The following is a 139070-nucleotide window of genomic DNA, read 5'->3' on the forward strand; positions in this document are numbered from 1 at the left end:
GGGGGGCGGCTGGTGCGGCTGAGCAGACCCCAGGACAACTGGACAAGAGCAAGGGCCGCACCCAGCCCTCCCTGTCGTGTTCCGAGGGCAGGGAGTGGGAGAAGCCCGGGGTGACTGGGTTTGTGCCCGCTATATATAGCCCAGCTCAGACACGCACAGCCGGCTATTTCTGTGTTCCTCCTCCTACTGAGGCAGGGGGAGGGGAGAGAAAGTAGTCCATCTAAAAATATAACCCGGGGAAAAATATCACAACGCCTGAGCTGAGCCCAAGAGATCTGTCTCGTTCTCGCACCTCCCGCCCCCGCGCCCCGACTTACCTCACAGCCGCCTCAGCTCCGCTTGGAACCTTCGGGCTGTCGGCCCCTCCCCGGCCTGTGCCACATTCCCCTGGTGCCCACCCCATTTCACAGGCAAAGAAACTGACGCCTGGAGAGGCTTGCTCTGGTGTGGCCACGGGCTCTGCACTCGGCACTTTCTGCGCGGCCCAGGCACGAGGGCCCAGCCTCCCCTCCCCTTGCTTCAGCTTCTCTCTGAGCTCAGCTTCCGCAGCCAAGAGGGGTGGAAGGCGGTGAGGGTGGAGGGAGTGCAGGTACAGCCCTACACGGGGCCAGGCGCATCGGAGGCGCTCGGTGAGCGTCAGGCCCTGTTGCCATTGATATTTTTATTGTCCTCCATCTTTGTCCTGACCACAGACAATGACTTTCCCCTGGGAGTTTCCGGGGCCCCAGTGCCCCGCAGACGGTCAGGCTGCCCCCACGGCAGTCAGCGGGCTACACGGCTGCGATGACGTTTGCTGAGGAAGGTGGTGGTCCAGGGCTGGGTAGCCCTCTGTGCGGCTGTGCTGGTCCTGGCACTGGTCCCTCTGTGACTGCCCGCGGTGGGGTGGGCTGTTGCTGTCCATTTTAACGACAGGAACCTGGAGCTCAGAGAGGGAAAGCGATGGCCCCTGGGTCACAGAGCTGGGACGGGGGAGTCTGGACCTGAAAGAAGCTGCCCTACTCCTCCAGACTCTGAGGTGTCTGGGTTATAAGGGCCCCTCCCTGCCCGCACCCCTCCGCTGCCCGCACCCCCTTCTGTGGACAGCGAGGGCTCGGGGCCTCTGTGAGGGCGCAGGCCCCCAGCTCCCCTCCTGGCGCTGCCCTGCCTGAATCTCGCCGGGGAGCTGGAGGCGTCAGGGGCTGGGACAGTGCGCGCCCGAGCGTACTGAGCACAAGCTGGGTGCCGGTGTGACGGTTCGGTGTGGAAATGTCAACCCACTCAAAAGTGGAGAAACCGGTCTGTTCAACCCCATGCTCACCAACGAGCGTCAGCTCACGGCCAGACACTCACTCTCCACCTCCACTGGGTTATTTTGATGTTGTACAATTTTATCCGTAAGTATTTCACCGTGTGTCTCTAAAAGACAAGGACCTGTTAAAAAACATACCCATGATGCCGTTACCACAGCTGAAAAGTCAAATGTTACCTGGCACTTGGTATCTATTACCTGACTCACCCTTCAAAGTAGCCTTGAGGTAGGAGGTAGCAGGGCCATTTTACAGACGAGGAAACTCGAGGCCTGGAGAGATTGGGTCACTGGCCCAAAGCCACACAGGTGGTAAGTGGCCAAGCAGAGATTCGAACCCCGGGCCCCATGACCACAAAGCCAGTGCTCTGCCGGCAGGGCCCATCCCCAAAGGGTCACCAAGCCCTGTGGTGCCGGGAGGGGCTAGAGGCGGCTCGTGTTGGGGGAGTCTAGTTCCTGTGCCTCCCGACAGCCCCGGAGCCTGGCTGTGAGCTCAGCGCGCGGCTGCGAGGGTGTCCAGGCCGCGCGGGGCCGGGAGTGACTGTCTCTGGCCCGCGCTGAGCTTTGCCAGGGCATTAACAAGCCATTTAAAAAGCGCTGACAGCACACTTTGCGGGCTCCTATTTAGGATGTACTAAAAAATAAGCACCTTTTCCGGAAGAGAACTGCAGTATGTCGGAGTGAAATACGTCCGCGGTGCCACCTGCACATGTGTCGCCCTGCAGGTGCTGAAGGGGTGGGAGCGGCGAGCTCCCAGCCTCCCCCGCCCCAGGTGGCCTTGGAAGGTGGCAGGTACTTGGTGAGCAGGTGGATTCATCAGCTCCCCCAGCTCTGCAGGGGGAGGCGGAAGGGGGTCAGAAGCTTTAGTGGGGTGTGTTGGAGGTGGGGGTGGGTTGGGGCAGGGGCGTGGGTAGAAGGGCAGAGGAAGTTACCTGCTCCAGGCTGCCCATTCCACAGATGGAGAAGCTGAGGCTGGGGTGGGAGGGGGAGATGAAAGCTGCAAGGTCGCATATCCCCAGCCCAGCCCCCAAGCGCAAGATGGACGCTGTAGAGGGGTGCGCTTGTATTTCCCTCCCTCCTCCTCGTCTCACCTCAAAGCAGATGTTCTCAGGACCTAGGGCAGGCCTGGCCTTACCACGCGCCGAGCACCATGGCAGGCACTGGGGATGTAACAGTGAACAAAAAATACAATCGGACTACCAGACAAACCAAAAAACAGTCTCTGGCTGCTTCATGGCGCTTACAGTTGAGTGGGGGGACTACAGGGAAATAAAGAACAGTAGCAGTGGTGCGAGGCTGCCGTGGACCCACACGAGGGGCAGATGTGGGGTGCCGTGCGGGATTTAAGAGGGCATTCACCAGGTGGGAAGGTGGGGGAAGGCATCCGGAGGAGGTGACACCTGGGCTGAGCGCTGCAGGGTGAATGTGTGAGCCAAGAAGGTGGGAGGCAGTGGCTGGAGACAGAGCTGCTGCTGTGTGTGCACGGAGCACGTACAAAGGCCCTGTGACAGAAGCGCAGGGGGATTCTGAAAAGCCAGCACGGCTGGAATAGAGCCGGCAAGGGGAAGTGTGGGAGGTGTGGCTGGAGGGGCTGGGGCTAGGCCTCTGCCAGGGACGTGACAGGGTTAACTGGGGTGGGTTATACTCTGCACTTGTGGTGTGGACAGATTTCTGGCTGCCATGTGGGGAAATAGCCTGGCTTTGAATCAAGAGTTGACGGGGAGGTGAATGGGTGAATGTGAGCGTCTGAGTGGGAGGGGCGGTGGCCTGGACAGGGTGATCGTGCCAGGTGCCCACTGGCTCTCTGTTCTCCCCATTGTCCCCTCTGGGCCCGCTCACCCAGGAAAGTCCCTGCAGGTGTCTGGGAGGACAGTCCTTCAGCCGTGGGGGGGATAAGGGTGAGGTGGCCTTGCTGAGGGGATGCTCTTCCTCCACCGAGAGGCAGGGCGGCCGCGCCACGGGAGGGGTCATGGCGCAGGGCCCAGGCCCGGGGCGTCCCTTTCTGGGATGCAGCTGAGGCGGCAGCTGGGGGTGAGTGCCGGGCCGGAGGATGTCACATCTGCCTGTCTCCACTCTGAGATCTAACCCAGGGAGGAGCCAGTGGCCGAGAGGGAAGGGGAGCTCCGGATAAAAAAGTAGCTCGCTTTACTTAATTATGACTGATCGTGACAGCTCGCATCTTTAGTCTGAAAAGTATCTACGGGGTAAGGGCTGCTTTTCTCAGTCGGGATAATTATGTTAATTAAAATGCTTTCTTTATAGCAGTTCTGATTAATAAAAACAGTTCCGCTGCTCTCTTTAAACACTCTAACCTTCTGTTGCACGGGGAAGGAGGCCCTTTCTCAGCAATTTATGGTGCTTCACGCAGAGTCCAAGAGGCGACCTGCTGCCGGGCGGCCTGGTGGCCACATGGCGCTCGCACGCATGCGGGACGGACGCGGCAGGGACGGGACGGGCACCGCGCTGCTGAGTCGGCCTGAGAGTGAAAACGCCGCTTGTTCCCGGCCGCTGTTTGTTTCCTCTGGGAAGCACGGGGCGATTCCCGAGCTCCCGGCTAAGAAAAATCGACTGTGGGGACCGCGGCGCCCAGGCCAGGAGTGGATGCGGAGTGGAGGGGCGGGTGGCGTGGGGAACGGGGGCAGGAGTGGAGGTGTCGACGCGAGAGGCGGGGTGGCGGGAAGGGCTGACCCCCATCGCCTGCCCTCAGGGAGCTTGGCCTGGGCAGGTGGACACGGGGCCCTGGGCCGGCGCCTGCTCTGCCGGCCTGTCGCTGTGCGCGCGGCCTCGCAGCCTCGCCGTCCTGCCCGGTTCCTCCGCTGCCTGGGCCAGAGGTCACGGGTGGTGGCTCCGAGGCACTGTCTGTCTCATAGTCGCGTGACCGTGTGTGTGTGTGTCGACACGTGTATGTATGTGTATGGGAGCGTGTGAGTACGCATGTGTGTGTGTGTGTGTTGACATGTGTATGTATGTATGTGTACGGGAGCGTGGGGGTGTGTTTGTGTGTGCGTGCATTGCACGTGAGAATGTGTGTTTATGTGAGTGTGTATAAGTATTCACAGTGCAAGTGTGTGTGAACAAGGGCAATTGTGTGTATGTATGCAAATGAGTGTATGAGAACACGTATGTGTGAGAGTGTATGTGTGTGTGTGTGTGTGTGTGTGTGTGTGTGTGTATTTTAGCCACAGAGTGTAGCGAAGACAGCCCACAGGTGGTTGAAAGATTGGGAGGTTTCCCGTCAAAATCAGACTTCTGGAGTCTCTTGAGAAGTCGGAAGCCCTGGCAGGCCCGCGCTGGCACGGAGTTGGGGGCGCTGCGCACTGGCACGACCGGACTGCCCGGGCGGCGGCTGGGTCTTTCTGGCGCCGTGTGAGTCTGGCCTGCCTGTGAGGGCTGAGGACGGGGGGCGGGGGGGGTCTTGCCTGGGGACGGGTGTTTAGGCCCCAAAGAAGTGGGGAGGCATCTCGGCCAGCCACCGTCGCTTCTCCTGAGAGGACTGAGTGGAGGGGGTCCAGAGGCCCCCAGCAGACGTGTCCCTGTGCTGCAGGAGATTTGCGGGGTTCCCCACTGCACTGCCTGGAGGGGCTCAGACCAAGGTGACGTGATTTCGGAGGGGGCCGTGAGGGGGTCATGGAAGATGCCTCTGCGTGTGCCAGAGTCCACCCCCTCCCTGAGGCCCCAGCTCTCTCTGGACACCCCTCCCCGGGGCACTGTCGCTGCCCCCCCGGACAACTCCCCTTCTCGCGAGGACTTAGGCTCCGGCGCTGCTCGTGCTGGGGCACACCCTCCCCCGACACAGCCTGGGCCTCGTCCCAGCCCTGCCCCTCCCCGGGCCAGCCTGGCCTCTCTGCTGCTGGGAATGAGGAAGTGGGTCTGGGGTTCTCCGTCCTCCGCCTGCTTGAGGAAGAGGCTGCTGCAGGAGGCAGGGAGGCCCCTGGAGCCCCCAGCACACCATGGCCCAAGAGGGGCAGGGCCGTGTCCAGGGCACCACAGCTGGGAACCAGGGTCTGGGCAGGGCAAGGAGCCCAGGCCCCCCAGCCCCAGGGGATTATGAGGGTGGCTAAGGCCGAGGGGTCCCCACTGCCAGAGGGAGTGATGTTAGTGGGTCCCTGGACGCGGGTCCTCTCGCATGGGAAGACTGCAGACTGGCTCCTGGCCTGCACCTTTGGGGCCCGATGTTGGGGTCCAGAGGCTTGCCTGGGTACATGCGTGTGGACATTCACACATGTACATGCGCCACGCAAATATGTGGGCAGCACACACATACCTGTGTGTTGCCATATGCTCACATACACATGTGGATGTATGTGTGGGTGGGTGTGCCAGTCCATGTGTGCAGGTGGTGACATGCATGCACGTGATCACACCTACACACGCATGTGTGAGCATGCTCCTGTGCACACACCAGCATGGACATGTGCTGTTTAACACATGTGTGTCTGGGGCGCTGCACTTCTTCAGTTCTGTCCCTACGTGTTCACACACGTGTGTGTTCCCGTGTAGGTCTGTGTGTACAGCTAAGGTACGTGGCAAGGCCCCTCCATGGGCCCTGGAGGAGGCTGGCTGTCTAGACGGTGGTAACGGTCAGGGTGTGAGCTCTGGCCTGTGCTGGGAGCCCCCTGCTCCCCGAGGAGGGTAGCACCATCCCTCTGGTTGGCAGTGAGTGCCCCCTGGGGTGCCACTGGCCCTGCTGCCAGCTCACTGGGCCCCCAGCCCTGGGGAAGTTCTGCCTTGTGTGGGGTAGCCGGGGCGGTGTCACCTGCCTGCTGACTCCACTGCCCAGACACGAGGACAGCGCCGGGACCCTCCTTGCCCCAGTGGTGCAGTGGGGTCTGGGCGGTGCGGAGGAGGGGCTCTGTGTGGCCCTGTCTGCCGGGGCTCCCTCCTGTGCGTGGCCTGGCTGGGGCCCAGTGGGGCCACCCTGCCCCTGGCCCCAGGGCGGCCCTTCCTCTTGCCACCAGCAGCGGGCTAAGCTAGGAGTCGCGAGAGTGCCCCTGGCCGTCTGCTCCACTCCGTGCCTCTCACCCCGTCACCTGACCAGCGGGGCCGAGCTTGTGACTCTTCACCAGGAGGGAGCCCTAGGGCACGGTGTGCGACAGCGGGTTGCAGGCCCTGCGAATGCTGGGACACCATTTCTGGGCGGGAGTCCCCCCTCGCCTCCGTAGACGCTTTGGCTCCTACACACATGTGGCAGCCCCAGGCTGGCTGGGACCTGGGCCTGCCAAGGGGCTGCCCCTCTCTCACCTCCACTGTATTTACGTGTCTATTTTACGATTTCAATTTTTAATGCCTCTGCTCTTTGAAGATGCTTAATGCTTTCGAGTGGAACATTTCCTTCCAGGACCTGAGCGCAGATTGAGGACAGAGCAATAAATCAACTAATAACTGGAACCTCATTTTCTGCTCCATGGCAGAGAGTTAACCCCTGCCTCACCGCACTGCTCCGGGCGGCAGCTGCGGGCAAGGGAGGCTGGGAGCAGGCTGCCAAGACAGGCACCCTGTGCTCGCTGCTTGGCTTCCCCTCCCGCTTGCCTCCTCTCCTCTCCTGTCCTCTCCTCTCCTCCCCTCTCCTCTCCTCCCCTCTCTTCTCCTCCCCTCTCCTCCCCTCCCCTCCTCTACTTTCCTCTCTTCTCCCTTTGTTTCCCCTTTTTCTTCTTGTTTTCTCTTCATTTATTTTTGTTTCTGTCCTGCTCAAAGCAAGTACAGATAGGAGAAATGTCTGGAAATGGGGATTCTGGAGGGGACCCTGGGATGGTGTGGGAAAGCATTTGTTGGAAACTCCCTAGGCCCTGACTTGCTGTGTGACCTAAGGGAGGTGTCCAACCCTCTCTGAGCCTCATACAAAGGGATCTTACTGCATGGGTGGACCAGGATTTGATTTAACATCCTGCACGGACTTGATAGCAGAGGTGGGCAGTGTCCGAGTCGCCCCCATTCACTCCCCTGCCCACTGTGGCTTGGGGAGGAGGACAGGTAAGAGCCACTCAGGCAGGCGAACTGGTAGCAGATGGCTCTTCACTCATGTTATGTGTGCCTGAGTCTGTTCAGTCATTCCTCATGTGTGTGCGTGTGTGTGTGTGTGTGCGCGCGTGCATGTGTCTTCCTGCACGTCTTGGCCTCTAGGGTCATGGAGTACCACCACTGTCCACCTAGGATGACTCCTGACTCCCCGCAGGACTAGTGAAAGGGCCCAGAGTGGGGAGCAGTGTCTGTATTGGGACGCTGAGGGGTGCAGAGTCAGGGTTAGGAGCAGAAACTCTGGGCTACGTGTCTGCATGCAAATCCAGCTTTGCCATTTACTGCTATGAGACCTTGGGTAAGTCACTTAACCTCTCTGTGCTCAGTCCCCCTTCTATAAAATAGACATAAGAATAGTGCCTCCCTCATAAATTTGTTGTGCAGATTAAATGAGGTGGTTGCCTGTAAAGTGGCTGGCACATAGTAAATGCAGTGTTAAGTATTTGCTATCATTATCATAGGACACACACACTCACAGAGCATGTTTCCTGCCCCCAACCAACCATGAGACATCAGAGACATACTAGGCACATCTGTCCAGGCCCACCAGCCCCAAACACCTGTGCGTGCATGGCCTACAAGTAAGGAGGAGCCCAGCACCCATCAGAGCAGCCAGGGGTGGCTTCCTGGAGGAGGTGGTACTAGCACTTGGCCTGCGAGGGAGAGGAGGGTGGACCTGGGCACCTGCTGGGGCTGGGCAGGGAGGATACTGGGAGCATACCAAAGCCCAGCTGAAGGTATTATACTGATTCAGGAGGACGTAGGGAGCAATTGTAGACCCTAGCTCAGGGAGGGGTGGGCTAACATTTAGTAGGCACCTGCTACACACAGATTTCTGTATTGTATGTGTTATTTCTTTGCGGAGATGAGGACACTGCGCCTGAGCACTGTTGTGTGACTTGCCCAGAGCCACCCAAGCCTCCAGTGGTGGGGGTGGATTTGAATTCGTGTCCATTTGACCCTGGAGCTCTGCTCCCCTCCCGGCCCAAGTCCCAGTGTTGCGGGGCTGGAGAAGGGAGCCCGTCCACACTCTCTTCCTATGATGTCCTGCCCTGCCTGGACCCCTCTGGTGATGGGGAGCTTACTGCCTTCTGGACCTTTAAGGGCATTTTGTATCACTCCACTCATTCTAACAAGGCTGCTTAGGCTGAGCCCAAATCCAGTCGCCACGGCTCAGCCCGCAGACCCCTGTCGCTCCCTCAGCCGTGCCCAGCGCGGCCTGCGGCTGCCTGACGGCCCCGCTCATGTGCCCGAGGGGCAGGGGGTGCCCCTCACTGGGCACCTGCAGTGCGCCAACCACGAAGTGTGGCCCTGCCACATCCCACACGGGACCCCGTGCAGTAGGCCGGGCCACACTCGGGCGGACTCGGCCCCAGAAGCTCATTGTTCCAGACAGCCAGCCCTGCCACCGGCACCCGGGACAACCGGGAACGGCGCTCAGCCCTGGAGTATCTGGTTTCCAGAGTATTTAAACAGATGACTCCACTAGGTGATAATTTTAGCACGTTATGGCTGATGTGTTCTTGGGGCCATAAGACAGCAAACTTTTACCGCTGGAAGCAGCTCCAGCCCAGACGTGGGGAAATTGCCATGTCGTCCGTCATCGGGTGTCAGTGACTGTGTGGGCAGAGGGGAGTGTGCGGGTGCTGAGAGACGTGTGCACCCTCCCCGTGCACGGCAGCCAGCCTCAGCCTGGGAGGGGCAGGGGGGCAGGGAGAGCCGTGCGTTCGCCCGGCTGGCGTCACCGAGTGCCTGCCCTGTCCCAGACGCTGCCTGCACACACCCCCCTCGGGCAGGCGGGCACACAGGCAGTTCCGCATGCCAGTGTGCGGTGACGGGGTGCACGGGGACACCTGTGAGATGAGGCGGGCAGGTCCCCTCAGGGAACACCTGTTGGGGAGGCCCTGGGGTGGGGAAGAGGAGGCCGTGTGTGTGGCCAAGAGCAGTGGCGGGGCAGGGCAACCAAATGAGGGCATTTGCTTGGCACTTTGGGCCCGAGGGGTATTTTGAAGGGTGGTGATGAGCTCCTGACGGGTTAAGCAGGGGTGGTGACCGATCTGATTTATGTCTTAAAAAGCTCACTCGAGCCACTGTGGGAGGGGCCCAGTGGGGAAGGTATAAGGCAGAAGTGGTGGAGGTTGGGGTCAAAACGGTGGCGTGGTGACGACAAGAGGCCGTAATGCAGACCACCACGGAGAAGGAGCTGGGGATCGGGGAGGGCCGTGGAGGAGGCAAGGAGGACCCTTCGGTTCCCGGCTCCAGCTGCAGCAGCCTTTTATGAGATGGGGAGGAGCAGTGGAGCACCAGAAGTTCGATTTTTTTTTTTTTTTTTGAGACAGAGTCTAGCTCCGTTGCCTGGGCCAGAGTGCTGTGGCATCATTGTAGCTCACAGCAACTTCGAACTCCTGGGCTCAAGTGATCCTCCTGCCTCAGCCTCCCAAGCAGCTGGGACTACAGGCATGTGCCACCATGCCCGGTTAATTTTTCTGTTTTTTGTAGAGATGAGGTCTCGCTCTTGCTCAGGCTGGTCTCAAACTCCTGGGCTCAAGCAATCCTCCCGCCTTGGCCTCCCAGAGTGCTAGGATTATAGGCATGAACCACCGCGCCCGGCCAGGAGTTTGATTTTGACCACCTCATCGCGCAGAGATGACCCGCCAGCAGTTGGGGTCACAGGCTTGGAGTTCAGGGAGAGGTCTGAGTGGGGGGCGGGGATGTGGGAGCCAGCAGCTGCAGGTGGGCCCAGCGAAGACCACCCAGGAAGCCGCGTGGATGGAGGGAGGACCAGGGCTTGGAACCTGGGCTCTCCGTGTGCAGAGCTGAGAAAGGAGGAGCCGGCACAGGAGGCTGAGAAGGCACGGCCGGGCCGAGCGAGGACGGCCGGACTGTGGTGTCCCAGCAGCCGAGAGGAAGGCCGGCTCTGCTGCTCACGCCGTGTCCGCCCGCACCGCCCCTGGGTGCTGCGTCCTGCGTACTCCAGTGCAGTGTTGCAGCCTGAGACTGACGTCGGTGCGATCCACGAGTCTGTTCAGATTTCCCCACTGACACACGCACCCGTTCGCGTGCCTGTTTGTGTGGAGTTAAGTGCAGCGTTATCACAGCTCTGTGTGACTACCGCCGCCACCATCGAGACGCAGATCTGTACCACGCCACGAGCCGCCACACCACTCTCTCCCCCTGCCCCCACACTGCCACTGATTTGCTCTCCATCTCTGTCATTTTGTTATTTCATGAGAGTTACATAAATGGAATCACACAGTGTATAACCTTCTGAGACTGATTATTTTTTAAGTTCAACATAGCGAGGGGAGGGGTTTTTAAAGGATCACGGACACGAGAGCACGACTGTCTGCTAGTGGGGAGGGTGAAGGGTCCAGCACGGAGGGAGGACGGGGGATGCTGAAAGGACATAACGGTGGGAGCCCGGTTTCTGGGGACCGGGGCGATGGGGTCAGAGTCTAAGTGAAGCTACCGACCTTGGGCAGCGGCGCAGACGGGCGTCTAGGATGCGCAGGGCAGAGGAGGCTCAGGTGCCGGCTTCCGCTCCCTCGGTGGAGAGCCACGGGGCAGACCAGGAAGGCGGCCCGAGGGCGACGCTGCCGTGTCGGCGAGCGGGAAGGCGAGCAGCCAGTGCGCAGTGCTGGGACCACTGGAGGTTTGGGATTCGAGGTCACAGAGGGAAATGTGGGGTCATTTTCTCTATCAGCATCTGGCTTCCCAGCTAGGAGTGCCAAGGGGGTATTGGTTGGGCTCGTCCAGGTTGGGATCTCCTGAAAGTCCTGCCAAGGGCAGGACGGCACGGTGTTTGAGGTCGGTTATGCCGATGGCCTGTAGAACCCAAGCTGCCCACGGAGGGTGAGGGCAGAGGAGCGGTGACGGTGGCTAAGGCATGAGGTCTCCGCGCAGTGAGAGGGTGGTGGGGATGGGGGCTCCTTACACTGCATGGAGGTTTGGCCAGGAACTGTGGTGGTGACAGGGCCAGGCTGTGGCTGGGGTAGAGGGTGGAGGCAGTGGTCAGGGAACGGAGAGCCCCCGGCATGGGGAGGTCACCTGTAGAAGGGAGGCGAGGCTGCAGGCACAGAGGGAGACAGAGGAGCCCTCCATGGCGAGGGAAGTGGCCAGGGAGTTCTAAGGCAGAGGTGGGGGGCACAGCTGATGGGGTGGGCCTCAAAGGGACAGGAAAACTCCAGGTGGGAGGGATTTGCACCTGAGGACTGGAAGGGGCCCAGGGAGCAGGGGGCACATCAGCCTGGCCTGGCCTGGCAGAAATCATCTGCGAAGTGTCACTGTGTGCCCACCCCTCAAATGGGAAAGCAGAGCCCGAGAGGTTAAGCAAGGTTCAGAGACGGTAGGCTCTGCTGAGGCCGAGCGGGGCCGCTCCCAAGCCAGGCGCCGGCACGTCGCCTGGGTCCGGGTACTGCCCGTCTGCCTACAGGCGGCTCGTGCGCTTTTCTAGGCGTTTCATCATTTGTGAAAGGGAGCAAAGGGCAGCACACACTGCAAAGGGGCGGCGAGGACTGAGTGAGTGCTAGTGCGTGCACGCCGCGAACCCTGGGGCAGCCCTGTTTGCACATAGGGACACTGAGGCTTGAGAGAGGAATCGACTTGTCCAAGCCCCAGCGGTCCCCAGCCTCCCTCTCAGGGCCTGTCCCCCTGCCCCAGGGTGGCCATTTGCTTCCACACTCTCCCCAGGGGACCCCACCCCACCGCACTGCTCCATCCCCCTGGAAAACATCTGTTTCTGCCCAGTGTCATTGTGGATGCTCCAGCAGCTCCGTGAGGGAAGCAGGATGAGCGGGGTGAGGCCTCAACCCCATTGGGCAGATGGGGAAACTGAGGGCAGCATGGTGTCTTCTCTCCCTGTGGCCGCCAGAGTGCCAGAGAAGGGCAGGGCCTTTATTATCAGCCAGTCTTTACTGTGGGGACACAGAGGTGACACAGATGCTGTTCCTGTCCTTGTGCCATAGCCTCACAGGGGCGACGGGACAAAATAATGAGCAAAGATAGTAACATTGAGCAGTGGAATGTAGGGCCAGAGGCAGTTGTTCAAGGAAGCAGGGATTTGGGGCTGGAAGCTGAGGAGGGAAAGACGCAGGGGCCACAGGGGTGAAGGAGGAGAAGGAGGAGTGGGGCTGAGCTGGGCTCTGAAAGGTGGTGGAGTTTAGCAGAAGGGGGCGCTTTTGGGGGGTGGGGAGCGGGGCTGGGGAAGAGGGTGCCCGCCGGAGCAGGAGAGGCAGAGGCAGGGCCGTGCAGGCTGGCTCCCAGACATCTCAGTCTTCTCCCGAGACTGGTGAACCAGAGGCCCCTGAGGCCTGTGAGCAGATGCCAACGGCGGGGAATTGGCCCGTGGGTTCTCCCCGGCCCAGCTCTCCCGCAGCTGCCAGGAGCAGAGAGGGCCTGCCGTCCGGGCGGCTTGCCGTGTGACCTTGAGCCCGCACGCTCCGCGCAGTGGGGCTGCCCGGCTGCCTATCCTCCCCCGGGGGGGCTGTTGGTGCTCCTGCTCTGTGAAGCCTTCTCTGGCATAACAAAAGCTGGCACCGCCGCAGAGCGAAGGGACGCCCAGCAGAAACTCAAGGCGCGGCAGAAAGCAGAGTTTCGGGAGAACCTTTGATTTAGAGAACGAGGTTTTGGCATCAGAGAAGGAGGTTTCGGCAATCGGAGAACAGAGGCGGCTGCCACACCGTGAAACTGAGCGCCGTAAACCTCATTAATCTGATGCCTCTGTGTTCAAAGTGGCACCTAATTAGGAGCCGAGACTCTCGACAGGCCGGGTGGCCCGTTGTTCCTGTTGGGCGCGTCACACGCGGTGATTTCAAGCCCATCCTCATGGCCCTCGGCCGCTCCGTGCCGAGGCGGTGCTGGGGCTGGGGAGCTGGGTGTGGCTCTTGCTCTGTTTGGCGCTGGAGCAGCCGGGCCCCCGCCAAGGCGGGCGCGGGTGGGAGGGGCTCAGTGCTGGGCACGGTGAGGTGAGGGACAGCCCTGGGCAGCCCTGACGGGGCCCGGCATGCCCACCCAGAGGTCAAACTGGGTCTGGGGACACCCTGTGAGGTCTCTTTGGGTGGTCTGATCTGCGTGGACTCTGTCCCTGAGGAGACGTGGCCCCTGCCTTCCCTTGGGTTTTACTCTCGCCTCTGCCGTGCAAGGGTTTTCACGCAGTGGGTGCTCAGTAAGGGCCTGTCACCCAGGGTGGCTTCTCTCTAAGCTGAATGCCATCGAAGAGGCTGGTGGCTCCATCAGGACACATGCGTCAGAGCAGTGGGCCTGCAGGGCCACTTGGAGATTCAGGGTGGAGGTGGGACGTCACTTCAGTCTGGAACAGCGGGGCCCAGGGAGACTGGGCTTTCCTCTGCCTTCCGGGATGCGGAACCACCGTAGGATCTAGAGGCAGGGCGGGCACAGAAGGAAGACTCAGGGCAGTGAGGCTGGGAGAGCCCTAGACTGGCAGGCAGGACTCCAGGACCCCAGGCCTGCCACGGCACTGAATGGCCCCCTTGTGCTCTTGAGCTGGCAATGTGCCTCGGTTTCCAAATCCGTGGGAAGGGAACGATAGCCCTGTCCTGTCCCGTCCCCTGGGCTGCATACGGTGAGGTCAAGTGGAAGACTAAATGGGAACCTGTGCTGGAAGCTGTTCAGAGTACTGGGGGGGATTGGGGACACGCCAGCTTTGCGTGCACACCTCTGGAGGTGGGAGCCTCACCACCATTTGAGGCTGCATTTTCCGTGGCTGCATAGTTGCACTTGTTAGAATGGTCATTGTACTAGTTTCTTAGGGCTGCCATACACCTGGCAGTTAAAACAATAGGAATTATTCTCTCACAGTTCTCGTGGCTGCAAGTCTGAGGTCAAGGTGCCAGCAGGGCCGTGCTTCCTCTTAGGCTCCAGGGGAGGGTCTTTCCCTGCCTCCTCCAGCCCTGGTGGGTGCCAGCAATCTCTGGCGTTCCTTGGCTGGCAGATGCCTTGCTCCAGCCTCTGCCCGTCTTCGTGTGGCCTCGTCCATGTGTCTGTGTCCAAACCGACCTCTCGTATAAGGACATCAGTCACTGGATTGGGACTCTCCCTATTCCAGCAAGACTGCCTTGTAACTAATTCCATCCGCACAGACCTTATTTCCAAATAAGCTCACATTCTGAGGTTCCAAATGACCTGCATTTCGGGGGACACCACCCAATCCTGTGCCTTCGTTTTCCTTTCTGATCCCAGATTTCCACCCGTGGCTTTGTCTCTGTGAGCCTCCCCTGCCCTTCAGGGTGCATGGGACTCATGGTGTCCCAGAAACTTTTCTGGCAGAGTTTCCGTCCTCCCTCCCAGGGCCCATGGTCCACCTTCCTGCTCTTCTTGCCTTAGAGATTTGGGAACTCATCGCTTTGCTCCAGCACTTGGCCGGGGTCCCACCAACACCAGCCGCCTTGGTGTCTAACACCATAAACCCCTTCCCCTCATTATAGGAAATTTCCTCTGAATGGCCTTTAAAAACCATCACATTACACAGGAAGGACCGTGATTACCTTGCGCAAAACAGACATTCTGGATGAGCTGGTGCCCGGTGCTGTCCACACCGCAGGACAGTGTTCCCTGCTGGCTGGTTCGGCCACTAGGAGAGGGCTCCTCCCTCATCTCATCTTTTCCAGCCCCTCCCTGAGAATCCCCCCGAGCCTACTGGGGCCTGCCGGCCAGCGCAGCTGCTGGGACTCCAGCGGGGAACGGGCTCAGCGTCCTGCCCTCAGCCACTCAGCCAGGCCTTTTACCCACCAGCCTCCCAAGTGGGACCCCAGCCTTTCCTGGGACAAGGTTTCTCCTCCATGTTTGAGGTGTTTCCCCGGTGTCTGGCTAAAATCCCTGCTGCCCCAGTGCTGACCTGACTCCAGGCTCCGTCTCTTGCTGGCCGTGGGACCCTGGGCAAGTCGCGTGACCTTGCTGAGCTGTTTCCCCGTCTGCAGAATGTCAGCATCATTTCTGCCTCCAAGGCTCGTGGTGCACAAGGGCTGTGGCGCGGGTGTCGGGTGCCCGGCGTGGGGCACATACTAGGAAGTGCACCCACGTTGCTTCCCCTTCTAGCAGAGGTTGACCGCGGGGGCCTCTTTCCTCGTCTTGTCTGCGTAATGCTGGGCTGAGTGGCTGCTGAGTGGAGTGTTGACGTGAAGAACTGGTCCCCGGCATCGCTCAGTGGCACCGGGTGGGTGCGGTTCCCTCCCTCACCCTGTCCTCCTGCCCCAGGCCGGGGCTGTGTGCATGTGTGTGTGTGTGTGTGTGTGTGTGTGCGTGTGTGTGTGTGTGTGTGTGTGTGTGTGTGTTTGTGTGTGTTTGGGTGCAGCTGCTGGGATGGCTGCTTCTCTTTCCTGGTTCCGCCCCAGCCGTGCTAAGGCCAGAGCTGTGGGCACAGCAGGGGCCACGCCTCAAGCCCCAGCCTTCCCTGAGGATGCCAGCAGGTTGCAGGGAGCCAGGGTGGGAGGAGAAAGGCTGTCGGGGTGCCCCTCGCTGGAGAAACCCCTGTGCTGTGGGGCTTTTTTGCCACCCTGACTTTTTCAGTTGTCTGCGTTCTGATAGGCTCCTGGGAACGCCCTGGTCCCCACTGACTAGTGAGGCGGCCACAGCCAGAGGACGGCGGCGCAGGGAAATGTTAGCGATGTCCCCGGAGCCTGGCAAAGTGGCTCCCTTGGGATGGGGCGGGTTGCCGGGCCAGTGCTAGGACGGCTATGGGGAGAGACCACGTTCCCCTGGCACAGGCCTGGTGGGGCGGGAGGGGGAGGGTCTGTGCTGGCACAGGGCCTGGGGTCAGTACCATCTGCCCTGCACCTGCTGCCACCGCAGTCCTGCTCTGTGGACACCTGCACCACAGCGCAGGCACCCTCCTTGGGATCCCTGCGCCCACCCAGCAGGGTCTGGGCGTCCTTGTGTGCACCTGCCGCCCCGGGACCGCCACCACAGAGCTCTCCTCCCACTCGCCCCGTGCCACCCAGACCTGGCAGCCCTGAAGGGACAGCTTGGAAGGGATTACATCTGTGTCATCGTCTCCCCCAGGAGCCGGGCAGGGGCCGTGCCGGCCACTCACTCCAGCACTCTGTGCCTCCGCAGCGCCTGGCGCGATTCGCTCGCGGATGAATGAACAGGACGGTTGGGCTTCGTGGCCAGGGCGCCCTCAGCAGGCTGGCGGCTCCGTGGGTGAGGAGTCCGGGAATGCTGCCTGCAAGGAGGAGAACTTGATCAGGACGGAATTGGGACAGGCAGAGGCTGATAAGCAAGGGCGTTGCAGGCCGAGGTGCGACTGGACATCTGCGGCCTGCTGGCAGGAAGATGAGAATCTGGGCTTCTGGGAGGGATCAGTGTGGGAGGAGTTGGGGTCAGACTGGGAGATGTGGAGGGCCCCAAATGCCAAGGGACAGAAGCCATTTGGCCCCTTGCTCCACCAGCACTTCTAGGAGAGGTCACGCTGGTTCAGTTCCATGGTTTGAGTCCTGTGTGTGTGAGACCCAGCCCCGCCCAGCCGCCCGTTCTCCCAGGTCCAGTTGTCTGGAGTGAGGCCTGCAGGGAGCACGCCCCACAGAGGGCCGACCCTGCCAGGGCCTGCCAGAGTCCGGCACCCAGATGGGCACAACCAGAGGGCAAGCTTGGACGATTCTCCCCCTCCTCCTCCCCCTCCCACTCCCCCCTTCCTCCGCCTCCTCCTCTTTGTCCTCCTCCTCCTCCTTCTCTTCTTCTCTCTCATCCTCTCTCTGTCTCTCTCTGTCTGTCTGTCTCTGTCTTCTGGAGCATCAGAAGACAGAGGCACATGCTGTTCCTCTCCAGCAGCCCTGCCACCTGCCACCTGCCACCTGCCGAGGTGATGTGCTTTGAGAACACCTAGCCACTGGCACGGTCTCAGTAGCTGCGTGTCCTGCTCTGCTCAGTCCCTAGCTGTGCTGTCCGCTGCAGGAGATCTGCATGGCAACCTGGCACAGCCGCAGCCGTGGGCGCTGCCCAGGGAGGCAGAGCTGTGCCTATCTAGGTGTCTGTGACAGCCAAGGCCTCCCCTGGGTTTCTGGCGCTGGCTGGGGACGCGGGAGGGAGGGCTCTCTGGTCTGCTCCTGAGTGATGGACCTCAGGGGGTTCCTCCTATGTTCATACAGTGAGCGAGAGCCATGGCCTTTCCCCAGGGAAGCTCACAGTTTTTGTTGGGGGTGGGGGTGGGGACAGATAATAAATAAATAAACAAATAAGTAGAGTATAATTGCAAATTGCGTGGTATGAGGGAATGGTAGAGAATGAGGAGGTAGGGGAGGCTGCTGGCAGACTGAGACAGGGCAGCCTGGGAGGGCTTCTCTGAGGAGGTGTCTTATCCCGTAATCAGGTGGATGAGAAGGAAGGAGCTGTGTGCCAGGAAGGGGAAGTGCATTTCATGCCTGGGAGAACCTTGGTGTGGTTGAGGAGCTGGAAGAAACTTGCGGGGTGGGCGGCTGGGCATGATGGCTCACACCTGTAATCCCAGCACTTTGGGAGGCCAAGGCGGATCACTTGAGGCCAGGAGTTCGAGACCAGTCTGGGCAACATAGTGAGGCCTCATCTCTACAAATAAATAAATAAATAAATAAAAATAAATAGCCGGGCATGGCGGCATGCACCTGTAGTCCCAGCTTCCTGGGAGGCTGAGGCAGAAGGATCGCTTGAGCCCAGAAGTGTGAGACTGCAGTGAGCCGTGAGGATGCCACTGCACTCTAGCCCGGGGAACCAGAGCCAGACTCTGTCTCAATTAAAAAAAAGAAAGAAAGAAAGAAAAAAGAAACTTGTGGGGGTGGAAGGAAGAGAGCCAGGGGAGGTGGGGCTGGGTCAGCAGAGCCTGTGGACCACGGGAGGGCAGGGGCATTTGATCTCGGAGGAAGTTGCTGGAGGGTTCAGTGATGCTGCCCTGGCTGTCGGGTGGAGAACAGAGAGGAGGGACCCAAGGACACAGAAGGGTCACATGGGCGGCTCCACGGTGGTCCAGGGTGGTGGGCGTGGCCAGGATGGAGGTGCAGAGAGGAGGTTGGATCGGAGACACATTTCGGACTTGTGCTGGGGTGGGTGGGGGGATCGTAGGGCTCCGAGGAGTCTGGCTTGGGCAGCTGGGTCGATGGTGGAGACATTCGCTGAGGCAGGGGCACCAGAGGAGGGGGCGTGGTTTGGGAGATGATGAAGGATGAGGTGTTTGTGGGACATCCTGGGGAGGTGGCACAATATCAGGATCTTAGTTGTAACAACCATGCGATTTTCATGTTATTATCCCCATTTGACAGATGAGGGATCTGAAGCTCAGAAAGGTCGGGTGTCCCAGCATGACCACACAGCGGGCAGTGCTCAGAGCCAGTGTGTGGGCCCAGAGCTGTCGCCTCTAGAGGCGGCCCACACGCCCGTCTCACCTGACGGCTGGGAAGAGCAGTGCATATGTGATGGGCGCATGAGCGGTAGATTTCAGGTGTCAGGCCTCTCGTCTCCAGCGTTGCCACCTCAGTCTTCACCTGGGGTTGTGTCTGGATCTAGTGGCTGATTGTCCTAGGGTCACACAGGCCGGAGGCCTCAGCTATTCCAGGAGAGTCAGAACAGCTTGGTCCTGCGGCCCCACTGTGCCAGGGAGGATCCAGGAAAGTTCTTTCGTTGTTCCCTCTGAGAAGGGGTCTGAAATGAGCCTAGTCAGGGCTTTCCCGGGGCAGAGGAGCCAGGACAGCGAGGCTCCCTGAGGCTCCGCCAGCCCCTGCCTCCTGCCTGGACTTGGGAGGGGTGTGGGGCTTGCCGGCCCCCAGCCCACAAGGGCCCTCCGCGTCCTGGCAGGGCGCCGAGGGGAGGGAAACCCCCTGGCAGCTGAGAGCTGGGTGGAATGAGCCCTCGACCAGGACAGGGGTCCTCGGGCTGCCGCGAACCTCCCAGCATCCCCGCCTGGACTGTGAGCCCAGGGAGTGGGTGGGGCCTAGCGCTGTCCCCCCAAGGTGTGCCCGGATCCACACCTTCCTGTCTCCTGAGGTGGGGGCTGGAGAGCATCTCTGGGCTCGGGCCGTGGAGCTGAGGTCAGGAAAAGAACAGGAAACAGAACAGCCTGGGGACGCGGCCTGGGGGTGGGACCAAGACTGGTGTGTGTGTGGAGGGGCATCTTCGGGCAGAAGCCGTGGCGTGGGGGCGGGTGGCAGGGTGTGGGCTGGCGCACAGGAAGGGTGAGTCCACAGGCTCTGCCTGTCCCCTCAGGGAAGAGCCAGCGGAGCCTCGTGGCCCTCTTGGGGCTAGACCTGGACCAAGACGCTGGTCTCTGGCGCAGACTGGTCACAGCAGCTGGTGGCTGCATCAGGGCCAGTGCATGATGAGGTCTCAGTGGGTCCAGGGTCTCCAGGAGTCAGTATGTGACAGGGTCAGGGCCAGCACAGTTCTCTAAGTGTAGCCCCCTGGGGTAGACCGGCAGCCCTGCCTCATCCACGCTCCCTCTGAACTCCTTGCTTATCCCCCATGGAACCTGTTGGTCAGGTGTCCAAGGCCGATGTCACCTGCTCTGAGCCTGGATGAGAGAAGCTTAAATGGTCATAATGTCTACGGCTCCTCCAGAACTTGCCCCATACCGGGCGCCATACGGGCCACTGAATGATGGGTGTTGGTGTCCCCGTTTTACAGACTAGGAAACGGGAACTCAAAGGGGTGAAGTGACTTTCTGAGGTCACCCAGCTAGTTAAGTGGTAGAGCGGGATTCAAACCCTTTGTCCCTTGTCTCCCTGGGGTGGAGAGGGACCTTTGGCAGCGCTCTCCTCCTGCCCAGTCCCCCATGGAGTGTCTTCCCCTTTCCGTCTAGACTGGGGGCTGTGGGTTTAGTCTTTCTCAGGTCGAAACTCCCGAGGAAGGTCAACCCGGCCTGAGGATGGACTGGGAGACCCTTCTCCCAGGCCTGAGGCACGCGGGCGGGTTCTGCCCGCACTGCATTTGGAAACGGGCCAGAGCCTGTCTCCAGGGCCCCGTAAACCCAGGCATCAGGCTTTTCCCTTGGTTAGAGGACAAAGGAGTATGTCGGCCCCAATGGAAGCATTGTGGGCATCATGGTCCTGGATTTTAGAGCTTTGGAAGGTCCTTTCTAGCACCCCGACATCACCCCACAGGCATTTCCTCCTTTCCTTCCAGAAAGTGGTGGGAAGAGCGCCACCTGCTCCTTCTGTAGGCCTGGACACCTCATGTTGCAGGGGAGGTAACTGAAGCCCAGAGACGTGAGGACACTTGTGCCAAGACACAGAGTTTGTTAGCAGAGGAGGGGGCCAGAACCCCAGGGTCCTGCCTCCCACTGCAGGTGTCCCCTGCCCCTGGCTTCAAACCCTCGTGGGAACCGAAAACCACAGGGACACGAAGGAATCACGTTCCGAGAGTGGGACTCTGGGCACTGTGCCAGCTGTTCTCCCAGGCCTTCCTGACGTTCCCCAGCAACAAGAAAGCCCCGTTCGTGAGTCATTTGGAAGGTCTCCTAGGGGAGGTTGTCCAGAATTTGAGGTTCCAGCAGGAAGGGGACTGGGGGAAGGTGAGCGGGAGGCCCGGCTGCCGTGGCTGCTCTGCCCTGTGTCGTGTAACCCTGCGGGCCTGCGAGGGGCAGAGGTAGCTCACTTTCCAGTGGGGGAATCTGCAGTCCAGCGAGGCACAGCGATGGGCCTCGCAGTTCTCCGCTCAGTGTCCGTCCACGTCTGCTGGTCCGAGGCCAGCGGGTCCTCATCAGTCCCTTCTGTGTGCCCAGACCATGTCACAGACAGAAGGACAGTGTTCCCTGCCCTCGAGGAGCGGCTGGGAGCATGAGATTTAAGTCAGAAGTAAAGGGAACAAGAGAGCTGCGCTGATGAGGTCCCCGTGCCATGCGGCGCGGGTCACAGACCCAGGGGCCCAGGAGAGATCTGTGCAGCTGGAGCAGCCGGGGAAATCTGGGTGAAGTTTGGATGGGACGGGGGATTGGGAAAAGCAGGCATCGCCGCGGGTACCTGTGTGTGTGACCAGGACTGCCTGGGGTGGTCAGGAAGGCAGGGCACCGGCGCAGAGCTCGTGGCGCTGTCCAGGGTGCTGACCCAAACCCCACCCCATGGGGCTTGTCTGCAGCTCCTCCTGGACACCTTGGCCGGACCCTTCTCATTCATGTCTGAGCCTCAGTTTCCTCACCTAGAAAATTAGAACACTGATACCTGCATCACCGCCTTGTTGAGAGGGGACAGGAAGGCCGTGGCACGTCGCGTGGAGCGTGCAGCCTGTATTCAGCTGGGACTCTCCAAACAGGAGCAGTGACTGAAGGAGGAGGAGCCTCCTCCGCAGGTGCCTGGGCCCGGGCATGGGTCATCCGGGATGCCCGACCTCGGCAGCATGTTCCCTTGGCAAGGGTGGGTCCTGTCTGAGGGTCAGAGCTCCCGCTTGGCATTGGGAGAAGCAGCTTGTGTGGGGCATCTCCACCAAACTAAGAGTCCCCCAGCCTTGGGGTGTGTGTATGTTCCCTCTCTGGGAACCAGAGAGGGCAAGATGCTTGAGCCAAGAAACACAGTAGAGGAGGGGCCAGAACCCAGGGTCCTACCGCCCGCTGCCGATATTCCCAGAGGTTGCCTCTCCCAGGCTCAAAGTCTTGTGGGAACTGAACACTTCGGAGGACTCAGAGGAATGGTGCTGTCATGTGGGACTCCAGGCACTGTGCCACCTGTTCTCTTGGGCCTTCCTGGCTGCCTCGGCTAGTCTAGCGCACAGGTGGCCGCAGCCCCAGCTCTGGGCTAGGCTTTCCTCTCTCTTGAGCCACACCCCAAGCCCCTGGCCCCATGCAAGCCCTCTGGGGACCCACCCCACCAGGGAGGTGGGAAGTTTGGGGGCAGGGGTGGGGCAGGGGGAAGGCTGCTGGAGGCAAAGGAGAGACCTCCCTCACTCTCCCCTGCCGTTTGTCACCCCAGCTTCTCAACCTGCCTGCCCGCCTCAGCCCTGGCTCTGCGCAGCCTGCAGCCACGGAGGGGGCAGCCGGGAGGGGCTCACCCCAAAGACCCCTTCCAGGCCGGTTGATTATGCCTGAAATACCCTCCAACTTTGTCCATTAGCCCTTTCAGCCTTTGGCATCTTTTTGTCTGTTAGAACCAGACGGTCCTAAGTGTGAACCCCAGCTCTGCCATTGCCCCTGACCTTGGGCAAGGAACATCACCCCCCGGAGCCTCAGTTTCCTCATCTGTCAGGTGGGAGTAACAATGCCTACTCCACAGTGAGTGGTTTCAGCATAGGAGATGCGCACAGCAGCCGGCCACTGCTGCCATCCTCTTTCCTCTCCTCCTCTTCCTCGCCGTGCGGCCTCCCGCCGGTCCCTGAGACCGAGCACCAGAGCCTGGCACGTGGGCGACACCGGCTGTGGGGAGGACAGGAAGGGGGAGGCTGCAGGTGGAAGCCGCACTTGCCATGGGTGTGTTTGATGCTGGGAAGGCCATGCTGAGCTGCTGCAGCCATGTGTAACCTCTGACCCTGCTGCCCCGGCTTGGTTCTAGAAGAATCCCTCCCCCATCCCACCCTGCGCACCCAGGTTCAGCACAGCGGCCGCTTGGAGTGATAGTGAGAAACGCTGGAGTGATACAGCTCGGAGACCTTGGCCCCTGGTCACACCCACCCCGCCTGCAGCTGGCCCAAGCCTGGACCCCAGTCAGCCCTGCAGCCCGCGCAGCCGAGCTCAGAGTTAGGGGGCAGGCTTGGCCTCAGCCCGCCTGCGTCTCCCAGGTGCAAAGGGCTCCCACAGCCCCTGGCACAGAGTATGTGCCCCAGGCGCTTTCGCCAGTAGTAGTAGTAAGAGTCATTGCTGTTGTTGTGGTGGAGCAGTCCCGTTTCGCAGAGGGGCCAGGTGAGGCCCAGGCAGTTGAAAAGCGACTGCCTCCGTGAAATCCGCCAGGTTCTGCCTGTTCCCTCGGAGTAGGTGCCCCTTCTCTTGACTTGTTTCAGCTTCTCTGCAGTGCTCCAGTTCGGGCAGTGCCTGGCACAGTGAGGGGGCCCAAGGGCTGCAGGTGCTCCGAGGAGGCCCTGGAGCAGGCGAGATGGGCACCCGCTCCCTGGCGGCCTGCTGAACTGTGAGAGAGCTAACGTGTCTGGCAAGAGCAGGGCCTCTGCTACCCTGGTGACCTTGGGCTCTGCCGCGTCCTCCCTGCCCCCGGGGCATCTGTGACATCCTCCTTCCTCTCAGCCTCTTCTCTCTCCCCGGGTCCAGTGGGCAGAATGCTGAGCTGGTCCCGTGGCTGCCAGCCGGTTAGCAGTTAGACTCAGCGAAGGGATCGAGCGCGTCGTGCGTTTGCGGCACTGGGCGTGCTGCGCGGGCCAGACTCCGGGCCTGCCGCCAGGGCGGGCGGGCGTGGTGGTTCACGCTCACCTGAGGAAGAGAGTAGGGCCCTGGGGTGCGGGACTGCCGAGGTCCCTCGCCAGTGCCCAGTGCGGATGCGGGGGAGGTGCGGGGGGACTTTGGGGAACGGGAGGAGCCGACCCCGGCTGCTCCCGTCGCAGCGTGAGCGAGTCCAGGAGGCAGTGAGGCTGCTCTTGGCTTTTCCTGACACGTCCCTGGGGCCCTTGGGAGCCACCTCTGAGGAGGTGCTTCCTCCTCTTGGCTCCTTAGCCCACCTGAGGCCGCCGCGTGGGGCACCCACTAGGGCCATCCATGGGGCCTGCTCCTGTCTGCAGGGCCTCCCTGCCCTCTGCCCTCCTGTGCAGACACCGTCGGGGACCCAGCCCAGCTCCTGGTCCTCCTGACGTGCCCACACCAACACCTCTCACCCTCTGGCCCTGCCCGCGTGTCCCCTCGGTTGGGCCTAATGGCCCTGCCATCTCTGGTCTGCCCCCACCGCTTCCCGCCTCCAGTCCCTGGAGGTCAGCACCCTCCACCCGACTGTGCCTCCTCCCCGCTCAGTGTCTCTCTGGCTTCCCGCCCTGTTTTGGAGGAAGAGGAGCTTCCACTCCAGAATGGGACCCATCCCTGCTCCTGGGGGCCGTGGTCCTGCCCCCCACCAGGCACTTCCTTCCCACAGCTCCTGCCTGGCACCTGCCCCCACCCGCTCCCCGCCCGTGGAGGACTCCTACATTCCCAAACCAGGGGCTGATCCTGGTCGCTCCTGTGGAACTCTCGGGCAGCACGTCTGGGTCTCAGCTTCCCTTTCTGTGGAGTGTGCCAGACGGTGGCTGGAACTTAGTAGGCACTAAACAAATGCTTGTCGCATTAATTGACTAAGTAAGCAGCACATGCCGGGCCTGTCTGCCTCACCTGAGCATCGTGTGGATCGAAGCGCCTAATGGATTTACAGGGCTTTGTAGAGTTTGCCTGTGTTGTTTGGTGTGTGCCCGGACGGTGCTCGGTGGGTGTTGCCACGGTCGGTGTTGTAACCGCTGCCCCTGCACGTTCTGGCCCAGATCCCTCTTGCGTCTGCCCCTCCTCTTCTCCCCTTCGCTCCGCCTCAGGCCCTGTCTTCTCTCCCCTGGCCCCTGCCTCGTCCTAACCTGGCTCGCTGTCCCCGTCTTCTCGTGTGACCTGTCCTCCACATGGTGGCAGCCAGCATGACCTCTCTGAACCACAAATTGGACCCTGTCACTGCCCCACTTAAAACCCTTCCGACTCCTGATGGCTCTTGGGGTAAGAGCTGCACCCTCAAGTCGTGCGGCCCAGGCCCTCCCCAACGCCTGCGACGCAGCTCCTTCAGCGCTCCTCCAGAGACCCCGACCCTGGCTCCGGCGGCCCTGCCGTGCTCCCACGGCCCCCAGGCTCCCTCTCTGACACACACACGCTGGGTGGTTGCACCTCGTCTGCGTGTGCCCCACTCCTGCCCAGCACACTGCGAGCTCTGATGCAGGATCTGGGCGTTTCTGTCCTCTTAGTTCACAGAAAGCGTTAGAGGGCGTTTGTTGAGTGAATGAATGAATGAATGAGTGGATGAACAAGCGGCTCCCCCAGGTTGCGGGGACTCTGGGCTGGACCCGTGGGGCTGCAGGGGCATGGGCAGCACAGTGTGCCCCCACGCTGGAGGTGGCCTCCTTCCTGTGTGTCCCCTGGGCTGTAGGCCTCTTGCCCTGGAGTAGTCCCCGCGTGGTCCTCCGGGCGTGTCGGCAGCTGCCTCTGCAGCGAGGGGTTCTGAACTGCCCCAGGGATTTACTGAGGGCGGCATGGGAGCCCTGAGGGGCAGAGACGGGTCTGCAGAACCTCCTCGCCTGGTGCCCTGTTCCCCACCCAGCCAGAGTCATCTGACCCTCAGTCCCACATGCCCAGGTCAGCCCCACCCCTGCTGACCCGGAGGCCTTTCCTGGCCTGAGCAGCTTCTCTGCCCTGTCCCAGGCCCAGCACTGAGCCCCAGCTCTCTGCTCCTCTGACCTGGCCCCAAGCCCTGCCTTGTGCCTTGGCCGGCCCTGCTGATGGTCTGGGATTTCTGGCTTCCTGGCCCGGCTTCTCTGGTGCTCACTGCCTTCCCATGAGAGTCACCCCTCGTGACACGTGCCTGAGGTGTCACCATCTCTGCTTCTGGTTTCCGCCAGCCCCTGCCTCCAAGCCTGAAATCTGGGCAGAGTCCTGGGTGCCCAGTCCTGAGGGTGTGAGTGAGGGCCGGGAGGGTGTTCAAGGGGACTCCTAAGACCAAAGCTCCTGCATGCTCAACCACTGGGCCCCGGGAGGGCCGGGTCTGGGTTCTGGCCATAGTGCCCAAGGTGGGAGCTACCCAGGTGCGGCAGTCAGGGAGGGTGTCCTGGAGGAGGTGGTGGCACCCTAGGTGGGCCAGTGAGGATGAGGAGAGCGGGGAGACCCTCGCCAGTGGGCAGAGCAGGATGCCCACTCTGCTGGTTCTGTGCCAGCTTCGGAGCTGCCACCAGCACGGCCAGACTTTGGGTGCGTATTGTTAGCTCCACCTAACAGATGGGAAAACAGAGGCTCAGAGAGGCTCAGGCACTTGCCCAGGGTCACCTGGCTGGCCAGCGGTACTGTCAGACCCCCACCCCAGGTCTGGCGTCTTTTCAGGCTCTTAAGTGGAGGGAGCAGGGGAGCGTCTGGGAGGAGGGGGAGGGAGGCGGGCGCCGCCACCACCACCATCGAAGCAGCTGCTGCCTGTGACTTTCCAGGGAGGGGGCGTGGGGTGGGGGGTGGCTTTCTGAGTTGTCCTGCAGCCCCCGCCCCGCCGTGGGAGAGCCCTCACGATGCGAGGCGCGAGGTCCCACCACCCCCTCCCCGAGAGGCTGGCAGTTCGCCTCTTCAGAGGATAATTCCCCATTATACAGAGATATTTAGCCTAATAGAAGCCGACAGATCACTGGGGCAGTAATGTACTCCAGCTTCAAGCGTTTAGTTTCCTCAGCCTGAACTCCCAGATTAAAGACTCCTCACCCGCCCCGCCAGTGCCACGCGGTGCTGTGACCTTGACTGCAGCGATGGGGTAGGCTTCTCCCTCCCGCCTTCCCTCCTCCTCCTTTGCCGGCTTCCTCCCGCCTTTCCTCCCTCCCTTTCTCTTTCTTTAAAAAAAATGTATTTTTCTTTTAAATATTCAGTCAAAATGCTGTGGCTTAAACTCTGCATGCTCTGGGGACAGGCTGATGGTCCCCGGCTGCCAGCCGGGTGGGCACACCTGGCAGGCCCAGGGCACTAGCTCCGCCGCGTGGGGCCGGCCAGCTGCTGGACCCTCAGCCAGGCAGGGGCAGGTGGAGGCTGGGCAGATGGCCTTGCTCGGGGCCAGGGCCGGCCCCTCTGCTCCCTCTGCCCTCTCCCTGCCCCAGGGCTGGCCCGCAGGGGCCTAGCCCAGCCTCCGCAACAAGTGGGGTGCCCTTAAGGATTGCCCCAACAGCAGGAGCTCCCTGGGCCTGGGCGGCCGAGACCCAGGGAACAGTTGAGGCCGAGAGGGAGGGCAGATGGCAGCGGAGGTGGCCTGGAGGCTTTTCCAGAGCTGCCTCCCTCCCGCGGCAGGGCTCCCTTGTCTTCACCTGTCTCTGCGCGGCCTCTCTGTCCTGTCTTTGTCTCCCTCCCTCTCCCTGCCTCCCCCAGCCCCATCTGCTCTCCAGGCTGCCTGCTGGAGCTGCCTCGCACTTCTGCAGAAGCAGCGGGAGCACGGAAGGCACTGGATATTTGGGATCAGCTAGTCCTGGGTTCAAATCCCGACTCCAGCACTCACAAGCTGTTTCTGTTCCGTGTAATAATTTTGAACTGGGGCAAATTCCTTAGTCTCTTGAGCCTTTGTAGCCTCACCTGTAAGGCGAGATGCGGCTACCTGGCCGCCAAGGTCATCCTGAGGGTTCAGCGTGTGACGTGCTGCCAGGGGTGGCAGCTTCCCTGCCTGGGCGACCCCAGTCCCCCCAGGGAGACCCTCCAAGACCCCCACCGCTCCCACCTCTCCTGCCCTCTGTCTGCCCATCTGGCAGGAAAGGTGAGGGTGGCCAGGAGGTGCCGGCAAGGTGGGCTCTGGCCTGTGGGCCACGACACGTAGCCGTGGGGGGAGGACGATCTGCAGGGAAGGGGCCGTCTTGGGCGCATTTCCAGGGCGAAGCCTAGGGTTTGGCACTGGTCTGATTTTAAGGAACCAGCTTAAGGGGCTGTGGTGAGGCCACCAGGGGAAGAAGGGGCCAGGGTGGAGGAGCAGGGCCCATGTAACCTGGGGAGAGGCTTCTGGGCTGGGACCCCTCACAGGTTCCGGGGGAGGGGCCATGAACACCTCTAACCCGCAGGGGAGGGGAGTCCTGGCCACGGGGAAGCCTGGGTGGAGCGAGGAGGCCCCTGCTCCTTGCAGAGTGGGGGAGGTGGGCTGCCCACGGGGGCAGGGAGAAGGTCCCTAGGTGGGAGGCTACAGGGGGATCTGGGGCTGATGTGCTGTGGGCCCCTGCGCCAATGCCATTCCCTCTCTGGGCCTCAGTTTCCTCATCCGCTAGATGGGAGCAATCATCCTGTCTTATCTGCCTCACGTGTGGGCTAAGAATCCAGGTAGAGAACAGAGGGAAATGTTCTGTGATCTGTAATGTCGTAATAATAATAACCGTTACTCTAGCATTGCCTTGTCTTCCTGTCTATAACCCCGCTGACCCGCACAGTCTGGCCCTGGTTCCTGTGTGGATAGAATTAAAGTCGCGGCAGCTAGCAACCTCCTCATTTAGCGCAAATCCCCACCTAACTAACGTACGTGGTCCCCAGACCTCTGCTTGCATGCCTTCAGCGACAGGGGGCTCACCACTCCTCATGCCGCACAGAGATCTGTCACCCTGGAATCTTTTCTCTCTGGTCCTAGCTCAGCTCCTTGGGCCCGGAAACGCCAAGCCTCGGTCAGGGACCTGAAGTCCTGAGCAGGTCCCTGCGGCTTCTGGGGTGGGTGGGAGGTCTGGGTGTCTGTGGTGGCAGATCTAGGAGTCCTCCTTGACTCCTCTTTTTTGTACCCCCACCCCTCACGTCCAGTTCGCCAGCCACCTGCCGCTGGCTCTGCGCGCGTGCGTCCCAAATCTGCCTGCGCCCCCTCTCCGCGCAGCGCCCTGACTCGGCCAGCCCGCCCTGTCCTTGCGCGACTGCAACAGCCACACGCTGCCCCCGCCCAGGCCTGCTGCCCTGCAGCTCAGGGGAGGCGCAGCCGGGCAGCTCAGGGGATGAAGAAACAATTCTTATAACCACGAAGAAAGCACCATAGCCCTTCCCTGGTTAAAACCCTGCAGTGACTCCATTGCTCTTGGCGAGTCCAAGTCCTTCCCCTGGCCCTCGGGCCCCAGCCTGCCCTGCAGCGGGGTGAATTCCATCCCACCTCTTCTGAAAGGCCTGCCCCGCCCTCTAGCCAGGATAGCCCACCCACCCACCCGGTCCGCCCGCGTTGCTGGACACGGTGATCACCCTGCGTTGGCCACCTTTGAAACCATCTTGTTTATTTTTTTGTTTGTTTATTTGCTTATCGTGTGTACCCCCCGCCCCGAGAGATCGCCAAACTCGTCTGTCTTGTACCACCAAGAACTCCCAGCACCTGTAATGCCTGGCAGGTAGTAAGTGCTAAGTTAGTATTTGATGAGTGAATAACACGGAAAGCAAGTCGAGGAGAAACAGCGGGTGATGCAGTCGTGGCTGTGGAGGCGGTTAACGGTCTAACAGTTTGGTATGTGTGCGTGTGTCAGCGGGGAATCACCTGCCCTTTTAATGACAGGGTTGGGGGTGTCTGGGCCTGCAGCACTGCAGGAAGACACATGCGCGTGTATGTGCGGGCCGTGTGCACACACACGCCTGTGCATGTACACACACGTTTCCTATGCAGTGGTGGTGTGACCTCAGGTGAGGGCTTTCACCCCGTGGGGCTCAGTTGTTCCACCTGTGGAATGGGCTGCCTGGGGCTGGAAGCAGAGGCATGGATGCCACCGTCTTCTGAGGTCAGACCTTGCCACTGCCTGGCGTTCTGCAGGCGGCAGGGAACCCGGAGCCTGCCTGCTGCGCGCTGGGAGGGGATTATTGAAGTTTGCCGCCGTGCAGGGCTGATCCCGCCGCCCTCTGAGGGGAGGATCTCACCCGGGCACGAGGGCGTGGTGCCGGGTCAGGAAATGGGCAGAGAAGCCCGGACGTGGGTTTGGCTGCGGGAGGTGGATTACCTCCGCGGTTGGGGTTTCTCCGATGCACCTGTAGCTTCAGTGTGATCACTTTTAATGTTTTTTTGAGTGTGCTTCTTTTTCAAAAACTTTTCTTGGATACGTTTATTTTATTTCTTGGACTTTTGTCTTTCAATTGCTATAAAAAAGAATTTGCATGAGGTTAAGAAGGGGGAAAAAACCCACATCCCTGTTTCTACCCCTCCAAGGCAACAACCGTCCCCTCCCCGCCCCTTGCCCTTTTCCTGTGAAGACAGTGCTAGACTGTTGCAGAATGTTTGAGAAGTAGAAGTGGCCCCAATTACCTCAAGGTAGCTGCTGCTTCGTCCCGCCTTGTGCCGATGACACGAGTCAGCATCTGTGACGTGCCTGGGAAGGTGGCTGGCGCGGATGGACAGCCCCGCCGCACCCTCCCCCGTCTCCCGCGCCGCTTCGCTAGGGCACTGTTGCCGTGCGTGGCTCCCAGCCTCTGTGTTTACCATTTTTAATGGCTGCATGATGTTCTCTTGAGCAAGGTGCCACGGTTCACTTTGCCATCTCTACTGTGGGGTGTTTAGGCCGCCTCCAGTGTCTTCCTGGTATAGATAACCCTGCAGAGAACGGCTCTGTGCCAGAGGGCTTCCCCTCTGAGGGGCGATTTCCCCAGGCAATGTTAGGGACATTCGCTGAGGCTGCTTTGCTGGGGGACTGAGGGATGGGCCAGGAGTGATGGCTGGAAGAGGTAGGTCTGGTCAAGGGTGGCTGGACACCCTCAGGGTGTCGGGAAATAAGACACTCCGTGTGACGGTGCTGAGCATGATGGGGAGACGTGAAGCCACCGTGGGAAGGGCAGCGGGAGCTGCAGAGGGTTGGGACTGGGAGCTGGAGGAACTGGGTTCTGGTTTTGCCTTTGCTACCTTCTTGCTGTGTGACCTTGAGCAATTTGCTTCCCCTCTCTGGACTTCAGTTTTTTCCACGTACTGTGGCCAGGAGGTGGGCAAGGATTGGTTCAGAGCTGCATTGTCCAATATGGTAACCATTGGCCACATGTGGCTACTTAGATTTAAATGTAAATAAAGTTGGGTGCAGTGGCTCACACCTGTAATCCCAGCGCTTTGGGAGGCCAAGGCAGGAGGATCACTGGAGCCCAGGAGTTCAAGACCAGCCTGGGCAACATAGTGAAACCCCATCTCTATAAAAAATAAAAATAAAAAAAAATTAGCTGGGTGTGGTGGTGCACACCTGTAGCCCCAGCTACCTGGGGAGGCTGAGGTGGGAGGACCGCTTGAGCCCAGGAGTTCACGGTTACAGTGAGCTGTGATCACGTTTTTGTTATTTGCCTCCCCTTAGGGAGGGGGTGACAGAGCGAGACTCTATCTCTACCAAAAAAAAAAAAAGTGAGTTAATTGAAATAAAACAAAACTAAAAATCACTTCTCGTCACCCCAAGCACACGTGCCGGTGACTGCCGTATTGGACAGCACAGACACAGAGTGCTTTCCTCGGTGCCGAAGCTTCTGCTAGACAGTGCTGGGCAGGGATACTTCCAGGGCTCTCGCTCTGAGTCCACAGTTGCCAAGGTGTGGCCACCATGAGCCCCTCTCTCCCCCGTGTGGACCCTGCTGCTCACTCCTGTTTCTCTTCTTCTCTAGGGACCCTGTGACCATGTCCTGGCTGCCTTGAGCGTGTGGGCCACACAGCCTCGTGACCACGTCTCTGAGGCTCTGACTCTGTCCGGCCCCTGGACCAGCTCCCAAGCCTACTCCTCACCCCAGCCTGGGCCCAGGGGACGCCTCAAGCTTTGGGACGCAGCGGGCACAGCAGCAATCACGGTAGGTGGCGTCCCTGTTCTACCCACTCCCTGGCTCCTGGGGATATGTGAGCCAGCTTGTCCCTCAACAGGAAGGATACCTTTCCCAACATTGTATCGGTTGGGATCCGTTTGGTTGTAAGTAGCAAAAACAAAAACCGATTTCAATGAAATGAAATGATCAGCTCTAATAACCAAAGTGTCTGAAGGTCAGATGGGCTTTAGGCAGGGCTCGATCCAGTGGTTCAAACAGTGCAACCAGCACTTGGTTTCTGTCTGTATTTCTTCATTCCTCTTACTTGGCGATGGCTCTGCTCCTAGTGGCATTTGACATGATATGGTCAAAAGATGTCTGGCAGCAGTTTCTGGGGCAACATGCTTCTAGGTTTAAATCTGGAGTTGGGGGTGAAGACAAAATTTGCTTTCCTGATAGAACAAATAAAAGACCTAGAGTTGATCTCTGGGCCCTACTGGCAGGATTTGGATCATCCTGAGCCTTTGACTCGGACCGCAGGACTTGGAAACACTGATGGGCTGGGGGACAGGGCCCATCCGTCCCCCACCAAATGGCCAGGAATGAGGGGAGGGTCATTACCCTCATTACCAACTAGAGGAGGCAAATAACAAATGAGCATTATAGACGGTGTCTTTCCAGGTTGGACAGCTTGAAGCCAGTCCTAGATGGATGTGGACATGCTGTGTGTCTTTAGACAAATCCTTATGCCTCTCTGGGCTTCAGCTTCATCACTGGATAATGAACCTCATCTGGCAGGTGCTCAGTAAATCCTTGTCCTCTTCCCTTTCTTGCTTCCTTCCCCAGGGAGGCTGGGACGTCCCTGCTTTCTTCAAACTTGGAAGGAGCTGCAAGGGAGTATTGTCGGTCAGAATTCCTAGAGGCAGAGCCTGAGACAAGGATTTGTGTACCTGAGATTTCTCAAGGGTGGGGTCTCCGGAGGAGGGAGGAAGAGAAGAGATGGGGCAGGAATGAGAGCCCAGTGAGGTCGTGGTCTCAGGTAGCTGGGCCGTGGGCTGGACCAGGGGGCCCTGGAGCATAATTTACACCACAGAATTACCCCCCAGACAGGGGGCTGGGCCTTTGTACCCCTGTATCAATCAGTTACTGGCCGTGGGCCATCCACGGGGGGTCTATATTGCTCGGGCGAGGTGGCCTCCCCTGTTGTGGAGGGCAATTCTGTGCAGAAGAGAAAGCAGTGAGCTGAAGCGGCCCACACTCCCAGCAGCTGGGGGCCAGGGTGGTGCCCTGGCTCTAGAGGAATCTGGGACCTGTGTCCCCAGCCTGGCCTGGAGGTCCCTCATCCGCTATCTCCTCCGGCCTTTGCTCCTCCTGCCCCAGCCAGCAGTGCCAGTACCTTCTAGCGTGGGGGGCCGGCTGCCCAGCACAGGCTCTGGTGACGGCGTGGACCCTCAGCCCCTCCTTCGGAGACAGCCCTTCCATGCCCAGGCCCCTCACGCCCCTCTGCGCTGCCTCTTTTCCTCCGGCAGTTCCGCCTCCCCTCAGACCTGGGCCGGGCAGCTCCCTGGCCCATGACGCCCTTCCTGTTTTCAAGGCCCAGTCCAGGCCGCTTCTCCAGGAGGCCCCTGCTTCTGCGCCCGCCAGTGAGCGTCTCCGATAGTCCGTCTCCCGCGCCACCCTCGTGCAGGTGAAGCCAAGTGCCCGGCGTGCGTGTCCTGCGGACGCGCGGCCACTTGCTGCAGCAGCGCCACAGCGCGGCGGGACACTCACAGCCGGTCCACTGCCCGCTTCCGACACGTGCTCGGGACGCGGGGGCGTGCACTGGCCCCATAACCGCGTCTCTGGCTTCATCGCTCTCATTTTCCCTTGCCCTGATGTCTTCTCTTACTTTCCAGCTTGTGCTGCTTATATTGTCTCCACAGCTCAGACTCTTCTGGAAGGAGGTGGGGTATAAATAACCGAGGGTGGCCGTAAATGAAGCATTCAGTGCTGACTGCAGCCAAATGCTGCGTCTTCGCCTTCCTGGAGCAGCTGGGGTGGGGGGTCCCCCCAGGCCCAGGGCTGAGCCTGTCCCCGAGGAGGCACCAAAGCCTGACCACGCAGCCCGGCCAGGGCCCGCCCTGCCCTCCGAGGGTCAAGAACAGCATTGTTCTGCTTCCCACCCCCTCCCTCCCCTCCCATCTTATCTGAAGCTAATGAAAGAGGCTGGGAAACCCAATCCTCTGGTAATTAAATTTACTTAACGGGTATTCAAGTGGAGTAATGAGAAGTTTAATGCAGTGATTAGATTTTTCTTTAATTAATTAAAATGAGAGCCATGTGTCTTGCCAGTGCACCAACTTGACCCTGTGCTTGCGAGTAGCGGACAGAGACAGTGCGGGTGGGCTGGGCAGGTGGGGGCCCAGGGGCGGGTGCTGCCTCCTGCCCTGGTGCTGCCGTCCTCAAGGCAAGCCCGGCCCGATGCCCACCCAGGCCTGTCTCTGGCTGGCTCCTGTTTCTGAGGCCCGGGAGCGAGCAGGCCTGGGTCAGACTGGCTCACGGGGCTGGGGCCCAGCAGTCTGCGCCCTCAGAGAGCTGGAAACCGAACCAGCACGGAGATTTCAGGTGGGAAGGCTGGCAAGGGGGTGTTAGAAGCAAGGAGTGCAAAGGAGGGCTATCAGGCGCTGTGACAGGAGGAGGTATTTTGGGTGGCACACCCCATTGCCACGTGCCGGCAGATACCTCCACCTTCACGTTCAGCCGGACCTGGGCGTTGCATCCATGGGCGCTGGATCACCTGGGCTGACGGAGTGGGCGTGGTGGGCTGGGTGGCGCGGGAGCACGTCCATGCAGAAGGCTGACTGTCCCTGCCGTGTTCCTCAAGGCCAGGCTGGGAGACAAGGAAGCTCTTCCCCCTTGAGCCACTTCTGCTGGGGTCAGGCGGAGGTCGCGGCAGAGAGAATCGGGAATCTCAGTACAGTTGTCCAGAGGTGCCACCTAGCCAGGGTAGAGGGTAGACACAGCAGGGACCCAGGAGATGGATCCCGGGGTAGGACATGTCATTTTCAAAGCAGTGAGTGAGGTGGTGGAGAATCCTGCACTCTTCACAGGTTGGGGACACAAAACGCCCTTCATTAAGCCCTGACCTCAGCTGCACACTGAGCCCTGATCCTGGGTGGACTGAGCCCCGACCCTGGCCCCACCCTGAGCCCAGCGTTGTCACGGATCTGCCAACAGAACAGGTGCCAGGACGGGAGGAGTGAATGGCCCTGCTGTCCATCCCACTGCCAGCCCTGCTGCCCGTGGGCAGGGTCCTGTGCCAAGCCCCGCACTAGGCTCCAGCACGGCCAGGACGAATCAGGCGTGATCCCTGCCCACAGAGCTGGGGGGGAGGTGACAAGCACACGGGATGGCAGCGCCAGGTGGTCAGAGCTGAGGTGGGGGAGGAGCCGGGGGGGCACGGACCTGCACTTAGAGTTCCCCTGGCAGCAGGTGGGAGATGGGGGTGCTGGAGGCAGGGCCAGTGAGGGGCTGAGATGGGTCCCGAGGAGGTGAGGACGGTGGCGCCATGGTGGGGGGTTGAGGGGTCTAGGGTAGATTCTCCCACCAAGAACTGGCCGTGACCCCCCACACCTCCCTCAGCTCTCCGCCAGCCCAGGGACCCCCTGTGAGAGAGTGCTAGTGTGCGAGCGCCGGGCCGACGATGACTCCGCACGAGGAAGGCCCTGGATCTATTCCACGGAGGAGGAAACGGAAGCGTGGGGACTTGCCTGATGCCAGCAGCGCAAAGTAGCCGGGCCAGCTGTGTCCCGGGTCTCGCCTGCCCCCCCGGGCCTGCACGCTGGTGCTCCTGGGGGGGGCTTGCTCTGAGAGTGGGGGGCTTCTCAGGGCTCCTCCACTCCCGCTCCGCGGGGCACCAGTAGGAGCTGGGGTCACTCAGGCGAGCCTGGGCCTGTCAGACTGGCATCAGGGCCTGGGGCAGGGCTCGCAGCCACAGCTGGCATCCTCAGAGGGGGAGAAGTGAGAAGGGCCCCGGCCGGGCAGGGGACGGGTGTGAGGCCGAGGCCACTGACCGCAGGCTCAGGGCTTGGGACTAGCCCAGGAAGGAGGGTCCTCTGCTTCCTTCACCGCCCCCACTCCCTCCGGACCCCACCCCTCTGGATTTCCAACCGCCCCCACCCTGAACTCACCCATTTCTCTCTTTCCATGGCCTGGCCTTTTCTGAATAGCCAGGCCTGGAGAAGCCAGTTAGACAGCTGCCCACCGTGCACTGGGGGAAACTGAGGCCCTGGGAGGGGCAGAGACCCAAGATCCTGGGGCTCTGCCTCCTCTACTGATTTAAGGTGAGGGGTCTGAAATCACATTGTCTTGAATCTGCACTTTCAACATGGGGGCGGGGTCAGGCATGGTGGCTCACGCCTGTGATCCTAGCACTCTGGGAGGCCGAGGAGGGAGAATCCCTTGAGCTCAGGAGTTCGAGACCAGCCTGAGCAAGAGCGAGACCCCGTCTCTACTAAAAATAGAAAGAAATTATCTGTCAACTAAAAATATTTAGAAAAAATTATCCGGGCATGGTGGCGCATGCCTGTAGTCCCAGCTACTCGGGAGGCTGAGGCAGGAGGATCGCTTGAGCCCAGGAGTTTGAGGTTGCTGTGAGCTAGGCTGATGCCACGGCACTGTAGTCTGGGCAACAGAATGAGACTCTGCCTCAAAAAAAAAAAAGTCTTAAACACAGGGACGGTGTTTGCTTGAATACCTCCCTGGGATGGGAGCCTGAGCGCGAGTGTACACGCGAGTCCACGGGAGCACGGCGGGCCCCGCCGGGAGCACCGTGCCCGCTCCCTGCCTGGGCTCCGGGCGCGGTAGGCCACTGTCTCCTTTACTCTCAGCAGTTGGTTGGTGGGTTTTAGTCTGCAGGTGAGGGAGCCAAGGCAGGTCCCACTGCCAGCCACACAGGCGGAGCTGGCTCGACAAGCTAGGTCCTCGGCCCAAGCCATCCCTCCCCAGATCACCCCTCCTTGCCGGGGGGCAGCTCCCCTCCATCTTTCCCTAAGCGCCCCAGCATGTCCCCCCGCTCGCCGCATCCCTTGCCGCTTCCTACCTTGTCTTGTGCTCCAGCGGAAACCAGCGACTCTGCCCTCACCCCCGCACCCCACCTCTAGCCCTTGCTCAAGCCGCCCCAGCCCCTGCAGCTCCCCTCCGCCAACTCCATCTGCTCACGCGCCCTCGCCCTTGTAGGCTGGGCCCAGACGCTGCTTCCTTCGTGGAGACCCCCACCTGCCCTCGCCCAGGCAGAAGCCAGCCCCTCCCCTCTTGTTGCCTGTCCCCTCTTAGGACGCTGGCCCCAGGGTCTGACGTGGCAGCTGCGTAGAGGGCGAGGGGTTTCCTTGCCTGGCTTCCCCGGCCAGCCCGGCACACGTAGGCACGGGAGTGTCTGGGGTCCTCACGGCGGAGGGGCTGCCCCTCCAAGAACCTACCCCTTTCCTTGCCGCTTCTCCGCAGTCCCCGATGGGGCTGGCCCCAGCCTCCTGAGGAGACCAGCCCCGAGGCACCTACTTTAGCCCGGCTGGGTAGGGACGGGGGCTGGTTTCCAGCCCCAGCAGACCTCCCTAAGCTCCTCCATGCTTGGGTTCGGAGGGGAGGAGCAAGGCGAATCCCGTGGGGCTCACAGACCAGTCTTGGAGCCTGGCAGGTGCAGGACCCATTCCCAGCCCGGTGTGCTAAGCACTGCGGAGGGCTGCACGGGCACTGCCTGCGTCCACTTACCTGCTCTGCTAATTATTGGCTGTGTGACTTTGAGCGAGTTGTGTAACCTCTCTGTGCCTCCGTTTCCTCATCCGTTAAGTGGGCTGATAACAAACCTACCTCAGAGGGTTGCTATGAGGACTGTGAGTCAATGCAATGTAAGGCATGCAGCATGGTCCCCGGTAATGGAGTGTAGTTCCTGAATGTTCACTGTCCCTGTTGTCGTGGAAGCAATGGCCCCATGGAGGCAGAGTACGGGGAATGCTCAGGGGAAGTGTCTAGAAGGTGGCAACACGTGAGCAGCGTCTCAAAAGATGAGGCCCAGAAGGCAGGAAAGGCCATTCGGGAAGGGGGTCACACTCTGGACAGAGGCCCAGGGCAGCCTGGAGGACATGCGGGGAGGGGGGGCAGCAGTGTCTAGATTTAAGGTAAGAACAGCACCGGGAGACGGCGGCTGGGGTGCCCACAGGCTGTGTCCTGAGGGACCCGGGTGCCACACCGGGGCATGTCTGGACTTTGTCATGGAATGAGGAATTTTTTCTTGTTTACCGTAAAAGCAGTATTTGCTCAAGCAAAAAAAGTGGAGACAATATAGAAGTGTGTCCTGTGAGTGGGCAAATCCCCTCTGTGCTTAAGTCCCACTCTCCCAGCACCTTTCGGAGCGTTTTCTGTGCCTTTGCAAACGTACTCATTGTACATTATTATTATTTTTTTTTTTTTTGAGCCAGAGTCTCACTGTGTTGCCCGGGCTAGAGTGCCGTGGCGTCAGCCTAGCTCACAGCAACCTCAAACTCCTGGGCTCAAACGCTCCTCCTGCCTCAGCCTCCCGAGTAGCTGGGACTACAGGCATGCGCCACCATGCCTGGCTGATTTTTTCTATATATTTTTAGTTGTCCAATTAATTTCTTTCTATTTTTAGTAGAGACGGGGTCTCGCTCTTGCTCAGGCTGGTCTCGAACTCCTGAGCTCAAACAATCCGCCTGCCTCTGCCTCCCAGAGTGCTAGGATTACAGGCGTGAGCCACCGCGCCCGGCCTGTATATTATTTTTAAAAGGAAATGGCCTCAGATCATGCACATCACCCCACCAGTCCCACCGTTCACTCCCTGGGTCTTGGGGGCCTCTGCCGGCGCCCGGGCACGCAGATCCGCCGTGCTCCTTTCCGTCGCTGGCTGGTGTTCCACGGCATGGACAGCGCGTAACGTATGTAACTGGCCCTGGGTTGACGGAAATTTAGGTTGTCTTCAGTTTTTCGCTCATGCCAGTGATGTTTCTGTGAGCATCCTTGTCTGCATATCTTGCTGCCGCACGCGGGCCTTTCCGTGGGAAAGATTTCTCGATGTGCAGTGGCCGGGGCGAAGGGGCTGCTCGCTCGGTTTTGAAAGCTGCTGCCACGGTGCTCTTCCCAAGGGGGGCTGGTTCCGCCCCCGCCTTGGCGTGTGGGAGTGGCCATCTCCCCACACCGCCCTCCGCGCCGAGCGTCATCATCAACCTTTTAATTTCTGCCAATCTGGAGAACAGCTTGCTGCGGTTTCGTGGCTCACGCGCACGTTTCTTCCCCTGCGAACTGGCTGCTCGTAGCCCTTGCCCATTTCTCTTTCCTTTTTGTCTTTGTCTTATTGATATAAAGGAGCTTTTAGTATATTAGGAATTTTTAAAACTTTTGCCTGTTTCATGTGTTGGAAATATTTTCCCTGGTCTGCTGTTTGTCTTCTTAACTTCGTTTGCGGTATCGCTGGCCACATAGAAGTTTTAGATCTTTGTTTAGTCAAATCTGTCCGACGGCTCCTCGGGGCTTCTGAGTTTCACGTCTGGCCTGGCGGGGCTTCCGGTATGGGTTTTGGGTGGAGTGAGAGGAGGTCATACTTGTGATTGCCACTGTGTGGGCTGGGGTGGGGTGGGTGCAAGCAGGAGGACAGAAAGCAGCTGAGACCCTCGTGCTTGTGTGGGGGGGGAGGGGGGAAGACGAGTGTGAGAAATACTCAGGACTTGGCTGACCATGGTGACAGGACGAGAGGATGACAGAGGGAAGGAGGCAGGGTTCTCGGGTGTCTGGCGTGGGGGACTGCATGGCTGAGGCCGCCACCACCTGAGCTAGGGCTAGGACTAGGAAAGGAAATGCACACAGGTGCACACGAGTGCTTGCCTTGGCAGGGACAATGTCCACCTGAGCACATATGTGCACCCACACGTCACGCTGGAAGTTCTGGAGGTGGGCCCGCGTGCACTGTGGCTCTGGGGGCGGCAGCTGCTCCGTGTGGAATACCTATTCTGTCAAGTACCGTACGAGACGCTGTACGCACACTTACTCTTTAGTCTCTGCTGCCCTATGAAGTGTGGTTTTATGGTTGAGGAACCGGACCCAGAGAGGTCAAGCAACTTGCTGAAGGTCTCAGAGCTAGTAAGTGGCAGAAAGAGGAATTTTTTGGCAACTTAGATGTGACCACTCCTGGACAAAATTCCTGCCAGTGGCATCAGGGAGATTCCGTTCATTTCTAACACGACCAGCCCAGTTTCATCAGAGACTGTTAGGGCCGGTGCTGGAGCCAGCCTGCCTGGTCGGACACCCGGTCTCATTCGCGCCTGTGCGCTCCAGCTTCCACTGCTGAGAAGGAGGCTAACCACAGCGCCCCCCAGAGGTGTTTGTGGGAAGTGGATGAGTTCACACATGGAAGGTGCTGAGCCCCGATAATAATGGGGCTCACTGGGTGCTGTTTGTGATGACAATAATGATTATGACAGTGCCACCCCTCACCTTGGGGTGTGTGCTGCTTTCCTTCCTCCTCCCCCTCCGTCCTCCCTCCACCTGTCCCCTCATTCCTATGCCGGCTGTCCCCCAATTCCCCACGGGCACTTCCTTCACCATTTGCTCTGAACCTTTGTCCTCTGTCTCCAGCCTCCGAGCCTTGCCAGACAGTGAACGAAAGCCCAATCAATCAGCAGAAACCATTCAAGGGCAAGCGATCTATGTCGTACTCAGGGACTCCGCCCGGGCTGTTCCGGTCAGGCATCTTGCAGGAGCCTGCACGTTCAGCCCAGCACAGCCCCGCCTCCGACTCAGACTGCAAAGCCCTCCTGAGAGAAGAGCTTTCTGAGGGCCTCGAAGAAGCTGGGTCGTGCCTGCTTTTGGGGCAGGGGATATTCCACTGCGGCCAAATCTCACTCCCAGGAAAAGCGAGCAGTCACGGGAGCGTTCACGAACATCGGGGCTCTCCCTCGGTGCCTGCTGGTGCCGGGCTGTCTTGAGGGGCCGCCTCTTCTCCCTGTTCCCTGTGTTGTCCCGCAGGAGCACACGACATTTAAAGTGATAACTGCCAAAGTAAAGTGCCAACGAGCTCAAAATATTACCCTACAATTAAGCTCGCAGCTCCCAGGCCCTGCAGGACCTTTCCCCTGAGCTGTCCGTCCAGGGTGGACGGGTCTGGGCTCCGGAGCCTTTCCGAGAGCTGAGTCAAGGAAAACACTCAGAGGATGCCCCAGCCTTTGCTCTAAAGTCAAGGTCAGGCCCTTGAGTGCAGGCCAAGGCCTCAACTGTCACGGAGATGCCCCCACCTGCCTCAGCTTACACCTCCCTCCTCCCTGCAGCCGTGGTCCCGCCGGTGGGTCCCACTGCTGGCAGGAAGCATCCCGTTTCCTGTGCGTAGGGAACGCTTCAGCTCGGGGACTGAGATTATTCTGTCCCCCTGAAGTCTTAGCTATTTAGAGGCTTCCAATTGGGGCTTAATTCTCGCACCCAGAAAGTCATCCAAACTGATTCTCTAACCACATACAGAGAGGCTATGGTGCCCCCAAGAGACCAGTCGGGTGTGGTAGGACAGGCAGGGTGTGCCGCACTAACCGGCACTCTCTGGACTCCAGTGACTTAATGCGACAAAGCTTCCCCCTTCTTTCCTCCTTTCCCGCGTGAGCTCGCATTACGTGTCCAGTCTGGTCCCTGCAGTCACACAGGGACTCAGGCTGCCAGAAGCTCCATCTCATGGCTGCCTCATCTGGAACATGCGGCCTCCAGTCACCACGGTAGAGAAGAGAAGATGGCAGAGTCACACACTGGCTCCTCCATGCTTTGGCCCAGCAATGCCATGCATCGCTTTCGTTCACAGCCTGTCGGCCAGAACGCCTCACATGGCCTCACCGGCTGCAAGGGGCTGGGAAAACGCCAGGGAAGCGTGCTGACACGCACTGAGCAGTGGAAGTCTCTGGTAACAAGGGTGTTGCACGACCACTCTCAGAGCAAGGGTTTTGGAAGAGCCAAGATCATAGCTTCCTGTTCGTTCCCTCCTCCTGGGGTATGTCCCATGTCTGCTGTGGGCCATCTAATGTCCTGATGACAGCTACAGATTCTGACTCCAGAATACCTGAGATCAGAGCTTGGCTCAGCCCCTTATTAGCTGTGTGACCTTGGGTGACCTAGTTACCTCTCTTGGCCTCAGTTTTCTCCTCTGTAAAATGGGAGTGTTGATAGCCTCTGTATCTCTTAGAATGGTGGTGAGGATTGGACAAGTTAATATTTGTAAGGTGTTCAGAGTGGTGCTGGGCGAGTGATAAGCGCTCTATAAACGTCAGCTACCGCCGCCTCCGCTCCCATCGCCGTCATCATCGTCACCCAGTACCAGATACGTTTCTAGGTATTTGGGGAGTGAATGTCAAGGTCTCTGCACTCACCTATGATGGAAAATAAACAGGTAAATAGTTAAATTGAGATGCTAATTTCAAATAGTGATGGCACTAAAAATATAAGGCACATGAGAAGATGCTCACCATCATTAGTTATTAGGGAGATGCCAATTAAAATCCCAGTGAGATGCCGCTACACATCATTACATTGGCTTTAAAACACTGACAGTACCAAGTGTTGGCAGGGATAGGGACAGCGGGGACGCTCGGAGGCTGCTGGCAGGAACGCAAAGTGCTGCAGCCATTTTGGAAAACAGTTTGGCGGTTTCTTACAAAGTTAAAAATATGCTTATCGTACAGCTCAGCAATCCTACTGCTAGGTACTTACCCAAGAGAAGTAAAAACCTACATTCACGCGAGAACTTGTATGTGACTATTTATGGTGGCTTTATGCATAATCTCCCCAAACTGGAAACCACCCAAATGTCCTCCACCTGCTGAATGGACAAACAATGAAACACTACTCGGCAATAAAAAAGAGTGGATTCTGATACGAGAGACAACACAGGCAAATCCCAGGCGCATCACGCAGACTCGGAAGGCTGCGTGCGGATGACTCCATTTGTGTGCCACTCTGGAGAAGACCAACCACAGGGACAGAAACCAGATCAGGGGCTGCTGGGGACGGGGAGTCGGGGGAGTGGACTGCATACATGGGGACAGCACAGGGGACTGCGGGGCGATAGGCTCGTGCGCCTGGGTGGTGGCGGGGGTTGCACGGCTGCACGTCGCTGTCAAGACTCAGAACTGTGTGCCAGGAGTCCCTTTCCCTGCGGGTCGGTTATACCTCGGCAAACCCGACGGGAGGGACGCTCCATGTGGGACTGCTGGAACGGCGAACACCAAATGACAAATCAGTCAGGGCAGTGTGACACGGTGAGAGGGGCTTCTGACACGGTGGTCAGGGAAGGCTTTCTGAGGAGGTGCCTCGAGCTGAGACCCAGCTGAGGAGAAGGACCCAGGCGGCCTTGGGGCCAGGAGGGGGACGATGGGCCAAGGCCGGGATGGGCAGCGCCCTGTGGGCCAGGTTGAGGGGCTTCACCCTCCTCCGGGTGTGCTGGGTGCCGCTTGGGGCATACGCAGCACGTGACCGAAGTGTGGGCATGGCAGGATGGTCCAGGAGAGAAGAGGGAGGAAGGAGACCGTGGCCTGTGGCCATGTCTGGGAGGACTGATGGGGGTTGGCTGAAGAATGAGGAGGGGTCAGGGGTCATGAGGAGAGAGTGCTCCCATGGGGGGTCAGCCAGCCAGAGACCACAGGCTGAGATGGGACAGCCGGGATGCAGACGGGGCCCTTGGAGACCTTGCCGAGGGTGTTGCAGGGGACCTGGGGCCGAGGACGTGTGATGATGCTTCCGAGAGGCCAGGCGCGGGCCTGGTGGGCAGCCGTGGGAACTCAGAGGTGGTGGGGTGGCCGTCTGTGTATCTGTGAGTGTGCGCAGCGCTTGCAGAGGCGGGGCTGACCCACGGTGGACGTCGGGAGGCATCGAGAAGGCAGGGGCCCGGCCAGGGTCTTGAAGGCCGGGCCGGGCGTTCGTGCTCCTGAGGGTGTGATCCGTTAAGAGCTGGCCACTGTGGGGTGCTGGGGAAGGGAAGGGAGGCCCATGCCATGGGGAGGGGCCAGTGCTGAGCCCTGCTGGGCTGGGCAGTGGGAATCTGCCTTGGGGACCCCGTGCTGAGGTGGGCTCGCCGCAGGGTAGCGGAAGCCCCCACTTCGCCCATGCTAACCTTCCTGCTCTGTCCCCACAGTGCATGCTGGGACCGCGACGGACCGGCTGCGGCTCCCTGGGCCCTCAGAGGCCAGTCTGTTTGTCTCCCGGCGCCGTCTGACCCAGGTAGGGAAAGTGAGGCGGGATCGCCCTCTACGCTGGTGGGAGGCTCTGGGTGTGAGGACCAGGTCTCTGACCCAGGCTGGCCCTCGGCGAATGAGCCCCGACGGGGGCCGTGGCAGGGACACGACGCGGGGCCTCCCGTGGAGGAGTTCGGAACCTCTGGCAGGCTGGCCGCCCGTCCTCCCTCCTCCCCAGCTGCCAGCCCGGGGCACTTGGGAGCACCGGGACACACCACTGCGCGCTCACTGCCTGCCACTGCCCGCGTCCGTTTGTGCTGCCACCTACCCAGTGCCTTCACTTCAGGGGGTTCGCGTCCTTGGTCCAGCCCCCTTTGCTGTCACTTGGCTTTTCTCTGCTGCTGCCCAGTGCAGGCCTGATGGCACTCACTCTGGAGGTTCCTGGCTCTCTGCAGGACGCCCCCAGGGCAGGGGTGCCCCTCCCAGCACCAGGACCGGGCCTGTCTTGAGTCTTGCTTGGTCCCCGTGGTGGTGGGCCTGCTCCTGGGCATCCATCTGCTGGCTGCCAAGTCCCCCAAGGGCTGGGATGGGGTCGGGGCTAGGACTGCCAGAAAAAATGCAGTTGTCCAATTACATTTGAACTTTAGGCAAATGGTTTTTTAGTGTAAACATGTCCCAAATAGTGCATCGCACGTACAACATTATTGCTAGATCTGGCAACCCTGGGGGAGGGGCCTGAAACCCCAGTCCCGCTCCTCCTCTGGCCAGTCCTCCCTGCTGGTTCTGCCCCGGCCTCCTTGGACCAGCGGCCTCCAGGGCCTGCGGTGGGTGTCCTGGAGCCAGGGGCCTGCTCCGGCCACAACCAGTGGGCACCTCCTAATCCCTCAGCCCCCACGGGCTGTCGCTGGGGCATAGACCTGGGGGTTCTCGCTGGGCTGGGGCAGCAGTCCTGGTCTTAGGAGTGCTGGGGTTCCTCGCTGGCCCCCTGACAGCAGGGTCCAGGCTGAGGAGGTCATGGGGCAGGCGGCCGGGCCTGTGTGCCCGTGAACAGAGCTGTGACAGGAGCCAGGAACAGAGAACTGCTTCATGAGCGTGGGACCCAGAGTGCTGGGGTTCCAGGGCAGGGGTGGGGGTGCCAGGGATGAGGCAGGGCAGGACGTTGGAGGGCTTGGGGCGGCCTGTTTCCACACCATTTAACACTGGGAGCCATGGAAGGTATTTTCTCCCTAAGAAGAATCGTTTTTCTGAGTATTAAGGTAATATATTCTCTAAACCTGCGGTCCCCAACCCCTGGGCCTCAGCCCAGTACCAGTCTGTGGCCTGTTAGGAAACGGGCTGCGCATCACCCCCCTCCACCCACAACACCCCCCAACCCGGCCTGTGGCAAGACGGTCTTCCATGAAACCGGCTCTTGGTGCCGGCAGGGTTGGGTGCCACTGCTGTGTGTTACCTGTGCACCCGCCTTGAAGCCCGCAGTTCAAGTCCTTCCCACGATCTTTTCCTCCCAGAGCCGGCCGCCCACCGCTCACCAGTCTGATGTTTATCCTTCCAGACTGTTTTCTGTGCACTCATCAATATATCTCGGAAGTAAAACGTGGGCCGTGCTGGCTGTCCCTCCCCACCTTCGCCTGTCCACTCAGCGGCGCGCCGTGCGGCCACCCCGGGCTCCTCCACGGTCCTTCCCTGTCCTGCGCGCCCGCTGTGTGGACAGTCTGCAAACTGTTTATCAATTATTAATCCTGTCGGTGGCCACTTAGATTGATTCTGGCATTTGGCTATTTATAAACTGCACTCCGGGAACCTCTGGGTTTGCACATCTGTGTGCACTAGTGCTACGGGTCTCTCGGGAATGTTCCGGAACTGGACTGCCCGGGTCAGGGGGTACACACGTGTGTACGCTGACCCGTTCTGTGCAGCCGGATCAACTTCCAGAGGGTCGTGCTGACTTTCGCTCCCACAGACCAGGCATGGAGGCCCATCCCTTTCTCGCCAACCACCGGCATTGTCAGCCACCGAAATCCCTGCCAGCCTGACAGGTGAAGGACTTTTCACCTTGCGTTTCTTCGACCGCTGATGAGTCGAGCATGTTTGTGTGCGCTCCTTGGCCACTCCCGTCCCGCGTCTGTGAGCCGCCCGTTCCCCGCAGGTCCTTGCTGGGGTTCCTCGCACGTGTGCACTCACTCAGTGAGCGTTTATTCAGCACCTACTATGTGTTGGGCACTGTTTTGGTCAGGGACCTAACAGTGAACAAACTGACAAAAACACTGCACCATGGAACGTATGCTCCGGCGGAGGAGAGACGGCCAAGGAAACAGATGAACAGTGAGATACAGTCCGGGGGCTGGGGGTTCCGTGCTAAGGAGAAGAAAGCCAAGCAGAGGAGGGGTGGGATGGCCTAGGGGAGGCCTCAGTGGGAGGCGGCATCCGTGAAGACTCAGGAGTGGAGGTCTGGGGGGCGTGTCCCAGACAGGGAACAGGAGCGCAAGCCGAGTCGGGAGCAGACCCGGTGTGGGCACCTGGCGGTGTGCTGGCACAGGGGGCGAGGGAGGGAGGCGATGTGGCCGGAGAGGGAGCAGGAACCGATCTCGCAGGGCTTGCGGCGGGCGCAGGACTTTGGCTTTTACCCGGGATGAAGTAGGGAGCCGTGAGAGGTTCTAAAGAATGACACGGTGAGATCCGAATCACATTTTCACGGCTCCCTCGGGCAGCTGTGAAGCACAGAGACCAGTCAGGACGCTGCTTGTTGCGATGGCCTAGGGAGGCGGTGGGGAGGCTTGAGCAGGGCTCTTGGGGAGGTGGGGAGAAGTGGATGGTTCCGACGCACTTTCAAGGTGTAGCCAGCAGGTCCTGCTGACTGACTGGACGAGACAGCGAGAGGGAGCCAAGGGGGCCCCAGTGACGCTGAGGGTGCTGGCCCCGTCGCGGTAAGGGTGGGGCTGCCACCGACAGACCGGGAGGAGCAGGAGGGCGGCGTGGTGCGGGGAGAGCAGGGCTCAGCGCGGCCAGCACCAAGTGGCCGACGTGTGGGCCCAGAGCACAGCGAAAATGGGCAGCTTTCTGTTTTAAAAAAATTAAGAATTTCTAAGTGAGGGACGACACTTGAACATCACACCAAGCCTGGGGCCTTCTGCGTGTGGGGCCTGGGTCGCAGGCCTGCGAGCCAGCCCCCCGGCAGATGTGTCAGTTGTGAGGTGCCAGGAGACAGCCGGGTGGCACTGTGGAGGTGACAGGGGACGGGTCTGAGCTGGAGACACAAATCTGGGGTCACCCGCATAAAGATGGCATTTAGAGCCGCGAGACCAGATGGAAGCATCGAAGGAGCGAGTGTAGATGGAGCAGAGCAGAAGGACCAGCGACCCCACCGGCCCCTCCCTCGGCGAGGGGTCGGAGCGGGGAGCACCCGGCGGTGACGGGGCAGGAGCGAGCAGCGCGGTGGGGAGCCAGGCAGGGCGGCGGGAACAGAACGCAGCCTGGGCACTGGCCACGGCCCCCGCGGGCGGCGAGGCGCGGTTGCTGGTGGGTGAGAGCCGATGGATTCTCGAGAGGTCAAGGGATCCAGCTCTTTATCCGCCGTGTTGCGAATCCTTTTTCACAAGTTTGTGTTTTTCGTTTAAGTTTATGGATTTTTTTTTTTTAAACTCTTCGAAAGTTTAAAACTGTCCCCTGGTCAAGTCTGTCATTCTTTTCCATTAGAGTTTCTGGCCTTATTCGCTGCAGAGTTTTAAAAATATTATCCTGTATTGTTTTCTAGTTGTTTATGATATTTAAAAATGTTTAAATCTCTAGTTCTTCGGGAACGTATTCATGTGTGTGGTTTGGGGGGGACATCTAGGTGCGTTCTTTCCAAATGACTGGCTGGTTGCGCTGACGCTGTTTATCGAGCACGTGTCCCTTCCCGGCAGCTCGGAGGCTCGTTCCTGTCATTTGCTAAACGTCTGTCCAGGCCTTGCTGTTCGAGTCCGTGGATTTTGCCCGGGGAGAGACTCAGGGGCTGAGAGAGGAGACGGGGTGGCGGATCGAGGGTGGCGTGAGGAGGCGGGAGGGGCAGACGCTGGCATGGCTGCCCCCGGCGAGGGACGCGGCGCAGGCAGCCGGGGAGGAGCTCCCCGATCTCAGGCTGCTGAGGGGCCGTACCTGGCAGCTGGGTCAGCGTGCACCTCAGTTCTGTGAGGTCGGTGTTCTGTCTCCCCGTTTGCAGACCAGGAAACTGGGGTTCAGAGAGGTTTTGCGTCCAGTGCCATCGCTGCGCAGGGGTGCTGAAGGCCATGCTCGGGGCACCCACGCCTGCGCTCCGGCCTCAGTGCAGCCAGAGGTGCGCAGAGGCTCAGGAGGCTGCAAGGGCTCCAGGCAGGAAGTACCCCAGGCCCCTTTCTGCACCCCTGCCTGCCATTTGGCTGGGTCTTGAGGGTTTTCCCATTTCCAAAAGCAACCTGTTAAAACCAAGTACTCTTGGCAGGGAATCACACGTTAAGTTTACAGCTAACATCTCAATTATCAGTTAACACCTCTGCAGGGATTAGCTGACAGCCAGCTGAGGACACTGAATGGGGCCTGTGATGTGTGTCTGGGCTGGGAAAGGCCGAGGGAGAGGAGAGAGGAAGGAAGGGGCGGGTGCTCAGCCTTCCACAGCTTGCCTGGCCTCAGCGGTGGGGCTGGATGTGTGGAGAGCAGGGGTTCGAGCTGGGGGAGCCAGCTCTGGGGTGGGCGTCTCGGGAAACTTGGGGCTGGGGCTCAGAGAGGGAGCTGTGGCTGTTGGACGCCCGCTGTGTCCTGGTGCTGAGGAGGATGTCAAGTGCTTGGTCTCAGCAAGGTTGGGAAATCAGCTGCCGGTGAGCCGCTTCAGGCCCAGCTGCCAGCAGTCACTCAGAGCCAGGACCCGTCTCTGACACCCACAGTCCAGATCTGTCTCCCAGCCCCGAGGAGGAGGAGGAGATGTCTGGGGCCTTCTCTGGTTCCCTGAGGGCCAGTCCACCCTGGCAGGGTTGAGGCTTAGTCTGTGACCAGGGTCAGGAGGGTGTGACCCTGGAGGTCACCCAGGTGGGGAGCTGAACTAAGACGTAGCAGGAGTCCCAGGTGGGTGCTGTCTTCCCACCCACTGCTACTTCCCGCCCCCCTGGTGCGTGGGGCAGGGGGAGATGGGACTCCTTGTCTAAAGCTGGGGTTCCTCTCCCAAAGGGACTGCCTTCCCCTTTACTTCACTCTGCCCGGGGCTCTGATCTGTGTCTGTGGGGTCATCGTTTGTCTGAAGGTAACCAGCTGCCCAACTGTTTCATCCCTGTGTTGGACTCTGGCTTAGCTCTCCTGGGACCCTGGGGCTAAGAGCAGCCTCTCCCTCCCCCCTCCTCCTCCTCCCTATCCCTTCTCTCCTCCTCCCTCTCCCTTTGCCGTTCCTTCCTTCTCCCCCTTGCCCCTCCCCTGCCAGCCAACCCTGGCCTTGCCCCTGGTGCTGGCAGTGAGACCTGCTTCTTGCTGGGGGATGGCCCTGGGCCTGGGTAACCCTGCGGTTGGTTGGGCGCACTTCCAGCTGCTTCCTCTACCTGCACACCTCCCAAAGGTGTGTGGGGAGAGCGCTGCAGGAGGGGCGAGTGGTGATGAAATGGGACTTCTGGGAGGAGAACTGCCCCTGGAGCCCAGGAACGGGCCTGAGAGAGGCCCTAGGAAGAGGGACCTGCGTGAGCAAAGGCCGCGGGGCTGACAGGGCCTGGGCTGGAGGGGCTGGGGTGGGGCTTGTCTGCCAAAGGGAGCGCAGCACAGATCCAGCAGGTGGGCTTGTCTGAGACCCCAGGAATCTGGGGGCCTTGAGGCAGGAAGCAACGGCAAGCTGCCCACCCTTCCTGTGTCCACCTCCCTCTGCCCTCCGGGTCTGGCCACCGCTGCCCTGGGTCGTGCTGCATCAGGTTGGGAGACCTGGCTTCAGCTTGCCATGTGACCTTGGGACTTACATGCCGGAGAAGTCCGACCCTGGGGAGGGTCCCAGAGGGCTTCCTGTAGGAGACACCACCTGAACTGAGCGTGGCCTGAGTGGACGTTTTCTGGGCAAAAGGAGTGAGGGAGAGTGCTCCATGGAGAGTGCTCCGGGGGCGCCGGGGCCCAGCCGGGACACCCTCCCCTTCCTCTGGCGCGGGCCTTCCCTCTGCGTGGCTGTCCCTGCTGTTCACTGAGAGCCACCCTTGATGGGCTGCAGAGAAGGGGGAAGATGAGCGGGCGAGGTAAGCCACAGCCTTAAGTTCCGGCGAGGGGATGAGGGAGGCCTTTGGCCCTGTCTCAGCTGGGGGCTGGCAGAGCCTGAGCACCTAGGGCAGAGGTGACCCTAAGCCAGGACACTCCATGTCCCAAAGCGGCATCCAGTCTTCTCCCTGTGGACTGCGACGGGGCAGGTGAGAGGTGGGCTGGGCCCACACCGGGAAGCGTGCGCACGTCTGCCCAGGGGAGGGCGGTTAAACCCTGGCGTGCGCAGGCACGGAGGAGGACGGACTGCGAGGCCGACTCCCTGCGGAACGGTCCGGCCGCGCTGGGCTCCACGCTGCCGCTCGGCGCCGGTGGCCTGAAGGCCACAGGAGCTTTGTGTTTCCTCGTGCGCAGGAGAGGTCCCGAGGGCTAGGAGGCGCCGAGTGTGCATGTGTGTACATGTGCGTGTGTGCGCGCATGTGTGTGTGCGTGTGTGCGTGTGTACTCGCCTGTTCCAGTCTGTGCGCCTTCATCCGCAAACGCGCCGTGCGTGTGTTCCCGAGCGTGCGGGTGTGTGTGCGCCTCTGCCTGCGGCGCGCCCTGGCACGTGTGCGTGTTTCTGTGCTGTCCGGGGGGTCTCGAAGGGGCTCCTCAGCTGTGCCCTGTTTCTCTGGGTCAGGCGCGTCTGGGAGGCTCCCTGGCGGCCAAGGGGCTGCCCTGCGCGAGCTCAGCCTGTGGCCGGCGCCGCGCGGCTCCGGGTGCGGGTGAGGCCCTGGCGAGTCCCCGCGGGCTCAGGGGCTCAGGCCCAGACCACGGCTGGCACATTTGAGTCCAACCTCGCCTCCCTTCTCTCTGGCTTGTGTGCGTGTTTGCTTTCCAAGTCTGAGTGCTTCACTGCGTGATCGGGGCGGGGCAGGACGTGCTTCTGAGAGTTCACTGAGCCGCTCCGGGCCTTTGCTGCCGCCCCCAGTTCCTCAGCGACCCCATCTGTCTCCTTGGGCCCATGAAGCCCCCACAGTTGCACCATGGCTCACCCTTCTAAAGCCCTGCTTTTGTACCTCATTCACTCCCCCGCATTGCACAAGGTAGGCAGAACTGGAATTATTGTACCCATTTGGCAGATGAGGAAACTGAGGTCAAGAGAGGCAAAGAGATGTGCCTGAGGTCACTTGGTGAACCGGGGCTGGGAGCAAGATCACTGGTTCGTCCTCCCTGTGCATGTCCCTTTGCCCTCAGCCGCAGCCCTGGGCCCTCACTGGAGAGGACCCTGCCCAGAGAAAACAGGCCGGCTTTCATGAATGAATCCAGTTGGAGGACGCTTCCTTCTGCACATGGCTCCCTCCTCCCATCATCCTCACTCAGCATTGCCCTGCAGAGACGGCCCCAGGGCTCTTTTCATCCTCAAATAGGCAGGGACGCAGGAGGCAATAATATTGGTGTCCATCATTGATATTTCCTTACTGTGGCTGTAATTAGCGATTCTTCCAGGCCGAAGCTTGGTCTGGCAGACAAGCGGAGGAGCCCCGGCTTGTTAATGTCAGCCCATTAGTGTCACACTGACAAGGCTGGGGGGGGGTGGCCTTAGGTAGGGGAAGGAGAAGCAGGGGGGCTGAGCAGGAGGAGCGAGTCCACTGCTCTCCCCTCTCACACCGGCCGCCCCTCCCGCTCCAGGCCCCTCTGTCCTTGAGCACAGCCCACCAGGAGCGCCCCTCGTCTCGGGTGTCCCCAGATTGCCTCCTTCGGCCCACGGCCCCTCGCCCCTCCTGTTATGCCCGCATGGCTTGGCCTAAAGAGCCGCCTCCACGTCTCTGGGAAGGTCCATGGGTGGGAGGCTCACACAGCTGGAGGTGGGGGGCAGCCCCTCAGCCCTCGGGCCTGCTCCTGCAGCGAGAGAATGCCCTCCCCTCCCTTGTGCCCAGCCACACTTGGATCTGCACAGCCCCTGGTCCACGCGGGGGAGCAGCAGGAGAGCTAGGATTGGTGCTCCCAGACCCCAGAACCTCCTTGCCTGTCCGCTTCGGGCGTCCCCTCCTCCTCCTCCTCCAGGGAATTCTTGGGTCAGTATCCTCTCCCCCAGCCATATCGCTTGTCCCGGTGTCCCTACGCCCAGATCTTCCTGGATCCTTCGGTTCCTGGAGCAGAGGAAGCCGCGCCAACTCCCGTCCGGAGAGGCTGTTACTTGGCCTTGGCATCTCCCGCCTCCGCGCCGCCTGCCTGTTGCTGCGGGCCGAGTCTGGCTGCCCTGAACTAACGATCAAATAACGGTGGCAGCTCTTGTTTCTCGAGCGCTTTTTAGGTGCCATGCGCTATTCAAAGCGTCTTACAAGCATTCAATCCTCATAACCCTATGAGGTAGATATGCTTATCGTCCCATTTTACAGATGAGGAAAACCGAGCGGCAAGAAAATTCAGTTAGCTGCTCGGGACCGCAGGGCTGTTAAGTGGTGGCCGTGTGAATGGGTCTCCCGCTGAGCCACCACCTCCTGTACCCCAGCTTCAGCCCTAAGTCATTTTCTCCACCTGCCTCTCTTCCCGGGGAGCTCCCCGGGGCAGGCAGGGGCCGTCCTCAGCCCCAGCCCGGTGCTGGCCTTCAGCCTCAGCGAGTGAGGGTAGTGGTCACGACGCACTCTTCTTAGCCCTGTGTTCCGCGGGCCTCCGGGTCCCCTCCATGTCCTCTGGTGTGAGCTGCTGCCCCCAGAGGACTGTGCGCTTTCTGAGACAGGGGCCTCCACTGGGGCGTCCGCTGAACGAGGGCGAGCCCCCGACTGCGAGCTCCCTGAGGCACAGGGAAGCCGCCTGCCCGCCGAGGAGCCCCTCATGGGACGCCTCAGCTCATGGCAGGGGCTTGGCAAGGATGTCCACGTGTTCACATCATTCATTCACTCATTCGTCCATTCATTCAGCCGATGCTCGCTGCATGCTGTGCGCTGGGTGCTGGGCCCTCGGGAGGGTCTTAGCGCACTGAGACATACAGCCCCGGCTGTGCCCTGCGAGGCCCGTAGCCTACTGGGGTGCGGGACTGGCGCTGACCAGTGCAGGGAGATTGGCCGCGTGGGGCTGCCCGGAGCACAGCGTGGGCTGGGTGGGATGGGGAGGACGGCTGCACAGAGCAGGAAACGCTTGAACAGACTCGTTAAGGAATAGGAAGCATTTTCGGGCTAACAGAGAGGGACAAGCTCACAGGCACAGGGAACAGCCTGTGCAAAGGCTCTGCGTCTGAGAGAGCAGCCCGAGACGCGCTGCCGCCGGGCAGGCTGGGAGTGCGTCGGAGCAGCGTCTCTCCTCCCCCGCCTGGTGTGGGGTGAGCTGCGGGCAGGTCAGTGTCTGTGGGTGGGTGGTGTCCCCAGCGTGGAGACTGAGCCAGTTAGCTGTGGAGGGGCTGTGAGGACACAGGACACCCGCCCAGCTGGGAGGCTGCCTTGAGCTCAGGAAACAGATGCTCTGGGCTGGGCCTGGCCTGGGGGCACCTGTGACCAAGGCTACGTCTGTCTGTGCCGGGCCTCCCAGCTCTCAGAGCTCCCTCGCAGCGACCCCTCCACTGGGCAGGAGACCGAGGCCCAGACTGGGGCAGAGCCCTGCCTAGGGTCCCACACGAGCGGTGGGGGAGCACAGGTTTCCTCCTCCCCTGGGCAGGACATCGGGGCCCTCGGCAAGGAGCAGGCCCCGGCTGTCGGGGTGTAGGGCAGGGCCCGGCTGTGCCATGCGTGGCCCAGGCAGGAGAGGCCGGCTGGAGAGGAGGTGGAGCAGGGCCACTGAGGGCAGAGGAGCGGACAGGGAGCCTGCGCCATGGCAGAGGAGCAGCTGCCCTCTGCACTCGCCTCCAGAGCTGTTCAAGGGTCTGGCCAGTCTCTGGGGAAGATTTCTCCCACACGCCTCATGGGGCCCAGAGTAGCCCACAAGGGAACCGAGCACCACTGCTGCTCCTGTGTGCACAGGCCCGCACACGTGTGTCCGCCTGTATACCCAGGGTACACCCACCTGGGTACAAGCTCAAGCTCACACTCGTGTGTTCAGGCATGCCTCTGCTTACACATGCAGCTCTCTGTATGTGTGTCATGTCTGTACAGCTGTGTGTCCACGTGTTTGAAGGAGTTGTGCCCGGAAGTAGAATTCTGTGTCCACGTGTTTGCACAAGAGCCCTGAGCACGGCAAGCAGTCCCACAGGCATATACAATTTCTTTCCCACTGGCGCCAGATGCTCCAGAACCTGCAGCTCTCAGGCCCGGGCCCAGCCCTCCCTGGCCCCTCCCAAGGCCCTTCTGAGGTCGGGCCTCCCGGGACAGACCCAGCCAGCTTGGAGGGGCGGGGGCCCCTGGTGGCAGGCATTGTGAATAGAAGCTGGCATCGGGGGGACAGCTCAGGCTGGGAGAGGTGCTTCAGCTCTCTTTTTGTGCAAGCTCCCTCCCCACCCATCCCTAAGTGCCTTCTACGGGATCCTGGCAGGTAGGCACCCACCCCCACCGCTCGTATAGCCCTCCTGACGGGGAGCTCACTGCCTCTCAAGGAAGCATCTGGGAAGCTATGAGGCATTGCCCAGAAAGGAGATATCCAGAAGGCCAGAGGGTAGGGTCAGGGCTGGGCCACGACCCCTAAACACACAGCCCCACACCCCTGGGGCTTTCCCTAACAGGCAGGCCTGGGGCTCCAGCTCCTGGCAGCAAGGCCAGGCCCAAGGATCCAGGGACTTTCACCTTGTTGTCAAGAGCGTATTTCAGCTATTAGGGACAGTGGCTGGGGATTTAGGGAGGATTTCTCTCTCATTTCCCAGAGCTTTCAGGAAGCCTCCTCCCTTACCACCCGTCTGCCTGCCAGGGCCGAGAGCGCACGTGCACATACACACGCGCGCGCGCGCACACACACACACACACACACACACACACACACACACAGAGTCAGTGCTCCTGTGTGGCAGAAGGGAGGGAGAGAGAGAAATCTGGGTTAAGCTCCCAGGGAAGGCTCCCTGGCCTCTCCCCACCTTCCCCAGCAGACGCTTAGCGGTGCAAGCCTGGGCTGTGGTCTGAAGGCTGAGCCTTGCCCCGGTCCCACCCCAGCCTACCAGAGACGCCCGGTGGTGGGATCCCAGGCTTGCTCTGTCTGGCCCCCTCCTGGGCCTCCCTGTCCAGGTGACCTCACTCTTGGGCCTGAGTGTCTCCCCCAGCCAGGCCTCAGGACCCATAGGTCATTTTTGCCACACTCAACTGATTGCATGGAGGGTGACAGAAGCTCTTCCCATCCCCCATTAGACCCCCTGGGTGTGGGGATGAGGGGCAGGGGGGTTGGGAGCCTGTATCTGGCGCTGAGGCCGAGCAGGCGCAGCCCCATGCAGAGAACGCCGGAGCACAGAGGAGGGGCCCCTCGCATGGAATTGTAGGCAGCGTGGCAGGGTGTGGGGTCTGGGTAGGATGCCTCAGGCGTAGGAAGGGGACTCTGAGAGAATGGCAGAGAAATAGCTAACGACGTCACTGCCATTTCAGGATGGAGCCTGGGCGAGGACTTAGCTAAAGCCCTGGGAGGTCAAATGGGTCCCCGGGACAGGACCCACGTGCGGGGTGGGAGTTCCACCCACCCGTGAGCTCAGGGCCACGTCCGCTGCACTGGGTGGCAGAGGGAGGGGGCGAGGTTTCCTCTCCGAACCGGCCCTGTTTAGCTGAGGAAACTTGATCGTGGGGAATTACCAGGGTGCAAGCCACCCAGGGGCCTCGGGAGCCTGCCCAACCCCCACCCCGGAGGACGCCAAAGCCACTTCCTCCCTCCCACACCCACCCACCCTGGCACACAGTTTTCAGGTGACCCAGCAAATCTTTCCTTCCTTCTCCCAGGGCGTGGCCATGGGTGTCGAGCATGTTTGTTGAGTGGAGTAATAGATAATTGACTTGATTTAAACTAGATGTAAAGAAGGACTTCCAGATGCCACCGGGCAGCCTTAGCCCAGGACTTGGTATCTATGGAGGCGAGACAGATCCTCGGAGGGACTGTCAGGGTGGGGAGGGGTGACCCCGGCCTCCCCAGCGTCCCCCAGAGGCCAGGTCCTGTCTTCCCAGTGTGGCAAGGTACCAGCTGCCTGCCTGCCGCGGCCTTTGGCGTGTCCCGGAGCCCTCGGCCATACCTGTGTGCCTGTCTGTTCCTAGCGTGGGGCGTGCGTGTTCCCCGTGGGGGCCAGCTTGGGAATGTTGGCGTCACGTGCGCTGTGTGTGCACGGGGTGGCTCGGGAGTCAGTTCACGGACTTCAGAACTGTTTTAAATTTGGAACCAGAGGCCATCCAGCTTTGGAAGGGGCGAAAGGGATTGTTTCTCGGACCATCGGAGAGGCAGGCGGGCCGGTCTCCCTTCACTCACCAGCCACTTATGGAGCGGAGACCCCCAGGATGGGGCATTCGGGAAGCCCAGAGGCAAGGGGAGCTGGTCCTTGGCCTTGAGGAGGGGACTGCAAGAGAGGAGTTAAAGGGGCCGGGAGGGGCTTCGAGAGAGGGTGGAGAGTGTTGGGGCTCTTAGAGAAGGTGAGGGCTGGGTCATGTCTCCTTGGATGGGGCTGGGCACCTCCTATCCTTGAGAACCCATGGAAAAGAGTTTCCTGTCCCCTCGCCCCAAGGGCCAAGCCCGCCCCATCGTTCCCCCCTCTGACCGCCCTTGTCGCTCCCTGTAGCCCCAGCTGGCCAAGCTGTAACCCAGTGCTCAGAGTGCCCCTGGGCAGGAGCTGGGGCAGCTGATGGGGGGACAGGAGCTGCCAGCACAGCGTCTTCCCTCTGCTGACCCAGCCTGGCTCAGGGCGTGGCACAGGGAGCCCCGAGAGCTGTGCTGGCTAGGGATGCACGCCCACTCACAGGCGTGGCATGGCGTGTCCTCCTGGGTCAGCAGGTAAGGAGCTAAAGAGGTGTGGTTCCGTCTGTCGGCCCGGCTACTGATTACTGTGCTGGAGGTGGCTCCTGCCTCAGCCCTCACCTTCTTCTCGCCACCGTCCAGAGGCCATGGCGGATCCTGGGAGGGGAACCGGGCATGTGGGGGTGTCGGCAGCATCCTGGGCAGAAGTGCCCCTGAGGATTGGGGCAGAATCAGAGACAACACCCTCCCCTCCAGAACACTGGGCCTAGAAGGGTCTCTTAGATTCTCTGGGTCGGCATGGCTTTGTCCAGACAGGGAAACTGAGGCTAGCCTGTGCCTGTGTGTGGTGAGGGCCACTCTGTCCCAGTTTGTGCAGCCCCATCTGGAAAGGGCAGGAGGGAAAAAGAAGCAGAGGGTGGGGAAATTGGGGGGTGGGTGGCAGGGTCTAGGGTGGCGTGAGGCACAGGTCTGACCGTTCACCCAGCTACGTTTCTGCCCTCGGGCCAAAGGAGGGCTTGCTTCTGCCCTGCCCTCGGGTGCAGCCCAACTGGGAAATGGACAGTGACTGGCTCTGGGTCTCATTTGGAGCCTCATACAACCTGGCAAGGCACTGTTCTCCCCATTTTATAGACATGCAAACTGAGGCCCAAAGGGGAGGCTGCCCGGAAGGGCCTTCCGTAGCCAGGCAGCCTCAGTGAGGGGGCTTTGCTTGCTGCCATGAGGCAGGGCTGGGACTCGCTCCTCTGGGAGGGACAGATGCTTATCTATGGGACTTCCCAGCCTTCCCCATTTGTTTCCCTTGCTGTCCAGGAATTTCTTCTGCAAGTCTGACCACAGTCCATCATGCTTTAACTTCCTCCCACCACTCTTGTGGGATCTTGTCCATCCAGTGTTCCCTCTGTCCCTTTGTCTTCTTGGTGCTGGGTGGGTCTGGGAACCTGGGCACTGGCCCTGCAACGTGGCTGGCTCCTGAGGGGAAGGGGGCAGCTGACCCGCCCCAGCCTCCCGCCGCGCCTGTTTGAGAACCAGCTTGCCTTTGGCCAGCATTGCCGTTCTCATCACAGCCTCCGCCCATCTCGCTTCTCTTAAACTCATTTGCCAGCTGAAGGGCTTCATTTTCCACTCTGTTTGCCCATAATCACCCCAAGCACGGCCCCATCTCCCCAAACTCTCCCTGCAGTGCCCAGCACTGTGGTGTGGCCCAGAGCCCCCCCCACCTCCTGCCTGTCTTGGGGACAGGTCTGTGCTGCAGGCAGGTGTCCCTTCCCTTCCTCTGCATTTCTCTGCTCCCAAACCAGACACCTGGAAAACCAGGGACAGACTCTCAGCCCTTGAAGTCTGCTCAGCTCCGCTGTCCACTTCTCCCCCAGCTGGGAAGGCGCTGTCCTCAACACAGCGCTGTGTTAAGTCATTTGATGACTCCGGCCCAGCGCATTTCTGATTGGTGGGAATTTACGGGAAGAATGTTGAGGGGCAGGGGACAATGGGGGGGCAAACCTCTTCCTCCTCAGTCTCCACCCACCTCCCTCTTGGTGCAGAGTCCAGCTGTTGCACGTCACACCACGTCAGGCATTTTCTTGAGGTCACCTTGGAGGGCAAGGGGGACTGTGCTTCCCCTGGGGGCTCATTGTTCTCCTGTAGGAGGCCTGGGAGGGTGGGGCTCCAGGCCAGGCACCGTCGCCCCAGGATCTCAGAGCACCCCTTAGAAAGTCCCTTGACTAAGGGTCATCACACCGGCCACCCGAAGAATCAGGGCAATGTCCTCTGAGGTCCCTGAGCCCCTCCGAGTCTCCCCATGGCTGAACCTCCACCTGGGCTCCCTGGCGCACCCCTGACTCTGCTCCAGGCTGGACATGCCCCAGAGCCGTCCATGAGGCTGTTACGACGTGCCAGGAGCCCTTCTGCAGGTGGGGAGATGGGGTCTAGAGAGGAGGAATACCCGCTGACTCCTCCTCTCCCGAATGCTCTGATGAACTCCTCCTGGAGTGTGGGGTGTGCAAGCGTTTGCTGCATTCTAGCAGGCACTTTAGCCATTTTAAACAGAAGAATGTGGCAATAGTGATTCCAGGCCCTGCCCCTTTCCCCCTCTCCTGCTTCCCCGGCACCCCCTGCTGGAAGAACCTGAGTAGCTGCTCCCAGGTTGCCCCATCCACCTCTGTCCCCCTGCCCCAGCTCTCCTGCCTGCCAGCTTTCAAGGCCAAGAATTGATCCAGGGACTTCCCTGACAGACCTCCCAGCCGTGGCCAGCTTTTCCCAGCCAGCCAGGTGCCACACACCATGGCCCACTCATCCAGCCTACCGCGGTACTGGCCATTCATCCATCCCTCTGTGGGAGGGCGGCTGGCCACTCCTTGTCCCTACTTCTGTGGGCAGGACCTCAGGGACTCTGAACTCAGACAGAGGTCCTGGCACGGTTCTGAACTGACACCGACTGTCAACTGCTGTGTGGTCTCAGGCAAACTACGTCCCCACTCTGAGCGTCTGTGTTGACACTGGGATGTGGGTTTGGTCAGATGGCCTTGAGGGTCCATGTGTGACAAGGCGTGGGAACTGAAAGGGTGGCCACGGTGACGAGGGCTCCCTTGGGCCCCTGCTCAGGGGTCCTTGGCTGGGGGAGTCCTGGGTAGGGCATGATCGCACCTGCCTCTCTCAGCAAGTCAGGGAAGACTTCTGAGAAGTGGCATTTGGGCTGGGCTCTGAAAGATGAGCAGATGCCCCCAGGTTTGGGGGTGGGGGCAGTGGTGGATGGGGATCCAGGGGTGGCAGGAAGGGTCCTATGTGGAGGCGTGACAAGCCTGAAGCCTTAGGGTCTGTTACTTGCACATCTGACCACATCAAGCCCCTGCTGACAGCCTCCCGTGGCTCCTGATGCCTGCGGCTGAGGTCCCAGCTCCCTGCTAGGTCCGGTCCCTGCCAGCCTCTCCAGGCGTCCGAGCCACTGCCTTTGCCTCCAGGGCTCCAGCCTTAATGAATTTTTCAAAATTCTCTGCAGGCCGTGCCCTTTGTGCCACTCACTCCCCACTTTGACTCAATGACCACAATAAAATTTGACCCTGTGACCAAATGAAATACCCACTGCCCGGCCTTCCGGGGCCCACGAGGCCCTGTGTGACCCCCCCCCCCCGCCGCCCCTCCCCGCCCAGGGTTCCAGCTCCTCTGTTGTCCCCAGATCCTCAGTTGCTGGTCCCACCGCGTTCAGGACTCAGCCCTAGGGAGCCGCCTTAAAGTAGCTGCCACGGTGACCGGTTGTCCCAGTTTGCCCAGGACCGAGGTGTCCCCCAGGAGGCAGAACTTTTAGTGCTGAAACCAGGCAGTCCCAGACACATCGGGATGATTTGTCACCCTAATTTCTCTCCGGTCCCCACCGTTAGGCACGCCTATTTTCTTTTCCTTGTCACTCTTTTGTTGGAAGTCCCAGTGCCACTCGCGGATGGGCTGCCGCCCCCACTGGCCTTGAGCTGCCGGAGAGCAGCTTGGGCCCGTCTGCTCGGCTCTGAGTCCCCCAGCCCGGCGCCGTCCCTGTTCACTGAGTGCGTGGGCGAGGCTCGGACTCCGACTGCTTCCCTGTGGACCTGGGCAAGCCTCTGCCCCCACTGGGCCTCCGTTTCCCATCTGTACCGCAGAGGTGGGCCCTGGGAGTCTCAGGGGTGGCTCTCCCGGTCCCAGCGTCCCAGTGTCCGGCTTGGTGTGGATGGCCGGGCATGGCCGGACCCCAGGCGGGCAGAGCCGGCGGTGCCCGGCAGCAGGCAGGGCGGCGCTGCCCAGGGAGGGCAGTGTCACAGCTTGCACCTTCCCAGGCAGCCCGCCTTCACCTGGGCCATTTCTGGGCCAGGCCGCTGGTCCAGACCCAGGGCTGGGGGCGTCCAGAGTGACAGCGCCGACTGCCAAGCCCCACTCCCCTCCCACCCCCGGGAAACAGATGGCCCAAGCTGGGGCGGGCGGCAGAGACGAGGACTGGCATTTGTGTGTGTGTGTGGTTTTTAAAAAAATCTGACACATTTTTGTCACGTCTTGGTGCATCAGAACAGTAAAGGAGGCGGGAGTGTGAAGAATGTTTTAACTCGCAACTTTGTAACAGTTCCAGTTTCTCCGGGCCTCCTCCCCCTCCCTCAAGCCCCCGCGGCGGAGCCTCCAAGCCCATCTGTTCCCGGATCGCTGCTCCCTGCCCCCACATCTACCCATCCTTCCTTCAGCCCAGGCGGAGAGACAGGCAGAGGAAGTGGCTCGGGACCTTGAGAGGACCCTGGGCAGGGACACAGGGGACCTGCTTCTGGGCCTAGCTTGACTCCAGACTTGCTATGCCGCCTTGTGTAGTTCTGACCCTCTCTGGGCCGCGTCTGTGTACTCCCAGGGGGCCAGGCCCATCCCCTTCAGTGTTCCTGGCTCTGGTGTTCGTGGGAATGTCTGGGAGAGGGGTTAGAAGTGGGGAGAATGCAGGAGGGATCAAGACAGGCAGTTTTGGGGTCAGAGCATCCAGAGAGAATGCCCCGAGCTGGCGGTGGCAGCCACGTGTGTGAACCAGACTGAGGGTCCTGACGTCCACTCCCTCGGGTCTGGGGCTTGCGTCCTGCAGCCCCGCCGCCAGCCCCGGCCACACTCCGCCTGGCCTACCGGTGGTTCTTTGACGATGCCCCAGGGCTGGCTGAGATCTGGGGCAGCTGCTCTGGTGCCAGGTGGAGGAAGGAGCAGCTGGGCAGTACCGGGGACCCAGGCGTCCCTCTGCTGCCCCACTCTGCTTGCTGTCCTGTGGGCCCTGGGACAGGAGGCAGGACGGATGCCAGGCCCCAGAGGAATTGCTCCTCAGCCACCGTGCTGAGGCCCCAAGCCCACGTGGCACGAGCTCCCATTGTTAGGTCATGAAAATGCCAACTGTCCTCAGAAAGCAGCAGTCCACACAGCAGGCTGGCAGAGCCGCCCTGGGTGGGTGTGGGGAGAGTTGAGGAGCATGAAGGGCAGTGCCCCGGGCGGCTCCGCCAAGGCGAGGCTGGAGCCCTGCTCCCTCACTCACAGCTCAGGGAGGCTGCTGCACTCCTGGGCCGTCGCGTGGGCACGTGGGGCAGGTAGCTGGGGCGCCACTGGCCAGGGGCGAAGATGCCTGCCCCTCGCTTTGCTCCTGCTCCCTGCATCCCTCCGCACCCAGCACAGACTCCCCGGGGCCAGGGCCTGCATCAGGGAGCAAAGGCAGCGGGGGAGGCAGAGGGCGCCTGTGCTTGACCCAGCCGCCCCGGTCCACCTCTGGGAGCTGGGAGCAGAGTTCCAAGGCCGCGCCAGACTGCCGCTGAGCACAGACGGCCGTCACTCAGGGCCGGGGCAGCTCCCGAACATCACCCCCCACCCCCCCACCCCTCCCCGTCTCCGCACAGCGCGTAGCCTGAGGGTGGGCCCAGGAGTCCCTGCAGGAGGTGGTCTCATGTGCCCAGGAGTGTGGGCTCTGGCCAGGCCAGCCGAGGGAACCAACGTGGCCCCGGCTGCAGCCCGGGCACTGGACCCCAGGGCCCTGCTAAGCCAGGGCCATGTGAGTCTCGCCATATGGGTGCGGGGCGGCTGCGGGGGGAGGAGCTGGAGTTGCCATGAGAACCCGCACGCTGGCATTTCCTCTTTTGGGGAGGCTGAACCATGCTTCGCAGGCGGTGTAGGCTTCTGAATCCCATTTCTCTGTGTTTTTTAGGAAGGGAAAAAGGGCAGGAGAAGGGGGTGGGAAAAGGCAAGGAGGGAGAGAGATGGAGCCAGACGGAGGGAACCGGAGGGACAGAGGGAGCTGTCCGGGGCTGCGAAGGTTGGCCAGGGACCTCTGTTCCCCAGAGCTCGGCCCAGGGCCAAAGAGCAGTCTGGAGTCCCCTCTGATTCACCGTCCAGGCCTTGGAAACCTTGTCCTTAAAACACACAGCCTTGTGCCCTGCCTGAGGTTTTAAAGCAACTCTCTGGACTCTTCCTGAGTTCCTTACCCTCATCTCTGTCCCCTGAGTGTCCAGCCCTGTGGACAGTGACACTGGGAACAGCAGAGGGCAGAAGACTCAGGCCTTGCTCTCAGGGGGCCCCGGGTGGGGGCCGGAGCCCATACTAACCCGAGTCCACCGCAGACCCAGAGGCGGCAGAACCCCACGTGGCGGGAGCAGCCATGGAAGGCTGCTTGGGGAACAGGGAGCTGCAGCGGGGCAGTGGGCGGCGCAGCAGGCGGGTGGGGAGCTGGCGGGTGGGGAGCTGGCGGGAGAGGACAGCTTCCACCTGTCCGTCTGGTCAGGGGTTGGGGCTTGGGAGCAGACAGACCAGGGTGTGGGTCTGGCTCTGTCTCTTCATACCTCTGGCAAATGAATCGGCTCGAGCCTCAGTTTCCGCATTCTACAGAATGGGAGCACCTGCCTTGCGGGTGTCCTGTGGCATGCACACGGCCGAGAGGCCAGAGTCGGTCTGAAATGGCAGCTGCTGTTGGTGTGATCATTCAGGACATGGCCCCCAGCACCAGCTGGGGAGGCAGGGGGAGTCCTGGCCCTGGAGGAGTGGCCACCCCGAGCAGAGGTGTGGCGGGACCCGGCGCGGCCACATTCTGGGCGGCAGTGCTGTAGAGAGAAGAGTGGGGTGGCAGGAAGAAGGCTGTGAGTGACAAGGAGGGGCTTGGGGTCTGGGGGCAGAACCAGGCCAGGCCACGTGGGCAGCTTTGTCGAGGGCAGCCTTCTAGGACGTCCCCTCCAGACCCTAGAAGCTGGAGCTGCCGAGCAGGAGGCCGGGACTGTGGCGTCAGCAACCTCAGAACTTGCTGGGCCCGTGACTCTGGGAGCGCCCCTCCCCTCTGGCTGGCCGTTCCCGGCTGTAACTGGGGTACAGAGTGCTGTCCTTCCCACCTCCAGGGCTGAGGAGGAGCCCATGAGAGGAAGGCGCAGGCCTCCTTGAAGGCAGAGATGGGAAGCCTGGCCTTGTTCCCTCCAGCAGGTGGGGGGCAGCGGGGCCACCTTGGCTGTGGGGAGCCTCCCCCAACAGCAGAGCCCAGGTACCGAGTCCTGCTCTGTGCAAGACCTTTGCATCCCATTTCGTTCTTAAAATCGCTAGGGAAGTGGCATCATTCCCATTTGACGCCTGGGAAGACTGGGGCCCAGGAAAGGACAGGAACTTACCCAAGACCACCAGCTAGAGGTGGCAAAGCCAGGATTAGCACCAGGTTTGTCCAGCTCTGGAACCCTTGCTGTGCCTCTCTCCTCTGCCCCATCCAGCATCTCCAGTGGGCGCTGGGCGGGTTATGGGAGCCAGGTGCTCAGCAAGCAGAAAGTTAAGAGACACGGGTGCTGGGCCCCCGTCTCTGCCTGCCGGGTTGCGACCACACCCAGCCAGCCTAGCAGCCCTGCTTAGGGAAGAGCGTGGTCTCGGTCCCAGATGGATTAAATGGACTCTTAACTTTGCCGCTTACCCACTCTGGTTCACCCAGCACGTAACCTCTCTGAACCTCCATATCCTCATCTGGAAAATGGGGTGCTGGCACCATATCAGTTAGACTAGACTAGGTTTTGCTACAATAACAAACAACCTTAAAACCTCAGAGATTTCAAACAACTCAGTTTCATTTCTCACCCCATTACACGCATGGGATGTCTGCTCTTCATCGTCACTTGGGACCCCAGGCCAATGGCACACGCACCATCTCGACATGTGCGTCCCCAGTTACCATGGCAGTAGGAAGAGGGATGGCCAAGGCCACGCTGGGTCTTAAAGCTTTCTCTTATAAATGACACATCTAACTTCTACTACCACCTCATTGGCCAGAGCAAGTCGTATGGCCACACCTCGCTTTGACGGGGACAGGGACCTGCCGCTCCACACCATGTGCCTAAAAGGAGGAAAACTGGGAGGTTACTAAACATTCCTTAGTGACGATCACAGGCACCTGCCACACAGGGATGCCCCGAGCACCCGACGAACTACAGGGGACAGGGACCCTGGCTCACGGAAGTTACCTAACAAATGTTAGCTCTACTCACCTTCACCCCCAACTCCACGGAGACCGAACCCCTTCCCTAACCATCAGATTAGTCACTAGGGTTGGTGGACATCCCCCACCTTTGTTTCTGGGACAGACAAGTGGCAACCTCCCCAGGGCCACGCGTGGGGGCAGCTGAGGCAGGAAGAGCAGACAGATACCTTCAATCCCAGCTGAGTAACCCCTGTGCCTCGTTTTAACAAATGAAAAAGCAGCAGGTACCAGCAATACCTTGACTTTATTAAGGGCTTATTAAGACCCAGATCAGATTATGTTTCCTGCAATCGAACAGTAAATTCAGTTTTGCTCAACAAATGTTCCCTTCAGCACCGAGAGGGCCTGGCATGGTCTGGGTGGCCGACCAGGCTGGGGACCCTGCCTCTCACTCAGCAGCGTCCCTCATCCCTCAGGAAGATGCTGTCCTCCTTGGCTGGGGGCCTTCCCTGGAGTCCAGCATCAGTCCAAGATGAGCAACCAAGGCCTGGTGGGAGAGGACAGCAGGCAGGGAGGGTGACGTAGGACTTGGGCCATGTGAGCCCAAGTGGGGCCAGAGCAGCAGACTGGGCCCTGGGTCCCCTGGATTCCAGAGCCACCTGGACTCTGTGGACTTTGAGCCCAAAGCCACAAGGCCGTGTGAACTTGGGCAAGTCCCTTTTCCTCTCCCTCAGTTAAGGGATTGGCTTAGGTCCCTGTCCCCACCTTTGACATCAGGGTTCTGAGCCTCTTTGCCAACCTGCATTTCCCCCTCCCCAAGCGAGGTGTTGGAGTGGGAGAGAGGGCCTTATCCACCCACCCTGTCATCGCCCTACACCCACTGGGCTGGGCCTGGGGTCAGGCCCTGCTTTCCCCTGTGGCAGCTCAGTCAGGAGAGGAGACAGATAGGTAGCTAGGCAAAAGCCAGGTGGGCTAACAGAGGAAGGCTCCCTGGTTACCAGCCATGGCACAGACCAGACAGGCTGTAGGTTAAACCCAATTTCTTTTCCTCCTACCCCCTGGGCCTGCTGGTGGCCACCACTGGGCTGGGGAAATCCAGGAGGACTCCCTGGTGAAGGAGGAATGGGAGCTGGACCTTGAACCACTTAGCTGGGCAGGGAGGGTGCCAGGTGAACAGCAGGAGCAACGGCTTAGAAGCAGGGTGCACCTGGAGTGGGTGTGAGTGACAGATGTCACCTGGAAGATATATTGATACAGGGAAATGTGATTTCCGTGTTCCAGCAACACGCACACACACACACACACGTGCGCACACACTCATTGCCAGCTGCAGCTGTAGGCAAGAGATGTTGGGGTTGCTCGGGAAGAGAGAAGAGCTGTCAGCGCGATTTCATGGTGCGGAGAAGGGACGCCCCGGGAAGACCCAGACAGGCTTTCGAGTCCCCAGGGACTCTGGGAAGGGACCCCCTTCTGCCCAATGAATCAGTAACAGCAACAAGAATAGTGGTGACTCTTTTTACCGTTAACGAAGAACTTCGGTGTCCGTCATCTTATTCGATCCCCACGGTGGCCCTGGAAGGGATGCCCCGGCCCACTGATGCCCCGATTCACAGAGAAGGCAAAAGATCTGCCACAGTTGGTGGCGCACAGTGTCCCTCGCCCTGCTCAGCTCCGTGGTCTGTGTGCGTTTCAGGAGCCACGTGGCCTCCATCAGGGGGACACCCGCGTGCTGAGTGGAAGGAGCGGGGTTCTGGCGTGGGTAGGAAATGGATTCTGGGTTTAACTCCCTGTGGCCTTCCTTGAGTTCTCTGGAGTTTGAGAAGTGTCCCAAGGCCTCCCTTGCCCAGCCTCAGCTAAGAGTCCCTGAGGGCCTGGCCAAACCCAGAGACCCAAAGACCCCAGCCCTAAAAACACCAAACCGCCAATCCCGTGGAGCCCGTGCCCTTGAGACAGTCGGCAGGTAAAGGGGTCGTCCGTGCACTGCCCAGACGCCGCGTGTCTTCGCGGCTGGAGTGACCGCCAGCCGGGCACGTCAAGTCTGTGTGAGCTCGGTCTTCACTGAGGTTGCTGGGAAAGTGATTTCAAGGACTTCAGACTGTGAGGGCAGCTTCGCATCCTTCAGAGCCGCTGCCTTCGCATCCTTCTCAGTGCAGAGCGCGACTGAGAGAAATCCGAACGCCTGGATCCGGTGTGGGACCTTCTTGGTGGAAATGAACTGCTATCAGTCAGTGCCACAAACAAACTTAGGTTTTTGTCATTTGACCTTAGGAAGGAACTCTTGCCACTGTTTCCAAGTTGAGGTTGCCAAAAGCTCGGGGTACACCCTGGGCCACCTGACGTTAAGGTTCTTTTGGCCTCCTAGGCCAGTGACTTTGTCATTTGCTATTTTTAGGTCAGTTTGGTTTCCTTAGCTTGCTTAGCTCCTTCAACATCAGCCAATGAATTGCCTTGAAGGTGTTACCTGCCCCTTAGAGCTTCCACGTAGCTTTCTGAACACCGTTCATTCAGCCCTCTGTCATTCATTCATTTATTCAAAAAATTTTTATTGAGCACCAGGCCCCAGGATGCAGCGGCGGAAGAGGCAGCGAGTTCGCAGCTACCTTTCCACAAATGGAGAGCTCTGTCTCCCGCGATTCAGTTTTCCGTCTGAAGAGGCCTCCGTGTGTGCACCCAGGTGCATGGACCTGCCATGGCTACCTTTTTCCGGTCGGGGTTTTCCCGCTCCACACTCCTCTCCTGCCTGAGCCCTGCCTTCGAAGCCCACCACAGAGGCCAGATCCACTCTGGACCCAGCCTCTAAAATGTCTGCTTGCCTGTTTAGCAAAGGCTCAGGGTGTCCTGGGAGAGCCACCAAACCCAAGCCTCCACATGGCGCCCGTCCACTCCTGCACCCAGACCCTCCCACGCTCTCTGTCACGCAGCCACCGCCCAATCCTCTCTCCGTCGCCTGTGTTCGCCATGCACAGCCTCTTCCCTCTGTGACCACGCTGCAGGACTCCCCAGCACCCCGCCCCTGTCCTGAGACCACTCCCCCTGTGTACGCAGCTCCCAGTCCCAGCCTGACCTGGCCCCTCCAAGAGCCGCCTGCAGCCCCTCCTCTTCCCCTTGTGAGTGAGGCTTGCAGAACAGGAGGAACTGGGAGTCCGGGACGAGGGTTCTGCCTGGATTGGACCCAGGCCCTGCTTCTGGAGCCCGATGGGCTGACTCACGCTGCGCAGCCCAGACAAACCTGCAGGGTCCAGGCTGCCCCCTGCCGGATGCCCGGGGTTGCCATGGCGACCCTCTGCCGGTCTTTGCTGTGAGGCGACAATCAAAAAATAACAGCAAGGACTGTTTTATTCTGTGTCCCACCTGGGAGCCATTTAAGCCTCCCCACTCCTTTTGACACGTAATAACTTTTTTTGCTTTTAAGATTATCCTGAAATCTCACTTCCTCCTCTTCCCCCTCACGCCAAACCTCCGTGGCGTAGTCTTTGAGAGCCCGCGTCCTAAAAGCACACGCTCGCACACGCACGCACGTGCTCACACACCACGCCGGGGACGTCACGTTGGCCTCCCCAGTGCTTGTCAGTCAACGGCAAGGCCCCTCGCCTCACACCGCTCACCACTTTACCGTTTGCAAAGCCCTTTCACATCTGATCCCACGTGGGAGCCGTGGGAGTGGCAGGTATCACCCACGCATCTTCCATGTGAGAAGACAGGCTTGGGATTTCAGGTGCGTTGACCAGTGTCATCTGGTGGCTGAGCGGGGCTGGGACTACGTCTGGTTGACACTCCAGTTCTGTTTTTCCGTAATCGCCCCCCACCCGGGTGACAGAACAGAGGAGGGTGTGGCAGAAGGAGCCCCACCCTCCCATCCTACCCGTTCTCCCCTCGGTGGGCATCACCTGCCCAGCCACTGGCAGTGTTGGGGGCCGCTGCACTCAGAGGAGGGTGGTCTGTGGGAGTCCAGCCTTGGCACGGAGCCCGCCTGCCGCACTAGACTCCCGGGCCCCTCACCGTACCCTGGGTGCCCTTGGTTTCTGTCCTCCAGCCAGAGACCTCCCCCAGCACTCCCGTCCCCAGCGGGCCCAGCTCCCTGCCCTGAACGCGTGTGCCCTTGCCTCTTCCGTCTCCCTGTGCCTGGGTCCGCCCGTATTCACATGGCTATTTCCTGACCCTCGCATGTGTACTAAACGCAGGCATTTCCATGACCGCACACGTGTGTGTCGCCATCCAACAGACATATGTTTCATGAAGTCCTTTGTCTTACCAAAGAATGGACGTTTACATTGGACACAGGCATCGCCACCTGATGTGTCTGCTCTGAGTCCATGAACACTTACATAGGCCACACCTTTGCCTAGAGTGTTCCCGTTTACAGGCTCATGGGTGTTGCTATTAAAACACATTTATGTTGGAAGCCAAGGCAGGTTCCGGGCTTTCGGACAGGACAGATTGCTATCCTGTGTTACTCCCACGTCTGGTCCAAATGGTCTCAGCTTGGAGGACTGAGGGTCGTTCCTTGGATATGTCTGAAGGCACTTTAGGTTTGGACGTGGGGTCACACAGATCAGGACCCACAGCAGCATGCGCAGAGCTGAGAGCCCCCTGGCCCTGGGGGCTCAGAGGTACATGTGCAGGATTCCTGGGGGCCACTAGGCTGTGTGGCTATAGGATTGAGGCCTAGGCCTGGGTTCCTCTTGTCCCTCTCCAGGGCTCCTCTGTTTGGCAGGGCAGCAGGGAGCAGACTGGGATCCTAGAGGGTCGGGGGCCTGCCCGAGGTCTCCAGCCCTGGAGAATGGGGTGAGCAAGGGGTGGCCCTCGGGAAGGGGACATGGGTGGGCCGGCACGGCCCTGGGAGCCTCAGCCCACTTCGCTCGTTCTGCCCGCCCCTGACGTGCCAGTCTCTTGCTCTCATATCAGGGTCTCAGAGGTGCAAAGAGGGCAGGCCAGAGGCGGAGGCAGCCTTGGCCTGGAGCTCTGTCCCCTTAGCCATGGGATCAGGTTGTGGTCAGGATCAGGCCAAGTCCTGCTGTGGTTAAAACTGCTGCTTAATGTTCTCTTGGCGACAGCGATCGACACGGGAGTGGAGCCCAGCCTTGGAGCGAGAATGTAGACCAACGTGGGTTCACATCTCAGCTCTGCCACTTTCCAGCTGGCTGGGAGTGGGGAGGGGTCCAGCTGGCAGAGAGGCCACGTGCATGGTTGCGTGGGTGGACACTGCAGCTCCGCTGGCCCAGCTGCGTGTCCTTGGGCCAGTGACTTCCCTTCTGTGAGCCTCAGTCTTCCCCTCTGTAAAATGTTGCTAGTGACGTATCTGTCTCATAGGTTCGTTGTTTGTGAAGTGTGTAGCACGTGCTCCCTAAATGCTGGCTCTTACGGTTAATGTTGATATTGTAATTATTATTGGGTCTGGGTGATCTTGGGGCTCAGTCTCCGCATCTGTAAAATGGGGTTAAGGATGATACTGAGGGCCCCAGCTGCCCACACCTGATATCAGAGTCCTCCCCACTTACCACCCCTCCCCTAGCTACTGTCTGACTGTCTGTCTTTCTCAGATGCCCCGGACAGAGCCCAGAGAGAGGGAGGGAAGGAGGCGGCAAGGAAACAGACACTCGCCGTCCGTCCATCACTTAGCAATAGTGGCGTCAGTTTTCATAGAGAAGGGGAATCTGCAAAGTAGTCGGAAAAATATTTCCTCTGTGACTCCAGCAGCCCAGCTGTTCCCTTTCAGGGAAAGTGCTGAGGGCTGAAAATAAGGAACAATGAGAGCCGGGCACAGGAAAGCAGGGAGGGCGGTGGAGGGGCGGGCGTGGGGCGAGCGGCAGAGAGGGGCGCAAGGAGCTGCCGGAACAGCCTCCGGCAAGGCTGCTGCCCCCCAGGACCCTGGGTTCAGAGGCAGCAGGCACGAAGGCCGGCAGCTGGGATCCTTAGCGTCGTGGCTGTATATGTGCGTCTTCCTGCTCTGCCTCTGGAAGACACCTGGGCCCCGCCTGTTAGCAATGGCGGCATCTCAGCAGTGAGTTAGAAGTTGGCCCCAGTGCTGGGGAGGGAGGCCCTGGAGAGGAATTGCCAGGCTCCCGCTGTGCCCTGGCATGTTCTTCCTCGGACCTGCTCGCAGGCTGCTGTGGCTGCGGGCACTTGCACAGACTCGCCACTGTCCAGCCTCCACTGTGCACCTGCTGCTCCCTCGTCCTAGAGTGTCTGACCCCTCTCTGCCTGTCAGGGTCCTCCCACCCTGCAAGACTGTCTCCTCCAGGGAGACCCCTGGGATTCCCTCCCTCCCCTGAGCTGCCTTCCTCCTCCCTTCCAGCTCTCATCACTGCCCACTTTGGGTCGGGCCTTCCTGGAAGCTGGGCTACCTCTCGCCTGGCTGTGCTCTGGCAAACTCACCTGGGCCCTTTCAGCCCTGGCTTCCTGGTGTCTTCTGTCAGGGGCAGGCCAACCTGGGGCGCATAGCTAGGACCCGATCTGAGAGCCTCCGGGGGCCTCGGGCTCTCAGTCAACCACCCTGCCCATCCCAGACTCCCACCGCAGAAGCCGCCGGGGAGCCTGCCCTTTGGCTCAGCGTCGGTGCCTGTGAAACGGGCAAGCAGACCGCAGGGGTTCCGGGTCCACTGCCACCCGCCCACCCCGCCCTGCCGGCTCCCGCGTGTTCTGCAGCTGGAGCGGACGCCAGTGCCAGCCACAGCTCTGCGCTCGCGTCATTGTGACCTCGGGCGAGTTCCTTAGCCTCTCCGTGCCTCTGTTTCCCCACGTGTGCGGTGGGGATGGTAAGAGGCTGCTGACAGTGCGAAACGAGTTAACACCCAGGTTATAGGCGGACCCTGGGGTCTACTGGCGCAGAGTAAATGCTTGGTAAATAGTAGGCACTATTATTTTTTCCGGGGGTCTGTGGTGGGGTCTGCCTCCTTTCTGGGCAAGTTTAGAAGAGCCCACCCTCCTGGCTGTCAGCTAATCCAGCCAGTCACTTCTGACTGTCGCAGCTCCTGGCCCTTCCTGGGGTGCTTCTGGGACAGAGAAGCCTCAGGCCGTGGGGGTGGAGGTCAAAGAATAGTCGCGGCAGACCCCGTGGGATGTCTAGGGCAGGGATTGGCCCTCGGTCCTTGCCCTGAATGTGCCGCACCTGCTCCCAGGATTGCGGGCTGGCTGGCGCTGCTCTAACCCTCCCGGAGTGGGGGAACTCCGGGCTCCTGCCCGTGCTGCCCGAGCGTGACCCACCTGCTCACGGATTTGTGACCTGTGTTTGGGGTGCAGAGAGGAGGGAAGAAGCGCTCGACCCTCTCACTTAGCTATGAGCCACAGCCTGGTCCTCGCCCTTCTCTCCTTCCTGCTCCTGCCCCCGACTCAGCTCTCTGGGTTGCCATGACAGCGGGATGCTGGGACACAGGACTCCTGTGGGGACGGAAGCAGAGTGTGCCAGCGTGGGTGCTGTGTCCAGGATGGTCGGTGGCTCTGTGCATACCGAGGTCCCCCTGCATGCTACTGTGTGGTGGGGTGGAGCAGGATCCCTGCCGGGCCACGTGCCTGGACCACACCGATTTCCCCAACATGCTGCTAGATGAGTGCACAGCAGGAACAATCAGTGCCTTCACTGACTGACTATTTGACTGCTTTCCTGGGGCTGGAAGGCAGGGCAGAGTCTTGGCGGCTGGGCGTCTGCCCCATCACACCCCTACCACGCTCATGCTGAAGCCCCTTCAACAACTCTTCTTAGGTCACCCCCACCCCCAGTCCCCAAATGAGGCAGGCAGGATAGGCAGTGTCTCTACTTTGCAGCTGGGGAAACTGAGGCCTGCTCATGCACTTGCTCATTCACCAGACTCAGCTCCCAGCTCCCCAAGGCAGTGGAGGTGTCCGAGAGGCATTTGGGATCTTACACCCCTGGGCTGTCTCCTTCCCACACCGTAGCAAAGCTGGCTGCTGTCCACCTCGGGAGAATTACCGGCAAGGTCCTCACTTTGCTCCTGCCTACGCTGCAGTTCCCGAGCTGGCTGCTGGCCCAAGGAAAGGCTGCGGCCCTTCCAAAGTGGATCTAGAGCCAGCTCTCTGGTGGGACCGGTCAGATGTGTGCGGGGCGCGGAGTGAGTGCAGGCGCGTAGCTAAGGGTGGCGGCGGCGGCGGCCCTGCGTGCCAGGGGACAGGCCTGGGGATGGAAGGATGAACACAGTAGCCCTGAGTGTGTTCACGATGCTTCCCACACTGCAGACATCAGCTGGCATTTATCTTTAGCCATGAGACGTGCACACACACCCCCACCTCCTGCACGCTGGGTAAATGGGAGCGTGCTGCTGCCGCGTCCAGGGGCAACGAGAGCGGGCACTGGGGGGACGGGTGGCAATGGGCCACCTCCGTCGGCTGCAGCTCCCCGAAGAGAAGCACTGATGGGGAGTGGGCTCTGGGCACACCCCCATCCCCTCCCACCCCACTGCGAGCCCCGGGGTTGGGGGGACCCTCCTGGCCCCGCCTTCCTGGGCTGTGAGGTATGAAGCCTTTGCAGGCTGGCTGGCCAGGGTGCCCTGTCCCCAGTCCCTTCAGCCCTCGTGTGGGGACTCGGTGAGTAGCCCTCCTTCCAGCGCTCGCTCTGGGGAGATCGAGGCTCCCGGACAGGACTGTTCTGAGCGCGTGCGTGTGGGAGGAGGGTGTCTGGCTGTGCAGAGGGGCGACCACGTCCGTGAGTCACCGGGAACTTCCTGAGGGCACACCAGGCCTCCCTCCCCACTCGTGTGATGCGCCGCCACGACAGCGCAGGTATTTATGGCTGGTTTTCACGCCCCGGCAGGTGGTGTGAACACACTGCGTCTGAGTGTACACCGTGTTTTGATTTGAGAGTGTGGGAGCCCTCCTGTTGTGCGGGGCCTTCTAGATACCTCCACCTCAGGCTGCCCCATCACTCATCCCATGGGGACGATCCCACCCCCAGGCCCCCATCCAACTCCAAATCTCTGTGACTGTCATCAGGGCCAGGCCTGGCTGCTGGTCCTCGCTTCACCAGGGCAAGTCACCCCAACTCTCTTAGCCCCAGTTTTCCCATCTGTGAAATGGGTGCGGCAGCCCCTTCTGCATGTGTTGGGGTTGAAGGAGCCAGGCCAGTGCTGTGTCCCTCAGCTCCAGAAGTGGCCAGTGAGAGGCTGGCCAGGGCTCAGCCCTGCTCGGGCCCAGCCCGTGTCCTGCCGGCTTCTCTCTTGCCCTCTGGTGTCACTCACCCCTCCATCAACGCCATCCTCATTTCCCAGGTGACAGAAATACCACAGGCAGGTGGTGGGCCCCGACGGAGCAGGTGGATGCTCAGGTCTTCCCTTGAGCCCGCTGGACGCAGGGGACCCCTCAGCCAGCTGCCCCGTGGGCTGTGGTCAGCCGCGTTGGGGGAGCTGGGCTTCCAGCAAACCTGGGCGGAGAAGGGACAGGGAGGCAGGGCACAGCCCAGGCACAGACCACAGGGGCTCCCCTCCAGCACAGCTGGGGGTCCCGAGTGGGGGCTTCAGCAGCGGAAGGAGATGCAGAAGAGTCCTCTCAGGACACCTACCCCGACACATGACAGAGACACCACACACGTGCTTCACCCTGGCGCACACCACGCACAGCTACAACACAGTTATATTAAGAGAGAAAACCGCCAAAAACTGGACACACACGAAGCAGACACCGCTGCCCCAGCTGGACTCAGGACCGCACAGCGCAGCCCCGGGGCTGACCTGCGCTGGGCCCCTTCCAAGGGCTCTCAACGGATTATTCACTTAATCCTCAGGACCCTGTGGAGCAGGTGCTGCACTCAGGAAATGAGGGCAGAGAGGTGAGGGGACTTGCCGGAGTGCTGCACCCAGAGAAGTCCGTGTTCCAGAAGGTTCTCTCAATCATCACACCCACCCATTTCCCCGTTTACAGATGTGTCATCCCCCTGCTCCTCCCGTGCTAGAGGAGGATGAGATGGGATTCAGAGCCCCAGGCGTCTGCCTGGAGGCGGCACCGGACTCTCAGGAAGGAAATTTCCCTCGGGCTGGCGGCCTATGGGCTGGTGCCGCGGCTCCTCCTCGAGTGTGAACCGGACTGGGGTGCGGGGACCAGGCTGCCCTCAGCAGCACCCCCCGACCCCGTGCTGTGAGAGAGTCTGTTGGACAGTTGCCCATAACCGGAGGCATGGCACACCTGAGAATGGCAGGAAAGAGGGTGACAGGCCCGTGGAGCTGGAGGAGACCCTGCACAGCTCCCGGTGTCACCTGACCATTGCTCAGGGCCCAGCGGCTCTCAGCAACGTCTGGCCTAGATAAGGGAGGGGGAGGGCCCCTCTCACTGGGGCCCTCCCCACCCTGAGGGTTGCCCCACCCCTAGTCCTGCCCCAGAGAGACAGGCAGAGACAGGGACAGAGAGGGAGAGACCCGTGAGGGGCCAGGGAGGGGCTAACACTGGTCTCTGGGGGCCATGCGGGCTGGGGCCTGACCTGACCAGCCCATCCCCCAGAGGGCACACCCTGCCCAGTCTTGGTGCAGCTGGGGGATGCTCTGTGGCACCTTCTACGTACCCCGCCCCCACTCAGCGTGCTGCTGGCTTTGAAATCAGACAGACATGCCCCAGTTCCCCACCTCTGACCTGTGTGGTCCTGGGCAAGAGATGTCCCTGTCAAGAGTGGGGAGCTGTCCTTAGGGCCCGGAGTGGGCCTGAGAGCTGTCCACCGAAGGCGCCTCTGTCCCGTCTCTGACCAGGCCACTCTGGCTGACGCTGCAGGCACGTGCCCCAGCTGCCCCCACCCCAGCGGGCAGGCGATGGACGGGCAGGTACCAAGGGCACTGGGAGTTCTTGGGCAGGAAGAGAGCTCCGGGGAATGTCACCCCCGCACCCCACTGCGGTTGTCAGAGCTGCTGAGCATGAGAGTCCCCCACCTCCTCCTGAGTCTGGCCAGTGCGGTTCGGGGAGAGGCAGGAGGCCCAGGCTCTGGGCGCTTCAGCGCTAACTTGCCGTGTGGCCTGGGCAGCCAAGCGGTCTCTCTGTGCTTCTGCAAAAGAGGCCTCAGTGGGACAGACCAAGGCTGTATGAGTAAGACAAGAGGTGCAGAGAAGACCCCTGGGAGAAGAGGCCCAGCCCGGGGTGGGTTTGATACGAATTTTCGGGATTCCCTCTTTCCTCTGGAGAAGGAAGCCACTCACAGAAGTAATGCTGCACCCGGGTCACTTGAGGACTGGGGAGAGGCATCTGCCTGCTGCCCACGCCCACGTGGCAGGCCCGGCCCTGCACCCCGTGTGGCGTTGGGCAGGTTGTGGAGGGTGGGTACGGTGACCTCCCCGGGGCCAGGCTGGGAGAGGGGCCTTCCCGAGGCCTGGACTGCCCGCCTTGCCCTCGTGCAGCCCTGGCAGAGCTGAGCACTCCACGGCCACCCAAGTGGCCAAATTAGGCCGCCTGGCTCTCCCTCCGAGAAGGGGGCATCTCAGAGACCGCAGACCCCAGCCTGAGGGACGGTGGGGCGTCCAAGCTCCTCAGCGCTGAGGAGCCAGAACTCCACATGCGCAGCCGTGCTTTCCACCCGGCTTCCTGGCTTCTGTTGGCAGCTCTGGCCCCAGGGCCCTGCCTCTGTTGTTTCCCGCCTCCGCTCCCTGGGGTGGGGGTCCCTGTGCTTGGTCCCTGTGCCCTGGCGGCTGGACACCCCCCTCCCCAGCTGTCTTTCCCTCCCACTACTGTCCTGGGCTCTGGCCTTAATGGAGCGTAAACAGCCTGGCAGAGGGACGCCTCATTAGGCCCTCTCTAATGAGGAGCCCCTGAGATGGGGGTGGACGGGGGAGGTGGAGGGAGCGCCCATTCACGAGGGCCTACTGTGCACCAGAAATGTCACATGCGTATGCTCCTAGAACCCTTCCCACCACCCTTCAAGATAGGCATGACCATCCCTAGGTAATGGGAATACAGAGTGGCTCAGAGAGGGCAGGTGACTTGTCAAAGGTCACACAGCTAGTAAGTGGCTTCCCTGGGATGTGTACCCTGAGTGTCTGACCCCAGTGCCTAGCTCCTCCCAGCATCCCAACTGGCCTCTGCTTATTGGGCTTTGCAGGACCTCTGACGTCCTGCGTGGCGAGTTTGTCCAGCTGCAGTTTGCATACTGCAGTGATGGGACACTCACAGCCTTCTTCCTGGCTCTTCGTGTCTCTGGGCCTCCTCTCTCTCCACACTGCCCGACTCCACAGGGGGTCAAGGTGGTGGGAGGCAGGGCGTGGGGCCAGCTGGGCGCTCAGCCCCCTGCCGCACCCACCCCTCATCTGTCGCCGTCTGTAATCAGGGAGGGTGTGGGGGAGCCAGTGCAATGCCAAGCGGCAGCCACCCCTTCGTTAGTCTTAGCTAACGAGCTGTTTGTGGGTGCGACATGACACCTGCTTTCTTCTTTATAGCTTCAATAATTTATAGGCATATTAGCGGCCAAGCGGCCGCCCTGGGTCCCAGCCAGACGGGCCGGGGCGATGCAGCCGGGTGCCTCTGCCGATATTGACTCTCTCCCACCATCAATTACGAAGGGGCCCTCCTTCGTTTCTTGCACATAATTACATGCGCCGTTATGGTTCGAACTCCCCTGCTCTTAATCCCTCTGGAGAGGGGCCCGGCCTGCCCGACAGGGCCGAGATGGTGGGGGGACCCAGCCGGCTGGAGAAGGAGGCAGGCCACCACCCTGCCTGGGGGAGAGATGGTGGTGGCCTCAGCCCTGCACCCTTCTCTTGCCTGAGCTAGAGCCTTCTTGGCCAGTGCTGACCCTCCGCAGGGCCACCTGTCCCTCCCCCCCATCCTGGGGCTGGGCCTTTGCTTGGAGACCCATCCTCCACCTCTGCACACCTGACCGGCTCCTACTCAGTCTTCGACTTCGGGCCAGCCGTCACAGCCCCCTGATATCGGTGCTGACGTCCAGTGCCTGCTCCGTGTACACGACCCGCGCACTCTCACCTCAGCCTGGATCTCCCGGGCTTGAGTCTTGCCTGCTAGACTGCTCTGGGGGCACAGAAAAAGCTTTACACAAAGTTGAAAATGAGCCCCAAACCCTATAAACTGAGCATATGAATAGATGCCTGCATATATCGGAAAAGTATAAAAACGCGTGAGAGTGATCAACACCAGTTCCAGGGCACCGTTGTTGCCAGAGAGAGACAAAAGGGAGGTGGCGGAGTCAGGCCTGTCCTGCACCCCACACTGCAGCCCACACCGCAAGTGGCCTGGTGGTTCCAAGTGTGTTATCTACTCACTTAGCAGCTCACTCAGTCCTCTCGTAACCCCGTGGGGTCCCCTCTGTCACTCTCTTTTCTTGTGGAGGAGAAGAGAGGACGCCGTGCAGCTGGCACAGGCGTGGCTCACGGGGTCTGCAGGTATTCTGGACTGCTGAGCCAAGACTTCACCGGCATCTCAGCCCGCACCCACGGAGGGAAACGGAGCGAGGCTCTCTCTTGCGACAGAAGAAGGGACTGAGGCCCGGGAGGTCACGAGGACTCCCCGGGTTAGTGACAGAGTGAGGAGCCAAACCCTGGCCTCCCACGGATCGAAAGCCCGGGAATATCTCCCTGGAGACTCTGCCTCAGTTTCCTCTCCACACAAACTGCCCCCATGCTGAAGCGCGTCCGTCCCACATGCCTGTTGTCACTGCGGCATGGCGTCCCATTGCATGATTCCCCCGCCCTCCGTACACGCCTGCTCCCGGCGACGCACATCGCGCATCTCTGATCTTCCACCGTTGCAGCGTGAACGCCCCTGTACTCGCCTGCGCGTGCACGCGCTTCGGGGACTTCCCGGGCCATAGAATGTGCTCTTTTCAGCTTGACCAGACGCCCACCGAGTTGCTGTGCCACTCCTTGCCCTGCCTGGCAGCAGACACTCCGCCTGCGCGATCGCAGTGCCCCGCCACGCTGGCAGAAAAGAATTGTGACACCCATTTCACAGACGGAGCATGTGTTAGCTATCTGTCGCTGTGTGACAAATCACTCCAAAATTTAGTGGCTTAAAACAACAGATATTTATTATCTCTCCGTTTCCAAAGGTCAGGAATCCAGGCGAGGCTTAGCCAGGTGCTTCTGCCTCAGGGTCTCTCCCAGGCTCCGAGCAAGGTGTCAGCCAGAGCTTTAGTCCCCTCGAGCCTCACCTTGGGCGGGAGCTGCCTCCAGGCTCATTAATGTGGCCGTTGGAAGGTCTCAGGGGCTCGTGGTGTTGACTAGAGGCATCAGTTCCTGTCCACGCGGGCTTCGCAACAGGGCTGCCCACAACATGGCAGCTGCCCCCGTGGCAAACGTGCAAGCTGTCAAGAGAGGGCACCCAAGATGGAAGCCACAGGTTTTTGTGATCTGATCGCGGAAGTGACGTCGCATCACTTCTGCCATATTCTGTGCGTTAGGAGTAAGTCCAGCCCACGTTCAAGGGGAGGGCTACACAAGCAGGGAAATACTGGAAGGCAGGAAGCACTGGGGGTCATCATAGGGGCTGCCTGGCACTGGGCAACTGAGGCTCAGAGAGGTGAAGTGACTTGCCCAGAGTCACACAGCAGTTAGAGACAGAGTCAGAACTAGAACCCAAGACTGTGTTTCCCTGAAGTTGGATATCTTCTGAGGCACCATGCTCGTTGACTTAAGTTAATAAACAAGTCTCCTGCACAACAGAACTCAAGAGAAGCACTTAATGAATGGATTTGCTAATAGTGCTGCCTGTTTGCACACATTAGCTCAAGTCTCCCTGACGTGATCCATGGGGACAGCCGAGCAGGCTCTCAGGAGGAGCCACTCTGCCAAGCACGGAGCCCAGGTTCCCAAAGAGCCAGGGAGTAGTCCCTTCATACAAACCGCGTTTGCTATTTGCTTTTATGTTTATGCTCCCAATTTGATCATGTGGTTGTTTTTAAGGGAGTGCACGGTTCCCTAACTTCTTAAGGACAGCTAACTGCATCCCATGGTAACTCCAGGTCAGGAACACTGGCATTTTCCTAGAGGGACTTCAGGTGGGCAGCGCTGAGGGGCTTCGCTGACGGGCCTAGCCCAGTGCCCTGCCTGCCAGCCACTGAGCGGCCAGGCAGCCCGGCACACTCGCTTCCTGCCGGGCCTTCTGCCTCAAACCCCCAAGACCTTGGGGCCTCCCCTCATTCTCAGGGCAATTCCACACAGGAGGCTGCTGACCACGTTGCTTCTAGACAAGTGACAGGAGTGACCAGCGCCCTGCAGTGAGGGGAGTGAGAGCTGAGGGTTCAGCAGGATCCCTGCCCCCATGCTCTGGCCTCCTCTCTGGGGGATCCATTGGTCCTTCCTGGTTGGGGGACTTTGGCCAGGTTTAATGAACACACGTCAGGCCCTCTGGAATTGGGGCTCTGGGCTCTGCTCTGGAAACTGGGGGAGACTTGATCAGTCCATACCCTCAGGGTGTTTCTGATTCTCAGAGGACGGGGAACTTGGTCCGGGCTTCTCCCACTGGGAATGCTGGAGAGTGATGTTAGGATAGACCTCTGGCCTTGCAGAGGAGGGGTCGGGGGCAGAGAGCAGCCTAACAGTAAGTGCGGTAACCTAAAAATGCCCACGTGTATCACGGAGCGCGCGGGATCGACCTCAGTGAACGCACACTGTTGTGAGGCCCTCACGCCACCCATGAGATGCGTTCTGCTGACATTCTCATCTTACAGAGGAGGAAACTGAGGCTAAGTGAGGTGCTCAAGGACAGAGCCCAGCTCAGAGGGGAAGACGAGGTTCCCAGAGCAGGTTTCTGGAAGGAAGGGTCCCCGAGGGCCCTGAGTCGGAAGGGGAGGAGGGCAGAGGACTCGAGGGTCTGAGAAAGCTGTCCATGACAAGACAAGCCTGCAGGAGGGGCCAGGAAGAGGATGCCCCACTTAAGTGGGGTGCACTTTCCACACCCCTGAGCCTTGGCCTCAGCCTGTACCCACCATGGATGTCCCTCTGTGGACAGCACATCTCCACAACCATTGGGCCAGCCATTGTGGGGAGCAGTCCGCTCCCTGTGCTGGCCGTGCCACGCAGGACGTGGAGGGCCAGGAGTCGCGGGGCACCTGGACAGGGCAGCTTACTTTGAGGTGCCTGGGCCCCACCACTTGTGCCATGCTCAGGTGGGAACCGGGCGTCCGGAGCCCCCTCTGGCTCCTGCGGAGGGGTTAAGCGGAGGCAAGAAGGCCATAAGCCTGGCCACATCTCTAGGCCCACTGCCACGAGGGGACTTCCCTGCTAGCCCTCTCACGTGGCCCCACCCTGTTGGCCTCCAGAGCTGCGCCCATGCAGGGCCCTGACCTATGGATTTTCTGCCACTTCTTGAGCCGCTTCACTCTAGCCCGAGTCTCTAGGACTTCATTACGCCGGCGGCCTCGGCAACCCCAGCTTGCAGGGCTCTGAGAGCTGACGGGGAGTGCTGGGCCTCTGCCGTGGCCCCAGACGCTACATGGCCCCCAGCTTCTGGCCTTCAGTCTTCTAGGGACTCAGGGTCCTCCGAGGAGCCCCCACTTGAGACCTCATCCCACCACCCCCACTGTCTAGGCAGGGTCACAGAGCTCTGAGCTTAGAGACTCCTCGGGCCAACCCCCCATTGCATAGCTGGGGGAACTTTGGCCCAGTGAGGGACAGTAACCCCCTCAAGGTCACACAGCAAGTTACCAAGTTACTTTGTGGCACAAACAGGAACACGGAGTGCACCTGAGCACCCAGCTCCGCAGGGGCCTCCAGCTGCAGGCCAGCTCCACGCCCAGCGCCACTTGCCCGGCGCCCACCTGCCTCCCCAGCTCCTGGTCTCCGTTTTTCTTGCTAATGAGAGGTCTCAGCAATGACTCCGCTGTCCCAGCCATTTTAGAGCCGTCATTAATTTCAAGTGCCTTCAGAAATCATCATCATCGTAAAACCCTGCAAGCTACTGAGATGCAAGCGGGCAGGGCCAGCACAGAGCAGGCATGCAGGCAGCGTGTGTGCCACCCTCTCCTTCCTGTGCCTGGGGGACCCCTGGTCCCCGCCCAGCCCCACCTCCTGCCTCCTCAGCCTCCCAGAGCGAGAGGAGAGCAGGGCTTGGGCTCTGACATCAGACACACACACAGAGCTTCAAGCCCCTAGATACAGAGCGAACTTGGGCAGGTCACCGGCCCTCCCAGAGCCTCAGTTTGCTCATCTGTACGATGAGAATAGCAATGCCAATCTTGAAGTGAGGTGAAGAATGGGAAGTGTAGCTCAGAGCCTGGCTTACGGTAGGGGCTGAATAAATGTCACAGGGCCCTATCCCCTCCTCCAAAGTCCCCTGGCAAACCCATTCCAGCTTCTCTGCTTTGATGCCACCAGCTCCTGCCTCAGTGGGGCTTGCTGAGTTCTCACCCGGAAGCCGGGATCTGCTGTGCTCACCTGTGAGACGTGCGGTCTCAGACCTGCTCTTGGGAGCTCCTAGTCTGAGGACAGAGCGGGAGGAGACTAGGGCCTTGCCTCTAAGGCCGTTTCAATCTGGGGAGAAGAGACAGGAATAGATCAGACTTGGTTTGGCGTAAAAACACAGGTGGAAACTGGGGACCTGCCATGCCAAGGGGGTGGACCAGCAAGGGCAAAGGCTTGGGGGTGTGGATGAACATTCTCTAGCTGCAGCTTCCGGACGCCATGCCCTGGTTGTGCTAGGGAAGTCTCGGACGGAACCCTCCTGATGCTTCACATTCCCCGTGGCCCTGGGACCCCTGCGAGGGCTCTTTTGAGGACCACCCCACCAGACAGGAGCACAGAGATGCCTGTTCCACAGCTCATGCCCAGGCGTCTGATTGGGGACCCAGTGACAAGGCCCCCTTGCTAGGGCCTCTCGGTGACAGGTCAGGGGCCTGCACTCTCAGCAGGCCCAGGCTGCACCCTCAGAAGACTTCTCCTCCAAGTTGTTCCCCCAAAGCCTCCCCCTCCGCATCCTTTCCACTGGGGAAGTAAGACAGGGAGAGCTGAGAGGAGACACAGGGAAGGGGAAGCGCTTGGATGCCGTTTCCCACGGAGGACTGAGGCTGCGGGGCAGTTCCTCCCAGGTACGGGTCATCCCTGCTGCTCCGAAGCGCAGAGCGCTAACTGTGAGCGCTAGAAGACCCCACCCCAGCACGCCAGCTTCCTCAGCCAGCACCTGGGGGTTGGAGGGTGGAAGCACCGGGCTCTCCCCCATTTCTCCGCCCAGATCACTGAGGCAGGGAGCAGGTGAGTCGGGGGTGGAGATGTGCGGTGGCCGCGCCTTGCCTGCGTCAGTCGCCGCACCAGGAATAGCCCCCGCCCCCGTCCCCGCCCCCGCCCCCCAGCGGGTCTGCGCGCCCGCCGGGCGCCTGGCAGAGCCTTTACTCAGGAGCGGGCGAGCGCTATTCCTGTCGGGCTGGTGGGAGGAGGCGGCGCGGGAGGGCGGGAGCTCACGGGTAACTCACAAACAGCCGGGTGGGGGCTGGGAGTCTGGAGAGGGGGCCGGGCAGCGCGGAGTTGAGGGCCAGGGAGGCGCCTGCGCTGGCTGTGGAAGGGAGGGGGACTCCTGCAGACGCCTCCCCACTTCCCTCCCGCCTGCAAGTCCCTCTGCCAAGCCTGCCCCTGCTGGTTTACTCAGCCCTAGAAGGCGATTCAAATTCCCTTCCCATGCCGTACTAGCTGTGTGACCATGGGCAATTTGCGTAACCTCTCTGAGCCTGGGGTTCCTTCTCTCCCTCACGAGGGAACAGCAGTGCCTCCTCCTAGGGTTGCTGGAGGATGAATGTAGAGCACACAGCACAGCGTCGACACCTGCTCGCAGGGGCTCTAGCTAGACCTAGGACGAGGGTGGACGTAGCGGTAGAAGACGGTGACAGTCCTCCAGTCGGGACTGCAGCGGAGTGGCAGTGAGCCTGGGAAGTACCCAGAGTTGGTTTGGCTGGAACAGAAGGTCTGTGCGACTCTTTGGGCTATTTATGAGGCTGAACGGTGGAGAAGCAAGATGATGCTGGGGACGGGGGGTGGGGGGTGGGAGAGTGGCCTCTCCGTGCCAGCCAAGCATCTCTGCCGTGAATGCCACGCAGGCCCCGTGGGGGAAGGGGTGGCACCAGGAGCAGGATCCTAGGGTCTGCCCCAGAGTCTGAGAGGCCTTGGGCCAGTTTGCCCCTCCCAGCCTCCGCTTCCTTCCGCAGCCCAAAGCCCTAGGCCAGTGGACTCAAGGTATCGGGAGCACTCCTGTGCTGATGGGGATGCTGCCAACCGTGGGGCAGGGTCGCCTGGTGGGTCCGCCTGGCGGCTACTCTAACAAAACTGGCTGGGCGTTAAGGAGCTCGGGCTTCAGGACGGACAGGGGTGTACAGTGGAGGGCGAGGTCCCGCGGTCCTGCTCTGCAGGCTTTGGCGAGACATCCCGCCAGCCTGGTCTCTGTCTGCCGGGCAGGATCTCTGAGGAGAGACGCGCCCCAGCGAGGAGCCGCGGACGGTCCCGGAGCGGGTTAGGGACAGCGAAGCTCCGGCGGAGGCTCGGCAGTGCCCCCTGCGGGCCGCCGTGCGCGGTGCCTGCGGCCGGGCCGCCCTCCGCGGGACCGGGACCGGGAGCCTGGCCCGGGCGCCCTCCGCAGGCCGGGGAGCGGGGCTCCAGACCCAGCTCCGGGTGGGGCCGCGGAGGCCGCGCGGCTCCCTCGCCGTCCCCCGGAGCTTTCCGCTTTGCCCGCCTCGCGCTGAGGCCGCCAGCACGTGGGGCCTCCAGGGTTCGCGACTTCGCGAGACGCGAGGACCAGGCGCGGGCTCCAAACCACGCTGCCGGGCGGGGCCCTGTGCCTGTCGCGCGTGTGTTCGTCCACGCGGCAGTGTGCAGCGACCCGCGTTAACACGTGTGACACGCTCGCGCGCTCACATGCACATGTGTGGCCACACACGATCACACGCGCGGGCGCGCACCCGGGGAAGCCCGCAGCCCGGGCTCCCCGCAGCCCGGCACCCGGAGGGGCGCGGCCGTGTGCGGGGCGGGGCGCGGGGCGCCAGTTCGGGCGCGAGGCCGCGCGCCCCTCTCGTGCCCTGCCGGTGTCGCTGCCCATCTGCGCGGGCAGGGTTGGGGCGCTCCCCGCTCTCCGCCCCCGGCACCGCGGCCGCGCCTTCTCCTCCCGCCCCTCCCGCCGCGCGCGCTCCCTCCCCGGCCCTCCTCCCTCCCGGCTCGCTCCGGCGCTCCCTCCCCGCGCCGCTGCAGAGCGCGGAGCCCGAGCGGGAGCCCGGGCGGGAGCCGGCGCGGGAGCCTGAGCGGGCGGCGGGCGACAGCGCGGGCGGCGGCGGCGGCGGGTCCCAGTCCCGGCCCCGGAGCGAGCGGAGTCCCCCCCGCGCCGCTCCGGCCCCTCTACCGGCGCGGGGCTCCGAGCAGCATGCGGGGCCGCTGCCCGCCGGCCCAAGCCCCGGCCCCGGCCCCGTTGCGGAGCGCGCCCGGCCTCGACCCCGGCCCCAGCGGCAGAGGCGGCGGCGGCGGCTCCTGGCCTGCCCGGGGCGCGGAACCAGGCTCGTGGAGCCCGCGCCGCGCGTCCTGAGCGCGCCCGCCACTCCGCCCTCCGGGCCCGTGGCCTCCCGCCTCCCCACTCCCGGGCCCCGGCCCCGGCTCCGGCTTGGCTCCTGCCCGCGTGGGACCGACAGGCGGACGGCCAGCCCCGCGAGGGCGAGCGGACTGCCGGGCGGAGGTGTCGGAGGAGGAGGAGACGGAGGAGGGGGCTGGGCAGGGGCTGGGGCCGCGCCGGGCCGGCGGGAGAGACATGCGATTGCTGACCGAGCCGAGCGGACCGAAGGCGCGCCCGAGATGCAGGTGAGCCCGGCGGCCGCAGCCGCGCCCGGAGCGGGCAGCCCCTTGGCGAGCACTTCTGGGGGCCGCCGTTGGCCCTGGCTGCGCCCTCCTGGGGCTGCGGTGCACCCCCGTGTACTCAGACCCTCTTTGGGTCACAGGCCTGATTTCCTCTCAAGCCTCAGAGATGAGGATTCTTCCTTTCCCATTCCGCTGACCCCAACAAATTCTAGGTTCGCAAGCCAAGAGCCCGGAGCTGTGGAGGGGCCCCCGCCGGCGTCCCAGTCCTGCTCCAGTCTCCCCCTCGCGTCCCCCTCCCATTCTGAGCAGTGGTCACCCTCGACGGTACTCCGCCTGCTCAGCCCTGGGTGGGGGCCTCTCTCCATGGACCCCAGATACCCCCAGGCCAGGGACGGCAGCTCCCCCGCCACACACAAGCAATGCCCCTTTCCAGCTCCTGCCAGTGAGAAGGAGAGGGAACAGGGAGTGGGGAGAGTGGCAGGGAGGGAGTTGGGGACAAGGAGAGCCCAGGAGCCCTTTAGGGGCCTCCCCTTTGTCTGCCTTCAGCTGGGCTTCTCACCTCCTCCTGCCCCACTTTTCATTCTGAGGCTGAGCTGGTGGGAGGTGGGAACCAGCTGAGAAGAGGGAGGTGAGGAGGGAGCCTCCTGCTACCCTCCACGCCCTTTTTGCGTTTGGCTGTTGGTTTCCTGCTCCCCAAGGCGCCCAGATGTGTCCCTCCGGGTGGATCCCACTTTGAGGAGGAGGGGTGGGGCCAGGCCAGCGTGCTGTCCCTCCTGGTTCTTGCTGGGATCACAGCGGCCCCATCCAGCCCTGGCTGTGCCAGGCACCTCCTCTTTGTTCTCAGAGGCCCTGGGGTCAGGGCGGGGGAGCAGGGGCATCTTGGAAGGATGGGAACAGCTCTGCCCTGGTTGGGTGGGAGTGCAGTACCATCTGGGCAAGCCCCTTCCTGCCAGCCCAGCTTTTCTTCAGTCCTCCTCTGCTTGCCTTGGGCAGCCAGAGGGCGCGCAGCCCAGCCTGGCCCACGGCTCCTCCTCGCTCAGCCCTGCTGGTCATTATGCCAGTGGCTCCAGCACTGGGGTCTCCCGTGCCTGGGGAGTGATGAGCCAGGCGCCCTGCCTCGGAGAGCCCGGGGCTTCCCCAGACCCAGCCAGGAGCAGGAGCGCAGGTGAGGAGAGAGCGGCCAGCTGCTCCCAGCCCCTTTGTCCCTGTGCAGGCCAGGAGGGGCTCAGAGTCCTCATGCCTCTAGGAAGGTGCTAGTACCTGGTCCACTGGGACAGCATGACTGTCCTTCCTGCTTTCTACCAGTGGCCTGAGGCAGGAGGGAGGGTACGGGTGGCAGAGGGGAGAAGCGAAGAACTCCTTGGAACCATGCTGAAAGAGGGTACAGACTCGGGCTCCCAGCAGCACCTGCCCCTCCTGGAGGGAGCTTAAAAAGGCAGGGACAGGCCCCCTGCGGCCTCTCTTGTTGTCTCTGCCCCCATCCCCACCCCCTGCCAATTAAGTGTGAGACGGGCACTGGGTAGGGATTGGTTAAGGCTGCAGTGCTCCCGGGGCCTGGAGTTAGAGTGGGTCCCGAATCGAAGGGACCAGCTTTTAGGGGCTGGGTGTGTGCTCAAGGCTGAGGTCCTGGCTTGTAGGCTGAGGGGCCCTGTGTGACTGGAAGGGAGGTGGAGAGACCACTCTGCTCCTTGCAATAGTCCTCTTTGATCCTGGGGGCCATCTTCCCCATCCCTGCCTCTGAGCACCCATTTTTCCTTTACTGGGCATTGTTTTCTGAAATCTAGAATTCCAGAGGGACCCCCCCCAAAAGAAACACCTCTTATGGAGGTGGGCTGCTGTCCAGCATGAAGCCAGACAGGATCCCTGGGACCAGTGATGGCTCGTGTGGCACTGCTCTGCAGGGGCCCAGGAAGCAAGTGTCCAGAGGACATTCAGGGGCTGCGGTGTGTTGCTGTTGAGAGATGAGGCAGTGACTTGTGCAGGTCCCGTGGAGGTCTGAGGCAGTGTGTCAGGTGGAGGGCAGAGGAAGTGCGGCCAGGGGAGGGCCAGGGAGAGGAGGCAGTAGGTGGTGGTGGTTTCAGAGTCAGGGCCTTGGTCTGCTGGCTGGAGTCTCTTGGTCTAGCTGTCCTGTGTGTGCCACTCTGTGGAAGGATGGTGGCCTTCCAGCACCATCCTCACCTGGCTTGGTCCTGGTGTCCTTGCCCAAAAGGCTCTCTCCTCTTCTTCTGGGCCCTCCTGCAAGAGGCCTCTCTGACTGCTCCAAATCACTGGTCCTCCTCCTCCTGTGCACCCACAGCAGAAAATCACACTGGTTTGCACCTAACATTTACCAGCCCATTCAGTCCTGCATTTGTCCTGCACGTCCTGGCTGAGCTGCTGCCCTGCTCTGGGCTGGGCCCTCCCGTGGCTCCCATGGGTCGCCTTTAACACCCTGGGCAACTCCAGTACCCTTCCTTTGGGCTCCTCTGCCTGCTCCCGGGGACGGGGCAGACACTGGGAGGCACCAGGGAGCAGATGTTGGCTAGGTGGCAAGGAGTACCTTGGAGGGGACACAATGTCCTCAGCCTGCATGGATGGACAGAGCTAGGTGACATCAAAAATGCCCAGGCAGGAAGCTGAGTAGCCCACGCAGGCTGAGAAGGGTGCGATTTCTCCCTGGGGGCCGAGGCAGTCAGGGGTCCTGTAGGAAGAGAGGGAGGCTGACTGAGTCCGGAGGAAGTAGCAGACTCTGCAGAGACAGAAAGCAGGGGGTTCCAGGACCAGGGCAGGTTCTTTGTAGAAAGAGTGAGGATGACGATGGTACGGAGTAGCTCTGTGGAGGCCACAACGATGAAGTGTGCTGATACGTGCAAGGCATTTAGAATAGTGCCTGGTATACAGTAAGCTCTTAATACAAGCCAGCTAGTCACAGTTCGTACCAGTGATGTGCTCGCACTCTTGTCCTTGTCGGCGGTAGGTGCAGAGATTTGATTTTTATACCTGAGAAAACAGAGCCAGAGTGGTGGAGCGACTTGCACTCGGTCCCCAGCTTACCAGCACGGTGCTCAGCCTCCAATGCTCCCTCCTGGCCTCTGGGCTGGGGCTCTTGCTCATGATCCAGCCTGGCCTGCTAATTAATTAATCAATGTGTTTAGTGTTAATAGCAGTAGTAATAATATTCTAATGAGCACCATGACCTTATTATCCAGCTTAAACTCTAACACTTCTCCACACCCCATCCCTTGGCTTCCTTTTCTGAGGCAGTGACTACCGTAAATTATGTATTTAACATTCTCTTGCCTCTTTAAAATCATATATTTTAATGTATAGAAATTGTTCAGTTTTAGTAATTTTTGGACTTTATGAGACAAGCATGAACCATATACAGCCCTCATCATCGGGTTCTGAAGCTTCACCTCTGTTGCTGTGAATAGTGGACACGGCTCGTTCGTTTTCACTGGTGTCTAATGTGCCGTTATTTGGACATAGCAGTGTATCTGCCATTCTCCTACCGGTGGGCATTTTGGTCATCTCCCTCTTTTGCTCTTAGAAACAGTGCTACCATGGACCTTCTTGTCCCATTCCGTGAGGCAACACGCAGTGTCTCTGGGCGCACAGCTAGGAGCAGAATTGCTAGGCTGCGGGACACGTTCATGTGCAGCTTTACTAGGAAATGTGGCACCGCGCTTTCGAATTGCTTGGACCAGTTTACGCTTCCCCCAGCAGGAGCTGAGTGTTGTCAGACGTCTTGATTCTTACTGATCGAATGAGTGTAAGATGATATTTCGTATGGCCTTGATTTGCATTTCTGGAATTCAGGGTTTCTGGTGTATGGAGTGGGGGCTGAGATGGGCAGTGCGTTTCGGGTGCGCAGTAAGTGGTCGTTCCCACCGCACCTCAGTTTCCCCAGTGGTGGGGATGCTGTCTGTGCAAGCCCAGAGCTTGGGGGTGGGCGAGAGCAATCGGGGAGGACTCCCCAAGGAAGCGGGAATAAAAGAGGAGCAAGGAGTGCTGAAGTCTCTGCACATTTAGAACAAAAAGAGGACAGCAAACTCCAGGAACCCCAGTGGCTCTCTGTTGCCCCCCAGGACGGGAGGGCACGATCCTAGCTCGGGAGGCAGAGGGAGCCAGTGTTTCATTATTTTAACACCCCCGCTTCCTGCATAGTCCCTGAGAACTCCATCTCTACACCCTGGCACGTGGCACGGAGCCTGGCACTGGTGAGTGCTTACTAAGAGTTTGGTGACCCAGGGAATGAACACTGGAGGGAACAAATGTGTGGTCGTGCCCTCTCCGTGCCCACTTCCTCTCTGATTGCTCTTGCCTGTGGAGAGGGTGGGGGTGGCGGAGCAAGGTGGCTCCTGGACATTTGCAGGGCCCCTCCCCACAAGGCCATCAAGCCCGCTGCCTGCCCAGAGGGGCTGAGGAGCCCGGTGCTGGCAGGCTCATGTGGAGTGGCTCCCTCTGCCAGCCTCGTGCACCAACGACTGATTCCACACTGCCTTCCCCGCCCGGGCCTGGGCCCCTGGAGCTGGTTAAAGACGAGCGCGGGGCAGGCGGAATAATTATGCCTATTTCATGTGACACCCAAATTGATTGCCACCAGGGTGACATTACCAGGGCATTGTTCCTCGTCTCCAACCTTTTATTACATGTTATTAGGGTGTGTGGTGTGTGTGTGTTTTTCTATTTTTTCCCATTTCAGGGAATTAATCTCTCTGCCACCTCCTCTGCTTCCCTCTGCAGAGAACCTGCTCCCGGCTCTGGGAAGGAGTAGGGCCCGGCCGGCATGCTGCCTCTGCCTGGCCTGGCGCAGGGCTGCAGAGGTACTGGGCTGGCCATGTCAAGTCCCTTTACTCGGACGCAGATGGGCGCATCTCAGAGCTGAGAGGGGATACTGAGGTGTCCATCCCAGCAGAGGTGTCTTCCCGCAGCGCCCTTTATCTATGGTCTCTGCTTGCATGCCTCTCGTAACGGGCTGCTCACTTACTACCAAAGCAGATCTTCCATCTTGAGCCATCTGATCTTCTTCCAACTGATTCCTCACGTTGAGCTGAATGGGCCTCCCCTGTGACCTCCACGCATGGGTCTTGGCTCTGCTCCCTGGGCCTGCAGTGGGTCCCTTGTACCCTTAGCCTTGATACACTCCTTAGAGATTTACAGAGGTGCCAGTTCCTCTGCCCCACCACCCCAGTGTGGGCTTCTCATGAGCAGGCCCTGGGTGACGCCATCAGTTGTGCCTGATCAAGGGACAACACCTGTATGTGTCTGACCAGAAGGCCCGTCACCTCCTTGATGCTGAGCTCGGGTTACCAGGCTGGAAAACTGGGATTTGGCAAAGAGCTGGCCAGGATTCAGTTGCGCAGAGAGGGCTTTGGGCAGGCAGTGCGGTGAGAAGGCAAGTGTTTGTGTTTGTAGTCTGCCCGTCCATGCTAGAAATAACGTGCCGGACCCTGGTTTGTGATGTATTCGGGGATCGTTTTTAAATCTTTTCTCCCTTTGAGGCAGAAATAACCCAAACCTTCACCAGTCCCTGACCTAACCCCACCATGGGGGTGGTATGTGACCCTCACGTGATGTTGAGGAGAAAAGGCCGCTCCAGTGGGGAGGCTGGGTTCTTCCTAGGCCTAGCCCTGAGTTGCCGTGGGACCTTGGACAGGTCCCTGATGCTGGCCGGGCGCGGTGGCTCACGCCTGTAATCCCAGCACTCTGGGAGGCCGAGGTGGGCGGATTGTTTGAGCTCAGGAGTTCGAGACCAACCTGAGCAAGAGCGAGACCTCGTCTCTACTAAAAATAGGAAGAAATTAATTGGACAACTAAAAATATATAGAAAAAATTAGCCGGGCATGGTGGCACATGCCTGTAGTACCAGCTACTCCGGAGGCTGAGGCAGGAGGATCGCTTGAGCCCAGGAGTTTGAGGTTGCTGTGAGCTAGGCTGACACCACGGCACTCGAGCCCTGACAACAGAGCAAGACTTTGTCTCAAAAAAAGTCCCTGATTCTCCTGGGCCTCAGTTTCCACATCCGTGTGATGGTCTCTAGGGTTATCATGCCTTCGAAGTCAGGCAAGCTCAGGAACTTGGGCAGATGAACTAACAGCTCAGAGCCTCAGTCTCCTCATGAGTAAAGTGGGGTTAATGTGGGGGGTCGGCAGGGTCATTAGCAAAGCCCTTGGTGTGTGTGCTCGAGGTGAACGTCTCGTCCCTGGACTCTGCCCCTAGCCCTGTGAGGGCGGTGTGAAGTCCGCCATCCCCTTTTCCGAATGAGGAGTCTGTGGTCCTGAGAGGTAAAGCCACTTGCCCAAGATCGTGCCGCTCAGCAGGCCCCTGACCTGAATCAGAGAGAGGTAGTGCACAGGAGCGGTCAGGACGGCCTGGGTCTGACCGCCTCAGGCCTGGACCGGCTCTGCCACTTACCACTGTGTGGTTTTGGGCAAGTTGCATCACCTCTCTGTGCCTCAGTCCTCTAATCAGTACAGCAGGGACAATAATACCAGCCTCAGAGGGTTATTGTGAAGATCCAACGCGTGCGTGCCTGGTGTGCAGTCAGTGCTGTGTCCGTGTCAGCTGCTTTTTTAACAAGGCTCCGTGGGGGAGCGACAGAGAGCGCGGACTCTGGAGCCACACTGTGGGTTTCAGCTCCTGCTGCCTCTGTGACCTTGAACAAGTTGCAGAACCACTTTGTGCTTCCGCTTCCTCCATCTGAACAATGGGGATAATGACAGTGTCCTCAGTGGGTTGTTGTGGGATTAAATGAATTTTTGTATATAAAGTGCTTGCAATAACGCCTGGCACACCGAAGGCCCTCCACGAGGGTTTTCCCATCATCCTTATCATTGTCATTATGTTTATTAGGTCTCCGGCTAATCCCAAATCCCATGCTAGTCCGCCACTCCCTGCAGCTCCCCACTGCCCACCCTGGGCTCTGACCCCCCACACGCACGTCCCAAGCCCAAGGCCAAGGCCCACGGCTCTCCCAGTGGGTGCTGGCAGGTTTCCAGGCCTGAGCTATTCCCAGGGTAGAGGAGCCCTGAGCGCTGGCGCAGGTGGGGGGGGGTCCCCTGGGGGCCCAGGAAGGCAGGAGTGGATGAGTGGGGATGAGGTAGGAATGTCCCAAGGGGCCACTGGCCTGGACAGGGGATGGGGCCAGAGGCCTTGAGGGGTGTCTTCCTGTCCCTGAGAACCTGGGTTAGCATCTTAAGACATGAGACAGGAGATATGGGGGTGTAGGACCTGGGTTTTCCTTGGACCCCCCAGGTGACTCCATATAGACTCTTGCCTACCCCTCCCCAGCTCTGGGACGGCGCCCATCCAAGTAGGGCGCCATCTGCTCAGGTGGGCCCAGCACAGGCAACCTGTGAAGGGGGCGGGCAGTGCCCAGAGTGGCCCAGGACCCCCGACCCCCACCCCAAGGTCACACAGCAGGGCAGGGTCGCGCATGCTGGAGCCCAGGCCTCAGCCTTTTTCTCACCCAGAATGAGCCCCCTCTAGGCCCTGCTTGACTGCTGCTCCCCTGCCAGCCTGCCACTCCTGGAGGGCAGAGCCTATATATAGAAGCCTTTAAACACTAAGTTGCTCTGACAATTAAAATTCATAATTTATCCCACAAATGGCCTGGGGCTGCGGGCTGGCCGGAAGGCCGGCAGCTCCTGAGATGGCTGCGCTCTGGCAGGGTGGGTGGTAGGGTGGGCAGGGACATTCCTCCCTCTAGTGCAAGGGGGCCGGGTGCTAGCCCAGGGCAGCCAGGGGTGCCCGGCAGCCACCTGATGAGGGTGGCTGAGGCCAGGGGAGCACATTTGGGCGAGGAATGAGCTGTGAGAGTGGCCGTCGGGAGGAGGGGCAGCCGCACACACACCCACTCTGGCCACACACACACACACACCCCGGGGCCGGCAACTCTTTGCCAGAACCAAGAGCTAAAGGAAAATAAAGAATTATACACGACAAAGGACATGACCTCAATTTTCTTCCAGGTTGATTTTTCTCTCCCCGTGGGGGGCGGCTGAAGGAGGAGGAGGAGAGGGGAGGGCAGGCAAAGGCGGGCGGACCAGCCTGGAGGAGACAGACGGACGGACACTGGCTGCCCGAGGCAGCGCCTGGAAGCGGGTCCGGATCTCTCCTGCAGGATCTCAGCCTGGGCGCTGGGCTTCTCTCAGGGCCCCTGTCCAGCCTCGCCCTCCCCATGTGCCCCACGCAGGCCCTGCTCCCGGGCTCTGCTGGATCAGACTGGCCAGGACTGGATTATTTCCCCACTAGCAGCTCACACCTTACACCATTACCAGCCATTCGCACCTACGCGGAGTCAGCCCTGGAAAGCCAGAAAAGAGAGCCTTTAAAAGGAGTCCCGCAACTGGGTCAGGCTTTGGGGTAGGTGTCCCAGGATGCTCTCACACTGGCCAGGCTACACATCGCCTCCACCGGGCCGTTCCCTCTGTTGAAAACGCCTCCCCCCACCTGTCCCTTGGCCTGTGAGAGTACTTGTATTCCAGCTCGAGCTCACACAGCACGCCCTCCTCCTCCAGGAAGCCTGCCTTCATTGAGAGCCCAGACTAGGAGCTGCGGAGCAGCGTGCGGGTCCTCCTGGCGTTCGCATGAGCTGTCCCAGCAGCCATTGGACGGGCTCTCGCAGCCCCTTTGCCAGAGCCTCTCCTGCACCATGGGGCTCTCGGATCAGGGGCCACGTGACAAGAGGCTGCAGAAGCACCCACAGAGGGAGCGAGAGAAGCACGCCAGCAGTGCTGCTTAGAGGGGGGCCTGAGCCCAGAGGGGACCCACAGAAGCTGCTCCCTCCTTCCTGGGGCCTGAGAAGAGCTGTCTGGGGAAGGGGCTCTGAGCCGGGTCTGCAGGCTCCTGGCCTTGCTGTGGGAGAAAGGACCCGGGCCGGGGTGACCCCTGGAGTCCTTTCTAGACGGCCCGGCGACTGGGCCCAGTTGGCTCTGGGCAGCGGCACTTCCCTCCCACCGCTTTGTCGTCTCATAAACTGGATCCGGCAGCATTCTGGAGCCAAAGCGAAGAAGGGACCTCAGACAGGCAGGGACTTGGGGACAGGGCAAGTCACAAGGACCCAGACTTTGCCTTGCTTCTGTGCTTTGGCCCCCCAGCGGGAGTCCCTTCTCCTCTCTGAGTCTCAGCCTCCCCAGCAGGCCCGAGGCTCGCCCCTGTGATGCGGGAAGGCGGATCAGGTCCGAAGGGCGAGCCGTGGTCCTCTCTTTTTTCTCCAACTTCGGGCCCCTCCACCTGCCCCCTGCCCCGTCTTCCTCCTGCTCCCCCTCGGCCTTGCCTGCCTCCCTCTCACCTCCTTTCTCTGCTACCTCGCCCACATGTGTCTCCCGCTCTCTCCGTTTCTGTCGCCTTCTCCCTCTCCTGCTCTGCCAGGCACTTCTGGCGGCGGCCGCGCAGGCTTTCTGAAGCCCTCAGGCCCTTCCCAGGCCTGCTGCTCTCCGCTCTGTCCTGCGGCAGCCCCAGCCACAGGCCACCGGGCAGGCAGGGGGCGAGATGGGGGCGAGATGAGACCGCGCACACCCACCCACTTCCCAGCGCGGAAACCGCCCCGGCCACGCAGCCAGGCTGAGGACCAGAGGCCCGTGGCTCGGAGGCCCATGGCTCGGAGGCCCGGGCCGCAGCCTTCGCGGGGCAGGCGCCTCCACGCCAGATCTCATGCCTGTGTGTGTGGGGATCCCTGTGGTCCCTGAGGAGCGCTGAGTGGGAGCACCATGAAATATTGATACCGTAAACCTAAAATAACTAAATCCGCCATCCTGCGCTGCAGCCAGCCCCAAATTAGGTGCGATTCAAGCATAGGCGGCAGCAGTAGGCACAGGAGAAGGGTGGTGGAAAAACATGACACGCGGTGCGTTTAGCATGCCACTTTCTGACAGCTGGGGAAGGCATTTGTCAGGTTTTGGAGGCAGGACACTGGGATGTAGCTGAGGACTAGCACCCTCCCTCAGCCCTGGGGCCTCACCCTGGCACTACCCAGACAGGCCAGCCCCTCCCCTGGACCAGCTGTGGCTCCAAGGGAAGTCCCCCTCCGCACCAGGTAGCTCCCGGGGCAGGCAGCCGACCAGGAGGAACAGAGCTCTGCCACCTGCTAGCTTTGCAGCTTAGGCCCAAGGCAAGTGAATGCCCTTTTCAGAGCCTCAGTTTTTCTCATCTGTAAAATGGGTGAGAAATACCTCTTCGGCATGCTGGTGTGCGGGATTCTGAGACAATGTGTATAAAGTCCAAAACTTGGCCCATAGCAGGGGCTCTCCAAATGTTAGTCCCTCCCCTTTACTGAAAGTGTCTGGCTTGTGTGGGCCTGGCTGGGTGCTAGGGAGGCAGGCGCACCCTTTACCCTGTGGATACTGTCTTATGGGACAGAATGACCTCTGACCTCCCTCAGTGGTTCTCGAACCTGCCCGTGGGCGATGATTCCCCTTCCTTCTCCACCAGTGTCCCTCCCCAGCCCTAAGCCCTGTGGGGACACTCTGAATGTGATGCCCCAATCAGGGCAGCCACACAACCTGGGGCCACCCTCAAACAGGCCCTTCCAGCGCTGGCAAAACTACAATTTGGGGCCTGAACCGCCCCCCCACCACACACACACTCCCCTTTACTCCCAACCAGGTGTGAGGGCTCCGGTTTTCCAGCTGGGGGAGTCTGGTTTCTGCTGGCTGTTCCCACAGGTGCTCTGGCGTCTCGCCCCTCCCTGCACAGCGCAGGGGAAGCAGGCCGGAGAGCGCAGGCCTCCCTGAGGTCGCGTGGCAGGCTGGCAGCCAGGAAGTGCGTGTCCAGGAGCACTGCCTGAGCCGGGGGCATCCGCCCGGAGCGCGCGTGAGGTGTGGCGCGGCTGCTGGCCTGTCCGGTTCTGCTGCAGGGGAGCTCAGAGCCCGGGTCTTGCCCTCCGCAGCACAGTCCAATGGCTGGGCTTCCGCCGCAGAATGGGGAGGACTCTGGCTGCCGCAGGGTCTGTGCGCGCTGCCCGGGCACAGCGCTCCTCTGCCCGCGCACCTGCCTGCCCTTGATGTTTATTACCTTTGTATTTATTGGTCCAATTTTTAAACTCACCCTTATGGAAAGCCCTTTAGGGGGCAAGGATCCAAAATCAAACACTGATTAAAATGCATAAAACACCTCTTCTTGGCAATCGCAGGAGTAGCCAGCAGGATTAACGGTGCTAGAATGGCAGGAGCAGCACATTGCCCGCTCAGCAGTTTGGGTGACCCCTCAGACGTGACCCTGCCAGCATCCCTAGATGACAGGGACCACATGGGGGTGTGAGGCCAGGATATTAGGCCCAGTGTGCTGTGCTGCTCCTGCTGTGTCAGCTTGGGCAAGCATCCTACCCTCTCTGGGCCTCAGTTTCCCCACCTTTCAGGACAGCGCGTGTAAAAGGCAGGGGAGGAGGCAATTCATAAGATGTGTCCTCCCACAGCTAGCGTGGTCCCATGGAGCATGGCCCATGGCTCTGTGGGTCTTCCAGGCTTGGAGGTGGCAGCTGTAGAGTGCACGGCTGGCCAGCTGTTCCACCAACACCCTTCAGCTTCCCGGGTCTCATTGCACAGTGGGCCTGCTCCAGAGTCAGCCCCATCGAAAACTGAGAAACTCACCCCTGCAAAAACTCCCTCGTGCACACACACTTCCTTTCAAAGAATACTCACTGGGGTCTGTTCTGTGCCACACCTTGCTCTGAGGCTGCAGACACACTGTCTGCCTTGGGCACCTCACTCTCCAGCAGGTAAGACACATGTACCCATGACTGACCCATGATTAAACATACATGACAGGAGAGGTGCCAAGTGCTGAGGTGTTGGGGCATGTTTCCCTCTTTGCTCAGGTCACTAGGAAGCTCTCCCTTTTAGTCATTATGCAGGACTTTGTGTCATTCTTTCCTAACTGGCTTCCCTTCTTTAGCTTTTATCTCTTTATCCTCTTATAGCATAATTTTTCTGTCAGTTGGCTCAAAGCACTTTTGGAATGAGGTGTGCCGTACACCAACTACACAATATCACTGCTAATAAGAATAAAGTGGCTTCGGCGTTACGGGCAAGAGATGATATCTGATGGAGTAGGTCAAGGATGGCTTCGTGGAGGAGGCAGCCTTTGGGGTCGAAGGCCACAAAGGCTGCTGGGACAGTTCTCCAGAAGGAGATGGCTTAGAGGCAGGAACGTGTAGGACAAGTGGGAACAGCTGGGTGGCTTCGCTGGGGGAAGTGGTGGGAGAGGAGGTAGATGGGTAGGTTGAGGCCAGGTGGTGGCGGCCAGATCCACAGAATCTGGATAAGGGGCTTCCCCACATCTCAGCGTGGCCCGAGTCCCCACTGTTCCCCTCATTCCTTAGCCTCCTCCTCCAGCAGCTCCTGTCCCGCCCGCCGGCCCGGCCCTGAGCGGCGCTAACGGTCCTGTTTGCCTCTTGGGGTCCCCAGCCCCCCACTCGCACCAGCCCCCGCTGCCGGCCCAATTACTTATTGATCGCCCGTCAGGATGTTTGCTTCTCTGGTGGGCGCTGGAGCGTGTGTGACTGGAAAAGAGCTTTGCCGGGTGGGGTGGGGAGAGGCGGGGCCACAGAGCAGTCGGGATGGAGAGGACGAAAGGGCCCGAGGGGAGGGTCAGCGGGGACAAAGCCCTGGGGGATAACAAAAAGCCTTGCAGATTCCATAACATGTCAGTAACACCCTGAGTCCTCTCTGGTTAATCAATCACTTAGTCGATCAACAACCAGGAAGTGCCTGTCAGGCCTGAGAGACTGGTAGAGCGTTCGGAAGTGTGTGGCGCCGTTGGAGTCCGACAGACCAGAGCTCCTGTCTCAGTTCTGCTCCCTCCACCGTGTGGGGCAGCCACACCTCTCAAGCCTCGGCTGCCATAATGGCTGATGCAGGGATGGCTATGGCCCTGTGTGAAGGTGTGGGGAGGCTGGCAGGGCCCACTCGAACAAGCCTCACGTCCTCAATGCTGCCGTGTGGACGGGCACCGCCAGGGTGGCCTGCGCTGGCCTGGGCTGTGGGAGGCTGACTAGAGCCGCATAGAGCCCTGAGCCCGGGTCACTGGGACCCTGAAGACGGACAGATAAAGGCTCAAGGGCCTTTCGAGGGGGAGCATGCTTCCTGCTGGGGACCAGAACAAGCTTCTCAGAGCAGCGGACTTAACTTAGGCTTGGAGGGGGGGTTTCAACAGCCAGGGCAGGGGCATTACGGGAGGAAAGCACGGCAGGAGCCCAGTCCCAGGGGGCAGTGAGATGTCCCAGCCAGAGCTCAGGAGTCTTGGCTGGGGCACCCCTGGGCCCCAGAGGAAGGGAGGAGTCAGACCCACAGGGAGGCCAGGTAGGATTTGCAGGGAAAGGGGCAGGTGGCTTCAGGGCTGGGCTTCCTGGAGGAGGGGGCCCTCCAGCCATCTGGGAACCCCGGCAGGGAGCAGACTGACGACCACTGAGAGTACCACTGGGTTTGCAACTGCCCAGGACTCTTCGGCTGCAGGCCCGGCTGCGGCGGTGGGCAGGGGCACGTTGTCAGCACCTGGGGGAGCTTAGGGCTGAAGGCGAGTGGGTGGGGTCCCAGAAGCCTGGAAGCCCTTGCCCTGAAGGCGGGATGGGCGCCAGCTCCTCTCTGCAGCCTCCCCTGGCGGTTCCCTGGGGCCTCTGCCCTTGAGCCCCTTTGATCCCCTCTAGTGAGCCCAGGGCGGCCAGACCCCTGGGCTTCATCCCTGACAGCAGCAGGGAGCTAAGCCTCGGGTAGGGTGCGTGCCTGGAGTCATGTAAAGGAGGTGGTGCCAATGCCCCAGGCTCCTCTGGGGTGACCCGCCCTTCCCTGAATGTCCCATTCCAGGGCTGCCGGGAGGGTCCTCTGGGAAGACTGGACAGGGTGAGAAGCAGGGAGTGCGCGGCAGGGGTGGCAGGGGCCCTCGGGCCTGGGCATGTGGACCCCTCCTCTCTGTGTCAGGGTCATCGCGACAGGCTGGAGGGCTTGGGGCGCAGAGGGTGCGGGGTGGGGTCCAACCGAACGCTGCCCTCTAACTGCCCCCGCCGCCCTGTGCTTGCTCCTGCTGCAGGTGAGCGAGAGGATGCTGGCGGTGGGCGCGAGGAGCGTGCCCAGCCCCCTCCTGGCCTGCTGGCAGCCCATCCTCCTGCTGGTGCTGGGCTCGGTGCTGTCGGGCTCTGCCACGGGCTGCCCGCCCCGCTGCGAGTGCTCCGCCCAGGACCGCGCTGTGCTCTGTCACCGCAAGCGCTTTGTGGCAGTGCCCGAGGGCATCCCCACCGAGACCCGCCTGCTGGACCTGGGTAAGAACCGCATCAAAACGCTCAACCAGGACGAGTTCGCCAGCTTCCCGCACCTGGAGGAGCTGGAGCTCAACGAGAACGTCGTGAGCGCCGTGGAGCCCGGCGCCTTCAACAACCTCTTCAACCTCCGGACGCTGGGCCTCCGCAGCAACCGCCTGAAGCTCATCCCGCTGGGCGTCTTCACTGGCCTCAGTAACCTGACCAAGCTGGACATCAGCGAGAACAAGATCGTCATCCTGCTGGACTACATGTTCCAGGACCTGTACAACCTCAAGTCGCTGGAGGTCGGTGACAACGACCTCGTGTACATCTCCCACCGCGCCTTCAGCGGCCTCAACAGCCTGGAGCAGCTGACCCTGGAGAAATGCAACCTGACCTCCATCCCCACCGAGGCGCTGTCCCACCTGCACGGTCTCATCGTCCTGAGGCTCCGGCACCTCAACATCAACGCCATCCGAGACTACTCCTTCAAGAGGCTGTACCGACTCAAGGTCTTAGAGATCTCCCACTGGCCCTACTTGGACACCATGACACCCAACTGCCTCTACGGCCTCAACCTGACGTCCCTGTCCATCACGCACTGCAACCTGACCGCCGTGCCCTACCTGGCCGTGCGCCACCTGGTCTATCTGCGCTTCCTCAACCTCTCCTACAACCCCATCAGCACCATCGAGGGCTCCATGTTGCACGAGCTGCTGCGGCTGCAGGAGATCCAGCTGGTGGGCGGGCAGCTGGCCGTGGTGGAGCCCTACGCCTTCCGCGGCCTCAACTACCTGCGCGTGCTCAATGTCTCCGGCAACCAGCTGACCACCCTGGAGGAGTCGGCCTTCCACTCGGTGGGCAACCTGGAGACGCTCATCCTGGACTCCAACCCTCTGGCCTGCGACTGCCGGCTCCTGTGGGTGTTCCGGCGCCGCTGGCGGCTCAACTTCAACCGGCAGCAGCCCACGTGCGCCACGCCTGAGTTCGTCCAGGGCAAGGAGTTCAAGGACTTCCCCGACGTGCTGCTGCCCAACTACTTCACCTGCCGCCGCGCCCGCATCCGGGACCGCAAGGCCCAGCAGGTGTTCGTGGACGAGGGCCACACGGTGCAGTTCGTGTGCCGTGCGGACGGCGACCCGCCGCCCGCCATCCTCTGGCTCTCGCCCCGTAAGCACCTGGTCTCAGCCAAGAGCAACGGGCGGCTCACAGTCTTCCCCGACGGCACGCTGGAGGTGCGCTACGCCCAGGTACAGGACAACGGCACGTACCTGTGCATCGCGGCCAACGCGGGCGGCAACGACTCCATGCCCGCCCACCTGCATGTGCGCAGCTACTCTCCCGACTGGCCCCATCAGCCCAACAAGACCTTCGCCTTCATCTCCAACCAGCCGGGCGAGGGAGAGGCCAACAGCACCCGCGCCACCGTGCCTTTCCCCTTTGACATCAAGACCCTCATCATCGCCACCACCATGGGCTTCATCTCTTTCCTGGGCGTCGTCCTCTTCTGCCTGGTGCTGCTGTTTCTCTGGAGCCGGGGCAAGGGCAACACGAAGCACAACATCGAGATCGAGTACGTGCCCCGGAAGTCAGATGCAGGCATCAGCTCCGCCGACGCGCCCCGCAAGTTCAACATGAAGATGATATGAGGACGGGGCGGGGGGCAGGGACCCCCGGGCGGCCGGGCAGGGGAAGGGGCCTGGCCGCCACCCGCTCACTCCGCAGTCCTCCCCCTCCCCCACTCCCCTCCACACTCCGCTCTCTTGCTCCTCCGCCCATCCCCTGCTGCCCCACAGCCCTCGCCACCCGCCCTCTTTCTACCAGGACCTCAGAAGTCCAGGCCTGGGGACCCCACGGCACAGGGGTGCTCACTGACAGACGGGAGTTGAAAGCCGACAGACCGACACACGGCAGAGTCAGTAATTCAATAAAACAGTTACGAACTTCCTCTGTAACTTGGGTTTCAATAATTATGGATTTTTATGAAAACTTGAAATAATAAAAAGAGAAAAAAACTATTTCCTATAGCTAGTCGGAATGCAAACTTTGACGTCCTGATTGCTCCAGGGCCTCTTCCAACTCAGTTTCTTGTTTTTCTCTTCCTCCTCCTCCTCTTCCTCCTTTCTCTTCTCTTCCCCTGTGGGGAGGGATCACTCAGGAAAACAGGAAAGGAGGCTCTGGCCCTATTTGCCTGCCCCCGCCAGGGCGCCACTGGGGCAGGCGGGGCGGCGGCCCGGCCCAGACCTGGGCTGGCTGTTGCAGGGAGCAGGTCGAGGGGCAGGTCTGCCAGGCTGCCAGGCAGCACAACTGCCAGGGGGTGGGAGCTGGGCTTGAGTGTGGCCGAGACTCTGGACAGGGGCTGGGGTCCTTCTGGGGGACAGCACAGCCAGTGGAGAGAGCTGGGGGCTAGAGGTAGGACTGAAACCTAGCCTCTGGTCCCAGCTCTGCTGCTCACTTGCTGTGTGGCCTCGAGCAGGTCACCGGCCTCTCTGGGCCTCAGTCTCCACATCTGTACAAATGGGAACATTACCCCTGCCCTGCCTACCTCACAGGGCTGTTGTGAGGAATTGATGAGATGATGTATGTGAAACACTTTGTAACCTGTAAAGCGCTGTGCACACGTGTGGGTGACTGTTCTCATTATGGTCATTGTTATCTTTGTGGGGGATGGGGCTGGTGAAGGGACCTCCGTGGGGGCAGGGCTGGGGGACCAGGGACTGGGCTGCAGCCAGAGGCACTGGCTGGAGAGATGGGTCCCAGACGCACGGGGGGTCCCGCGGCCTGTGAGCATCAGAGATCCTCCCACCTCTGGTCTGGGAGCTGCCCTAAGGGCTGGAGGCCCCCTCCAGTGTTGACCTAGACCTATGCAAGCCTTCTTTCCATAAGCATTTATTGAGCACCTACAGTATGCCACTTCCCACATAAAGTGCCCAGTCTGTGGGGGCTGGGGGAGGCAGTCTGGGGCTGCCCAGACCCAGGTCACCACCCAGCTTTGCCCCGTCTTCCACCAGGCCATTCTCTGAGCCTGTCCTGGACTTCCGTGGGTTCCGGGATTGGGGCTGGGATCCACCCGCACATGAGCTTAGCAGGAGGGCCAGACAACGTCTGCCCACGCTGCCCAGCCCTGCCCCCTCAAACCAAACCTAGACGCTCCAAGCTCAGCCCCTGAGAGGGAAGCCCCATGCAACAGCGTGGGACGAGCCAGGCAGTCACCTTGTCACCTTGGACCTTCCCCAGAGTCCACAGGCCTTGGCTCAGAAAGCTGGGCCAGGGGCTCACCAGCAGCCACATGCTCCCCACCGCGTCCCTGTCAGGAGGGAGGGCCCCAGCGTCAGGGAGGCCTGGCCTCCCCCTGGGTTCCTCTTTCTCCTTGGGGACTCCTTGGATTCTGCCCCACAGTGGGCCCAGACTGGCCCTGCTGCCCATTCCTCAAGCTGGAGGAGAACCCCACCGATGCAGGAACCCACGGGCACAGACTCGTCTGAACACAGCGGGGGAGCACTAGAGAAGTCAGCCCTCAGCAGACAGAAACTTCCAGAATGCAGCTCTTCCAGTCAGGGTTCTTCCCAGGGCTCACGGCCCCCACCTAAGCTGGCAGGAACTAAGTAGCTACACCCAGCATCTTCTAAACCAAGCCTCTAGTGGGAGGGCGTGGTGGGCAGAGTCCAGCATGGAGTTGACATTCATTCATTCATTCACTCCGAAGACTGCTCTGCTTCTGGGTCCAGCTGATGCCATTTGCAGCCAGGGCTGGGCCAGCCGTTCCTCACCCCCACCCCCCGCCACCAACCAGGACTGGCCCTGGCTCTGGGGAGCGCTCCAGCCCTCTGAACTGTGGTGTCATCCCCGGGGAAGAAACGCGATCCTCTCCCCATAGGGTCCTGGGACGTTGGTGTGCAAAAGGTTGAGGCTCCCTGGGGGGCAGCCTGGACTAGTGCTTGTGAGGCTGGAGGTGGGGTCTGAGTTCCAGTTCCAGTTCTGGTGCTTACCAGCTGTGTGGGGCTGTGACTTAACTCCTCCAGCCTCAGTCTTCTCACCTGTAAAATAAAGACGGTCTGACTAGCTCGGGTCCGTAGGAGGATTAAATGAGGGAACACAGGTGTGTTTGCTGAGTGGCGCAGTCCCTGGCACTCAGTGATCCCTCTGCAAATGGTCACGGTGACGATAACCCAACTCTAATACGGATGCAGAGGGTGGTAGCTTATCAGAAGTCACACAGCTTCAAAGTGACAGAACCAGGGCCTGATTCCAGACTCTCAGAGCCATGTCAGGCAGGAGACCACTTTGGGAGCACACGGGGCAGGGAGAGGAGTCCTCCTGCGGCGTGTGAGTGGCCTGCATGCACTGAGGGGCCAGTGCTGTCATGTGAGGCTTCGGGAACCCGGCAGGCCTGCCCACCTCCCAATAGCGAACAGAGCATGGGCCTCCGTCCCCCAGCCCTGGAAGCCCAGTTGGCACTGTCCTCCCAAGAGACAGCGTGTAGGATTGTGACTTAATCCCTCTGGGATGTCTCAAGGTTCTGGTAAGAGCATGGGGGTCAGGGGCCAATTTATTCCTAGCTACTGGGAGGGAACTGACCCTCTGAGGAAACTGAAGGACGTGAGGAAATCATTAGGTTGTTTTCAGATAGGGGAAGAGGATCCGGTTGGGGGATGAGTGCCCAGCCTCGGCGGACTGGGTTGGCCCAAGCAGAGGAGCCTGGGCCCAGGCAGAGCCCAGGCTGGGAGCCAGGAGGCCTGGGTTTTGGTCCTGGTGCAGCCCCTTCCCAGCTGTGTGGCCGCCTTCTGTGGACGACGGATGAGGGCCACCGCTGCTAAGAGCCCTGCCAGACTTAAGGGGACATCCGGGGAAGCCAGGCTGGAGAAGCTACTTTCTCCCTGGCCTGCCAGCCTCCTTGCCCCCTTTACCTGGCAGACGCACGTCGGAGCCTGAACCCAGGTGCAGTTCGGGGACCAGAACCTTCCTGGGCCACCCATATTCCCCCGCAGGCCTGGTGACCCCGCTCTGGCTTAGATCCCATGGGGTCGTGGAGTCAGGGTGTGTTGCCACCTCAGACCCCATAGGGATCGCTCACCTTTCATCCGGGGGCCACCGGGATGAGGTTGGAGGAGGCTACTGAGGAAAAAGCAAGATGTTGAACCCTGAGAGTCCAGCGCACTTTCCAGGAGACCGAGACCAGAGCAGCCCCCTGGCCTGCTCTTCGTGAGGCGGGCGTGCCTTGAAGAGACAGGGTGTTAAGACTGGGAACCCACCCTCAGCCTGCAAGTGGACCCTGCCAAGGACGGCACCAGGCGGGTGAGTCTTAGAGGGAGCAACGAGCACCAGGACTGCTCCCTGGTTCACCTCCCACAAGTCAGAAAAAGAGGCTCAGAGACGGAAAGTAACCTGCCTAGAGTTACACAGCAGAGTGGCAGATGGAACATGGGCTTTGGAATCAGGCAGACCTTGGTCCAAGTCCCATCTCCACCACTGAGTCCCGTATGCAGAATGGGGTCAAGAACGCTGTGTTTATAGGGTGTCTGGGAAGATTAAAGAGAGTGTTGTAAAGCGCCCGCCTACATGGTGTGTGGCCCCTGTTCGGGGTACGCTGGTGACCACTGTTGTCGGCGTGACATCCTGTGCACATGCAGGGGAGTGGTGGCTGAACTCAGGAGCTGGTCGGGTAAGAGACTGTGCAGGACAAGAGAACTGGAACTCCCAGGCGGTTGGGCTGGAAAGCAAACCTGGGCCTGCCCTCTGCCTTGCCACTGGAGGCCTCAGGGCTGTAGGGGAGGATGGGAGCAGACTCTGGAGCCATCCCCCATCTGCCCAGGACAGAGCAGCCGTGCCCTGGGGCCCTGGAGGACCAGGCTACAACCTGTGTGTTGGGGCGGGGGGGATATCGCAGAGAGAACAAGGGAGAAGGGGTCAGAGAGCAGTGTAGACCCCTGGCTGGTGTCAGGAGTCCCTGGGGAAGTTCTGTCACCAGCTGGCCAAGGGACCTTGAGTATTTTAGGGCCTGGAGTCAGGGTATGTGAGGCACAAGGAGTAGGGACAACACAGACCAGCTGGAGTTAAATGAACTGGTGGAGCCCTCGCACAGGCTGGTTCCACGGACCAGCGCCTTTCCTGCTGCTCTCCTCACTCTGGTGTCCTCTGAGGACATGACAGCCGGCGCGGGACCGAACGTTCCCCCAGCTCCCGTTCAAACTGCCCCGGCTCCAGCCTCCTTCCCTTCTGGCTCGCAAGAGAAGAAAAAGTCAGATCGGCCACCTACCAGCCAATGGGGTGGCTGCCTTGAGGTCAGGTGCCCATCCCCTTGCCCAATCAGCTGTGGCCAAGGAGCTCAACCTTCGCAAGCCAACTTGGGTGAAGACGGTGCAGAAAGGACAAGGGACTGTATCAGTTATCTATTTCTGCATCACAACACCCCAAAACTTAGTGGCTCACAACAACCGCCATTTATTTGTCCCCAGTTCTGCCACGTGGGCAGGGCTTGGTGAGGACACTCATCTCTGCTCTGTGGGGTGTCCATGGGGGAGACCTGACTGGAGCTGAAGATCCCAGGTGGCCTCTGGCCGTGTGTGTCGCCTTGGCGGGGGAGCCCAGAAGGGCTGGAGGACAGCCGGCCTCTCCTTTGCGCGTGGTCTCTGCAGGCTAGCCAGACTGCCCCACGCTGGCTCGGCGCTCCGAGACGGCCAAAACGGACACCCAGGCCAGGAAGTCCCCTAGCATCACATCGGCCTCATTCTGTTGGTCAAGGCAAGTCACAGGTCCCCGGATTCAACGGGAGGGGGGACAGTTCCCAGCTCTTGACAGGAGGAGCTACACAGGCACACGGCAAAAGGGCAGGCGGGATGTGAGAGTCGTTGTAGCCACCTTTGGAAGGTCACTCTGCTGTGTCTCGTTACTTTGAGGAACCACCCATTGGTGTACGGGCTGCGACAGTTCGCCCGGGAGTAGGGGGCTTAGAGTAACAGTGACCGGCCCCGTGACCTACAGCTGCTGAGTGAAGAGCCAGGACTTGAACCCAAGCTTGCTGCCCTCTGTCCCTGTGCCCTTTCCGTAGCAGGAGGAGGTGCCGAGGAAATACAGCAGCAACCACAGCAGCTACTGTTCATCGTGGCCCGTGCCCGGCACCAGGCCACACATTTTCTTGCTCAGCCCTGCCGTGAGGAGGGTCTAACATGCTCCCTTGCAGACGCGAACACTGAGGTTCAAGGAGGAGAAGTGATGTCCCTGGGCCACCACCAGGTAGGCACCGAAGTCGGGATTGGTGCTCAGGGCGCCAGTACTTCACTGCATAAAAAGCACCAGGCTGGGCCCCTCACTTTGAGCCGCTCCAGACTTGGGCTTCTCATCTGGGAAGTGGGCACAGCCACATCAGCTCCTGCGGCAGCCTCCCTTTGCAGAGTGGGGCGACGAGTATGCTGTCGCACGGGAAGGTGGGCACATGGGGTAGGGTCGGGATCAAAGCTGTTGCCAGTCAGGTCCCCGCTCCTGCTCCCAGCCCACCTCACGTCTCTGTGGGGCCCTGAGACCGGACCATAATACACAGGCCCAGCAGCCTGTTGTGAGGACCGTCGGAGGGCACTGATCACGCAGTGCACCCCTGGGAGGACAGAGCCCTCCCCTGGGAGCTCTGGCCTCTAACTGCCTGCGGGAGCTGACTGCTCAGCCTGTAAGGGGGTTTATAGCCTCCCATAAACCTATTATGGCACATTCTGCATCCCCAGCCCAGGCCTGTCATCATGCCAGGTGACAGTGCTGGTGTCTGGGAAGGCTAGAGTGGGGACCTTGGGGGCCATGGAGACTAGGGGGACGCCCCAGTGCTCAACCCAGCCCCTCTCCTCGCCCAGCTCCTTCATACCCCAGCCTTCACGCCCCCCAGGAGGCCTCTCATGCCCTGGATGCGACCCCAGCAGGGATGGGGGCCTGGCTCTCCCTGTACCCTCCCAGGATCCACCCCCTCAGTCCCCGTCTGGACCGTGAGACACCACCATGGAGACGGCCAATCCTGGGGATGGCGCAGAGGAGCAGGGAGAAGGAGGAAGCTGGAGGTGCAGGAAAGATAAAGGCAGGCAGGAGAGAAGAGGGCTGGGCCCTCCCCACCACCCCTCCCCGTTCCAGGGGCCGGAGTGCAGCCCAAAGGCAGTGATCAGCACCACCGTCTCCCAATTTAAGATGAGAACCACAAATCTCAGAGAGGCTGAGCCACTGCCAGGGTTGCACAGCTAAGTCATGCCACCTTAGAAAGCACAAAATGCTCCATAGGTGCTTCTATGTTGCAGAGAAGGAAACTGAGGCACGGGGAGGAGAAGTGACAGGTCCAAGGTCACAAAATGAATGAGCCAGCAATAGCACTGGCTCTGACTCAGCTGACCTGGGAGGTGGCATCCAGAAAGCCTTCTCATGGGAGACGCAAGGTCGGACTGGCCCCGGGGCACTCCGTCCCAGAGGAGGGGGACAGCTGGAGGCCCCGACTTTGCTGTCTGACTTGCAGACATTTACATAGCTCGTTAGAAAAATATGGCGTCATAAAGAGGAGAGACGCGGGCACAGTAAAGCCTCGTCCCCTCTGTCGTCTGCCAGCCCCAGGGCCTCCGTCAGGACATGCCAAGGGCACAGGAGGGAGGCCTGGGTGGGAGGCGGTGTGCAGCTGCCCCCAGCATCTCCCAGAGCCGGGTCCCGGTGAAGCTTCCCAAGCCTTCGTCTCTCCTGGGCTCTGTCGCAGCCCAGCAGGAGGAGGTGGGGTACGCTTGGTCGAGTGCCTGAGCCTCTCTGGGCTGACCCTTCCCAAGGGCCTGAGAGAAGCCTAAACCGACTGGGTCCCCAATCTCTTCCATCTTCAGGGTTCACCCCAGACCTCAGTGGTACCCCCTGTTCCACTTCTCTGCCCTCACACTTCCCTGCAGCCGAAGTGAGGCACAGTTGCAGCCTGTCTAGCAGGACACTTGCGGCCCCGCCTTGGGCCCACGAGCCCCTCTCTCCACGCTCACACCGCCGCAGTCGCCTGGAACAGAGCAGGAGCCTGCGGCCATCCGCCTGCCCCCGCCCTGGCCCGTCCCCCAAACCTTCCTCACGTGCTGCTCAGTCGGGACATGCAAAGCCCCTAGAGGCTTTGCCACCCGAGCAGCCACCTCCCCGCCATACCTGGAGGTCACCTCTCGGGAGTCTCCCTGTGTCCTTCTTGGGCAGCCTGCCAGTCATCTACCACCTGGGGTAGATGACTCATCTACTCACCTGGGGGTGAGTCCCTGCCCCTCTGCCTCACTTTCCCTCTATGTACAGCTGGGGTTGGACAAGATGGGCTCCAAGAGCCCCACCAGGCAAGACAGCCCCTGAGGAGTGGACAAGATCCTCTGCCCCATGGAGCCACCAGCAGGGAGGCAGGGACCCGTGGGAGGCCCTGCAGGCAGAACGTGGAGCGGGACTGCCTGGCCGAGAGCCGGAAGGACAGCTGTTCCCTTTCTCCTGTGGGACAGCTGGAAGGGACAGGGACACTGCAAGGTCGATGGGCCCCTGCGGTTGCCCAGAGACAGAGGCAGTGCCGCAGGGCAGGGTGGATGGAGGGTTCTGCGTGAGGCTGAGAGCTGCAGAGGCGAGGACAGACCATGGTCGCTTCCCAGGTCCCAGCTGGGCCCTCCCGCTGCCCTCCAGCCCTCCCCGACGAAAGCCAGCTCTCCAAACACTCTTGTAGGAAGCGGGTAGATGAGGGGCAACACCTGGTGAGCACCCTGCGGCCGTGGAGCCCCGTGACCCCAGGCAGTGGCAGGCTGAGGGAGAGTCCCCTTCACGCAGAGAGCAGACGGGGGATCCAAGGCAGGCACCAAATTCTCAAGGGTCCCAGGCCATCAGCTCCAGTTCCCCTGGCTTAGGGGAATCTACTTTGCCCTTGAAGCCTCTCCTGGGCCAGAGACAGAATCTCCCCTCCTACTGGCTCTTGGTGCCTGTGTGAAAGGTAGGGAGGGTATGGGTGGCTGGGAAAGCTGAGGCAGGGTGTTCTGCAGAGCACCATCCAGGCAATAGGGAGCTATAGTGGGCGCTTGAGCACAAGAGGGTTACATCTCAGAATCTGAGGAGGAAAGATTGGAGCTGTGGGAGCAGAGGAGGGAGAGGCTGAAGCCCCTTCTTTAGGGTGAGTATGCACACCTCTCTGGTCACACACATGACCCCTACTCCAGCAGGCACACATGTGCACACAGGAGAGCTCGCATTTGTACAGCCTCACACATTCTCCCACACAGACACGCAGCAATCTGTGTCCACACAAAACCTTTTCATGGCGCCTGCACGAACAAACACGGTCAATGGACAGGAGATAATAGCTGTTACATCGAAATACTCACACTGAACCCTCTGACCCCTGCATTCACACTAATGCACAGACCCACAGAGCAGCCCGCACCCCTCACACACGCAGGGGTGGGGACATGCACATAGCTGTCAGGTGCTGAGTCACGTCCCAACCAAGCCCCCAAGCTCTGACCATCGGAGCCCTCCTAGAGGCTCCTGGCCCGTCTCCATCCCGCGGGCTCTCTCCTTCCTGGGATCACAGCACAGCCAGGCTGGCCTCTGTGTTCAGTGCTCACCCACCCTGCACACACGTGAGTCCACACGCGCACACGGGCGTAACTGGGGTAGCAGCCTGGAGCCTCGCTCCCACCCTGGAGCCGTGACCGGCCAATGAGAGCGCGCCGGGCACTGTCTCCTAGGCGACCAGCTGGAGCTGCCTGGCTACGGGCTGGGGGGGCGTGGCCACGGGGACCCCAATCACTGGGGACCCTGTGCACTGGACCCCGTTCTTAAAGGGCTAGTTAGAAGGCAGGGCTGGGCTGAGGGCAGGAGTGGTAGGGGTGCCTCACAGGCGCCAGATACTGAGACCGAGATGAATCCCAGCAACCCCGGTCCCTCTGGGTGGGCTGGGGACAGACAAGCATCCTGGCCAGAGGTGCTGTGCGTGGCTGTGAGGGGACCTGGCTCAAAGTCTCCAGGGAGCTTCCGTGGCTCAGGCCTGTCTCCTCTGTCCAGAGGATTCTGAAGCGGTCACACTGGCCACCTTTCTCGTCCATCCTCAGAATCCCAAGCTCCTTCTCCTCCAGGCTCATCGGTGTTCCTCCCCTGCTGGGATGTCCCCTACCCTCTCCCCATGCGCCCCCATGTGCGCACACACCCAGTCCTAAATCAGTCTGTGGTTTAGGGCCTGCCACGTGGGGACACACCAAAGCAAAGCATTCCGTGAGGGGGAGGCTCGCCCGAGGGCTGAGTGTAGGGATTTCGGAGCATGGGGTCTGGAGGCAGGTGACCTGGGTCCAAATCCTGGCCCTGCCACGTGTCGGCTGTGTGAGTCGGGCACGTCACCCGCGTAACTTACGAGGAGGTCGTTAGCCCATGCCTGCGAAACACTCGGAACAGTGTCTGGCACGGAGTAAGAGCTCAGCAAACGTCTGCCGCTACTAGCAGCATTCTGTGGATTCCCCACCCAGCTCCAGCCCCCGGCCTGCATTCAGAACGCTCCCAGCTATCGTGGGCCCCTGGACCAGGTGACTCACGGTGGCGGACACGGAGAGTTTGTCCCTGCAACACAGGCAGACCCATTGCAGCACCAGGTGCCCTGTGCAAAAGCGAGACTTGTCTCAGCCAGGTGGAAACTGAGAGTCACGGTAAAGACCAGTCGTAATGGTCTTTTACCCTGTGAGACGCAGGAGCTTCTCCGCCCTCTCTCTTTAGGAATGTCATAAATGAGTGTTCTCCGCCCGCAGCCCTCGATTGCAATGGCCACTCTGGGAGGGGCCTGTGGCTCTCAGCCTTGGAGAGAGCCGTCGCCATTTGTCTGCCCGCTCCCACCGGAAAGGGAGGTTGCTCCTCACCAGAGAACAGGGTCTCAACTGCAGGAAAGGGCTTTGCTCAAGGTCTCCCCAACACTCTTTCACCCCACACCCAGTCTGTAGTTAGACATTTACCCAGGGCTGCTCTGCCTGCGTCCGTCCTGGAATCTCACTCCGCTCTGTCTCCCAGGGCCTCCCTCCTGACTGGGTCGGGTTCTAGCCCAGCTCACCTGCTACTCCCTGTGGGACCCTGGTCAGTTTCCCCTATCTGGGTCTCAATTCGCCATCGATAAAGTGGGGTGAGGACTCTTGCTCTGCAGCACGCCCTTCCTCCCCCTTTCCCACGTATCCATCCAACGCCTACCTTCGCCAGTCCCTGGGCTAGGCGCTGGCAATATTGCAGAGACCAAGACAAGCAAAGCTCGTGCCCTCAGGGAGGCTGGACACCAACCAGGGATTCGCTCAGGTAATACACATTCAAACATTGTGATCAGAGACATAAGTACCAGGAACTATGAGAAATCATGCAGGGTGGGACAGAAGCAGGCTCTGTGCTTCCCAAGCGCTCTCTAGCCTGCGTAACAATAGCGACGACAGCCATGGGAGTAATCATACCTCTTAGCTCGCAAGCACACCTTGTGTGCAGACTGGGCCCCACCTCTCCAGCAGCATCTCTGTCAGGGCCTGGACCCAGGTGGAATTGTCCCGAAATGGTCAGCCCCGGGCAAGCAGCAGCCCCCCACTCCCTTATCGCTGCAGGACCTCCACTCTGCCCTGCTTTGCATAATTGGCTTTCAGTGCGATTGCTGGCAGTGACTTGGCATACCCCAGTTTGTGTCGCTGCTCTAATCAGCCAGGCGCCCCGAGGCACATTACTGCACTTCTCTATAAAACAGGCCTAACCATTCCACTTTACAGGGTTGTTGGGAAACTTGGACACAATGCTCGTGGAAAGCACCTGGCCTGTGGGATGTGCCCGTGGGTGCCAGCTGCTGTCCTTCGCTGGGCCTTCCAGGGAATGGAGTGCGGGGCTCTGGGCTTGGATACGTTTTAGCTTTCAGTGCTCTGCATCCAAAACTGTTTGAGTGCGAGGAACAGCAGTCCATTGAAAGCTGTCCTCTAACAAGGAGGTTTCTGTAAGGATACGGAGTCTCAGGGAAGCCCAGGACTGCCTCAAGGGATAGTAGGTGGGGACGCACTTCCTCTCCTCTTGGCTCAGTTCCTGGCTGCACGGCAGCTCAGGTCACCTGTCCCTCTCTGCAGAGGAGTGGCTTCCTCTTCGGCTCAATCAGGGGGTGCTTGACTAAACAGTTACCCTAAGATGGCAGCTTCGGCTCCCACAGCAACTCACGCAGCCTCCATCTTCAATTCCAAATTCCCAAGAGAAACTGTGATGGGCCAGGATTAGGTCAGGTGTCCATCCTTGGTGCAGTTAGCTGAAGCAGGACCAGAAGGGAGGAAAGCCACCGCTTCCAGGCTGTGGGAGGGGCAGGCGTGTGGGTAGAGTGAAATCGATGGCTTTCCCTAGACCAGTGGTCCTCAGCTCCCCCTGCACATTGGAATCGCCAGGGGAGGTTTAAAAACATGCTGATATCTAGCTCCTGCTCCCAGAGATTCCGATTTCATTGGTGGGGTGCTGCCTGGGTAACAGGAGATGCGAGAGTCCCCAGGTGATGCTAATGTGCAGCCAGGTACAGACCACTGCCTTAAAGACTTCCTGGTAACCGCGTCCACACTGCAGGCGCCGTCCATTCCTCTAATTTGGTCTCATTTCGGGCCAGGTGAGAGGTTCACCCTCCCTGCCCTAAATCAGTGTTTCCCAGATAGTCCCAAGAGAAGACAAGGTCAGAATTCTGGTTCCCAGTCCTGACCCAGCCCTCCTAAATCACCATGGCTGGGGAGGAGCCCCGGTGATTCTTACCACCGAGCAGGTTGGAGGACATTGGGCTAAATGGTGACTTGACGCACCATCAACACACCTGATGCGCAGTTGTGAGGGGAAACAGCCCAGGTGCAATGGAAACGTCCGTGTAACAAAATGGGAATTGTAATATGTTTTCAGCCCCGCTGCACAACCGTCATCAGTTGCGGCCAACCAGTCCGGTCCTCCCTGCTTCTCCTGAGAGGAGCAGGTGGTAGGGGCAGGCCTGACTCCCCAGATCTCTGTGCCGAAGAACAGAGTGAACGTGTATTGTTTTGTCTGCTCAGAAGGGCCCCTGTTTTTGCAAGGTGCTCCTCAGCGCCCCCTCCCGCCCCGCCCGCCGTCCTGTGGTGTAAATGGGAACTGCCCTCTTACTGGGGGCACCTGACCCAAGCTGGGCCAACCACACCCACACTTCCTTGAACCCTTTCCTATGATACTGGAACTTGGAACCGGAGAATGTCACTGTCGGTTTTTCTCTGGAGTGAGGCCAGGAAAGGTGAGCCTCGGAGCTGTCGGGAGCCATGTTTCCAGTTCACAGAGGACGCAGGGAGGAGCAGAGCCCAGCTAGGCAGTCCCTGATTCCCGCTTTTCTCTGTGGTCCCCTCAGCAGCCCGAGGCCTGGGTCCCAACACCCCTGGGGCACAGCGATAATTAGCGGCTTTGCTGCCACATGCCAGGGCCCACCGACTCCCTCCTTCACTCCTTCCCAGCCTAGTCTACGTCTTATCTGAGAGTCTGCTCCTCTCACTTCAGCCCTGGCATCCCTCCCTGTCTTAAGGCCAGTTTCAGCAGATTTCTGCCCTTTGAATATAAGGTTGCAGAGAAATTTTGAGAAACATGATTGCAGAATGAGCTGCCAGGCCTCCCTCTCCCAAACTGAAACCGCCCATCTGTGTCTGCCTCTACCTAGAGCTAGGTCTCTCATCCATTCTCCTCCATTCAAGCCTCTCCCTCGCTCCCAACACGCACTTAGCAGAGCTTGACGCCCCAGAACGCAGCCCCCACCTGGAGCCAGCACACCTTGTATTTCAGTTCCCTGCAACTAATCTCAGCTCTGTGCCCTGATTTCCAATTCCCATGAGACACACTCTGATTGGCCGAGTGTGAGTCAGGTGACTTCAGTCTGGCCCAATCAGCTGGCGCTGGGGGAGGGCCGCCATAGAGAAGCAGCTGCCCCTTCCTGATGGTGGGAGCAGAGATGACTACAGCTGGTAGAGCTCGGGAGGTTGTGACTGCCACCCTGGAGGCGCCCGGAGCAGGGGCCTCAGAGAGGCCGTGTGCTATTCACTGGGCCCATGGACAGCATCGTGGGAACGCGGGACACGAGGCAGGTTGCCTGCAATAGATGTCAGTGAAGTCCTACTGGGTCCCTAAGGGCTTGTTCCTCAGCGAGTCAAGACAACGGGAGTCTCCACGCAGGTCCGGCTGGGCCGCAGGCATGGTGGCTGGCCAGGAGGGCCGGCAGGGACGACCCTCACGCTCAGCCCCAAGGCAGCAGCTGCAGCCTGCTTTGCATCCTGTCCAGATATTTCCAGTAAATAAACATTGACGCTTTCGATACCACGTTAATTTCACAGGCGGCTGCTCTGCCGACAGCTTCCACACTCCGCCAGCGCCTCTTGTCAGCTTCGCACTCACAGCCGGACGCCAGCCGCTCACAGGCTGCCCGGCATGCGGACATAAAACCAAATGGCTCAGAAAGCTCTGGTGAAGTGACGGGAACAACGTGGGTGCACAGGCTGGGGGAGAGCAGCCCCATCCAGGGCCTTAAAGTCGACGGGGGCAAGGACTAGGTTGCAGGGCTTAGAATCCACTAGTGTGACCTTGGTCAAGTCTCTCTACCTTCCTGGGCCACAGTTTTTGCATCTACGTAATGGGCATAATGTTACAGCACTGCTTCTTTGGGACTCTGGGTAATCCTTGCCTCTTAAAGCCCCTTCTTAAGCTTCACAGGGGAATCCGATCCCAGTGATGGCTAGACACCCCAGAGACAGATTTATCGCTGTTGTGCAAATGGGAAGGCTGAGGCCTAATGCAGAGCAATGATTTGCTCAGGGTCACAGTGGGGAGGGGAGCAGAACCAAGGCAGGAAGCGGGGTTCCTGGTCCAGCTGTCAGCCGCATAAGCCAGCTAGGCCACAGGGGTAGTGGAGCTGGGGACCTCTGCCTTGTCCCAAGCCCAGCCAAGCCAGCCCCTTGGAGCATTTAGGCTTCTTGCTAACATGCGTAGTTATGCGGTCTCATGCACATCCATGGTTATTCCCATTCTAGACTGAGCTCTCACCTCCTCCTCGCAGGGGTCCTCCTGTGCTCTGGGACCCTCACTGTTAGCCCTCGTCCTGGGCCTCAGTCTCTTCTCTTACCGGCAGTGTAAGAACTGGTTCCCCTCGGCCCCAGGAACAGAGAGGCAGAGTCACCGAGGATGCAAATGGCAAAGGAGTTTATTGGCTAGCTCGAGCTAGGGTCCAAGTCCCAGAGCACCAACGCAGTGGCCTCCCTATGAACCAGGACCCCGCCCTGGGGTAAGAGTGAAGCTTTTATACTTTCTTTTGCACACGACACACCGGTGGCACACGACACACAGGTTCCACACGACGCGTTGGGCACACCATCCCCCCTCCCCCCTTAGTCCATTGGTTCCTTTGAAAGTGGCGGATTGTTTTGACTCCCAATTCGTTGGCTCCAAGCCTCTGGATTTTCAACTTTCGCGCCGGCGCCAGTTGTGGTCCGCGTTTCGGTTTCAGGGAAACTGAAACTTAGGCCTATTTTAGGAAGTTCAGTCTGTCATGGAGTTACTCCTGCCCTGTTTTTCATTCTGATTAGTTATATCTGACTAACAACTAAAAGCAAGCACGGTTACAGAAGCAAACGGCATTAGTTAGAATCAAAGAGAATACATTTTTCTAATCTAAAACAGTTTCTGTTCCACACAAAACAAAGTACATTCTTCTACTGTCAATTCCTGCCTTTCAGCAGCCCCCCAGCACTGCCCCCCACTGGATGCCAGCCCACACTGGGAGCTGAAGGGGGGCTGACTCCTTTCCTCCTCTGGCCACTTCTGCAGCCCTCCTCCAGCTGGGAAGGGACATTTTTATCAACTGGGCTAGTCCTGCCACATTTCTGCCTACCACATCCCCAAGGCCCAGGTTGGACCCTAAGAGGGACCAGGCTGAGACTAGGTCACAAGTAAGTACAATGACTGAGCACCCCCTCATCTGCCATCTACTCCCTGAATGAAGGCTTCACTAGCCCAGAAGGACATCTAGGGGACACTGCAGCCCAGGGGTGGTGACAGGAGGCTACATCTCAGCCTCTCAGATCACTGTCCAGGGAGGCTCAGAGGGCCATCTTCTCTGGGAGCAGGGTTCTGGGGCGCCCACATGGCAGCTCACACCCACGCGCTCCTGGCGCCTGCTTCTGCTCAATAAAGACTCGTTAATGGACTAAAGTGAATTAGAGTCATTAACACTGATATCAGAGGCAGGCGGAGGTCGGCGCCTGCCCTCCAGACCCGGCCCGCAGTCTGGGGAACTTGGGCAAGGCCTTCAGCTCTCCGAGCCTCAGGGCCCTCACCAATAAACTGGGACACAAATGCCCCCCTCGGATGGCTTCCCATCACCTGCTGGGGTCGGCATTCAAGGCCTCTCGATCTGGCTCTTTCCCACCTCCCAGTCCCTGCTGCCCTACGTGGAGATTCATGTGCTCACACACCCAGGGGGGTGCTGTGTTCCCTTCACACGCCAAGCACCAACATGCCTCCAGCCTTCACACACGTTCCCTCTGACCGGAAATTCAGTCCTGTTTTCTCCCTTCGCCTGCCCCAGACTACTAACCTCCTCAGCAGCCCTCAAAACCCTGTGCCAAAGTCACCTCCTCTAGGAAGGCTTCCCTGACCCATCCCCACGCCAGCATGGCTCGAGTGGTCTCCCTCTCTGGGGCCGCCTAAGGGAACTATCCATAAGGGGGGTTAAGTTTTGGAAAAATTTAAAAGAAGCCACACTGTCCCCAGGAGAAATTGCCCGGGAGGGCCTGTCCCTCAGCAAGGCGAGAAGAGAGCAGGGCCCAGCCTCCCTCTGCCGCCGGCAATGCAGTCGCCTGCTCAGGTGTCTGCCTCCCTCGCTAGGCGGCCACCCCCTTGAGCGATGCCACAGCCCTGCTCTGTCTCACCCCGGGGCTCAGCAAACAGTAGGTGCTTTCCTCAGCTGGGCTCCCAGAGGGGGCAGTAAGGGGTAGTTCCAGGTGCTCTGTCCAGCACCCTTTCTGCAAAGGGCATTTGGCAGGAAGGACAGGCATGGCCCCCCTCAATCCCCTCTGTACCCCCTATGCTGTTCCTGAGTGGCACCTTTAGAATGACCTAATTTTTACAGATTTTTCCTCCTTAATTACAGCCCACGTAACAGATAATAAATAAATGAAGGAGGGAGGGAAGGAGAACGGGGAAGCTGCCAATCTCTCGCTGCCACAGTCCAGGAGCTCTGAGCCGGGACAAAGGCAGGTGGGAGGGAGGGAGGCTTTCAGGCTGGAGCATGGTGCTCTCTCTCTGTCTCTGTCTCTGTCTCTGTCTCTCTGGTGCTCAGTGACCAGCTGCCCCTGCTCCCCCAGCTCTAAGACACGATACACTGGGCTCTGTCCAGGCCACAGAGACCTTTTTGACCACACCAAGCAAATAGGAGCTGTCTAGACCTCTCCCTTCTCTGGCCCCTGGGGAGGGAATTGTCTCCTAAATAAAGATAATCAACCATAACAGCCATTTACAGAAGGCCTTTTACATGCCAGGCACTCTGCTCAACCACTACTTCTGAACCTCATCCTAAGCCGTTCTACAGAGCGGGAAACTGAGGCCCAGAAGATTATGTGTTCCTCTGCGAAGAGGAGGGTCTGATTGCAAAGCTCACGCTGTCCATTAAACCACACTGCCCACCACGTGGGCAAGCCCACCTGCTCTGAGGATCAATACCCCACCGGTGGTTTAAACACCTCCTGGGGCTTTTGCGCTGTCATCTGTGCTGCCCAGCAAGGGAAACAACCCTCTCTTTTGTCTCTCTGGGCTGCGTATGGACGAGGCGGAGCGCGGAATCCTTCCCCTTTCCCACCGCCTGCACTGGGCGGGCGGAGACGGTCAGGAGGAATGTTTCTGCAAGGGCTGTGAAAGCCAAACACAAAGGAGTCCCCACAAAACCCCCAAACAAACCCTCACACTTTTTTTAAAGCATGCAATCATGATGGCTGCGTCCTGGTTTCTTTTTTCTTTTTAATTTCAAAATATTAAGGAGATACAAATGTTTTTCTTACATGGATACCTGTTATAATGCTTAAGTCGGGGCTTTTAGTGTGCCCATCACCTGAGTAGTGTTCATCATACCAACAGGGCAGTTTTTACCTCTCCTCTCCCCCCACCTCCCCCTTCTTGTTTCCAATGACATTTACATCTCTTTGTGCCCGTGTGTGCCCATCATTCAGCTCCCCGTTATCAGAGAACTTGTGTTTGTTTTCCGTTCCTGAGATGCTTCACCTAGAATACTGGTCTCCAGTTCCATTCAAGTTGCTGCAAAAGACATTATTTCATTCCTTTTTATGGCTGAGTAGTACTCCATGGTATATAAATACCACATTTTCTTTATCCGCTTGTGAGCTGATGGGCACTTGGGTTGATTCCACATCTTTGTGATTGTGAATTGTGCTGCAATAAACATTCGAGAGCAGGTGTCTTTTTGATAAAATGATTTCTTTTCCTCTGGGTTGATGCCCAGTAGTGGTGGGGTTGCTGGGTCGAATGGAGTCTACATTTACTGCTTCGAGGAAACTCCATACCGTTTTCCAGCCAAGTCCTGGTTTCTAGTCTGTCCAAGTTGCAGCATCCGGTGAGGGACAGGCAGCACCAGCCTTTGCTGGGGCTCTGGGTCTCCTTGCCTTCCATTCACAGACTCCTTGGAGAAGAGCTGGGCCCTGAGGAAGAAGTCATCCAAACCCCAGCTCCTCAGGCCAAGGCTGATTCCTCTCTGTCAAGAGCCCTGTCCCTTAGAGGAATCTGCATGTCTCTGATTTTAGGGGTGGGCGAATTCCTGTCCACCTCCCCCGCCCCTAAGGCTCTTGGCAACAGGAATGGGCAGTGGCAGCTTTAGCCTCTAGAAGGGTGGGAGGAGACAGCATGCTGCCCTGAGTGTGTCATTCCTGTCCCTGTCCCAACCTGTGGGCTCAGCCCCACGTCCGGCCGGGCTGTGGGACTCTCAGGAGCAACCAGGCCAGCTGGGGAGGCAGCATCCAGGCAGGGACGAAAGGCAGCCTTGTAAGGTTTGGCAACTCCTTCATTCATTCCTTCCTTCGCTGAATGTTAGTGAACACCCACGGTGTGCCCAGCCACGCACCTACTGTTGCAGGCACTGGGGACACGGCGAAGAACAAAACTGACACGCGTCCCTGCCTTTGCCGGTCTTGCAGTCTTGGACAACAGCAGCAAACGTTTTCCATAAAGGGCAGATAGTGAGTATTTTAGGCTTTGTGGGTCACATACAGCCTCTGTTGCATATTCATCTTTGTTTTCTTACAAACGCTGACGAATGTAATAACTATTCTTTGTTCATGGGCTACACAAAAACAGGATGCTGTGTGAATTTGGCCCACAGACCAGGACTTGCCAAGCCTGGTCCAGTGCAACGCGGTCCAACAGGAAAATAACGAGAGCCACGTATTAAATTTTAAATTTCCAGCAGCCACAATTTAAAAAGCAAAATTGAACAGGTGAAATTGATTACAATAACATCATTTATTTAAGCCGATACATCCATAATATTGTCATTTCAACATGTATTCAATATTTTAAAATTAATGAGATATTTTACATTCTTTTTTTGTACCAAGTCTTCAAAATCTGGTGTGTATTTTGTACTTACAGCTTATCCTGACTCGGACTAGCCACATTTCAAGCCATCAAACAGCCACATGGAGCTAGTGGCCACGATATTGGACAGCACAGGTCTCGTGGAAGGAACAGAGAGTAAACAAGATAAATAAGTAAAAGGGGCCAAATATTTGAGGGTACTCAGCACTATGGCGGAAAATAAAGCAGGGAAGGGGTGGGGAGAGTTGGGTAAGAGTCCCTCTGACTCCTGGGCCGCTCCTAAGTCTGGGAATTTCACGCGGGCCAAGGAACCTGTAACTCCCAGGGAAGCAGGGAAGTCGCCGGCTGCATTGTTGAAGCTTCCAGTGGACAAGAACTGAGAGGCAGCATCACGCCCCACCCCTGCCCAGGGAGGGGACATCTTTCCAGTCCTGTGGCAGACTCCAGTCCAGCCTCTACTTATTCACCTCCCTTCTGGGGACTTGGTTGCCTCCCCAGGCAGCCTCTTCCTCCCGGCTGGTGTCTCTGATGTCACCCCTTCCTCCTCCTTGACTTCGTATCCAGAGTAATATATTTTTTTCTAAATTTTCTTTATTATAAATGTCAAAATACACATAACATAAAATGTACTATCTTAACATTTTTAAGTGTACGGTTCAGTAGTATTAAGGACACTTACTGTTAGAGTGATATTTTTAAAAAGAAAGTTTTTTTATGTTAAAATTTTTCAGTAGCTCCCCACTGCTCTTAAGTCCAAGTCTAAAGTCCTTACCATGGTCTACACGGAGGCATCATCCACGGCACTTTTGGCTGCAAGTAACAAAATATCCAGTGAGTACTGGCTCACACCACAGAGTAACGCATTGGCTCGTGTAGCTGGGCCTCCGAGGTGGTTGGTTCAGCAGCTCAAAGATATAATTCCTTGTCTCGCCTTTCATTGGCCAGAATTGAGTCACCCATTCCTGAAGCAATCACTAGACCCTTGATCTGAGGTCACTTCGACAAACCGCACTGCTGGGGGAAGGGTGGGGAGGATGTTGTACCACCCACCATGTCCACAGCCACGCCTGACCCAGCCTGACCCAGCCTAACCCTTCCGGATCCGGCCTCCTCCGGCCCTACAAAGTGCCCTCGTTGCCTCTGAGTCTTCACACATGCTGTTCCTTCTCCTTACAACGCTTTTCCCATGCTGTGCCTGCATCTCCTGCCTTTGCCCGGCTACCTTCTCTTGCCCTCCAATCCTCAGGCCGGATGTCATCTCCTCAGGAAGACCATGGCTGGTCTCCCGACCAGGTCAAGGGCTCCGTGGAGAAGGCCAGGGACCACAGCCGACTCACTTCCCAGTGCCCAGAGCAGAAACTGTACGAAGTAGGTGCTCAAGAAGTACTTGTCGGATAGGCACAAGTCCCACATCTGTGTCTGACCTTGGGCATGACCTTGGCCAGGTCATGGGCACTTCTGTGGGCCTGGCCTGGGTTTGGGGACGGTAGGAGGATGGGAGTGCTGGGGGCTGAGGCGGGGAAGCAAATCCAGCGCTGTGTGGCCAAGGGCCACCTGCTGCCACTCTGTTGAAGGCAGGGCCTCCGATGCCTGCGGGCTCATGTTGAGCCAGCTCCTCAGCGGTGGCAGCTCGGAGGCTCTGAGAGAGTGGGAGGCAGAGAAAGCAGGATTGAAATTCCATCAGACGCTCACAGAGCCTGCTCCCTGGAGCCCCCACGCCTTTGTTCCATTTAATCAATATGTAATTAAACTGAAATCCCAGCTTAAGAATTTCCAGCGGTGCTAAGACCAGGCTTCAGAGGGTCTGGCAGAGCCGAGGCTCCTGGGTCCTGCAGCTATTAGCCCCTCACCAGCCTGGCCTGCCCCCGCCCTGCTGGCCTCAAGGTCACCTTCCCCAGCCGGCCAGGCCAGTGTGGGACTCTGGTCTTCCGCAAGCTTTCTGGGGGTGACGGCAGCCAGCCCAGGTGCAGGCGCATGCTCACCGGATCCCCAGCCCTACCCTGGGCCACTGGGGTTCTGGTTACCCTCACATGACGGGGAAACTGAAGAGAGCATGGCCGTGGCAGAACTGGGACTCAAGCCTGCCTGTTCTGCTGCCACTTCCTGTCTCCTCCCTCCTCCGAGTGACCCAGACAGGGGCACTAACACCACTGGTTGTGTGTGCTGAGCACTTACTGTGTGCCAGAGGCTGTTCTGACATCTTTACGTGCATGAGCCCATTTAGTCCTCGCAGCAGCACGTGAGGGAAGTACTATTATTAACTCCATTTTAAGACGAGGAAACTGAGGCACAGAGCACCGGGTGTCACCAGTAGTTGACGGTGGGCCAGGACTTGACCCCAGGCCGTGCTGGCTCCAGAGCCCTTACACGCGAAGGGCTCTGGTGTGCTGGGACCTTGCTAAGGGCTGCCTGGGAGGACACAGACTCCGTGACGCCCGTCGCCACCGGCAGGCAGAGCCCCACCCGCCTCCTGCCCTGCCGCACGGCCTCCACGAGCCCCAGAATTTGCTCTCAGAAAAGGGGCGGAAACTCCTTCAACACCCAGGGGTCCCGGTGCTCCCTCGTGGACAGTTCCATGTTTGGGGACGTCCAAACTCTGCCTCGGACCAACCCTGGCCGACAGAAATATAATATGAGCCACAAACTCAAGGTACATATGGAATTTAAACTTCCTAGTAACCACATTAAAAAAAAGAAAGAGTGGAAATGAATTTTAAGATGTGTTTTATTTAACCCAATTAATCCAAAATAAAATCATTTTAACATGTAGTTAGTATCAAAAATTATTAATGAGCTATTTCGCATTCTTTCGTTGTTCTAAGTCTCTGGAATCCAGGCTGTGTTTGTGTATTTTACGTTCGCGGCACGTCTCAATTCACACGAGCCAAATTTTAAGTGCTCCATAGCCACACGTGGCTGGCGCTCTTGTATTGGACAGTGCAGACGGGGACAGTCACATCCGTGTTCTGTTGAAGTGCCCTAAGAACGGAGAAGATGCGGTTCCTGCTTTCAGGGCGCTCTGAACTCGCCCAAGCAGGGGACCCGTGGGAGAAAAGCCTCAGGGAGGATGGAAAAGTATCAGGTGCACCCCTGCCTTTGGGGCTTTGGGGGAGGAGAGGAGCCAGACCCGGGAAAATCCAACCTTGGGCGTCTAGCCGGGTAAGGGCACGGGCAGCATTACCAGGCTGGGGAGGCCGCCCTCCGGCCGACGCGATCCCTGCTCACTCCTCTCTCCCCGCCCCCCGCAGCTGCCGCCCCAACACTTGGGGGTCTCCGGGGGAAGGAGAGGAAGGAGCCAACCCAGAGGCAGCCCTGTCTTCCCAGAGGGTTGGAGAGCCCAGGCCCAGGTGCACAAAGGATCGGTGTCCCTGGGATCCAGGCCCGTCTCACCCCTCCTGCCCCTGCCCCTGCCCCTGCCCCTGCCCCTGCCACCTGGGCAGGCGGAGCGACTGCACCGGGCCGAGTCGCTCCTCACTTCTCACAAGAGCATGCTGCTGCCATAGTCTTTGGCAGACAACACAAGCCACGGCCAGGTCCCAACAGGCCTGGCGCAGCCCAGTGAGGGAGGAAAATGGCTCCATCCCTTTGGAAAGCAGAGACCACCTTTCCAAACGAATCAGTGCTTTGCCTTCAGAAACACAGGAAGCTCAAAGCCAACAACACCAGAAACATGTGTGGTGACTCCCCAGGCCCTGACTCAAGCCTGGGGAAGTGCCGTCCCCCAGGCACATGCCAGCAAGGCAGGGACACGGGGGCTCCAAGAGTTGGGAAGCTTCATGCCTTGGAGTCTTGGAACCTGCTCTTGGAATCTTTCACTCCCTAGAATTATCGTCACATCTTAGATTCTTCCAGTGTAGGTGTTGCAAAGATGCCTGGAACCAAAGTGCGAAAGACTCCACTGCTGCTCATGCCGCAGCTCCCACACCTCCTCCGTCCAGGGCGCGCCGCGGCGTCTCCCCGCCCCAGCCGCTTGGCTTTGGTGCGCCCCAATTCCTTAGGGCAGGGGGCTCCTGAGAACTCTCCTCGTCCTCCCTGATATTCAGCGAGGGCTGCTCCAGAACACCCCAGAAATTTGACAGACTGTCTCCCAGCTCTTCCAGAAGAGGAGGACGCCAGAGCAATTAGGCCCTTCAGCCAGTGCCCAGAAGAAGCTGGCAGCCGGATACCCACGCTCCAAGAGTGAAGGGCATGCGGTCAGCAGGGCAGCCTCTCTGATCCGCCTGCCCCCTGCCGACCCAGCCTCCTAGGTCAAGTTCTGGGACCAGGAAGGAGCAGCGCCCCTCCTCTTGCACCTATCCGACAGAGTCTGGGTAAGAAGCAATCCAGGGAGCCATCTGGGACCTCAGTAAGCAGCCCGAGCTGGCCCCAGCCCTGAGGGCCTGCCGGTAAGCACTCTCTGAGGCATCGGAGGAGGGTGTGGGGTGCTGAGGCCAGAGGAGAGTCCAGGCCAAGACCAGAACAAGGTGGGCAAGGCCAGGCCAGCAAACGCTGGAGTTTCCCAGCTGACACAGCTGTTCGGCGTCCATCCGCACTCCTCCCATGCCCCATGCCACAATGAAGGTAGTAAGTCCCGGGTGCAGTGGCTCACGCCTGTAATCCCAGCACTTGGGAGGCCAAGGCAGAAGGATTACTTGAGGCCAGGAGTTTGAGACCAGCCTGGGCAACATAGTGAGACCCCATCTTTAAAGGAAAAATTAGGTGGGCATGGTGACACGTGCCTGTAATCCCAGCTACCCGGGAGGCAGAGGCAAGAGGATCACTTGAGCCCAGGAGTTCCGGGCTATAGTGAGCCATGATCACGCCACTGCACTCCAGCAGCCTGGGCAACAGAGCCAGATGCTGTCTCAAAAAATAGTCAGCTGAGGGCCGAGCTAGGCCAGAACGGGGAAGGTGCCGGAGAGGCGCACAGCTGCAGGGAGCCAGCCGGTGCTCTGGGCAGGGGAAGGGCACGTGGGGAGGCTGCACGTCTGTGTCCTCCTGGTGCTTCTGGAATGTGGTCCTTCCAGGTGGAGCTGCTCAGGTCCAGGAGCAGCGTCTCAACACCACGCTGGGGCTGTGGCTGTAAGGGAGGCTGGGGGCCGGGCCCAGCGACGATAGCCAAGACAGCGAGGACATGCGGCAACAGTGGTCTAGCCAGGCCACTCCGATCTTCTCTGGCCAAAGTTCCAGTGGAGAAGCTGAAACAGTCTTGGAGTTCTGGAAGAGTCTTTCAAAAAGGGTGATATCTGTGGAAGCACCCCGAATGCTACTTGGAGCATAGGAGGTGCTCGGTACGCCCACTCTGAATCCAAATCTGCCGGCCATTGGGTCCGGCGCGCGTGTGCCGGCACGAGAGTGGCCAGAACGTGACCCCAGGGAGCAGAGCATGCAGAATGGTTGGCTAGGACTGGGGGTCATAGCCGTGACAATGACCCAGCTCCAAATGAGCAGCCCCAGGCTAACTGGCCTGGCTGGACCATACTTGCTCTGGGCAGGGTGAGAGGGCTCCAGCAGCCCCCTGCTGGGCAGGTGGGTGGCCAGATCCATCCTTCCCCATTGGAGCCGCAGCACAACTGCGCCGGGGCCAAAACCAACCTCCTTCCTGGGGCTGTCCCCGCAGGCTGCTCCCCTCTTGCCTCCCTCCCTTCTAGCTCGTGTCGGCCTTTAAGGATGATCTATGGGCCGCGTGTGGACAAAGGGCAAGTTGAGACTGAAGAGAGAGCTAAGAAAATGTGAGACGGTTCCGCTCGCAGGGGCAGGCGGAGCGGGAGGCTGGCTCAGGGGCGCGACGGTCCTGGTGATTACAGTCCTCCACAGCCGCCTCCCCCACAGGCAGGACCCTCCGTTGCAGGGGGTGGCAGAGGCTGCCATGCCCCTGTTACACAGGCGTAGAGGGAGGGTCCCGGCCCTGATTCCTGAGCCAGCCTGGTCCTGCCTGGCGCCCCATCTCCCAGCTCTTAACCCATCTTTCTGCAGCTGCACCAGCGGTTACCAGAGCAGGCAGGACGGGAGAAGAGGTTGGCAGAGCAGGGTTGGTCCATGGAGGTGACTTTGAGATTCGAGGGCCAGCAGAGGCCTGGGAGACACCGGGAAGCGCGGAGCCTCGCTGAGAGCGCCGGCCCCAGCATGCCGGAATCCGGGAGGCGCGGCGCTGTGTGCAGCCGAAAGCACGCTCTCCGCCTCGCCCCGGAGGGTCGCACAGAGCAGTTCGTGATTTTTGCCAAACCATCATACTACCTGTATTATTCTTTAAATCAACTTATTTATGTGGAAATTTTATTTTAAAAGACACCTGTTAGTACCTTAAGAGAAAGCCCAGTCTCAATTTTCCGAAATAGAAGGTAACGAAGATGATATAATGAAATGATAAAAACAAAAGCCACATTCTATAAATATTAAGTAGACACAGAAGCCAAGAGTCTCGGCATCTGAGGCCTGTTGTTTTGGGTTTAGGACGAGGAGATTTGCGAGAGTTAGAGGCGTCGAAGGCACACCAGCGCCAACTAGAGACTTTCTCAACGTTTCCACAAGGCTGGAAACCAACTGAAAGCAGAACAGCTTTCTAACCAGGTGACGACTTAGTGACACGATGACGTGCACACGTGCGACCCAGAACCGCCCCCACCGGTCCTCCTGCGCTCGTCCGTCCCGCCCGGGCCAGCGGCTTCTCCTGCCAGGATGCTTGCGCCGGCCGCCTCGTGGCACCCGCGCCTGTCTCTCTCCCCACAGCAGCGGCGATCTGCTCGGGCAAGTCACGTCCTGTCACTGCCCCCGCGGAACCCGAGGGGCTCCCCCTCACCCAGAGTAAAAGCCGAAGTCCCTCCGTGACTGGGGGATCCTGCCAATCCGCCAGCCCCTTCTCTGACACCTCCCGCTCCCCTTTCCCGGGGTCTCCACGGCTTCCCCCCTCACCTCCCTCGGGTCTTCACTCAGATGTCACCTCCTCCGTGCCACCCTTCCTGCCACCCTAAAATTACAGCCGCCGCCACCACCGAGCCTTCCTCGTCTCTCCTTGGTTTATTTTTCTCCTTAGCATTTGCCAACATCTAAGGGGCCATGTTTTACTTATTTATCTGATCTATTGACTACGTCCCCACTAGTCCACAGACTTCGCGAGGGTGGGGAGTTTTGTCTGTTTTATTCACTGCTGTGTCCTCAGCACCTAGAAAGTACTCAGGAGATTTTTGTTGGAGGAAAGAACGAACCTTATCCCGTCGCCAGCCGGAGGAAGCAGATTTGGCTATTACTATCCCATATGACAGAGCAGAAAATTAAGGCCAAGGTCATGAGCCAGTAAGTAGTGGAGTCAGGATTTTGAAGACAGACTTCACATCTTGTGCTCTTTCCAAAATGTCCTTTAGTTCAGGCCCCTCATGTCATATATAGAGTGACCACGGCGTAAGGATAGGACAGCTCCCTCCGGTTCTGCATCTGAAGGAAACGGCAGACTCAGTGCGGAGCTGCCTCCGTAGGTGGCAGGACTTGGTCTCGGGGCTCCTCTGCCCCTCCCCCAGCAGCTCTTTCCCCACAGCCTCCCCCAGCCCTGCCGTCCAGCCCCCAGCCTGCCCCCCACATCCTGCACGCCTGGATCCACCTCCCTGAAGCTTCTGCCTCTTGGAGAGGGAAGGCCCTGGGAGACCCCAAGGCCACCTTGTCACAGAGCTGGGAGGCTTCCTCCTGGCAGAAAGCTCTTCACTGAAATTGCAGAGAAGAGTGGCCCCAGAGCTCCAATCATCGCAGTAAGCATGAAATCGTTTCCAGGACTCTCATCTTTTCGTCTCAGCAGCTTCTTCAGGCTGGTAGCGGCAAAGCCACTCCCTCATCCCCAGCCAAATCCCCCCAGAAGCCACCAAGCCCCGTCCTGGGCTCCCAGAGCTTGGCTAGCACCCTCATTCCCTCAAGGAGCCGGTCCCAGCTCGGAGCACCTGCTGGGTGCCACACTAGCGCCAGGTCCCAGTGCCACCCCCGTGCTCACAGCCTAGCAGGGGTAGCGGAGGTAACGCAGCCTGGTGCGTTCTCAGATGGGGCCGCAGAGGGCGTCACCCCACCCAGGAGTGCAGACTTCGTCCTGACGGAACTGGGAGCCCTGAAGGAAGGCACGAGATCAGAGGCCAGGCTTTGCTTTTGTGGGACAGAATGTGTCTTCTCCCTGGGATCCAGTCTCAGCCGGCACCGGCCACGTAAGTGACAGTCTCAGGCTGGCTCCTCCGGAAGCAGGCCCTGAGTCAAGGACTCGAGCACAGGTACTTCCTTCCGGAAGTGACCCCGGGAAGCAGTGGGAGGGGAGATGGGAGGTGCCACAGGGAAGGGAGGGATGCCAACACAGGGTGTGTTCGTGAGAAGGTGACTGCCACATCACTGGGGACCTCTGAGGGACCGAATACAGCACGCCCCAGAGCTGCCCTACGTGGGGGCTGAGGAAGCTGGAGTATTTCCCTGCCTCTCCCGCCCCTCCGTTAAGCTTGTTCCCAGGAGCGGTACTCCTGGCACTGCTGAGGGGCCCCGTCCAAGGGCCGAGCCAGCTCCTGGGGCTGAGGAAGTCCTCAGCAGAGGACCGCAGACGCTGCGGGGGGAGCTGCGGGTAGGCGCGCACACTAACAGGGTATGGGCAGAGCCTACGGCATCTGCTGCTCCCTGAGTGTTGAAAAGTCACGTAACTTCCGAGCCTTAATCTCCTCATCCATAAAATGGGGACAATACCACTCCCCTACAGGGTTATTTTGAACATTAAATGAGATAGTAGCACAGTGCCCAGCACACAGGAGGCACTGGATAAAGACTGGCTTCCTTCTTTGGCAATATCGTTGACTACCCAAGGCCATTTCTGAGAGTCATCGATGACTGCCCGGAGCGCAGTCCCCACTGGAGCCCCAGGCCCAGGGAGACACGAGTGACTGCTGCTCAGTGATTGTTCCACAGCCAGCCGGTCGCCTTGGAGCAGCAGGTCCCCTCTGCACTGCAGGGCCTTTAGCCGGCACCCCTGGTCACGCAGGCGTCCTAGTCTGTTCCTGCTGCTGTAACGAAATCCCACAGACTGGGAACCTACAAAAAACAGGAATTTCTTGCTCACAGTTCTGGAGGCTGCGGCAGATTGGTGTCCGGCGAGGGCCTGCTCCTACCGAATGCCTCCTCCCCACAACGTCCTGACTGGGGGGGAGGAGAAAACAAGCTGTCTCAGGACTCTGTCGCAAGGGCTCTGACCCCACCCATGAGGGCAGCCCCGATGACCTAATCACCTCCTGAGTCACCTCTTAGCATCATTGCGCTGGGGGTCAGGTTTAAACACGTGCGTTTAGGAGTCACACTGACGTGCAGACCGCAGCACGTGGGCAGAGAGGCCTGGGAGGGATCGCCCCGCCCCTCCCCTGCCGGACTCCATCACTGGAGGGGCCACACGGCCGGGGCAGGGAAGGCCAAGGAGGAAGGGAGACGGGCTGTGCGGGCCGTGGAGCGATCCGGGCCCTGATGACAGAGTAAGCACGGAGAAGCCGAGGCCGCTATGGCGGATCTGCGGGGGGCTCAGTGCCCCTTGCCGGGGAGGAGGCCCGGGAGGAGGCTCCACGGAGCAGGAGCCCCCCCACCCTCTCTGGCTCCAATCCACTGCCCCTCCCTCCCCCATCCCATCAGCCCAGGCCTCTCATCTCCTGCCCTTGGGGGTCCCCAGGAGAGGGTCAGGTCAAACAGCTTCCCAGCCCTGCCCTCGAGACCGCCCTGCCGCCCAGATGGGGGCTCCGATGTCTGGGAGGAGAGGAGGGAGCGGCTTCTGCAATGCGAGGGGCAGGCGCTGGGGTTTATACAGCTTCCTGAACCCAGCCGGGGCAGTGGGGGCAGCGCTGGAGAAGGAGGAGGGGGGGTTAGCCTCCTCTGTCCCCGCCCTGTTCGTGTCCGAGATGCAGCCCTGCAGCTGTCCCAGGAAGCCCGGAGCAGCCGGTGTTGCTGCCCCACTTCGTGGATGGGAAATGGACCGGAGGGAGGCGTGTCTTCCTTCAGTCGCATTCGGGACTCTCATTGCAAGAGAGGGACAATGGGCACCAATGGATTTGCCTTCCAAGATCCAAGTGACACTAACTGGGGTTTCTGGTAGCCTCAGGCATCCTTGAGGCAGGGCTCTGAGAGCACCCACAAAACCTCCAGGAGGGCAGTGCTGGGTCCTCCCACTGTGCAGCAACCTGGACCTGTCCCCCATGAGTGCCCTGGCTGGTGTCCCTCTCCATCTGCATCCCCACAGCCGGCTTCCACCCACTCCTCTGAGGGAGGGAGCTCACAGCACTGGGCAGTGCAGAGAAACTCCTGCCCGCTCTGGAGCATGTCTGCCTGCCTATCTTGTCTCCCTGGCAGGCACCCCTGAAATGCTGCACTCCTGCCGTGGGGGAAGACGGTGCAGAGTCGTCTAGTAAGGAGGGGGCCAAGGGCTGCCTTCTGGGCTGGGGCCACCGGCCTGGTCAGGGCCCAGGAGTGACCCCCCTGCCTCTCCTTCCACTGCCCTCATGGAGGGAGGGCGGTCAGCACCACGCTCAACCTAGGTGAGAAGGCTCCTGCCCTGAGCCCTTCTCTTTAGAGGACCCTGGAACTCTCCGCCGACATGGGTTTCTCCCTGGGCTCACCAATGTGCACACTCAAGGCCTGAGGGGTGTCTAGGGGCTGTTTGCAGGGTGGGGAGGGACAGAGCTTGTGCACGCATACCCACGTAAGTGAGCCAGGCCCATCTCAGGGTGGCACAGAGCTAGGGGTAGTGGGAGGAAGCCGGGCCAGGGCCAGGGGCTGGGGCCTGAGGGCCAGTTCTTGCCAAGAAATCTATACTTGAACCTGGCCTTTCAGGTTGTCACTTGTTAAGGTAAGAGACTAGGACATTTTTTTTAACAGTTTATTAGCTTGATGTATGACCTCTAAGTATGTAGGCATAGGTACTGAGCCTCCTCCATACCATTGCCCAGACCGCACGAATGTCGGGGGGGAGCTGGGGGGCTGTGGCTGGGGCATTAGACCCACTTCCCTGTGCTCTGAGATGGCATCTCTCAGCAGGGTGGGGCAAAGCAGCCACCTCCCAGGTGATGTGACTAGAGTCACAGCTGCCAGCAGCAGGCACTATGGGGTCTCCCAGCCGGCAGGGGTCTGGGCTCAGCAATTAGGCCCCATTGTACGGATGGCAAAACTGAACCCTGGGGGCTGCGGGGGTTTGTCCAACGACGCGCTCAAGTCCTGTGAGCAGGCAGGCGTGCGTGCAGGTGCGCACGAGTGCGTGGACTGGTGGACCGGTGGGGCTCGTTTCTCTGCATCAGGGAAGATCCATCATTTCCTTTTCCTGTAATGATGGCGACCTGATTAAAGTTTTTATTGGATTTCACAAAATAATTTCATACACGATGTTCCCTGGGGGCCCTGCTGGAGGAGGCCATGGCAGAGGGTGGAGGGTAGGGGCTGGGGGGCTGACATGAGAGGAGGGAATGGCAAGTAGATTTAGAAAGAGGCTGAGTCAGAAAATAATTCACGGGGGCTGAAATGGTCGGCGGCGCAGGCCAGGCGGAGGGAGCTAAAAAGCCGGGCCTTTTCAGTCGTGCTCTCTGCGAGCTGCGATGGGAACACTGCAAGGGGGCCGGCCGTGGGGAGACATCAGATGGCCCCGGACCGGGAGGGATCCTCAGGCTACGGGAACAAAAGATGGATGCTCAAATGTTCCTCCTAGCCCAAGGCTCCGGCCCACTGCTGGGTCAGGAATGCCAAGGTCTGCGGGCGCACTAGGGTGTCAGGGCCAAAGCCAAGGGAGCCTCCAGATGGTGACAGCCGAGGGCAGGCCGGGGGAAGCCCCTTCCTGCTGTAGTGGCCACACTGTGGGCACATTCGGGGACCCACAGGACAAGTAGCCTGGCTCAGTCACCCCCTGGCTGAGTGACCTTGGGAAAGTCGTCTACCCTGTTAAGCCTCAGTTTCCCTACTCTGCGAGGCATAGGGATTTGGGGAGGATGCCAGGAAAGTACAGATGCAGGGGCCTGGCACAGATGGGTGCCCAAGCCTGGCAGCTGCTGTTTTTATTACTACTGCTGTAATTTCGTCATTCTTTCGCTCATTCTATAAGCTCTCATTCATCCTACCTGCTCTCTGCTGGGCACCGAGGATAGAGCAGCGACAAGTCCCTGACGTTACAGGCCTTACATGCTAGCGGGAAAACCAGCACCAAATGAAAGGATGTAAAATACGTTGTATTTTCAATGGCGATAGGTGCTATGGAAAAAAATTAAGCAGGGACTTGGGGGTGCTGGGGAGGGGCTGGAATTTAAACGAGTGTTCAGGGAAGGCCTTACTGAGGAGATGGCCCTCGACTACAGGTGAACGGCGGGTGAGGCCGTGAGCCCTGTTCAGATTCTCTGAGGTCAAGGGCACAGTGAGTGCAAAGGCCCTGAGGCGGGGCGTGCCTGGCGTGTGGGAGGAACATGGAAGAGGCCGGGGTGGTGGAAGCCGAGTGAGCTGGCAGGCAGGGAGGCGATAGGGCCGAACGAGGGTCTGCCCCTCCCTGCCTCTCATTCCCGGGCCCTCCCTTTCCTAGACACGCCAGCCTGTGGGTTCCGACCACAGACCTTGTTTGTATGCTCTCAGCAGGAGCAGGGTGAAGTCAATGCAACCCCTGGGAAGAGCGCCTGCCAGGACGGACAGAGTGCCGGGCAGGCCCTGGCCAGATGCCAGGCTGGAAGCCCCTCCGAGGTGAGAGGCCCCTCGCAGCAGACACAGTCAAAAGCCAACGTGACCAAGAAGGAAACATGAACCTGCCGTGGAAGCCATGATTGGCCAGGCAGAAGGCTTGTGACACGGGCTCCTGTGGGGGACACGGCCCGCTCCACCCTGCTCCCTGGGGTGCCCACTCTGTGCCGGCCCCAGGACGCAGCCAAGGCCAAGTGTGTCCAGGACCACTGTGCCGGCTGGGTGGGGAGGGGCTGAAGTCCAGCCTTCGCTCCACTTACCAAGCCCTGCACCGTGGCATGGGGCTACGGCCACCCCAGGAAGGGCATCTCTTTCTAAGTTGCACAAAGTGCTGTGAGGGCTAGCAGAGACCCGCCTTGGTTCCTGCCCGAGGAGCCCCCCACGCAGCGGTGGATGGACCGGGGCGGGTCCTGGATGGCGTGAGACAGATCACTAAAAAGAAACTCACTGCTCGGTGTTGGGAGTGTCATGGCAGGCATCGGGCCAGGCGTGTCAGGAGACTCAGCCCAACCTGAGCACCCTCAAAGGTGCTGGGAGTAGCCAGGTGGACATTGGGAGGGTTGAGGGGAGTGGGTGGTACCCAGGGAACAGCCCCAGCAAGGCCTGGAGGTCTGGGCGAGCACAGTTTAGGCAGCTGGAAATAGCCGGAACAGGGGGTTTGCAGGGGAGGGTGGTGGGGGTGGGCAGGGCATGGGCACCCGGCTTAGGGGCTTGCAAGTTCTCATCAAGATCTCAGGAGGACATCAGCTTTGCATTCTAGAGTAGGCTCTGGCTCCAGTGTGGAGGTTGAATTGGAGGGGCCAAGGGTACCATGGAGACATCTAGGAGAGAGAAGGGGTGCCGGGGGGGCAAGAGTGGGGGGCACAGCGAAGAGCCACTGGGACGCAGAGCACTTCCTGGGTGGGAGGGACGGTGGAGGCGGGGGCAGACCCCCAGGGCAGAGCAGGTCTGAGGGCAGCAGGAACAGGGGACCAGGTTTGGGCATGCATGTTTGAGCAGTCTGTGGGGGCTGTGCGTCCCCACCTGCCAAAGACCAAGCAGCCAGGTGAGACCTGGGCCTTCTGGGCCCAGAGCCCTCGCTTCCACCCTCCCCTGCTCCGTGCTGCCTCCCTACCCCCTCCTCTTATCTGTGCCAGTCTCCACTCACCCTTCCAGGTCCCCAAACAGCAAGCCCTGGACAAGGGTCAGTGGAAAGGTTTTCGCCAAGCGGAGTTATTTTTACAGAGTGACCAGATATTTTAAAAAACGGCAAAGCCCACAGGGGTGCATGCCTTCCAGGGTGTCACTAAATCGAGGGTGGGGACACCGACCAGCCTGGCTGGCCCAAATATTTGCCGCGTTGCTGGGTAACCACCAGTTGGCCCTGCAAGCTGGCATCTGTGGAAACGAGGACTTGGAAGGAAATTCGCACAGCCGCCAGGGCTGGCATCAGAAGCCGTTACCGAAGCCAGGAAGCGCCCCAAATGTCTCCTGAGAGGGGGCACGCTGATCCTCCGGAAGCTGTCCCCCAGGAGACAGGAGGCGTGAGATGGGATTGGCAGCTTCTAGGGAGACCCAAGTGGCTGCGTGAGCCAGCCCACAAATGAGCGTCACGTGGCTCCGCCATGCGGCGTGGTGGGCAAGGCCAGCTCGCCGCTCCAGGCCCCGGGCTCCGGTCTCCGTCCCCCTCTCTTGCTCTGGGCAGCTGCAGTGGTTGCCCACATGGGAGCATCGGCTATTTCTATGAGGATCTGCCCGCCCCATGTCCACTCGGACAGGAAGAGGCACAACAGAGAGGGGCAGCTCCCCACACGGTGAAGCTGGAGGGGCTCTGAGAGGACACCTCCCACACACCCACTCTGAGCAAGGGGTCTGCCGGGGAACCCACCACCAGGTGTGGGGCTCCCTAAGAGTTGGGAAGGACATCGGAGGGGCCAGGACACCCCCATGCAGGGCAGCAATCCCAGCTGCAGTAGCCCAGGCCGGACAGCACCCAGTAGGCATGCGCCCTGCAGGAGGGGGAGGAGGTCGCCACCTCCAGGAGCAGTTGGTCATTTTGGAGACAGCAATAACTGTTAGAAAGTTCCTGAACCTGAGCTTGGCTCTTCCTTTGTGGGAAGGCAGGGGCTGTGGGAACACCAGTCACGTGTGAGGCTGTGATGACCCAAGTGGGTTTCCCTCCCACCCTGAGAGCCCCTGAGGCCCCCAAAGGAGGCCTCGATGCTCAAGCTGGGGGAAGACAGCATGACAACGTGCAAAAATGCGGCCTCTGCCTGTGCATCCCTAACCACAGAGAGCAGGCGGGCAGGCAGGGAACGGCACCCAGCTCCAGCCTGTGTGAGCTCCAGACCCAGCACCCCAAGCTGGGAGAACCAGCAGTGCTTTGCCTCTCTGGGCCTCTGGTTTCCCCTCTGTAAGATGGGTGCAGCACCCGTACTGCAGGGGACCATGGCGAGGAGGCCATGGTTAATGGTCACAGAGCCACCAGCAGGGGCTGCGTAACTGGGAGATGAGGTAATTGTCCCTTTTTCCTCTCCAGATGGCCCCTGCACTGACCCAAGTGTGTCCTGTTTCCTCTGCCATCGGAAGGATCGGGCCTCTCCTAGCTCTGTTCCGCCCTCCCTCCGTCCTTTCTCCCCTTCCGGCCGAATCCTCCACAAGTGGTCTGCATGAGCTGTGCCCCCCAGCCTGGACAGCTGCCTTCCCCCCACCTCCACAGCTCAGCAAAGGCCCAGTCGCAACCCCCAAAGGCCCATCCTCCTCCTCCTCCTCCTCTTTCTCCTCTTTGCGGCTTGAGGCACAGCTGACATCTTCCGTCACACATTCCGTCTGCCCGGGTCTTTGGGGCTCCAGGCTCCAGGTGCCCCCTGCTCCTCCCTGGCAGTGAGGACAAGGGCTCTGGCTTAGAGGACACTTGCTCAAGCCCTGTCTTCTAAAATCTTATTGGAGCCTCCATACCTCTGGCAGCGTGGCAACGGCGGTGTTCTGCCCACTGAGGCACCGGAAGAGGAAGCCACACACTGCAGTGTAGAGAACCCAGGGTCTGCGGCGGTGGATTCAAATCCCACGGCTACTTGCTAGCTGCGCCACCTTGAGCAAGTTGCTTAAGTGCTCTGGGCCTCAGGCTCCTCATTTGTAAAACAGGGAGGGATGTACTGTACCTTTCTCTTGGAGTCGTTGAGGATTAATGAGTAAAAGTGCTTGGCCCAGTGCCTGGACCATCGTGAGTGCCTGGTGAGTGCGGCCTTCCCCTGGGGCAGAGGCCCAGTGAGGGGAGTCTGACTTCCAGCCCCACAGGGCAGCACGGGGCGTGGGCAGGGCGGGGCTCCTGGCCTGAGCTGCAGCCTCCATCGGGACTGGGCAGCGCGGGACCCGGTGAGCACAGAAAGTGCTGAGCTGCTCCGAGGTGGGAGGCGGGAGGGCAGACTCAGCAGTTCTGGCCTCGAATGGGGTGGGATGGGATGCAGGGCCGGGCAGCTGATGAGAGACTGTGCTAGAATGGGGGTTTCCTGCGTCTGTAATTACTCCCTTCGCCTCCGCCTCCCTGGCTGTAAAGGACGGGGACTCACTCAGCGTTTGTTGGAAGGAAACTCGGGGTCCCCCCTGCCCACTTTCCTTCAGAGCTCAACTGCAGGGCCTCCCTGTCCTCACACAGACAGCCACACCGTCCCTCCTGCTCACTGTCCCTGTTTCTCAGAGGCCGGGTGGCTCAAGCTCTGCAGCCACTGGGAGTCCTGGCACCGTGCCCCACCGGGCGCCAGTCCTGCCCAAGCCCTGCCTTTGCTCACGAAGATAAGAGAATGCCCGTGGCCAGGCACCCACCATGCGCTCCCCATCCATAAACTCACTGGGCCTCACAAGCCCCCCTTGCCCATCTGCAGGTCCCTGTACTTGGAGTTGACATCCACATATTCCTCCCGGGAAAGCACTGCATGCCCAGCCCCGCCTCCCTGACTTCTGGGAGGGGTCCCTGATTTTCCCCAAGGAGCCTCCCCCTTCCCCACTCCCAATCCTTGCAGTGGGGCCGACTCTTTCCCTGTCCCTAGGGGTGGGCATGTGACCTGGGCCTGGCCAATGAGAGGGTCACATGCTTCTGATGACAGTGATTGGCTCAGCTTTGGGCACATGAGACAAGCTAAACCAATAATACTGCATTCTGGACTTTAGCTGGAGGTGGTGGGGATGGAGCCAGTAGGACATAATACTGGAGCTCCCAGGGGCCACGACAGGGAGGGAGCCAGTTTAACCACCGCTGAGGAAAGCGGAGCAGAGACACAGACAATGTCCTCACGAAAGCATTTGTGCCTCTAGATCTAGCTGTGCCTGAAGCCCACATGCCCCTGGCTTTCTCAGTCCCCTCTCTCTTTTATTCTTTTGCTTAAGCCACTTAGAGTTGAGTTAGGGTCACTTGTACCCAAGAGAGCCTTGACTAACCCAAGAATGAAGATGCTGGAAGGGCAGGGCGGAGCCCTGTGGCGCTACAGTGAGGACATCCATCTGGGCTGACAGTGATCCATAGTCGGTTCCCTTGGGGACAGCTGTTGGCGAGTCAGTCGCAGTGCATGCCCTGTCTTCTGTAGCCTCAGGGCACCATCCGCCTCACCAACCTCAAGTGCAAAGCCTCGAAGTAACCCAGGCACACCTTGCGCCCTAGTGCCCTGTCAGGAAGGAGGGTTTGATCACTTTGGCCTGCCCCGCTCTTGGTGAGCCACATAGAGCTTTCTCAGGGTCCCCAAACCTCCTTTGTGAAGGCCTTTGGAAGGTTGGGCTGGGACTAATGTCAGGTTCACTGGCAGCTCCACCTGGCAGCTGCAGGAGGGCTCTCTCTGGGGACCCACGAGAGCCGGTGAGGCCCGTCCACCAGCCCCGGCAAGGTAGGCAGATGCAACAGGATCTGACAGGCCAGACTCGGAGCAAAGACAAGCGGAGGGTGGGGAGCAGGCAGGAGAAGAAAGGGCTGCTTCAAAGCTCATAAAATCACAGCAAACTGGACTGCCCAAGATGAGCACTAGCTGTTTCCTAAATTATGCAGATTTGTGTAAATTTTATGCAAATTAGCCACACTAAGGTGGCAGGGGGCACTTGCTGACAGCCTGGCTCTGGAGCCTTCTCATCAGTCAGCCTCGGCCTCATTCAGGGAGTGGAGGAGCTGTCACTTTCCAGGCAGCAAGAGGGAAGGGACAGGGTCTGCCCTGTCCCTTGCCTCTTGCCCTCCCTTCCCCTTTGCGGGGCCCTCTGCAAAGCCAGACCCTCCAGCCCACCCTCCACATCTGGCTCCTGTCCTGGGCTGCCGACTCAGAGACAGCCCCGACAGCTGGGCCTTTCTTGTCATCTGGTCCAGCTAAGCCTTCCCATTATACAGATGAGGAAATAGAGGCCCAGACCTGGAAAAGGACCTGCCCTGTCCCTTGAGACCTTGTTGATGGACTCAGACTGATGCACCCACCTACCACGCCCCAGGAGAGTTGGTCTTCTGGGCGGTCAACATAGGCAGCCCTCTACTGACTTCCTACCCCACCCGGGCCCCAGATACTTTTCCTAATCCCATCGCTGTACCTAGAACGCGCATTCAGCGCATCATTTATGCTCTGGGTCTTTGGGATGGGGTCAGCCATTAGAGCCTGGGGCTAAAAGCTGGCAAAGTTTGGTCCCCGGGGTATGGGTGCTGAGGCCTGGGCCTCGGTGATCCAGCAACTTGAAAGTCTGCGCTGGCCCCGTGCGCTGGGAGAGTTGGAGTCTCCTCCGAGCGCGTCCCCGCCTTGGTGCTCTCAGCCCACCTGGGCAGCCGCCGGACTGTCCCTCCACCCTTTCATTTTCTTCCCTCCCTCCAGTCTCAAAGAAGGAAACAACACGATCGGCCCAGCTTTGTCGCACAGTTGCTTCGTGCCAGGCACCATTAGAGACATTTGGGACCTAACGGCAGCCCTCTGGGTCAGAGTCTACTACTGCCCTCGTCTCACAGACAAGGGACCGCGGGGCAGAGAGGCCAAGTCAGTCGTTCGTGGTTGCACATCCCCGAAGTGATACGGTGGGGGCTCGCCCAGGTTGCCGGGTGCCTGGGCACAAGCTTAGGAGACCCGCTCAGAGCAGTCTCCCTCCTCCTCCCCCGGGAAGCCTGCCCTGACTTTGCGATGCTAAAGCCATCTGCCGGCGTCAGGGCTGCGCTCACTGAATGCGCGATTGACTCTGCAGCCCCAGAGTCCAAACCTGGGGCTTGGCCTGAGTTTGCCCACCAGGCCTGGCAAGAGCTCTCCGAGGACAGGGCAGGGCTCGTCTCCTCTGTCCCCACCAGAATATTTCCCCATGGTGGCCTGC

At 60.1% G+C, this 139070-nt stretch overlaps 1 protein-coding gene across 4 annotated transcripts; it reads left to right on the forward strand.

Moving 5' to 3' along the window:
• Window positions 1-3356: 3356 nt before the first annotated feature.
• LINGO1 (leucine rich repeat and Ig domain containing 1) lies at window positions 3357-102163 on the forward strand. 4 transcript variants are annotated; one of them, XM_012651867.1, is made up of 4 exons: window positions 3357-3489; window positions 31434-31613; window positions 43711-43796; window positions 99329-102163. In XM_012651867.1, exon 4 carries the CDS (start codon window positions 99341-99343, stop codon window positions 101183-101185), a length of 1845 nt encoding a protein of 614 aa, XP_012507321.1. In that variant the 5' UTR covers window positions 3357-3489; window positions 31434-31613; window positions 43711-43796; window positions 99329-99340; the 3' UTR covers window positions 101186-102163. The 4 variants fall into 4 exon arrangements, with proteins under 4 accessions (XP_012507321.1, XP_012507320.1, XP_012507322.1 ...); XM_012651866.1 differs by lacking the exon at window positions 3357-3489 and adding an exon at window positions 26468-26646; XM_012651868.1 differs by lacking the exons at window positions 3357-3489; window positions 43711-43796 and having other exon boundaries at window positions 31440-31613.
• The last annotated feature ends 36907 nt before the right edge of the window (window positions 102164-139070 follow it).

This window comes from Propithecus coquereli, unplaced genomic scaffold, assembly GCF_000956105.1.
Source record: "Propithecus coquereli isolate 6110/MARCELLA unplaced genomic scaffold, Pcoq_1.0 Scaffold372, whole genome shotgun sequence".
NCBI lineage: Eukaryota > Metazoa > Chordata > Mammalia > Primates > Indriidae > Propithecus > Propithecus coquereli.